This window comes from Nelumbo nucifera, chromosome 7 (genome assembly GCF_055504915.1).
Source record: "Nelumbo nucifera cultivar China Antique chromosome 7, China Antique-T2T, whole genome shotgun sequence".
NCBI classification, from domain to species: domain Eukaryota; kingdom Viridiplantae; phylum Streptophyta; class Magnoliopsida; order Proteales; family Nelumbonaceae; genus Nelumbo; species Nelumbo nucifera.
In genome coordinates this window covers 13,513,469-13,633,183 of record NC_142655.1, presented here as the reverse complement: position 1 = coordinate 13,633,183, position 119,715 = coordinate 13,513,469, and the positions used below count along the sequence as shown (strand labels likewise).

At 37.7% G+C, this 119,715-nt stretch overlaps 6 protein-coding genes across 8 annotated transcripts; 2 read left to right on the top strand and 4 right to left on the bottom strand.

Annotated features, from left to right (window-relative positions):
• The first annotated feature begins 973 nt into the window (after positions 1–973).
• LOC148790186 (uncharacterized) lies at positions 974–8,870 on the top strand. Its single transcript, XM_088892453.1, has 4 exons — positions 974–1,198; positions 1,419–1,558; positions 7,945–8,061; positions 8,171–8,870. Exons 1-4 carry the CDS (start codon positions 1,148–1,150, stop codon positions 8,607–8,609), a joined length of 747 nt encoding a protein of 248 aa, XP_088748579.1. The 5' UTR covers positions 974–1,147; the 3' UTR covers positions 8,610–8,870.
• Positions 8,871–11,591: 2,721 nt separating this feature from the next.
• On the bottom strand, positions 11,592–15,544 carry LOC104591167 (uncharacterized). 2 transcript variants are annotated; one of them, XM_088892454.1, is made up of 3 exons: positions 14,769–15,544; positions 12,307–12,423; positions 11,592–12,197 (listed from the first exon to the last, which is right to left on the bottom strand). In XM_088892454.1, the coding sequence occupies exons 1-3, from the start codon at positions 14,774–14,776 to the stop codon at positions 11,759–11,761; spliced, it is 564 nt and encodes a 187-aa protein (XP_088748580.1). In that variant the 5' UTR covers positions 14,777–15,544; the 3' UTR covers positions 11,592–11,758. The 2 variants fall into 2 exon arrangements, with proteins under 2 accessions (XP_088748580.1, XP_010248257.1); XM_010249955.3 differs by lacking the exon at positions 14,769–15,544 and having other exon boundaries at positions 12,307–12,590.
• A 4,772-nt stretch (positions 15,545–20,316) lies between these two features.
• On the top strand, positions 20,317–36,158 carry LOC104611330 (ankyrin repeat family protein). 2 transcript variants are annotated; one of them, XR_737617.3, is made up of 7 exons: positions 20,317–20,507; positions 21,033–21,120; positions 33,363–33,427; positions 35,415–35,483; positions 35,558–35,607; positions 35,708–35,906; positions 36,004–36,158. XR_737617.3 is itself a non-coding variant. In XM_010278343.3 (6 exons), exons 1-6 carry the CDS (start codon positions 20,427–20,429, stop codon positions 35,817–35,819), a joined length of 465 nt encoding a protein of 154 aa, XP_010276645.1. In that variant the 5' UTR covers positions 20,317–20,426; the 3' UTR covers positions 35,820–35,974. The 2 variants fall into 2 exon arrangements, 1 of the variants encoding a protein (XP_010276645.1); XM_010278343.3 differs by lacking the exon at positions 36,004–36,158 and having other exon boundaries at positions 35,708–35,974.
• A 1,631-nt stretch (positions 36,159–37,789) lies between these two features.
• LOC104611329 (uncharacterized) lies at positions 37,790–44,985 on the bottom strand. Its single transcript, XM_088891080.1, has 3 exons — positions 44,865–44,985; positions 41,148–41,410; positions 37,790–38,723 (listed from the first exon to the last, which is right to left on the bottom strand). The coding sequence occupies exon 3, from the start codon at positions 38,692–38,694 to the stop codon at positions 37,897–37,899; it is 798 nt and encodes a 265-aa protein (XP_088747206.1). The 5' UTR covers positions 38,695–38,723; positions 41,148–41,410; positions 44,865–44,985; the 3' UTR covers positions 37,790–37,896.
• Positions 44,986–57,157: 12,172 nt separating this feature from the next.
• Positions 57,158–62,572, bottom strand: LOC104611328 (phosphatidylinositol 4-phosphate 5-kinase 6-like). Its single transcript, XM_010278341.3, has 8 exons — positions 61,049–62,572; positions 59,313–59,480; positions 59,037–59,202; positions 58,830–58,946; positions 58,521–58,714; positions 58,281–58,396; positions 58,080–58,155; positions 57,158–57,953 (listed from the first exon to the last, which is right to left on the bottom strand). The coding sequence occupies exons 1-8, from the start codon at positions 62,245–62,247 to the stop codon at positions 57,665–57,667; spliced, it is 2,325 nt and encodes a 774-aa protein (XP_010276643.1). The 5' UTR covers positions 62,248–62,572; the 3' UTR covers positions 57,158–57,664.
• Positions 62,573–84,367: 21,795 nt separating this feature from the next.
• On the bottom strand, positions 84,368–86,551 carry LOC104611326 (protein LATERAL ROOT PRIMORDIUM 1-like). Its single transcript, XM_010278340.3, has 2 exons — positions 85,004–86,551; positions 84,368–84,892 (listed from the first exon to the last, which is right to left on the bottom strand). The coding sequence occupies exons 1-2, from the start codon at positions 85,719–85,721 to the stop codon at positions 84,570–84,572; spliced, it is 1,041 nt and encodes a 346-aa protein (XP_010276642.1). The 5' UTR covers positions 85,722–86,551; the 3' UTR covers positions 84,368–84,569.
• Between the last annotated feature and the right edge of the window lie 33,164 nt (positions 86,552–119,715).

Here is a 119,715-nt window from a genome sequence, read left to right as displayed (position 1 = left end):
AGGGGAGAGAGAGAGAGAGAGATCGGATTAGAGAGAGGATGAATAGTGTTTGGATGATTCTTTGGCTTGGTAGAAGAGAGATGTCAAGAGAGTAAAGAACGAAAAGGGAAAAAAGTCCTGTAACGATTCTTTTAGTTGAGGTTAATTTTGTCCTGTTTACTATTTTTGTCATTATTTTAAAAACATAATTGGTTTTGTCAAATGGCCAACCTTGGTCGTTCATTTTGTAAAAATAGGGGTGCAACCAAAATTAAAAAATTTTGAATACGTAATTAGGCGATCCAATGGGCCGTTCCTGTTTCAGATCCACATCAAATGAGCCCATGAGACAATGGTATCAAAAATAGAATGAGCATCAGAGCATCTATCTCATGGTGGAATTCGATTCCATGGACATTGGCCACTCAATAGGTGGGGCCCGCCTACCCATCTAATCAATCACAGAAGCACTACCATTACCATCTAAAAGGAATTCCAGGGACCCACATATTGTTTCTCCAATCCGATGAGCCCGTGGAAAAAATCTACTTTATCTAGGATTTCCCCTAGTTGAGCCGTTCAGAAAACTTATTCATAAATTTTTTTTCTTTACACGTGGAGTCTTCTATAGCCACCAAATAATGAACCACGTGTCAATTATATCCAGCATGGATCAACCGTCAAAACCTACCCAAGTGGAGCCCACCGCCCATGTTTCCAACTTTCCACCGATAACAAAAAATCATTTTGTCCTTGAATAGATACCAAACACGGCTGAAATCCAAGTCAAAGTTTTCTACCATTTCTTCGACGAGAACTGTCTGATGCGCATCTAATCAGGTTCTGTGGGCGTGAGTATTCTTAATCGATGGTCAATAATTTTTAATGGTTGAAAATTTTAGTGCGTTCATTTTGTTAGGCGGTGTGAAGTGTTCGCTTCACGTCCTCTACATCTGATGAGGTTTATATATGACCAGAATAGCCAGAGGGTTCCCCCCTCTCGCGGGAATAATTCCCAGAATCTCTCTCTCTCGCTCTCTCTCTAAATCCTCTTCGGTCCATGAGCGAGCGGAACGAGCTCTTCTTTCGCTGCTGCTGTTGTTCGTTGTCTTCTTTTCTCCCTTTCTTCTGAGCTTCTCGTCCTTGCCCTAACCTGGACGTTGTCTCCATGGCCGATGAGCAAGTAAACGGTATTTGCAACCTCTCCATCCAAGACCAAGTAATCTCCCTCTCCTCTCTCTCTCTCTCTCTCTTGAAATTCTTGTGGTTTTCTTTGATTTATTTCTTTGATTTATTAAACTAGATCTTTGTTGCCCTGTTCAAGAAACCAGATTTGGTTTTCTTTATTTTCTTTATTGATTGAATCTGTTTCTATTTGTGGTGATTTTGTTAGGTTTGTCTATGGGTTGTTTTGACATCATCTGATTGGGTTATTGTAGGTTTTTGAGAGTCAGAAGGGGATCGAGGGCGCGGCATCGACCATTACATTGTCGGATAATCGTGGGTTTTGTGCGATCTGCTTGGAGAAGATCGAGCTTCAGGAGACTGCACTTGTAAAAGGTTGCGAGCATGCCTACTGGTTTGTCCAACATCTCTATCCAATTTCCGCCGAGAATAGCTGGTTTCACAATTTATTGCGATTCATTTGGCATTCATTTTTGGTTTCCAATTTTGGCTATAAATCATTGAATCTGTATGAAATTACCAAATTCACATTAGAGATCTCTTTAATAATGGCTTCTGATAAAATTTGGCTGCAATCCTGTAAGTCAATCTACTATAGATAGATGTGGCGAATTCTTAGGCCTGTCGCACAGCCTTTCAGGTCTAAATGGATTAAATAAATAAGGCCAAGTCAAAATAATTCTTTTACGGAGGAACTGTTGGATGTTTTGAAGAACGCCGGGAATAAAATGGAAAGAGGAAGTCCATTTGATTGTTAACAATTCTAGGAAATAGCTCAAAACCACGATTTTCCAATCCAAGATAAGGACATTTTGTTATGTTTTCCTCATTTCTTTGTAGGATATGCTTCTAAAGTTGGAGAAATCCGTCTCTATTGAAGTGTCACAGCAGAATCCACTTATGGTGTCCACTTAATAGGAACTCAGCAGTCAGATTTGATTCTTTCTTGAGAGAGGACATTTGTTGCAAAAACATCTTTGGTGTATACTATTAGTATATTAAATCTGTATTCAATGCCTTGTTGCTTTCACATCCCATCAAGAGGCTGATTTCTAAGATGAACTCATTTTTGTGCCCTTTTGTGCATCGATGAGTACCCATGGTACTTTTTTTTTTTTTGAAAAGACGTGTAACGTATTGTATTCAGTATGAAACTGTAAAAAGTCTGTACAAAAGGCTATACAAACAACCTTAAAGCCCCCCCAAAAAAAGCTCACCCTCAAAAAAGACCCGGAACAAAAGACATCTTTAAACAAATCAGAGCTAGGCAACCAGCTTCTCAGTTCTTCCACTACATGGTTAATCACTCCGGCCTCAGACCTGGCTTTCTGTTCAAAAATCCTATCGTTCCTTTCTATCCAGATAGCCCATAAAACAGCAGCTGGAATGGCAGACCATACCAGCTCTCCTTCCTTGGACATTCCATGAACTTTCCACCCTTGCAACAAATCAAAGACTGATTCAGGCCAGCACCAACTCAAGTTTATAGCTCCAAGGAAATGCTGCCACAGCACTGCTGTGAAACCAGTGAAAGAAAAGATGGTTTGCTGTTTCTGGAGCCAAATTGCACAAAGGACAGTTTAAATCTGATAAGTTTAAACCCTTCCTTCTCAGCATTCCTTTGGTGAGACATTTTCCTTTTACAGCCACCCACAAGAAAAATTTGGCTTTCGGAGGAGCTGAAGTTTCCCATAAGGCTTTTGATGGGAAGGGCTGGCTGTTCCTCCCCAACAAGCCTAGATAAAAAGACTTGACCATAAAACAACCAGACTTGGTCCACAACCAACATCTAGTATCCTCAGCTTGCAGATCTGGATGTTGCTCTTGAATCACAGAGAGCAGTTCAGCCACCTGAGTCAGCTCCCAATCGTTGAAATTCCTCCTGAAAGCAGGGGACCAGACTAGAGCCCCTCCCACCTGCGCAAAACAGTCTGCAACTAACACCAACTTATCTTCGGTTGCCTCATACAAAACAGGAAACCTTTCTTTTAGAGGGAGGTTGCCACACCAAGGATCCAACCAGAATTTCAGACTCCTACCATTTCCCACTTTATAAGAAATACCTCTGATGAAAAGGGTATAGGCTTTATAAACACCTTTCCAAATGCTGCACCCAGAAGATTGCTGTGACCTTCCAGAATCCCATCCATTTTTACTTAAACCATAATTTTCAGCTATTAACATCCTCCATAGCTCCTGTCTTTCAGTGGATAATCTCCAGAACCAGCTTCCCAAGAGAGCAAGGTTGAACAATTTCACCTTCCTAATCCCAAGCCCACCTTGGGAAATGGACTTGCAGATTCCTTCTCACTTTACCAAGTGGTATTTCAAGGAGTCTTTTTTTTGATAGATGGTATTTCGAGGAGTCTTTCTCAATCTTCATAGCCACCTCTGTGGGCATCAATAAAAGAGACATAAGGTAGGTCGGCAAACTAGCAAGTACACTTTTAACCAAAACCAGTTTACCCCCTTTGGAGAGATGTCTAGCTTTCCACGAGGCTAATTTTCTATCAACTCTTTCCAGAATATGATTCCAAATGCTGATTGAGTTACTCTTTGCCCCTAAGGGAAGACCAAGATAAGAGGAGGGGAATTTACTTGTTTTACACCCCAACACTTCTGCCAACTCTTGAAGATTCGAGATGGTCCCAACTGGTAGCATCTCACATTTGGAGAAGTTAATTTTCAGACCAGACACCACCTCAAACCAGCTCAGCAGGAAACGGAGGTTAAGGACCTGTTTCTTAGCAGCTTCACAAAAAAATAGTGTCATCAGCATACTGCAGTAATGAGACTCTTGAACCTCCAGGACAGATCTCAAAACCCCCAAGCAAACATGACTCTGCCACTCTCTCAGTCATTTTGCTTAACTCCTCCATAACTATCAAGAACAGCAGAGGTGACAGAGAGTCACTTTGTCTTAAACCCCTCGAACTTCTGAACTTACCATTAGTTGCTCTGTTAATCAAAACTGAGAACATAGGGGTGGTGATACAAACTTTCATCCAGTTTCTCCACTTCTGCCCAAACTGCATTCTGTCCAACATGTAATCTAAATAAGCCCAGTTTACATGATCCTAGCCTTCTCTAGGCCCACTTTGCAAACCAGACCTGCCTCCCCAGTCCCCACTTCTAAACTTAGATTCAATGAGTTCATTGGCGACTAAAACACTGTCATCAATACGTTTGTTACTTGCAAAAGCACCTTGATAGATGGAAATCAGAGAACTCATGACCTTCCTTAATCTTGATGCTAGCACTTTGGCCAAGATCTTATAAGCACTCCCTAACAAGCTGATGGGTCTGCGGCTCCATTATTTTTAGGAATTAAGGAGATGAAGGTTGCATTCAAGCCCTCTCAAAAGCCACCAAAGTATGGAATTCCTCAAAAACTTCTAGAAAGTCTTGTTCAACTAGCTCCCAATATTTTTTAAAAAACGGATGGTAAATCCATTGGGTCCAGGAGCCTTCTCCCCTTCCAGCTAATCCGCAGCTTTCTTGATTTCTTCCTCTGAGAAAGGCTTTTCCAACTCTTCTGCCTCTTGCCCAGAGAGGCTTTTGAAACTCAGACCCTCTGGCTTTGGCCTATCCCTGCACTGTTGTTTGTATAAGTTCTCGTAGAAACTAACAATAGCCTTCTCAATCTCTCCCTTCTCTTCCACCTCACAGCCATCTATTACCAGTCTCGAAATTGAGTTAACTCTTCATCTTGCATTGGCCATCTTGTGAAAGAAAGCAGTATTACTGTCACCTGCTTTCAACCACTTGATTCTTGACCTTTGCCTCCACTTGACCTCCTCTTGAAAAGCCAGCACAGCAAAAGGCACACAACCTTTTCCTCCTTTGGACCTCCCCCAAGGGGCCTGCTTCCTCCAAAAGGTCCAGATCTTTAATGGTCTTCAGACATTCAGCTTTCAGCCTATCCTTTTGCACACCTTAATTTTGCTTTTAAGCCATTGAAGCTTCTTGCTGAAGACATGACTAGCAGTGCCTTCTAAGGAAGCTTCAGCCCACCACTTCTTGACATTAGAATCAAACTCTTCCTCTCCCACCCAACAATGCTCCAACCTGAATGGTTGTCCCTGTCTTCTAATTCCATTTATGTTAAGCTGCAAGGCCACATGATCTGAGACTAATCTCAGAAGTGCTTCTTGAACCGAATTGGAAAGAGTTCCTCCCATTCATTGAAGATTACAAACCTATCCAATCTGACCAGAGAAGGCTGCTCTTGGTTGTTGGTCCAGGTATAGGACGCCCTGGCTAGAGGCAGATCAATCAACTCCCATTTCTGCATGATATCCGAAAATAACCACATACCTCTATCTGATCTAGTACAGTCCTTTTTGTCTTCCACCCTTAGGATGGCATTAAAATCACGTCCGATTGTCCAGGGTCCACTCCACTTCCTTCTCATGAGCCATGACCTCTAACTCCACCCAAAAAGCATCTTTAAGGTTGGACTCTATGGAACCATAAACTCCTGCCATCACCAAAGAAACATCATATGGGATCCAGTGTAGTCTGGCTGAGACAGAAAATCTGCCGATCTCTTTATCTAGCTGCTCAAAGCTGCTTGTGTTCCAAATTAAAGCTACACCGACAGCTGCCAGTACCGGTAGTGACAATCAATCACATGGGCCAAAACCCCACACACTTCTCACTGTCCTGGATCTGAAATTTTGTAGTTGTGTTTCCTACAACAAAAAGATATTGGGTTTCTTTTCCTTCAAAAAATTTCCAATCACCAGTCTCCTACCAGAACCAAGTCCTCGTACATTCTACCAAATTAATTTCAGATTCTCCATATCTTATTTGCATACAGATCTAGAATTTCGGTTCCCAGTCCCTCCACCATCGTTAAGACCCCAGGCCAGTTGCAACAACTCTTTAGATTGCCTTCGGTTCTTCTTGCCCTTCTCCATTAAGTGTCTATTCTCGATTGCAACCAACAAAGCTTTAGCTCATCCTCCAAGCCTCTTATGGAGACACCCATAACGCTTTAGCTCTTATGGAGACACCCATTAATTTCTTCAACAGTTCTGAGCAATAATTACTACTTCACAAAGTCACAGAGAAGACACAAATACATAGCTTAGGCCACAGGTATCACCACTAAACATCAAACCAAGGTAGGTGAATTACGCAAATTTCACAACAATTTCATGACTCAATTTGATTGAAAAGAAAAAGATTATGTGAACAGAGCAACAAGTACAACGAAACTTAAACGTATAAATGACCCAACAAAGGATCAATTCACTTGAATTCCCCAGCTACAGATTGAAATCAAGGTCATAAAACCACCTACAATGTCAATTATTTGAAGAAACTATCCTGTACAATGAGATGTTGAATTACTGGGAAGGTTGCTCGCATAGCATGCATCATCTTATTTACAGGGAAGTGATCACTTGCGACCCAACCTCACCAAGTGCTGCTGATGTTTAGCGGCAGCTGCTTTATCTGCTGCCTCCCGTTTTAGCGACCTTTTGGCACGTCTACCTGTTGTATCTTTCACAGACTCTTTCTTCTTAGAACCAACCATGTGATGGACCAGTGCCATTGTCCTGGAAATTTTCTCGGCTCACTGGCCTTGCTTCTTTACGCCCTGCCCTAACATAGCCATTATCTCCCCACCTACGGTTTACCTATACGAATACTTGATGAACTATTAAAGAGAACTTCATGCAAATCATCATCTTCTTCGTCCTCGTACTCGTATTCATACTGATACTCATTCATCATAAACCTATTCCTGAACCTCCTCCACTGCCAGCGGTGTAAACCAGCTGGCTCTAAGAAGTAGGCAAACACTCTCCTCAAACATGTAGTCATGGATGCTGCTGTCAAGAGCAGGGACATTTTGGTCATCAGGACATAATCGGCCCGAGATCCATTGAACTTGCTGGTCTGAGATTTTCATTTCCTTATGCCTGACAGTTGTTTTATTCCCTGTATAAATAAAATCAAGCTTTGCATATATGAGTTATGACTTTGTTTCCTCAAATGCAGGAAGCCTATAGTTGTGTGGAGATTAATTTTCTTAGAGCAAATCTAATATGATACATTAGCCAACCTTAGTTTTCTAGGATGAGTTATTTTCCTGATGTCTGTGTCATTTCCATATATAAGAAAACGATTTGCAAATTTTATCAGAATACACAGTGATACAAATAAAGAAATTGGTAGAGTTTACAAAATAATTGTTGACAATGTAACAGGCTGCATATATGTTTAGAAGTATTTGTGTAGTGACAGACATAAAATATGTGTTTCAGAATTATCCATGCAGTATCAAGTACTACTAAGGTATTGCATCACATTTATTTGGTAATAAAAAAATGTATGGAAATTCAAAAGGTAACTTGTTTACTTAAATAAGTGTAAAACACAAGTGTATGGTTAACCTAAAGATTCCCCTATTGGAAGGTTGGTTTGGACCTCTGAAGCAGGCCAGCCTTAGCCCTAAGGGAAGGAGATCTTCAGAATCAACAGAATGGAACAAAAGGATTTTCTATTACTCTGAATAAAAATAAAGGGAGGAGATTAATTCCATCTAAAACTTTTTCCTTCGACCTTATAACCTCTCATGTTCAACATGCATGCCATATGTGGCTAGTTATTATTATAAAATGGTGTTGTGTGCTGTAGAATGAACACAAATTTTATTTCCTGCAGTTTGTATGTTTAATTATGCTGTTCAATATTTTGTGAATCATGTTCATGTTGTGAAATGACACGAGGATTCACTAATTCTTCATCATTTCCTGGTTTGTATAGTGTGACTTGCATTCTTAGATGGGCGACATACAATCAGAAGCCCACATGCCCGCCCTCATGCCCTCAATGTAAACATCCATTCGAGTCTCTCAACGTTCACCGGTCACTTGATGGCAGGTATAACCGTAATAAGAACATTTCTTGCTTTCGTTGGTAGGGAATAAGACAGGGAGTTAGAACAGAGCTAATTATGTCCCGATGACCAAAATGTCCCTGTTCTTGACAGCATCCATGACTACATGTTTGAGGAGAGTGTTTGCCTACTTCTTAGAGCCAGCTGGTTTACACCGCTGGCAGTGGAGGTTCAGGAAGAGGTTTATGATGAATTTGATGACCTTTACGAGTATCAGTATGAATATGAGTACGAGGACGAAGAAGATGATGATTTAGATGAAGGTTACTTTATTAGTTCATCAAGTATTCGAATAGGTAACCGTAGGTGGGGAGATAATGGCTATGTTAGGGCAGGGCGTAAAGAAGCAAGGCCAGTGAACCGAGAAAATTTCCAGGACAATGGTGCCGGTCCATCACATGGTTCTAAGAAGAAAGAGGCTGTGAAAGATACAACAGGTAGACGTGCCAAAAGGGCGCTAAAACGGGAAGCAGCAGATAAAGCAGCTGCCGCTAAACATCAGCAGCACTTGGTGAGGTTGGGTCGCAAGTGATCACTTCCCTGTAAATAAGATGATGGATGCTATGCGAGCAACCTTCCCAGTAATTCAACATCTCATTGTACAGGATAGTTTCTTCAAATAATTGACATAGTAGATGGTTTTAGGACCTTGATTTCAAGCTGTAGCTGGGGAATTCAAGTGAATTGATCCATTGTTGGGTCATTTATATGTTTAAATTTCGTTGTACTTGTTGCTCTGTTCACATAATCTTTTTCTTTTCAATCAAAATTTGATCATGAATTTGTTGTGAAATTTGCGTAATTCACTTACCTTGGTTCAATGTTTAGTGATGATCCCTGCGGCCTAAGCTTTGTATTTGTGTCTTCTCTGTGACTTTGTGAAGCAGTAGTTATTGCTCAGAACTGTTGAAGAAAATAAAGACGGGATGGTGGATATGGTCAGGGTGTAAGAATATAGACTCACAAAGCATTAAATTTGTACCTGGTTGATCTGACTTTGGCATCATGAACATTCTAAAATATTAATGAAAGGAGAAATAATATAAATAAGGATATGGGGAGGAGATTGGGATCCTCTCTCTTCCCCCTTTATCTTCCACCTATTGGGGGATATTGATCTCCCTCTCGATTTTTTTTAACCTTGGATTTGAGGGTCCATCTGAAGCCTTGATGTTCATCCCTCCACGAATTCAACACTTTGATGTTTATTACTTGAAGTTCACCGTGATCCAAATGGCAGATAGCATCAATCTCTACTCATGTGAAAGATGAGCAATGAAAATCTGTATTCAGTCCTTGCAAAATTTATCTTCACATTCCTTGCAACACTTGCAGTCTTGCATTGCAAACATCTTCCAGAATCCAGTCTCGACCATGGATGCCATCCGTTTTCTTTCATCGGCACACCACACCAGAGGTTATTTGACCCATATGAAAATGAGTAAGAAGAGTTCATTGTTAAATCCTTTAGGCCTTTACTTGATTCAGTTGATAGTAGAACCAGTTGATGAAAGGATGGAATGCTATTATGTGAAAATCATATGCCCAAGAGATAAATAATCTAATAGGTCGGCACAGTGACCGTCAGTAAGCCAATCGGTCACCTGATTTCCTTCTCTATTGAGGTTGGTGTATGAAAAAACTAAGCCCTCTGCAATCTTTATGCACATTCTTCCAGCATCGAGTATTGGCTTGCTTGGCGCTTTATGACACCGTGTCAGCTCCCATTAAATGAAATGAGCGGATGAGGTTTTTGTGTTTCATTTTTTTTTAGAAATAGCACTGCATCGCACTAATAAGTCTCCTCCAAAGTTGATGGTAGGAGGAAATCCAATTCGCATCTCCACAGGAACAAACCAGGTAACATACCAATTGAGAAGAGGATGAGGTTTTTCTATATGTTATGATCCTCACAGTCAAGTATAACCCTGAAAGAAAAGCAAAAAGAAAATGCTTAATTCCATGATTGCATTTTTTGGAGCGATACCAAGGTTCAAAATATCCTATGATCATTTCTAATGCAGCTCTACTTGGTTCATCATAATTTTTTTTTTTTTATACACATTCATACATATATAAATATACGCATTAAAAAATAGTCTATTGTATTTATATAAATGATAACATATTTTATAATTTTATATGTCAGATAATACAAAATTTATAGTGGTCCACGTCAGAGAACCTCTCCTTGCTCCATTACTCCAATCCTGGATTTTTCTTGATTCTCTCTCTCTTCAAAATACCATTTCTAATTCTAGCTTCCTAACATTATCACTTCAACACCTTTTCCAATCCTAAAATTTCTCCCATTATCTTATCTCTCATGTTAATTATAAAACTAAATCCCACGTTGTTCTCTGAAAATCCCATACTTTTGTTTTCGGTTTGGTTATTAGATTGGCTCTGTTTACAGTAATTCGATTCAACTGATCTAGATCAGTTATTTCGGTCCCATTATTTTAGTTTTATACCATTAACGATTAGTAAGTTAATTATAATTATTAATATTAAGCAAATATATTAATTAATATATAGTTTGAGGCAGATTGGACGATCTGGTTAGTCTTTCTTTTAGTAGATAGGTTGCCAAGGAATAAAGTGTGTAAATACTTCACGGTTACAGGGGAGAAGCCTGACAAGCGAATAGTGGATGTCTTGATATCGACGAGGCATAGCGAGAATCTGTTTCAGAGGGTGATACAGGCAGTGATGGACGCAGTATCGGAGATACATGAAGAAGGAGATAGAGAAGAATTTGAAGGAGTTGCATCAACTGTTCTTGTCCTGTCCTTGTACAGAGCCAGGGAGACCAGCTGGACGACATTAAGAGTCACTTTGTTCGTTAAGGGCGGGACAGGGGGTGCAACCGTGCAAGTCGGGTAGTAGGTTGGGTCGGGTTTATGGTCAACCTGGCCCAACCCTAAAATTTGGGCTTAAGTTAGAGCTCTGACCGAGTCCAAGCTCAAGCTTTATTTTTTTAACCCAAGTCCAGCTTGTGTTGTATTTTTTTTTTTTTTATAGGATACTTGCATTGTAATTTGATGTATAAGGATGGCAATTTTCTCCATCCCCGACGGGAATCCAACTTCCCCGATCATATGGGGATTGCTTTAGCAAGGATTGGATGGGGGCAGAGATTAAAAGGGATCCCTGATCGGGATCAAGGTCGGGGATGGGGATTGAGGTCCCCGCCCTGCCCCGACCTCATATTAATATATATATGATATTGTTTATATTATTTATATATATCAAAAACATATTTAGAATATTATTTTTCAAAAATTACTGTTAACTAAAAAAATTTGAGGGCTTGGGTCCCTGCGAAGAATCCATCCACGTTGAGGATCGGGATCAGGGATGGGGATAGGGATTAATTTCAGAATTGAGGTTAGGGACAGGGAATATGATCCCTGCCCGTTGCCAATTCTATTGATGCACTTGGGTTGCACTGATGTCCAAGATGAGCAAGGCTTTACCTCCTTATGTGAACAGAGCAACAAGTACAACGAAATTTAAACATATAAATGACCCAACAAAGGATCAATTCATTTGAATTCCCCAGCTACAGCTTGAAATCAAGGTCCTAAAACCATGAAGAAACTATCCTGTACAATGAGATGTTGAATTACTGGGAAGGTTGCTCGCATAGCATCCATCATCTTATTTACAGGGAAGTGATCACTTGCGACCCAACCTCACCAAGTGCTGCTGATGTTTAGCGGCAGCTGCTTTATCTGCTGCTTCCCGTTTTAGCGCCCTTTTGGCACGTCTACCTGTTGTATCTTTCACAGCCTCTTTCTTCTTAGAACCATGTGATGGACCGGCACCATTGTCCTGGAAATTTTCTCGGTTCACTGGCCTTGCTTCTTTACGCCCTGCCCTAACATAGCCATTATCTCCCCACCTACGGTTACCTATTCGAATACTTGATGAACTAATAAAGTAACCTTCATCTAAATCATCATCTTCTTCGTCCTCGTACTCATATTCATACTGATACTCGTAAAGGTCATCAAATTCATCATAAACCTCTTCCTGAACCTCCACTGCCAGCGGTGTAAACCAGCTGGCTCTAAGAAGTAGGCAAACACTCTCCTCAAACATGTAGTCATGGATGCTGTCAAGAACAGGGACATTTTGGTCATCGGGACATAATTAGCTCTGTTCTAACTCCCTGTCTTATTCCCTACCAACGAAAGCAAGAAATGTTCTTATTACGGTTATACCTGCCATCAAGTGACCGGTGAACGTTGAGAGACTCGAATGGATGTTTACATTGAGGGCATGAGGGCGGGCATGTGGGCTTCTGATTGTATGTCGCCCATCTAAGAATGCAAGTCACACTATACAAACCAGGAAATGATGAAGAATTAGTGAATCCTCGTGTCATTTCACAACATGAACATGATTCACAAAATATTGAACAGCATAATTAAACATACAAACTGCAGGAAATAAAATTTGTGTTCATTCTACAGCACACAACACCATTTTATAATAATAACTAGCCACATATGGCATGCATGTTGAACATGAGAGGTTATAAGGTCGAAGGAAAAAGTTTTAGATGGAATTAATCTCCTCCCTTTATTTTTATTCAGAGTAATAGAAAATCCTTTTGTTCCATTCTGTTGATTCTGAAGATCTCCTTCCCTTAGGGCTAGGCTGGCCTGCTTCAGAGGTCCAAACCAACCTTCCAATAGGGGAATCTTTAGGTTAACCATACACTTGTGTTTTACACTTATTTAAGTAAACAAGTTACCTTTTGAATTTCCATACATTTTTTTATTACCAAATAAATGTGATGCAATACCTTAGTAGTACTTGATACTGCATGGATAATTCTGAAACACATATTTTATGTCTGTCACTACACATACTTCTAAACATATATGCAGCCTGTTACATTGTCAACAATTATTTTGTAAACTCTACCAATTTCTTTATTTGTATCACTGTGTATTCTGATAAAATTTGCAAATCGTTTTCTTATATATGGAAACGACACAGACATCAGGAAAATAACTCATCCTAGAAAACTAAGGTTGGCTAATGTATCATATTAGATTTGCTCTAAGAAAATTAATCTCCACACAACTATAGGCTTCCTGCATTTGAGGAAACAAAGTCATAACTCATATATGCAAAGCTTGATTTTATTTATACAGGGAATAAAACAACTGTCAGGCATAAGGAAATGAAAATCTCAGACCAGCAAGTTCAATGGATCTCGGGCCGATTATGTCCTGATGACCAAAATGTCCCTGCTCTTGACAGCAGCATCCATGACTACATGTTTGAGGAGAGTGTTTGCCTACTTCTTAGAGCCAGCTGGTTTACACCGCTGGCAGTGGAGGAGGTTCAGGAATAGGTTTATGATGAATGAGTATCAGTATGAATACGAGTACGAGGACGAAGAAGATGATGATTTGCATGAAGTTCTCTTTAATAGTTCATCAAGTATTCGTATAGGTAAACCGTAGGTGGGGAGATAATGGCTATGTTAGGGCAGGGCGTAAAGAAGCAAGGCCAGTGAGCCGAGAAAATTTCCAGGACAATGGCACTGGTCCATCACATGGTTGGTTCTAAGAAGAAAGAGTCTGTGAAAGATACAACAGGTAGACGTGCCAAAAGGTCGCTAAAACGGGAGGCAGCAGATAAAGCAGCTGCCGCTAAACATCAGCAGCACTTGGTGAGGTTGGGTCGCAAGTGATCACTTCCCTGTAAATAAGATGATGCATGCTATGCGAGCAACCTTCCCAGTAATTCAACATCTCATTGTACAGGATAGTTTCTTCAAATAATTGACATTGTAGGTGGTTTTATGACCTTGATTTCAATCTGTAGCTGGGGAATTCAAGTGAATTGATCCTTTGTTGGGTCATTTATACGTTTAAGTTTCGTTGTACTTGTTGCTCTGTTCACATAATCTTTTTCTTTTCAATCAAATTGAGTCATGAAATTGTTGTGAAATTTGCGTAATTCACCTACCTTGGTTCGATGTTTAGTGATGATCCCTGCGGCCTAAGCTATGTATTTGTGTCTTCTCTGTGACTTTGTGAAGTAGTAATTATTGCTCAGAACTGTTGAAGAAAATAATGACGGGATGGTGGATATGGTCAGGGTGTAAGAACATTGTAGATGGTTTTATGACCTTGATTTCAATCTGTAGCTGGGGAATTCAAGTGAATTGATCCTTTGTTGGGTCATTTATACGTTTAAGTTTCGTTGTACTTGTTGCTCTGTTCACATAATCTTTTTCTTTTCAATCAAATTGAGTCATGAAATTGTTGTGAAATTTGCGTAATTCACCTACCTTGGTTCGATGTTTAGTGATGATCCCTGCGGCCTAAGCTATGTATTTGTGTCTTCTCTGTGACTTTGTGAAGTAGTAATTATTGCTCAGAACTGTTGAAGAAAATAATGACGGGATGGTGGATATGGTCAGGGTGTAAGAACATAGACTGGCAAAACCACTTTGCTTATATACGGAAATGACACAATCAACATGCAAATACAATAAAAAACCAACCTTGCATCCTAAAAAATGCGAGAGGGATTAGGGGAATGAAGGATCTTTGAATTTGGTTGATCATAGAACTCCTCAAAGGTAACATTCCTTTATGGTGATACCATAAACAGCTAGTTAGGTAAAACAGGAAACAACAACTCAAAAAGAATGCAGTACCAGAGCATGCTTGTTTTGTGGTTGCTTTCATGTTCCAGATGGTTCCAGGATGATAAATCCTATTTCATGCATTCAGCTATATTGTTCATGGTTCTGGAACAGCCATCCATTGTCCCAGACCAGAACCAGGAAGTCCTGCCTTTTTTGAAGATGCCAATTTTTCATGTCTAACAGAAAAACATGCTTCACTTGGGCTTACATATACGTGATGTTTTGAATGGATTTCGCCGGCAGCAGCCTACAGAAAGGAATGGCTTTCACCAGGGTCAAAGGATGGGACCAGGGTATTTCGATCAGAGACGGAAACGGTTTTCCCCAAGAGAGAAAGGGGACAGGTTGAAAGGAATGATTTCCTTTGGGTTTGGCGGTCGGAACTCGGAAGGCAAGGTGAACATTAAAGCTAACCATCGGCACCTTTTCCTGGAAGTAGAGGCCGGAGGGGTGGAAAGGCGGAAGGATTTTCTTCAGGCATGCCTGGTCGGCTGTTTTGACCGGAGAGATTTAAGGGTGGAGGAGGTAGCTCAGTTGGTGTCTAAAGCCTGGGGATGTTTGAAAGGAGTTGAGTTGCGCAGGCTTGATGATGAGTATTGGCTTTTCCTCCTCCCTTATTAGGAAGACACCAAAAGAGTGGTGAGTTTTGGCTCCAGGTGCTTCAAAGCTTCTCTGTTGCACCTTGAACAATGGTCGGATTCGTCAAGAACTTGGCAATCCTCCAAGGACCTACCTGGTTTTGTGTGGGTAAGGATCTATGGCTTGCCGCTACACCTTTGGAGCACAAACCTTGCCAGAGGCATAGGGGACCTCTGTGGAGGTTTTTTGGAAGCCGACAACTCCGAGGCTGGCAAAGGAAACGTGGAATTCTTTTAGGTTAAAGCGCGTTGGTCTGGGGTCCCTCCACTGGCAATTAATGTAGTGGTGGGTACTTCAATCAGTGCAAGGAAACGAACTGGGTCAGGGGTCCCCTTCCTTGTCCAGATATCTGTGCCGACGGATTTTGCTGAAGTGGTACAAGTCGACCAAAATCTAATTCAGAAAGCACTGGCAGGTTTCTCCATTCCCGATGAACGTCCGGTTGGAAAATTCCGGAGGGTTTGGTCAGCAGGCGGAGGAACGTCCGGTCACTTTGGAAGTTTTTAGGGCTCAAGACGGTGCCGGAGTTGGCAGACAGTCAGGGGAAGGAGGAGGAAGAAACACCAGAACCGTAGGATGGACTTTGGATCGAATGGTCAAGGAGAAATGGCGGGTTGGACTGACTTGAGAAAGGGGTTGAACGAAGAGTCCTTTATAGACCGCGTGGAAGGTGCGGTTTTGGATTGGATCAAATCAAGTCGAAGGGGGTGAGATTCAGATCACTAGATCAGAATTATTCGGGCGAACCGTGTCAGGCCAGCCATCCTAGTGGGCCTGGCCCAGTTCGTTTTACAAGCCCTTCCAGAACGATATTTAGGGGAAAGCCTTTGGTTCAAGGGTCAAGGAAGGGGAAAGAGGTGGTGGCGCCGACTTCTTCAGAAGAGTCCGATTCGGAGGAACGTTTCTCGCAGGAAGGCGATAGTTCTGTTTCAACCTACCTAGAGAGCTGGTCCAAAAGTGGGACCCGGAGGCAGGAGACACGAATGGAACTGAGCTCTTCGACTCCTCAACCCGTCCCTTCTTTCAGCTTAGGACTTCAGGGGCCCAAAAAGGACAGAGGCTCTCAATGTGGGGGTGAGCGGACAAGGAATTGTTCCTCTCAGCCCAGATACAGGAATGGTGGTGTCTTCGGACGGGGATTTGATGCAGAGGGATGCGGAAGTTTCAGTTATGGCAGGGGCTTTGGCTAAGTCAGGGGAGGCAAGAGAAGGGAGCTAGGTTGTGAGAGTTCACCACCTTTCTACTACGAACCTCTTTGGCAAGGAGGTGTTGCTCTCACCCCAGAGTTTTAGAGCCTAAGCGGTGCCTATGGGCTTAAAATTTTGTCCAACCCCGACTTAGGACATATTTAGAAGTGTAAAGTGGGCAGTGTCGCCCTTTTCAGTGAAAAATTTGGGGGTTGGTTAGGCACGGTCCAGGCCCCGTGAGTCAAGTCTTGGGCCAGGTTGGGCCATGCATCGGGCTAAAGTTATTTATTTAAAATAAAAATTGATAAAAAAACTTAGTATATGTTTAACATCGATGCTGCATATGCTGTTGATGTGTAGTTGGAAGTCAAAAAACAATGTCTTTATTTTTGTTTGGAAGCATTGCTGTTAGGTAAGACATTTTCTTGAGCAACAATTACTTTTCTATTTGATACTAATACTGCAGGAAACGTTTTCAGCACTAGTACCCATTATCCAGTGCCACATTAGTGCCCTGTTGGCAGCAAGGAGCTATAGCTCTAGGAAATGCCAAATTTGGCGTTACTCCAAGTCATGGCTTCCCGATTTTTGTGGTGTGGCTTGGAGCACCGTTTTTTATGGAAAAATGGTTCTAAACAAATGCCCGTTTCTTGGAGCACCATTTTTTCCGATGTGGTGTCGTTGCTCCAAGAAACGGCAACAATGCCAAACAGCCACCTAAATTTTTAATTTTATATGAATTTTATGTATATAATTGCTTATATATACAATAAATAAATTAGTTGGCTTGGCCTATGGACCTAAAACCCCAGGCCCAGCACTGCATGGACCATCGTGCCAAGCTTGGCACGGCCCACAAACTGTCGTGCCATATCGGTCCGAACTGGTCCAAATTTGTGCCGGGCTATACTGAGTTACGAGCGGTATGACCTGATTTACTCCTCCAAACATACTGGGCAGGGCCAGCCCGTTGTATTACTCAGCCCGTGAACTAAGTCTAGTTCGCACTACCTAGCCCGAAGAATAAAAAGGTCCGAATTATTGGGCTTGAGCCCAACCTTTATAAAGTTTCAGGCGCTCGAAATGGGCTCGCAGCTTTAAGAGGCCAAGCTTCAAATGAACACTTGGAAATGGGCTTGCTTTGGGATCACCATATTCTTTGTAAATCGTAATCATTCCCATCGTAGTCAGTGTCATGCAGAGCCAATGTTCTTGTCGTTCCATGCCAATGTTTGTACCGAAAGGAGCAAAACCCAGCATGCATGGGTCGCAACTAGTATTATATATAATATTTTTTTTTTGTATATATATATATAATCCAAAACTCAACCCATGATCATCCATTCCCATGATCCCATCTCGTACATCCGTCAAAATGGAAGAAAAAACATCGGCCAAATATTCGGCCTAGATGATTGAACCAATGGCCTGTAAACCGGAGGAAATAGCGGCTTCGTTTATGGGCCGGGTTTTAAAACATTGCTTTCTTCTCAGGTTTTCAACCCATCGTTGATCCGGATGGTCCAATTTTTTGAATTGTTACTCGGTTAATTTTTCGGGTCCGGATTTTACAAAATCCAGGATTTTCCCAAAAACTATTGACAATGTCAAAAACCATTAAACCAGATGGTTGAACCATCGAAGGGTTTTTCATCTCCGGTCACCAACGAGCTGTACAAACTCACAAAGATTCTGCCATATTGCAAGACACAGAAGGAAGGTGTTTTTCGTCTCCGGTTACCAGCGACACCAGTTCTTAACGCCAACATTTTTTTTTTGTTTTTTTGGCATTTCGCTGAGTTTGGGCGATCCCAGAGCTCCAGCCGATGAACGTGTTTCTCGTCGGCAACTATATTGGACTGGGCGATTCAAAGTTTCGAACTTCAGAGAGAGGTGGATTCTTAGTAAGTCTTCTATTTTATATTTTGTGTTTTTCAATTTTCATTTTTTCTAGTTTCGTGTATATCTCATTTCCGATTTAGGCTTTTTTTGTGTAACATCTGTAGTTTCTAACTTGCTGGGAGAATGGAAGTTGGCAAAGTGTTTTTTTTTTTTTTTGTGATTGCAATCCAAAAATCCCTTTTTTTCATTCATTTTAATATATTTTATTTTATTTTTTCAGTTTTTCTGTGATTCCTAAGCTGCTACGTGCAACCTGAAGGGCTGAAAGTTAGAAGCCCGAATTTGAGTATGGAGTTTCAAATTGCATTTGGCAATACTTTTGAAGAGGTAAATCGGTAAATCATAATTTTTATTTTATTTGAATATCTGAAATGTGAAATGTGAAATGTAAAATGTAAAATTTGAATATAAATTAGTAAATCATAATATGAAATAATGAAATTTTATAATTTTATATATTTTTTTGGATATTTATATATGTATGTATGTATGCATGCATGTATGTATGTGTGGATGTATAGTCCACTTTATTTACAAGTAAAATTGAGGATGGAATTTTATGACATTTCCAATTAAGTGGTGCCCATCTAAATTTGATTCAAGTATTCTTTTTTGGATGCCTAGTTTATCCAATCACAATCTAAGTGACACTTTAATAAGAGTGGCCAATTTCCTATTTGTTAAATAAAGTTGTATTATTATTATTATTATTATTATTATTATTATTATTTCTATTGTTATTATTATTATTATTATTATTATTATTATTTCTATTGTTATTATTATTATTATTATTATTATTTTATGTTTTAATGTGAATTTTTATTAGATTTTTTGAAAAATAATTTTTATTAGTTTACTATTATTATTTTGTATTATTTTTAGTTAAAATTATAAAAAGCATCTAAATAACAATTTTATAAACCATTTTTGTGTTTTGACCCTAACAATGGCCTCCCTATAGTTTTGAAAAAAAAGTACAAATACCTCCTTTCCCTTGGCTTTTGACATTTATAAGTTATCAAAATTAATGCATTAAATGAACATTTTTTTTTATTTGAAATGATAATGAAAGGAAGGTATTTGCACTTTTTTTTTTTTTCAAAACAATAAGAAAGGTTTTTGTTTAGGTCAAAATAACGGAAAGTTTTATAGGATTGTTAGAAAACCTAAGGAGGTTTATAATTTTCCTTATTTTAATGGAATTTAAATTGGCTTTAAAATAATTAAACTATATTTAAGATTAATGTTTTATATTAATTTTTTAAATTAATAAAAGTTAAATTTAATTAAGTATATTAAATTTTTATTTTTTTAGTAGAACTTAAGTTGGCTTTAAATTAGTACAAATTAATTATAAGACTAATAATTGTTAGACAACTCTATATTAGTTTTATGTTAATTTTAAATTCATATTAGTTTTTAATTTATCTTATCCCTTTTATTAATTAAATATTTTTATTATATTAATAAAATATTAATTTTCCTCGTTGCACTCCATTTGAAATAAAAAGCATCCACGGATCTGAAACTGTTCCCACTTGTGTTTCCGGGCTGTATGTGGGTTTTACTATTTCACGTTCCTGTCCATGGTTGGGTACACATTGCCCTACACTTTGCTCTTAGTTTCAAGGTTGAGGGAGATGAACAGTTTACAGGAAGGGTATTTTAAGAATTAAAAAAAATATATCAATTACGTGATATTACAGACGGAGTGCAACGAAAACTAATTGTCAGAAACGGCAATGGTAGTAAACAGTAAGGGCGAGTTAATCAATTAAATAAATTATAAGGGTAGTTTACGAAATTTGCCCTTTTAAAAAACATTGCTTTCTTCTATTTCTCGTTCTCCCCCTGCAACTCTTCGCAGCTCCGGCTGCTTCAGTGAAGGCCTTGGATTTCTGTCAGTAGTGACCAGCAGCAATAATAGTAGTAACAGATGGGAACGGAGGAGACCAACTCAGCGCAGCAACAACCTGCTAACGAGGAGGCACCAGAAGATGTGGAGGCGTTGCTTGAGGTACCACAAATGTGTAAACACTCCTTAGCCCTTATTTTATTCTTCTTAGATCTTCTTTCATTCTTTTTTTTTTTTATTTATTTATGTGATTCAATGGAACATCTTCAGAATATTGAACAGGCGTTCAAATGGTAGAAAGTAAGAAAAGTGCTGGATATGGTATTAGTGATCGCAAAATCAAGAATAAACCTAATCTGTTTTCTTGCAAAGTCTTGAGCGTTTCATAGGAGTTTTTATGTTAGGGTTTTTCTCCTCTTTTGTGAAAAGGGTAAAGAACGATTTGTTGTATATTGTTTTCGGCACTTTCTTAGCCAAGGAAAAGGGCAAGGCAAGCACCTTATCATATGGTGTGTATAGGATATTATATTGTATTTAACTGTGTCCTATGATACATGAATGAACAGAGTATAGATGTTAGTATGTTGTTCATTTCTTATTTGCTTGGATTCATGCTGCAACACTTCCTTGCTCAGATTAATTGTGTTGTTACTTTGCTTATTGGACTTGTAATTATTTGTTTAACAGGCTGCTAGATACGACGACATTGATGACATCATAAGTTTATCATCTGCTGGTGTTCCTCTTAATTCTAAGGATTCTCAAGGCCGAACAGGTTGTTGCTTATTTATTTATTTATCAAATTGGCTGTTATTATTGTGGATGTAACTCAAGAATCATATGTACATGTTATTTTTCTTGTTATCATTGTGTTTTAGCTGACTTTCTGATTTATTTTTCTATTCTTTTCTTGTGGTCTACATGTCTATAATCCATGCCTCTAAAATGGTAGGTCAGTATTCTTTTGTCTCTAAGCCCATTTTAGAAAGGTAAGGCATGTCCGTTTTTTTTTTTTTGTGGTCTTACATCAAAATTTACAGGGTCCATAATTACACAGAACTGCAAAATGTGAAAGTTATGCAGAACCTTAAATCTGTCTTTGAAACAATAAACTTGAGATTATTATTAATGGCAATTTAAGGTTCATCATAATAGTAATAGCAAGATGTTCTGCCATGGCGCTATTTCCTTCAAGATTGTAATGTTTTTAGGACAAGGTTTTGGCTCTAAAAAAGTGTTGAAAAAAGATATATAATTATGATACCTTTGAAAATTGCACAATTGGAGTAAGAAATCATTCAGTTAATGGTGTTTCTCTCTTGAGATGTATATTATATTAAGCTTTAAGAGGATTACTGTAGGAAAAATAGAGGATAAGAGGACTTTTTTTTTCTCACTGTTTTTTTTTGTGTATGTTAAATAGAAAATTTGTAAGAAGAATATAGAAGAGAGATACAATCTCAGGTGACAAGGTATCATAGAAATATGCTCGGATTATCTTTTCTCACCCTTCTAAAGATGCTTGGTGATAGAGATATGAAATGGGCTAAAAAGAAGGCCCAGGCCTAAGACCTATGGGCCTTAAAGTCCCTAGGGATGTCAATGGATCAGGTATAATCTTGCAGCTACTTTGGGCAGTAGAGTGGACAGATTTCCGAGCAAGTTCTTTGGCCATCCACTGTGGATAAATTATAGGTTGAAAGCCATCTGGGATCCAGTGCAGTGGTGAAGAGGTTCCAGTGGATGCTGGCAGGTTGGAAGAAGATCTGTTTATCATAAGGTGGAAAACTCACACTTTTATATTGTGTGTTGTCAAACCTACCAACCTATTATTTGTCCTTGGTCTTTATGCTGGCTTCAGTTGTCAACATCTTAGAGAAGCTTGAAAGGGATTTCTTGTGGTGATGTCTAAACAGGGAGAATAAGATTCTCTTGGCATGGGATGTTGTCTGTCAACCTAAGGCTGCAGGTGGTCTGGGTTTGAGGAGGTTTAGAACCTTGAACAAGTCCCTTCTTTGTAAATGGCTATGGAAACACTGTAAGGAAAAAAGATCATTTGTAGTGGAAGGTGATTGTTCACATGGAAGAACAGTTTTGAACTGGGAGACCTTACCCCCACAGCACCTATGGATCTATCTGGAAGGGAATCATGAACATAAAGGAGTTTAGTAGACTTTATGCAACACATTTCCAATTCTTTTCTGCATCGCTACCAATAAGGAGCCACAGTCAAAGAGTTTTACGAGGAAACAAGGTCAGCATCTCTTGGATTCCCCAGTTCAGGCGAATTTCAAATGATCGGAAAGTGGAGTCCTTTACCAGTCTACTGGGATGTCTCAGTGGCACACACATTCAGCCATCATTGCCTGATTCTAGACTTTGGTGTGGCAATAGATCAGGCAACTCTTTTGTAAGCTGGTGTTGGATTTGTAAAGCACCAGCCCTACCTAAAGTGATGTTTCTCATGTGGTCTACATCCTGGAACAAAATTCTCACAACAGATAATCTTTTATTCCGAGGGCTAGTACTGAATAATATCTGTTGCTTTTGTGGGATACTAGGGGAGTCCCCTAGCCACATCTTCATTCACTGTAGTTTTGCAGTCCAGTGTGGTCTCATTTCTGCAATTCTTTTGGAGACAATGGATGATTTCTTAAGACGAATGGATTGCTTTTAGCTTGGAGAGTTGTGGGCTATAGCCATTATGCTTCTTCCAGATGGCTCAACAGAGAGCAAGCGGTGTTAGGTGGTGATCCAAAGGACTGAGTAGTACTTGACCTCTTGGGAAAGAGTGACCCACCATTTCCAGGGGGATACAATTGATCAGCTGCACTCCAGTTAGGATTCCACCATTTTTCTTTGCAAGTAGCAGTGTGTAAATTATTTTTGCAAGTCGAATGGTGAGACTGCTTTTCATATTCTTGTCTCTTGTCCTGTTGCTAGTGAAAGCTAAATTACTGTAGCCGAAGTAGCAGAAAAGAGAAGAAGAAGAAGAAGAAGAGATGCAGGAATGTCGAACTCATCTGCTCAGTTGACAGTACTATTATTTATATTATGGTGTAGTACAATGATACATGAAGTTACTAGAATGCCCCTGATTAGTGATGGGACACCCAGACAACTTAAAACATTAAACAGGATTAGGCCCATTAACAAAGGCCCAGTACAGGACAACTTAAACTTAAGTATAGGCTAATAAGAACTCTTATCAACCAAACACTCATACATACAAAAACTTCAATCCAACATTCCCCCTCAAGCTAAGCATGGATATCAATCATGTTTAGCTTGCCAAGCATGTCCCTAAACTTTGCTGCTGCCAGCCCTTTAGTCAGTACATCCGCAATTTGCATCTCATATGGATTATAAGGCACACAGAGTTCACCCGAGACAATTCTTTCTCTAACAAAGTGCCGATCAATCTCAATATGTTTTGTCCTGTCATGCTGCACGGGATTGTTGGCAATGTTGATGGCAGCTTTATTGTCACAATACAGCTTGAGAGGACCTTCAACCTTAATGCCAAGTTCATTAAGAAGAGTTCTGAGCCATAAGAGTTCAGCAACCCCATGGGCCATAGCTCGATACTCTGCTTTTGCACTTGATCTAGCCACTACATTCTGCTTCTTACTGCGCCATGTAACCAGGTTTCCTTCCACAAATGTACAGTAACCCGAGGTTGACTTCCTGTCTCCAACAGACCCAGCCCAATCTGCATCAGTGTAGGCTTCAATTTCAATTCTATTGTTTTTCCTGAAGAGAATTCCCTTCCCTGGGCAAGTCTTCAAGTACCTGAGAATCCTTTCAACTGCTTTCATATGAGGAATCTTTGGAGAGTGCATAAATTGACTGACAACATGCACAGCATAAGCAATATCTAGCCGAGTGAGGGATAAGTATATCAGCTTCCCTACCAATTTTTGATATCTCTCTTTATCATAGTAGTCCTCCCCTACTGATTCTGCAGGCCATGGTTCTGTTCCATTGGAGTATCTGCTGGCCTGCACCCCATCATGCCTGTTTCCTCTAGGAGGTCAAGAACATACTTCCGCTGACATATGTAGATTCCCTCTCTTGACCTGGCAACTTCAATCCCAAGAAAATATCTCAAATGACCCAAGTCTTTGATCTCAAATTCAGAAGCTAGAAACTCCTTCAGTCTTTTTATCTCTTCCAAGTCATTCCCGGTAATTACCACATCATCCACATAAACAATGAGTGCAGTAAGTTTGCTATCCTGTCTCCTTATGAACAAGGTATGGTCTGCACCACTCTGAGTGTACCCCACTTTCTTCATGGCCCCACAGAGCCTCTCAAACCATGCACGGGGAGATTGCTTCAACCCATATAATGCTTTCCTCAGTTTGCACACCTTTCTACTAAAGTCATAGCCTGGTGGAGGTTCCATAAATACCTCTTCATGAAGGTCACCATTTAAAAAAGCATTCTTCACATCCAGCTGATGAAGTTCCCATGAAAAATTTGCTGCTAGTGACAATAGAACCCGAATTGTGTTGAGCTTTGCTACCGGGGCAAAGGTTTCTTTGTAGTCAATCCCTTCTTTCTGAGTAAACCCCTTTGCCACAAGTCTGGCCTTGTACCTTTCAATGGACCCGTCCTCCCTGTGCTTTACAGTAAACACCCACTTGCACCCAACAGTGGTCTTCCCCTCTGGCAGATCCACTAATTCCCAAGTTCTTGCTTTCATTAGGGCTTTCATCTCTTCATTCATAGCTTCTTTCCACCTTGGATCAGACACAGCCTTTGAGTACTTAGAAGGAACACGCACAGAGGAAAGAGCAGACACAAAGGAGTGATAGGCAGGAGATAAATGTGAGTAAGAAACAAAATCAGCAATGGGGTGCCGGGTGGTGCAAGAGCGGATAGGCTTACGGAGAGCAATAGGAAGATCCAAATCAGAAGTATGAGAGTTGAAATTACCTTGGATTGTAGGGACAGATTGATCCGAGTCCAACTGGTTGCTGTCATGAGGTTGAGGACCCATTTTTCTTCTGTTGTATGTAAGTATCTCTTTTTGTTGCCTACTGGAGCCTTCAAGAACATCTGCAGCATCAGGAGAGGTAACCGGCACAGTGGGAGCCTCACTAGGTTGACCCAAAATGTCACAACAAGGAGTAGGAGGAGAGGATGGAAGACCCGAGGCAGATAGGGGAACAAAAAAGGAGGGAGAATGAGAATCCTCTTCCATCCCACTAGTCTCCCCCTGAAGAGGATTTTGAGAAGACTGAAAATAGGGTTGAGACTCAAAGAACACCAATCTCTGGTGACATACTTTCTCTTGGAGACAGGGTCATAACACTTGTAACCCATTGTGTAGGAGAGTACCCCAAGAATATTCCCTTTGTAGCCTTGGGATCTAGCTTAGTCTTCTTTGGATCCTTCACATGTATGAAACATATACAGCCAAAGACCCGAGGAGGAAGGGGAAAGTCTGGAAGAGTGGGGCACAAAATAGAGAAAGGGGTTTTCATACCCAACACCTTAGATGGCATCCGGTTTATTAGATATGATGCAGAAAGTACAGCTTGAGACCAATATTGCTTGGGGACTTTGTGTTGGAATAGTAAGGCTCGAGCTGTCTCCAATAGATGTCTATTCTTGCGCTCAGCAACTCCATTCTGTTGAGGAGTATAAGCACAGGATGACTGATGTAGTATGCCAGCATCTTCCAGGAATAAGTTCAAGGATTTTTCAAAGTATTCAGCAGCATTGTCTGACCTGAATTGCTTAATCTTCTTATTAAACTGTGTTTCAATCATCTTGCAAAATGCCATGGTTATCCGTGGTACTTCATCCCGTCCTTTTAACAGGTAGATCCATGTACAACGAGAGTAGTGGTCAATAAAACTGATAAAGTACCAGAAGCCATCAAAGGAAACAATGGGTGAAGGGCCCCAGACATCAGAATGAACCAAATCAAAAGGAGCACAAATTTCATTGCTGGAAATTGGATACACAGCTCTACATTGTTTTGACATTTGACATACTTCACAGGTTAGACTCTGACTTGGAATGCCCTTAAACAATTCGGGAAACAACATCTCTAATGAGGAGAAAGACACATGACCTAGCCTAGCATGCCAAAGATGTAGCTTAGCTATTGACTCCACACTTTCCGGATTACTAGCAGCAGATGCTTGTAAGGCTGAGCCGATGTCCGCATCAAGGTAGTAGAGGCCTCCACACTCATGACCGCACCCAATTGTTCTCCTTGTCAATCTGTCCTGGAAGACACAATGAGTAGGAAAAAAGGTTATACTATAGTTCAAATTTTTGGTAAGTTTTGAAACAGACAAGAGATTTGAGGTAAGACTGGGAACATGTAAAACTGATTTAAGAGAGAGGTCCTTGCTTAGGTCAACAATTCCCTTTCCAGAGATAGTGGAGAAAGACCCGTCAGCAATTCTCATCTTATCCTGACCAGACAACAAATGATATGAAGAGAATAGGGAAGACATATGTGTCATATGGTCAGTAGCACCGGAATCAATAACCCAAGAAGTAGAGTCAATAGAGCCAGTGGCACTGAAGGCAGAGGCTGTACCTGATCTAGCAAGAGATGTAGAAGCAAAAGAATTATTTCTTAGACGGGCTAATGCCCTACTAAGGATCTCAACCTCACTAGCAGTGAGGCCCAATGTACCAGTTCCAGAGGAATCAACAACCTGTCCCATAGGAGAAGAAGACACTGTTGGTGTATTTTGTGAGTTGTCATCATTGTTGCTGGCGACAAAATTCCCACTTGCCGCAGGCCTGTTATCTCTAGAAGAAACATCTCTGGGTATTGAAGACATCTTGACTGCAGCCACTGTGTAGGTGACACTGATTAAGACTAGCCGAAGCAGTTCTGAAGGTTCTGAACCAGTTCTGGAGCAGATCTGATTAGCTGAAATGATCACAGCAGGTTCTGACAGCACTCGACACAGTTTCAGACTTGCCGAGACTGTCACAGTTCTGAAACAGTTCAGTTACAACAGCAAGCAAGGAGTTCTGGGCTGGTAACCGACCTGAAGCTAAGGGTTCTCAACTATTGTGCTATGCAGACTCCACTTGAACTTTGAGTACTGCAACTGTAAAGAGAGTGCCCTTCCTAGCGGCCAATACTAGGACTGCTGACATCAGTCCTCAACTAGGGTTCACAGTGCTGAACAATCTGGAGCTGGCAGCTCCCTAGGTAATCTCACAGCAGTGGTGAGGGGTTTCGGACTGATAACCACCCTGAACTTGGAGCTGTTTGCCACATTGCTATGATGGTAGAAGTGTTCACAGTGCTGGTAGAACACTAGATAGACTTCACTTGGGCTGAACCAAAAAAACTGCAACAGTTCGGGTACAGTAGTGAGTGAACAGTTCGAGGCTGCAACAGTAGCAAGTGAACAGTGGACTCTATAGAAGAAGCTAAGTTTGTGCGAGTCTTGCTGGAGCACCGAAGCTGTAACTGTAGAAGTAGCTAAGCCCCTTTCAGCTAGTGCTAGGACTGCTGAAATCAGTCCTCAACTAGGTCTGTCCTACACAGACCTCTCTTAGTAGCCAAATAGCTACTATTTGCTGGAAATAACCTAGTAGGACATCTACTTCTGGGTCTTACTTCCCTTGAGTCCTACAACCAAGAGAAACCCTAGGTTCGAACTTGCTTTACTCTCTTACACCCCTAGGTCTTCACTACAGCAACCCAGAAAAGGAAGAGAGAAGATGAAAAGACAGCAAGAGAAGAGAGTGTGTGCCGGCTGAAACCAGGAAGAAGCTAATGCTCTGATACCATGAAAGCTAAATTACTGTAGCCGAAGTAGCAGAAAAGAGAAGAAGAAGAAGAGATGCAGGAATGTCGAACTCATCTGCTCAGTCGACAGTACTATTATTTATATTATGGTGTAGTACAATGATACAAGAAGTTACTAGAATGCCCCTGATTAGTGATGGGACACCCAGACAACTTAAAACATTAAACAGGATTAGGCCCATTAACAAAGGCCCAGTACAGGACAACTTAAACTTAAGTATAGGCTAATAAGAACTCTTATCAGCCGAATACTCATACATACAAAGACTTCAATCCAACAGCTAGTGCTATCTGGGCTTGGTTCTTCTATCTTTTTGGGTGCAGGTGGGATACTCCAGATAGATTGGAAAGGCTGTTTGACTCTTCTACATTCAGATGGCCAAAAAGAAGAGGGAGAAAATTGTGGAGATGCACAATGGCAGCAGTATTATGGGTATTATGGGAGGAGAAAAATCTGAGAATTTTTTAAGAAAAGAAAAGATGCAAGGAAGAATTAATAGAACAGATTATGATGAAGGTGACATCCTGGGTAAAATCTCTGAAGTTATTCTCAGACTTCACTGTGGATGATATAATCAGGAATTGGAGAGCAGTTGCTTCTTCCTCGGTTGTAAAGAAAAAGGTATTAAAGGACTGGGACCCCCCGAAATCAGCACAACTTTGATGGAAGCACTTTTGGTAATCTGGGTAGAGCTGGAATTGGAGGAGTATTAAGAAATGATAAGGGGTATGTTCTGGGACTGTACTCAGGCCCTATTGGATTAGGAGACTACAGCTGAACTAAAGGCAGTGGTTTTTGGGTTACAAAAAAGCCAAGGAACTGGGGGTGAGAAAGCTTGTTGTGGAAGGTGATTCCAAAGTGGTGATAAGCTGGTTAAAGCAAGTTGAAAGAATACCCTGGCACTTCAGAAATGAAATCAAGAAACTTAAGAATCTATCCAAGGATATATGCAGCCGATAATTCAGTGGACCCCAAGAGCGGCTAATGGTTTTGCAGACCAGCTAGCAAAACAAGGGGTTAACAGGGATCATTGTTCCTGGGCTCAGTTGTAAAGGTGAAAAACCAAATTTGAAAATTGATATATCAAGTTTAGTGGGGTAGCCGAGGCTACTCAGAATCTGTAATCATAATTTTCCTCATATTAGTGAATTTTTCTTTCACTGATAAAAAAAGATGTGGATTGTATCGAAGTCATTCAAGTACTCAACAATTCAAGCATGTGAAACTTTTCATCTATTTTATTTATCTCCTGGTTGCATCACTTCAAGTAGCTATTGTGATGTTAAACATCTTGCATTCTTAGTTCCAGGAGATTGGCCCTCTACCTTTAAAGGCCCTTTGAGACGAGAGCGGATGGGCTACACATTTTGTTGTTACAACGTGGGCTAAACTTACATCTGCGTTGTAACACGCTGCTCTTTTGGGAAGACGTGTAAAAGTAATGGGAGGTGGGTTAACACTCTTGTTATTTCTTTTTTTTCTCAAATAAAAATGAAAAAAAAAAAGCATTTATCTTTCACCCCCCACCCTATAAATCTATGAAATTTTACCTTGTCCAAAACCTTCCGCCCATGCCCAAAAGCTCAAAGAGAGAAAACAACTGGTTCATGTCTTCCATTCAATGAACAGAGAACATAGAACCTATTGAAACACTTCTCTTCCAACATTCTTGAAGTCCTCTACTGCTCAGGTATTTGTTTCTCCAATTATTTGTCTACCCATTGAGAAGTCGGTCCCTCTCTCTTGTTCAAAATCTTCCTCCCTGCAACACGAACAAAAAAAGACAAATAAAGAGTATTCCTAGTTCCCACAAACAATGGTTATTATGGCTCACTCATATACCTTAATAATTGAGCATGGAGGCTTTGGATGCCTTTGACGTCTCTAAAATCACATAGATTTCTTATATGATATTAATCAGACCATATTAAACAATATGACACCAACTTCATAAATCTTTTTATTACGCTTCTTTCTTAAAACAAGCCCTTATGCCTTAATAATTTAGCATAAAGGCTTCAAATGTCTTTGAAGATCTCTAAAATCACATAGAAGCTTCAAATTTCTTATACAGTATTCACCAGACCATATTAAACAATATCATGCCAATTTCATAATTGTAGAGAACACTGATGTGGGCCCCACAGCTATGGTCCCACTGTGTTCGTAGGGTAGAATGTGTTCTAGTCGTCTTAGGGTTAGCTGGTGGTCAATCTGTTATTTCAGTTATTTATTTCAGCTTATTTTGTTCTATTTGTTATGTAAATACTAAGGGCAGATCTGTCCTTTCCATGTAATTAGCATAACTTATAAATACTAAATAGAAGTGGTGGCGGCAGAACATTCAGATTCTGTCCTTCCTTTCAATTCTTGTGTTCTACTGCTCTCTCTCTACTCTTTCTCCTCTCTCTTCTATACCTTTTCTCCTATTTTCGAACCTGAAATCTATTAGGGTTCAAGGCTGATAGCAGTCTTGAACATCTACTATAATCTATGATAGTTTGTTGTCTTTCTTGCTCAAAACAAGCCCCTATACTCTAATAAATTATACACGAAGGCTTTTATTGTCTTTGAAGGTCTCTGAAATCTCATAGATTTTTTATATGATATTAATCAAACTGTATTAGCTTTTATTAAAAATCTTCATACTTTATTAGGTATGTTGCACAGTGGAGAGATTTCAACTAGCTGTCCAATATGATGGGGGAACCGGGCTTGATGGGGGAGAGGAAGATGTTCAAGGGTTCGACATCATTGCCATAGGGGCAACCGGGCAAGAGGACTATAACAGTTGGTCAAGCAACTATTTACCCCTGTTCAAAACCTTCCACCTTAAAAGTCTAAAACCCATTCAAAAAATAAGTTTCACTCTGTTCAAATCCTTTCATCCAAGAACCTAGAGAGAGAGAGAGAGAGAGAGAGAGAGAGAGAACAATCAGTATATGTCTTCCATATGAAAAAATAGAGGATATAGGACTTGCCGAAAACCTTCTTTTCTACCACTGTTCAAGTTTTTTTCCACTGCTCACTCCAAATTCCATTTAGTTTTCTACCCATTGAGATGCTCTCTTCATTGTTCGAAGTCTTCCTCCCTGAAATACACACAGAGAGAACAAAGAATAGAGAGAGGACTTGCCGAAAAATGCTTTTTTCAGTTTTTTTTTTGTTTGAAAAAAAAGGAAAAAACTGAGTAACAGGAGTATTAACCCACCTCCTGTCACTTTTACACATTTCCCCAAAAGAGTGATGTGTTACAATGTAGATGGAAGTTCAGCCCACATTGCAACAATAAAATGTGTAGCCCATCCGAACTCCTTCGAGACAAGCCCAAACAATTCCATGCAAGGGTTTAGGGCAGTGTCCCCAACCTAAACTTTTGGCTTGTATATATAAAGAGGTTGGTTTTGTGATTTTAGTCATAGTTCATTCTATTTTAAGATTAAGAATCATATATTATTTGATGATGAATGTCTAGTATTCACTCACTTGCCTCCACTCAGACAGAACCCCTTGCACATGAAATTCAGCTTGGTTCACATCAAGAAAGGTCTTGGGGGCTTGGCTGGGGTCTGAGGGAGGATCTCTGACCTAGACTGCAAAATTTGTCTCCCTCTGCATTATTAAAGTAATAAGAAGTATTTTATTAAAGATCAAATAAAGAACTATCAAAGGATAGTATCATAAAGAGGTGTTATCTGCAGCCTCAAAAACAAAACAAGATTACAATTGAGCCCAAATAGATGATCCCTATGCACCCCTTGCTACTAAAAAGTCTGCTGGCCCATTAGCTGATCTCCTCTCCCAGTGAACTCTCACTAATATGTTGGAATTTAGCCACTTGAATCTTCTCATTGCCCCCCTAAAGGACCAAGCTACAGTCTCTGGCTCCTTTAGCCACCCAACTACCAGTTTTGAATCACCTTTACTTGGCAAATTCCCAAAGTTCAGCTCTCTAGCAATCCGTGCTCTCTGTATTATCGTTACTTCAATAGAAATTTTATTATTTGAATTCTATTTGCAAGGACTAAGGTTTTTGGTATTTGAAAAGTTTTTTGTTTATTTTAAGTCAATAATCCATTACTAGTCTAGACAGCAATAAAAGGTAATCTCGAAGTTCATAAACCATTACAAAGATGCGAATCCACAAAAAAAAAAAAAAAAAAAAGTCACACACACACACAAAAAAGGCATACTCCTGAGCTGAGGCACAAGGTGCATACCTAGGCACATGGGTATATGCCTTCTCAAAGGATCTACACTTGGGTTCAATGAGGCACGCCTTTTAAAAACACTGGTTGAAGGGTCAAAAGGATTTGCCAGTTGGTATTTATAATATTGTTTATATATTGATCAGAAAAATAATTTATGGGGTGGTGAAAAAGTAACTATGGTTAAACAATTAATCATTATTGGAGTTCAAAAGATTGAAGACATTTGTTATAGACAAGAAATCTCCTTATACAAAAAAAAAAAAAAAAAACATATGTTGATGGAGACAAAAAAAATACAACTGTGCCTTTTTATTCAACAGTAATTCAAGTTCCATGGAATATAAAACCTGCATATGACATTAGATATATAGTTAAGAGCTAAAGTTCACTTCTATAAGGCATCGTATAGAAGTTTCTGTTCTATGACTGATAATGACTAGAACATCATCTTTATTCATCGAACAAAATGATTAGAACATCTAGAAATATTTGCTAGTGCATTCTAGATGGTAAATGTCATGTTTTCCTTAAATAATCAATCACATTTGGATATTATTACCTCATTGAAGTTTCTACTGATTAGAGGGCTTTCTGTCTTTGGCATATTGAGGTGATAGGGACTTGGGGAGTAGCATAATGCTTCATTTGCTTCCATGGTTCTGTATAAACATAAATAAATAAATATAGAACAACACAACAGGGTTGGCCCTCACCATTTTTCCAGGCCGTCTTCCCTAATACATGGGAGGGGGGGAGTGGTCTCTATAGTTTTTTCCTTTTTTGAGTTTAACTTGCCTTGTTATATCACATGAATGTTGCCTCTAGATGCATATTGGTGCCAATTCTATTGTTCTTTTAGTAATGAGCTTCATTTGTCTGACATGTTATCTGTGTTTCAGTACTGGCATGTACTCTGTGAATTCGTTTGATGTATATGCTGGTCAATGCTAATTGACTGTCATTTGGTCTATGTTTGACTTGGTTCACTGGTAATTGCATTTCAGCACTACATATGGCTGCTGCTAATGGACATCTTGACATTGTGCAGTACCTTATCAGAAATGGGGTGGTAAGGAAGCCATTTATGAGAATTTCATCTTATTTCCTTCAAATATTGTCTATGATGTGCTCCTTTCCTTAAACTTGTAGTTTTGCATTAGTAGTCGTACAAGACTACAGAGACTCTTTAGGTTTTGAATAGAAAATAAAAGAGAAGGAGAAAAGGAAAAGAAGAGAAGAAGAGAAGAAGAGAGAGAGAAGAAGCACTCGGGGGAGAAGCTTTGAAAGAAGAGAATGGTTGGAGTGCTTAAAACAGCCGCCCCACTCCTTAATTTATATACATGGTTTCCTAATTGTAAAAGAACTTTAATGCTTACATGGCAATAAAAGATAAGATTAAAATAAAACTAATCCTAGATAAGATAGAATAACTAATCCTAGATAAGATAGAATAAAACTTATCCTTATCCTACTAGGAAAGCTGATCCTAATCAATTAAATCAAAGTACATCTTAGGGTGTCACACGAATACTCTCAATGTGGGGTCCATAGTTTCCTACACTCCCCCTCAAGTTGGGTAGTAGATATTTGTCATTCCCAACTTGCATAGATCTTCTTCTAACTTCTTTCTTGAAACAGCCTTGGTGACAAGGTTTGCAAGTTGCATGTCAGAGGTGATGTAGGAAAGGCATACTTCTTTAGATGTAACCCTTTCCCTGATAAAATGCCGGTCCAGTTCGATATGCTTAGTTCTGTCGTGCTGTACTGGATTATGGGCTATATTGATGGCAGCCTGATTATCACAGTACAACATTAGGGATTTCTCATAAACAATACCCAATTCCTCTAGTAATGACCTCAACCATAGAATCTCAGCCACACCATTTGCCATGGACCTATATTCAGCTTCAGCACTTGAATGAGAAACAACACTTTGTTTCTTACTCTTCCAGGAGACCAGATTACCTCCAACAAAGGCACAATATCCAGAGGTAGATCTTCGGTCATCAACACACCCAGCCCAATCAGTATCTGTGTAGACTTCTATCTTCATGTGGTTATTTTTCTTGAACAAAATGCCTCTGCCTGGGGACCTCTTCAAATATGCTAATATCCTTTCAACTGCAAGGAGGTGAGTAGTTCTAGAAGAGTGCATATATTGACTAACTACAAGGCACAAGTCTTGAGATGTGATGCTGATTTTCAAAATCTAGATATAAAAGCAAGATATTTGCATATTATATGGGATATCCATACCCATATCCAAGTCTGGGTAGGATGGAGAGTTGTATCTCCATTTCCTGTATGCATGTCCATATCATCTATATCCATATCTGGAAATAATAGATCACCCCTAATTTTGTGGAAAAGTCAAATCTTTGCTGAACCATGGTTCCCAAGGTGCGCCAATGACCAATCAAAGTTGAGCTCAATGTTCTATTTTCGTTTGGGTGAGAAGGGTGGGTGAGTGTCTTATCACTGTTACTGAAATTCTATGTTCTCTATGCCTCTTTAGAAGAACATGTTTTACTAATTGAGGTAATGCAAGAGTTGTTGAGCTGAATTTTCCATTCACTGGGTCTAAATTACATAGGAAATAAACTAATGGTATATTAGCAAGCAGGCTACTTAACAGCAAGTTGGGGCTCTGTCCAGATAATCCACTTGTCTGGAGATGCAAATGCCTCCCTCGAGACCTGTTTGGTTGTTGTAACCAAATTATAACGCAAAAATTACTTATCTAAAACCCTTTGTCAAAGATAATGTTATCTGATGTGATTAGTACTATCTAGACTAGAGGAAATAGCAGACTTTTCCAGAAGACCTCCAAGAATGTGGAAGAATTAGTTTCTTTCTCTTTTGGGAAGCTGGTTTTTGGGTTTCAGCAGTATAACCTGGGGGTGCTGTTGGGGTATAGGAGTCTGTGGGAGCTGTAGTTTGTAGTTCTATTGTTGGTGGTACTCATCCAAGGTGTTCTCCTTGGGGGGCTTGTTTTCTTTATCTAATTGCTTTCTTCAAGCGATTATCATAAATTATGGAGATTTTATTTGATGCAGGATCTCAATGCATCCAATTTGGAGAAGAATACCCCTCTTCATTGGGCTTGCCTCAATGGGCATATTGAGGTAATAATGGTGCTTCTAACTTATGGAATCATATGCATCTTGCAAGTCAAGTGATAATTGTTTTCTTTCATCAGGTGGTCAAGAGTTTGATTCTGGCAGGAGCAGACGTGACTACTTTAAATAGGTTTGTTTTTTGTACTTGGTTAACAAGTTTCTCTTTTGGTAGAATAGAGATGTAAAGCTGTCGTCCTTGTAATGAATGCTTGTGTTTTGGTATTGTCTAGTTACGAGAGGACACCGATGGATGAAGCAGTTAGCAGGGGGAAGATGGACATAATTGATGCAATCAATACAGCAGTTGCTCAAGTTGAACTTAATGGTGTTACAGTTTCATAGTTATCCTGTACCCTTCCTATCATATCCTACTCATTAGCAATTGTTGGGAATATCTTAGAAAGAGTCCTAGACATTGCTAACTCTTATGTAAGTACATTGAGAACAACTATGGTTCTGAATGGTGTTTTAAAGGTCATGATGCAGTGAAAGCATGATATGAGCTCTCTCTCTCTTCTTTTTGCAGATTTGACTTTTGAGCTATTACAAGGCCAGAAAAGGTACTTTGTGGGTTCTCTTCTCAATTTTAGTGCAATTTTAAGACACCTTGCATAAGGGCATGGTGAATGAATCAAAATTCTCATGGATATCATGAAATAGATCGAGCCTGTGTTAAACTTATTGCCGTCTTTCATTTGTTAAAAGATACGAGGTCGGAGGTTCAGCGGGGTTTGAAATAGTTAGACTGGCCTGTGAATAAAACTTTTGAGTTCGGCTCTTTCCATCAAGGTCATTAGACATTAACCAGCTGCATTAGGTGTCAGAAAAAACGGTGCTCCAGGAAACTTGTTTGTTTGGAACCATTTTTCTATAAAAAAATGGTGCATCAAGCCATGCCTTAGAAATCAAAAAGGTGTAGTTTGGAGCAACACCGAATTTGGCGTTTTTTTAGATTGTAGTTCGTTGCCAATGAGGACGTGATGTGGACTTCGTATAATGGGTACTAGTGTTGAAAACAGACATGGAGCACTAGTACCAAACAGAAAGTATTGTTGCTCTAGGAAATGTTCTACCTAGCAGTAATGTTTCCAAATGAAAAAAGTGACGCTGTTTTTTCAAAAAACGGTGCTTCCAACCCACACATCAGCAGTACCGTTTTCTGAGAAAACAGTGCTGTATCTGCAGCATTGATGTCAAACATATAGTAGGTCATTGGATTTTTGGACAATCAGCCTATTTATCTTTAACTGATTGTACTCTTTTACCATTTTACTACTTTATTGACTGTAATCTGTATCCTTCCTAAACCTCTACTGTCCGTGAAACTTGGTGAAAAAGCACACAGCCAAATATGAGTGCAACGAATCAAATGGTTTGGGCTCGAGTTTGAATCTCAAGTAAGTGATTGGCTATTTGAATTTGAGTTCACCTCATTAAAAAGTTCAGCTTGAAAGCTCACCAGTCTTGCTCATATATTTATAAAACATAAAAATATATTAGTTTCTGAGCTTTCGAGTTGATCTCAGAACTTATCAAATATTTAATAAATTGAGCTTGAAACCAAAAATATGGCTCAAACCTGAACTCGAACATGGCAATATTTAGTGGAATCAAGCCAAAACATCTCAGTTCAATTATGCCCTATAGCTACCAAACGTTAACAATGATATTAGCATTTTGAAATTTCCTTGCATTTACTGACACGGCCAATTTTATGAAACCAGGACCGATTATCTGGTTCTCTGGTTAAAGCAGCCAGTCAGCTGGTTTCAGTTAGTTTTTTAGTTCTAGTTTTTGGAGATGACCAAACCAGTCAGGACCTGGGTCATGGTTCAACTGGTCCGATCAGCCAATTTAGTATGGTCTTCTAAACATTGCATTTAACTCTGCTTATTTAGCATATTAGTGACCCTAAAAACCGATATGCCAATACGATATTTTGAACCTTGCCTACAGCAGGTTAACCATTTCTAATGTACCTTTCTGCTCTGTTACACTAATGCTCTTTTGCCTGTACATATCGCCCTAAAACCACATATAATTTGGTTTATATAAATTGATCCGTATGTCAAAATCCACTAGGACCACTATCCAAATTCCCATAATCAAGTTGCAACTTGCAAGCAGATTTTATTCGGGCAGGATTTGGTATGAAGTACTCTTGTTTCTTGCTTGAATCCAGAATTAAATGAGGACTCTGTAAAGGGCATCCCAAGTCCAGACGATTTCTTGGGCCCAGCTATTATAATGCACCCAGTGCATCTGAATGTAAATTGTAATGTGGCCAACGCCCTTTACCAAACGTAAAAGAATTGGAGAAATTGATACTTTGATAAATAAAAATGTCATATAAGAAGCACGAAATATATACAGATTCAAGGTGCCAGAGTGAACTGTGAACGTAATGTTCAACTAGAGTTCAAGTAGAAGAATCATGAAAAGACAGATCAGCAATGCCAGCAATTAGATTATCAATTGCTTCCTCATTTGTTTCAGTGCCCAAATCGTATAGAGTTGTATCTCTTCTTGTACCATCCAGGGAGACTGGTGTGTCTCGGAGGGGGCCTGTTCCAACATCATCCAAATTCAGTGGCATAGATCGGATCGAATTCTCTGCTAGGGCCTTCTTCAATTCTTTGACAAGCTCATCTTCTTCAACTTGTGTATCCAGATTCCAGACCCTGAAGATGTCATTAGGTGTTGAATCTATATCATCAGAGGAACTCACGTTAACCCCAATACCACCGTCTCCATTTTCTTTGGGAAATAAAACTTCATTTAGCCAGTAGTCCCGATATGCAGCTTCAGCCCTTTCACTGTCAGGAAGAAAGTCATTTTTAGCGCCAAGCAGAACTTGTTCTCTTTCGGCCTCTTCACCAATGGGGAAAAGGTCATCATTATCATTTTCTCTTGGAGAATTTTCAGATTCTGCCTCCTCAATCACCGGGAGCATCTCAGAATCATTTTCTTGTGGATACCCATCACTTTCGTTAGCTGAACTGTCATGATATGAGTGAGCTTGAAAACTAAGAATATCAAGTAAGGCATCTTTTAGAGAATCCCAATTACTATCTGACAGTTCAGGATCTTTGATCAGGCAAGAATCTGCCCATGCCACATCTTCTGGAGATGGCGCATCCCCTGTCTGGCTAGGCTCCTTGGAGTTGGAAGTGATTGAAGAAGCAAAATCTTGCCAAACATCACCTTCTACTGCCATTTCTACAGTACTCTTGGAAGTGACAATGGCTGTTGGAAACAATAATAATTAATAAGCAAGCAACCAAATGGTTAAAAAGTCTGCCAAACTGAAAACAATGAGAAAGGTTTATGTCAAAAGTGGCAATGGAAAGAAGGATTTGCCCCTTCTATAGATGGGAATCACCTAATAATCAGGCAGAACATGCAAAGTATGCCTAGTATAAATCCAATTAAAAAACAGGGAAAATCATCAAGTCATTGAAAGGAAACTAATTATAAAAATATACTTCTAAAATTATAGAAAATCATGATAAGTTACAAAACATATACTAAAGACTGTAGTTCAAGTGATGCTCAATGTCAATTTCTTCTAGAATCATTTTCTGGACTGCAACAATATTGGTGGCAATAATTTGCACATGAACATTGATTTTTAACAAGGGGAAAGCTCAATTAACATAAGAACAATAAGCAAGAACTGTTGAAATAGTTGTTAGTTGCTTTTATCCTGGGAAAGCAGGTAACTTGCTCCTTTATATTTTTATTTTTGCGTTTCGGGTAGACCATCTCGTTACGTCTAAGAATGCACATTGCCCCATTATTTAAATATTCTGAGAAAATTGTAGCTTACTTTTCGTTTCCATGACTGCTGCTGCTTTATTTATAAAAAAAAAAAAAAAGATTTTTATTGGAAAAAAAGGAAGAGAGAAATACAACTAAGCAGTGACAAGATATCACCCCCACCACTTACAATAACCAAACAAATGTACAAATAAACTCCACACTCATTTGCCTCACATTTTATTCATTTATTACCTACCATCCTGCAGGATGTTAAAAGTTGACAACATCCAAGAGATGTGGATTTACCTTGGGCTTTTCCTAGGCTCCTTTCATTTCTTTTATATTTGTTTATTTCTTCAACTATCATCTATTTTTGTTACACCTTAAGTTTGGTACTAAAACCCCATGTCCATCTAGAAAGATATCCTTTCTTTTACCTAAATCTTGAAACTGTGAAATCAAAACCACCATACAAAAGCATTTTCAAAATCTTAAATTCATAACTCTTAACACCTCTATTTGAAAGAACTGAAGTTACTAAACCATGATCTTCTCTCAACTTAGACCCTAAGGCTATGTTTGGTTTGAAGGAAAAGGTAGGGAAAGGAAGGGAAAGGCAGGGAAACCAATACAAAGTTTGTAAAGGTTTCCCTACCTTTCCCTTCCTTTCCCTACATTTTCCTTCAAACCAAGCATAGCCTAAACGATCTCCCATCCCTTATTTAGTCTCTCAAGTTTTAAAGCAAACAAATTCAGAAAATAAAGAAGCCTTAAGCCTAACATGCATATTCATGTATCCCATTAAAAATAAAAATAAAAAAGCATGTGCATTTGTGTATTTATTGAATGTCTAAATCATCAATGGAATTAGATCCTTGTTTTTTTTTCTCAAAAAGGGAAAAGTCAACTATTTTGAGTAGAATACAAACATGGGTAAAGCCCTTAGGACTTTGCAGAAAATTAAAGAGACTAGTATGTCACCCATATGAAACCCTAGAAACATTTAGTACCTACTGAGCTATTGTGTCCGTAAAACAAATATAAAATAGGCACAAAGATTGTCCACTTATTAAGTGCAGCAGAAACACTTTATTTGTTGAATAAATAGCATATTAAGACTCTCAGATATCCAATACAGCATAGAACTGCTTCACTATTTCAACCTTGTATAGATTTAAAGAAACAACGGCCACTTAATCAAAAGAGAGAACAGCCCACAAAAAAGATGCTTCTTTTTCAACAAAAAAAATGACATCGAAATCCAAGCATTATACTTTGTTGTTATATTTTTTTTAGGTCTCTCCAGAAAAAAAAAAAAAAAAAAATCGTGTATTAGGCAGCAAATCGTTTTAAATCTAAATTCTGGTTTATTCATTCATCCTCATCAGGTTCTATGTGAGAACCAACTATCAAACTTAACGAGAACATAAGTAAGTTTGAGAGTGAGGACATCAAGCTCTTCAAGGACATAAATACAAATGTTGTAGTCTTACGCCTTCTGGACGCTTAAATCCTACTTTATCATTATTCAGCTTCGCAAATTGTAGCCCAAAACCAGTTCCCCTAGAAAATTTGATACCTCGAAATTCATTCTAGACATCATAAATTAGGGTTCTAATGGCATAAATCTTTAACAAGCAATCGATCAAATAACTAGGGGGCAACAAGTAAACAAACAAAATCGGCGCATTAGAACAAGTGGGGTTTATATAAAAAAGGAGCAGAATGATTGTCCATAATTGCTGATAAATAAAACAAAAGTAGACAAAAATTTGATCCCAACATCAAGACCTTGTCATTCAAACTTCAAAAAATCCCAGAGCTAAGGTTCCTCAATTCAACCCTCTAAACAAATAAGCAACAAAAAAATAATAAAAAAATAGCAGAACCCAAGTCAGGAACAGATACCTAGAATCCAAAGAACAAATACCTGAGCGAGTAATAGATAGAATAAAACTGAGGATGAACTCTTCGACGCTAAGAAAGCAGCAGATATTGTAGGGAAGAAGAACCAACACCCCGTGAAGCAGGAGACGGAAAGAAAGATCGCAACTTCTAAATTGCAAACTTCAACAAGTAGAAATGTAGAATCGAGCACCTGGCATCTCCACGTGGCGGAATGGCTTTGGCCAGTCCAGAGGCGTATTCTGAGTCCTGAGTGCAAGGACCTCCTGTACACGTGGCAAGTTCTTTTAATAAAGGAATCCCCTGTGTGTCTGGGCACTTTCTAAATTCTAACGAATGGCATTGAGTATTGAGGAGACCTGTTCACCGGCCGAACCGGACTTTATCGTTACATTAACAAAAAATGTTTAGGCCCGAGTCCGAGCCTAGTCCGACCATTGGGTTTAGGTCTTGAGCCCAAGCTTGGCCCAATTATAAAGCCTGAAGTCTGGGCCCGAGTTTAAGCCGGATAAAAAATTTGGAAAAAAAAGATTTTTTCCGTTTTTAATTCAATTAAAAGTTGTTTTATTTATACTAAAAGACCTCAAAAGCTAAAAAAAAATAATGAAAAGTCTCATTATTACTTGAAAAAAGAAAAAAGAAAAAAGAAAAGAAAAATATATTATATATACTTTTTTATTATATAAAATATATTTTTATTAATATAATACATTATCAAGTCGGGTTCGGGCCGGGCTTTTTTGATAAAGCTCGAGCCTAGCCCGAAAAAAGTTGGGCTCGATATTTTAGGTCCAAGCCCGAGTCCACAGGCCTGAAATCTTATTCAAGCCCGACTTAGATCGGGTCGGGTCGGGCTGGCCCATCGGGCTACCCGACCCATGAACAGGTCTACTATTGACCACTCACTGCACATATGGCAAGGTAGATCAAGGACACTCCCATGGGCCTACATCCAGGTCGCAAGACACTCTGAAACCTTTGTTGGGCCTTTAGGGTTTTATAACTTGATAGGTTTCTCTTGTTATTGGGTTAGATTATTTATAACTTGATAAATTATGTGCACAAGGAATTATTTAACTTGATAGGTTTCTCTTGTTATTGGGTTAGTTTATTTATAACTTGATAAATATAATACAAATTCTTATATTTTATATGCATTTGTATTGTATATATTTGTATTTGTACTTTCAAATTAAGCTTAAGGTTGCATTTAAAAACGATGCAAATATGTAGAATATAAAATGGTTCATATAAATTGCAAAATTGGATTAGTGTTGCACTGACAAATTTACCTTCTTACCAAACAAACTTTTAGCTATAATGGATGCAAACATGAATTTCAATAAAGCATAAGCTTTTTTTTTTAATCAAAATCCCACTTGAATGTTGCCAAATACAGACTTGAGCTGTAATGTTGCCAAATACAGACAAAAATGAACCAGAATGCAAATTTACCTGAACAAGGATTTACACTCTATTTGTTTCCAAACGCAACCAAATGCAGCCTAAAGAATAGAAGTGAAAGCAATGGAATAATTTTTGAAAGTGATTGTTGGTGAATGCCATTCTAGGTATGGAGAAAAGTTGTCCACCTGTTCTGCTTTTTCTAATCAAGGATTCAAAGGAATGGTTAAAGAAGCTAAATCTGTGAATCTCCCTCATCCCTAGGAGCGCAAACAAAGTGGCCCATGGTTTTATGGTTCCGCTGTTAGAGGTCAGGTCTCTTATGAAGATTTTGAGGCTAAAGTCCCAAGCTGGGCTAAAACAATTATTGCAGATTCTGGTGATTTCGTTGTATGGTGCTATGAACTTCTTTCTTTCTTGTGTGTCTGTGTTCTGATAAATTATGTGATTGAGGTGTTGAGACCTCACAAAATAATTCTCAAAAACACATTTGTTTTAATAATAACTCCAAAACCCAAGCCTTGTCAAGGTAAGATAAGACTCGGATGGGAGAGGGAAGGGTAAAACATCCCTCTCCTAGATTCAATAGGTGGGACCCACATGATATTCCAAACAAGCATGAATAAAATGTTTTTTGATTAACTAAGAGCAAACAATAAAGGTAAACAAATCATGAATAAACCAACACAAGAATCTTCCATAACTACATTTTTTATTTTGTTTTATACTTTCATATTTCATATTTTTTGAGTTTAACTTCATCAGTTATTTGTGTTATTTTCTTATCAAATACTATTTCATTTTATTGAAATAGTACATTTATTTATTCTATTTTTTATTTCACATTTTTTATTCTTTATCAATTTTTTTTTATTTTTAATTTTTGTTTTTTTAATGTTTATTTGTTATATCTTTCATTATTGTTCCTTTTTATGGCTTATTCTCCTTTCTCATCTAAACAACCGAATACACTAAGGCCATGTTTGGTTCACTACTCTGGGCATTATTTTCTTAATTCTTGCTCATTTTAGACAAGAATGGGCGGACAGGAATGAATAACATTAGAGTATTTGGTTACAAAATTCTTGTCAATGGCTACATTCTTTTTAGAATGAAAAATTAGTTTCATAACATAAAAATTGAGTAGCCTGTGGCATTAAAAATAATCATGTCCCATCTTGCTCATTTTATTTTTTGAAGAAACTCTTCCTACAAAACTATTGCAATAAATGTTTACTTTTGCAAAAGCACCTTTACAAAAGCACTTTTACAAAAACACTTTTAAATGAAAGCACTTTTACAAAAGTACTTTTATGAAAGTATTCACAAAAACACTTTTACGAAAGCACTTTTAGAAAAGTACTTTTATGAAAACACTTTCATAAAAGGACTTCCATGAAAGTACTTTTACAAAAGCACTTTTGTGTACTTTTATAGTACTTTTACAAAAGCATTTTTATGAAAACATTTAGGAAAGTACTTTTATGAAAATACTTTTATAAAAGGACTTCTACGGAAGTACTTTTACAAAAGCACTTTTATGAAAATACTTTTACGAATGCTCTTTTATGGAAGTGCTTTTATAAAAGCACTTTTAGGAAAATACATTTATAAAAGCACTTTGTGAAAGTACTTTTATAAAAGCACTTTTTATCCATTCTTGTCCATTTTAAAATTTCATCGAAGGTAAGAATGAAAAAGAATGAGAATTAAACCAAACATGGCCTAAATTTCTCACCCTATTGTTGGATTCAAATTGAACCCATTTTTAAATATGGATCTTTAAGAGCATCTTAATCCATTAAATAGAATGCATAGCAGGACAAGTTTTCGGACTAACCAACTTCATGCCATACACTATGTCCATGAATATTTTCAATTTAATTTTGAGTGGACAATATGGATAATCATGGGCCGTGGCTTCTGAGCCTATAAAAATTGGACCAAAGTCTAGCCCATAAAATTTCAGATTTGATGTGAACCTAATAAGTTTGGGTTGAGCGTGAGCACAAAACCTATGCTTAGACCCAAAATTTTCAGGCTACAAATGATCAATTGTGAGTTTCTCTCCAACTAAACTTTGTGGGCTCCTATGCTCTTTGCCATGTCGAGAGCTTCTGCCTTGATGTCTCTATTGAAGGGATGGAAAATCCATCATATGGATGGCCAAACCATGCAGGGTGGTTGGGTGAAATTTCAAAAATTTCTTTCTCCCATCTGGGAATCCTATTCCCTAATTTAGAAAACTGCATTTTCAATATTCGTTCTTGAAGCAAATTTGACCAAATCTGAAATCAAGATTAAGGAGAGGAATACCTGATACAGTATCCACGCAAAAAGCTCCTCCCAACGTAGGTGTTCACGCCTAAAGAGAGTACCAAATCTTTCCTCCACTGAAAATGACACAGCTTAGGGTGAGGCAGGATCAGCAAGTGATTTTTTAGCAAGAATCGAACAAGGTAGTGAGTACAACTTCAAAATTGTTTCTTCCACCAAGAAACAATATCAAGATCGAATCTTGATCACTCCAAGAAGTGGAGATCGAATAGGGTAAGGTGGCAAGAGCAGAGAGAGAAAACTAGAAGTAGAAAGTAGTCAAACTGTGTATGTGTATTCCAGTTCGCCCTCCTCCTTTATATAGACCTTAAAGAGTCAATCTTCTAATTTGGTTAGGAGTTTCTTGATCCAAATCTTTATTTGGATCTGAACTCTTTAAGTGATAAGGATAATCCCTTATATTATCTGCAGATCAAGATCAGCTACTCCTAATCAATTTAGAAGTTTCTTGATCCAAATCTCTATTTGGATCTGGACTCTTTAAATGGATAAGAGTTATTCTCTTATCCTTATCTATTGATCCATACCCAGATTCGCTTCCTATTTAATTAATCCAATGAACACAGTTCGAAATGGGCTTTAGGCTCATTAGGCTTTCAGGCTCACTTCCTTTAAATGCTGGATAGATTGGCTCTCTTTGTATGGCGTGAGACCCTATCATTGATTTGCACATAAGCCACATGAGTTCAGCCTAACCTCTGTTACAAGGCCTAGCCGAATTCACTGTTGAATACAGTGAACCCCTGAGTCCATCAATATGGGCTCTTAATGAGCCCAACATTTACACTAAATGGTCATTGGGTCCAACCATCTTATGAAGGCCCAAGGACTGTGAGCAGATGTGAAATTAGCCCATCAGGTTTATTATCCCTAAATGGTCTTACACTTAAACCTCTCAGTCCTTAATGATCATACACTGCCCGATAAGAGATGACATCTCCCTTGGCTGTAAAGTATAGTGTTGCACTCTCTACTCACGTGGATCATGGGAATTAAAACATTTTGCAAACATTTTGTGAAACAATAATATATATGTATATCTCTATATAAATATATTTTGCAAAACAAATTTCAACAAGTTTGAAATCAATTGCCGACAGTTTAGGTTTTCATCAGAGATAGTGCATTTCCCGAACATTCGCTTTGTCTGACAAAGGGGTTGATCCTGTCACTATGATCACCACTCAGGTGAATTCTTAAATTGTCCCAACATACCTAGGTTTTGACCCCCACTAAGGATCTCATTGATTGGCATATTAAAGACAACCCAATCCAACACCTAGTGCAATACCATAATCAAGTCTAGGGGTTATGTGTAACATTCCAGTTTTGCCCATCTATCTCCAAGGTCTAGGGCAATACTGGAATTTGGTCCAATTCAGGGTTTCAAGCAAACCCACACTGCATGTACCTCAGGTTTCACCCTGGCAGTTCAGACAAACCACCCCAACCAACTTGGTGACACATCAGTGTCAGTCTTGACAGGATAAATCTCCCCAGATCTATCCAATGGCTGTGAAGATTTTAAACTAACACGAGTCTCATTAGTGTCCAATTTGAGGATATTACATAGAAACACACCAATATAACATGAATCAAATATGCACTTTATTCATTTAAAATAAATGTCATAATGTATATCAAGCTGATTGGAGCTAAGGGCATACACTATCTAACATCTGCTACAGTGATTGTGTGTTGCCCACTTTCTTTAGTTTTAGTTGACAGTTCTATCATCTCAACTATATAATCATCATCTCTCTAAAATGGGATTCTCAAATCAAATTCCACACAAATAGGCATCTAATTGTATATAATATTTCCTATACATGTATGTTAAATTTATGAGATGTTCCTGATATGCGGATGAATGTTGTGCTCTTTGAGTATTGCACGGATTTTGTTCTCAAGAAATTATTTCCTCAAATCAAAGGCGATGGATCAATACATCTTTTCAGCTAGGTTGGTAGGTCTATTCATAGTTCACTAGGAATGGCAACGGGTGGGGATCATACTCTCCATTCTTGATACCAATCCCCGTCGATGATAAAAATGACTTTTCATCCCTAACCCCTAGCGAAAATAGGTTTATTGGTGGGAACCCAACCGGTCAACCCGATGGGTCTGAGAAGCTGGGTACCCGACTGGGATATACCCCATATATACACGAGTTAGGATCAAAAGCCAAACCGGGTTCAGTTAAATTGCCTTGTATTTGGAATTTTCTTTACTCAAATTCCGGTGTCAAAGACTTTCGTCACTTTCAAAAATTGTATAATCAGTTATGGTTGGCCGCCGCTTGTATAAAAATCACTATTGCTGCCAAACTGTGGGCGATTAGGGTAGGTCTTGGCGCCAAGCAAGCACCACTCCAACCCTTTGATGAGTGATTATGGCCTTGCACTTGCCAAGTCTTGCCTAACATTGGTCAATATGAGTTATTACTTATTAGGCCTGATTTGTTTGTAGGTGCAATCTTATTTGCACCAGTGTAAATTCTGGGAGTGCAAATGATTTAATTACAAAATTTCTGATATATTCTTGTTTCAGCTTTTGCTTATTTGCATTATGAATGAGGTAAAAAAAAAAGTAAAATCCAAAGTAAAAAAAGAACACCCACATTTGCATAATTGCATTCTCTAACATAAATGAAATTGCAATATTGTAACCAAGCCAAAATTTCTGATATATTCTATGTTTTTTCTGGTGCTGCCTTAATCAAATCCAATAAATTGGAAACAAAGAACTAACTGAGTTGAAGAAAAATTTAGGTTCAAATTCAATCAATAAAAATCCGAACTACATATGTGTTCAATATATCAACCTTTATGAACAAGAAGAAAAATTATATTCACCATGATTATACTTTATACTAGCTAGCTATGGGAATAGATTTCTTTTCCCTTCTGATAGTTGGTAGTGTTGAGAAGGCTGGCCGTGGCCGTGGCTGAGGTTGAGGCTCACTGGGCACCCCATCAAGCACTTGACCTCCTCCGAGCTACTCTGCGGGCTCATGTTCCGGCCGGTGTCCAACAGAGGAAAGAAGCCATGAAAACAGATCAAGACTTCAACAAGGCATAAACCGGTCCATAAGCATACGAACCGTGGCCTCTGAGAGGGCTGTCCCGTCGAAAGCTGGCTCGGCCCGAACAGGACTAGATAAATAATCAATGAATGACGACGACGACGACGACAAAGAAGAAGAAGAAGAAGAAGAAGTGGGCTTTGCTTCTTGTTCTATTACTGAAGAGTGTGAGCACTTCTGTGGCTGAACCTTTGAGACCAGCTTGGTCATCCATGCTCCTACCAACTCCGACATTTTTCCGGCAAACGGATAAACAATTTCTCAAGCAGTCAAGCAATATCAGCTCAGGTGGCTCTTGGCTATTGTTATGAAAGAACTTATTAGGACAAGGCCACACTATATAAATCATATAGAGAAGTAAGAATGCAGAAAGCAAGGAGAAAACCAGAGTCTATTCTTCAATTCATCAACAACAGCTCTGTGGGTGATTGAATTATTTTGCTACAGAAAAACCAGTGTTTGGGAGGGGAATCAGTGTGCCCTCTTCACGCCCCCAGTTACAGTTACGGTGGGTGTCGTCTGTCGTGTAATGGGGGATGAGCATGGTGCGTGAAATGAATCTATGGGTGGGTGCACAAGAGACAAGTCGGCCGGGTGTCTCCAGAATCGGTTCGGTGGTGAGTGGTGACGTACCAAATGAGAAGGGATGGGTTGAATGGTTGATTTGATTCCTAGGGAGGAGCACCGCTCAGGCTGTGCTCTGCAGACTGCAGGCCAAATGGCCAATTCAACAATTGGATTGCAACTTTCGACTTATGTGCTTTTGCGTCCTCCTTTGTTGGACACGGCTACAAGAGTAAATTACAGCCAAAATTACTTTTACGTTGAAAAGTTGTTTGGATTTGTGGGGAATAGTGGGGGTGTTCATTATATATAATTATGAGAAAATCTATGATACTGGAAAAATATGATATGGAAAGAGTTTTGACCAATCAAAATCTATTATAAATTTTGATATCAACAACACCTGATTTACTAATACCTTTAGGATTACAGTTTATTGGTCAATTGTTTTTTGGATATTATATTTTTCCATATCATAATCAAACCCATATATTATATATGTTTCATACCGCCAAACTGAAATTGGCGGTTTGATCTGATCTCAATTCTCAACTTAAGAAGGGTCTACTTCAGTTTGGGAAAATTTTTAAATTTGGTTTCTGGTTTTAAATTGGTCCGAATTTAGACCGAATGGTAAGCCAAGTTATAAATATAAACATATATATATAATTATATTAATACATATTATTATTTATGTAGATATACATATTAGTAATTGGGTTTAATCTAATAGAATGATTTAATCTGTATTAGAAACAGATTTTAGTTTCCATATTAAACAGATTTGATATGAGGATTTTCACATTATAATTTACTGATTTGGTCTAAAATTTTCTTAAAATGAAATCAGACCGGTTGTTGGGTTACTCATGAGGAGGTAATTGGATTTATAAATACTTTGATGTATATGTGGATCAGAGCTCCAAATAATTTGGGTCAGGTTGGGTTTAGCATCTATTGAATTTTGCATGACTCATGAGCTTGGATTCTAACCCGAGTACGATGTGGCTGAAGTTTTTCAAATGGGGCAACCCGATTTGCACCTTTGGTCTATATTTGTAAGAATTGGCGTATATTAAGCACAGCAAAAAAAAAAAAAATTCTGGGTAGATTTTCGCTTTCCTCACTCTCTCACCTTAGTTGGTAAAAAGCCAAGAGGGAAAGAGTTCCGAATCCAACCCAGGATTGAGATTTTAAATTTCTCCGTCTGGAGGTTGGAAATTTGACCAGAGGTGTCACCTAACCTTCTTTCTTTCGTTTTTTATTTATTTTAAAATTTCTTGAAGAATGTTGTGGAGAATTTGGATTGAAATCCTGCCTTTATCAGGATTGGCAACTTTAGATGATAATTGAATGGCATTTCTATCTTTTTATATGTTGTTTAATAATCGATTAATGATAGGTACTGGATTGACATATTTTAAAAGTTGAATATTGAATTATCACATTCTAAAGTTCGAAAACCAAAATGACACTAAACCTAAAATACAAGATATTAATTGAATTTTTTTCCTAAAATAAATATTAGAAGTTGCTTTAAGACAATAGGACCACCATTTAATAATAATGACCAAATTGACTGAACCGAATTATTTACCAATTTGTCTTAAGGGTTCCATTTTGGGTAATGGTTTTTTTTTTTCCTTTTAGTTAACAACCCTCCACAGATTCAAACCAGGTTATGTATAACCAAATATGTTTTAAAAACTGGCCTAGTTAGGATTAGAACTACTTTGGCCATCGGTTTTTAGGTCAGAGGTTTGAGTTGTTTGACTGTCCAATCCAAATGAATGGTCCATTGCAATTTAAAAAAAAAAAAAACACAATTAAAATTTAAAGGGCAAAAAATTGTTATATGAGTCGAACGAATCAATAACTCAACTGCCTGGATTAGTGGGTTGCTGACCAAGTCAATAATTTTTGACAAATGAATAGTTTAGGAGTGAAACAGAACCAATCGTCTGAATAGTTTCTAGGGCAAACAATTCAATCCTCTGAATCAACAACAGTTCAAAAACCATGTATTGTGTGTATAACAGAACACCCTCATAATAAATGCATTATCATTTATCCCCCTTCAATTGGCATGTCTCCCATGCATAGACGATCTGAATCCACCAACAAATGAGTTTCACCTAAAAGATCACTTGTCTGAAAATTCAAAAAAGACGAGAAAACTTTCAGCCATATAATTTGTGCACCATTTTTTTTTATTTTTTGAATTCTATTGTTGTCCATGAGGATACTGATACTTGTAAGTGAAACCAGAATAATTTGATAGCTTTAATACTTACTTACAATTTACTTGCACAATACATTGCACTTGCTTTTTTGCTTTTGTGTGTATTGTTTTCAAAACAAAAAACCAAAAACATGTTAGATATAAGCTACAAACGCATTAATAAGGGTGCAATTCAGGTGGGTTGGGTCAACTATACCCCAACCCGAGCTTAACCCAAAGACAATTTGAGCTGAAGCAGGACAGCTTAGAAGAACTTATGAATATGTTTTTGCACAATCATCTTGTTTTGGAATTCACAGCCCAATTTTAAAGTAAAATCATTTTATTTTTGCACAACCACATGTGCTTGCTGGTTGGGTAGGGCTATTTGAGGCCACAATCCACAACCCAACCCAAATTTAGTTCACTCTTCGAGTTTTTTTTTTTTAGCTTATAAAAAAAAGTCATGGCCATCAACATTTATGTTGAAAAAAAACGTGATTAATGTGCATGAATTCACAGGTAGGAAGGAATTCGTGCCAAATTGGAAAGGAATATGGAATTCTATTGGAATAGACAATGTGCTTGACAGTAGGGGTGGCAATGAGCCGACTTTTTAATGAGCTGTTCAAGCTCGGCTTGTGAAAAGCTCGATTCAGTTCGGTTTTAACTGAGCTTTGAGCCAAGTTCGAGCCTAATTTATAGGTTCGATTAATAAACGAGCCGAACTCAAATATATAATAATAATAATAATAATAATAATAATAATAATAATAATAATAATAAATTATAAAAAATAATATATATAATAAAAATATTATAATTCTTATTTTTTTAAATATCAAATAAAAAATATTTTTATATATAACTTTTATTTTTATAAAATATTTTTCCTCAAACCGAGCTCGAGCTTATGAATTTTTTACTCAAACTCAATATTCTAGTTAGAACCGAGCTCAAGCTCAAGCCTCATACTATTCGGCTAAGCTCAGCTCAAATCCACCCCTAATTGACAAAAAGAAATGTGGGTCACAGGCAAAATCTTGGGTGTGGACGGGTCTGGGCTAGGCCTAAGCCTAATTCAAGCCAGGCTTTCATCAATTTCCAAAAAAACGGGTTTTATCCCTGAGCTGAGAAAGCCAAAGTTGACCTATCAATACTTGCCCTTAGGGCCCATTTGGAAGGGCTGAAGTTTTGATTGAGTGGCAAACAAGCTTCACCATCAAAGCCAATTTTTTTGGTTGTATGATAGTGTAGTTGGGATTTCTGGGTTTCTCACCAAACATAGTTTATAGGCTGTCTTTGTAGAGCCTACCTTGCAAAGCAAAAGGCTAATACTTACTTTTTGGCATAAAAGGCTAATACTTACTTTTTGGCATACCTCTCTCTCTCTCTCTCAAGATTAAATGCTCCATGACTCAATCCACATTCTCATGCTTATCAACCTCTGATTTTGCCATTACATTAAGTCACTAAGTAGCAATTCTTAGGCAACTGAACTGAAGTGGGTTGAAGTGGCAATGTAAATATACCGTTTGAGCTAGGGCTTAGGGATGCAAATGGATCGTTAGGAAATTTAAGAAATTCGAATTCAATCTGAATCCGATGGATCTACAAATTTTTATATTCTACTTCGATTCAATCAAATATTGAATATGAAATCCAATTTGATTCAATTATCATCAAACAAAATGAAAGTGTAAAGAGGGTTTTAACTTATTATTCATCGAGGGTTTTAACAATCTCACCAAATCCCAGAGAAAGTTCTGGTGGGGTGACAATTAGGATAAAAAAGGGTTTGATGAATTGGATGGAACCAAATATGCAAAAATAAGTCAAATGGTGGGATGGGATTAGGAACCCCGTGCTTTTAACCTTGCTTTGTTGGCAAAGCAAAAGCTAGAGTAGGGGTGTCAATTGGACTGAATTTGGTCCAATCCGGTCCAGTCCGATGTGATTTCATTACAATTGGATCAGGTCCAGTCCAATCCAATGAATATTTTAGACCATTTTGTACCAGTTCAATTCAATGTCTGGATCCTTCAATCTGTTCAAATTCATTTTAATTTAGATTGGTTTCAACCCAAGTCTGATCCATTGACACCTATATTTTTATCTTATATCAATGGACCATACATTGGCTTAATCCAACCCAACCCAATATAAATTTATTATGGACCGACCAGGTCCAATCCAATCTAATAAATATTTGGGTCAAGTACTCTGCAACCCAATGCAGAATTCTGAATGACAGCCCCCTATAGTCTATTAGTAGCCCTCCCTACAAAATTGAACTGATCAGTAATTCTCCCTAAATATTTTGGACTGAATTGGTCCAATCCAATATGTCTTGTTGACACGTCCAATCCGTCCAAATTGATTTTGGACTGAACGGGGTCCAGTCCATTGACACCCTTAAACCTAGAGACTGTGTATTGACCCTTGCAGCCTTTGGGCAAGATCCATGATAGAAAAATATTACCCGAATTGTCACTTTATCCTAAACAAGGGTATTTTCTGAAAGGCAAATGTTGGAAACAACATAGATAGATATCTATGGGATGATCCTTGGATACCCAAGGTTGAAGGTTTGAAACCTAAGGGACCAAGACCTAGACCAGTGGAGGATTCTTCTGTAGCTAGTCGAATTGACCAGCAGAGTAGGAGATGGAATGTTCAATAAGTGTCAAATATGTTTCTCTAGAAACGTTTCCATCTGAGAAGATTTTGGAAATTGATCTTGCCAGTAATGGATGGGAGGATGAGATTATCAGGGCTCTTCATAGCAATGGGAAATTTTCAGCAAAGTCTGCTTATTTCCTTGCCCTAAAGCATCTAGAAAATGAAACCTCTAAGCCCTCCAACGTGGAAGATGAATCCAAGTGCTGGTCCCTCTCCCTCCTATGGAAACTCTCAATCGAGCAAAAAATAAAGACTTTCCTCTGGAAATGCTGTAAAAATGGGGTGACTGTTAAAGAAAACCTCTAAGCCCTCCACCTTACTAGTTCTTCCACTAGTGGCAGATGTGAAATTGCATCAGAATCCATCACTCATGCCCTTTGCCTCTGTGAGAAGGCCAAGTGTATTTGGATGGCCATAAACATAGGCTTCAAACCTGTGGAATCCCTGGCTCCCTTTTCTAAATGGTTTTTCAGCCTTCTAAAGGATTTGGGTTAAAAGTCACAGGGATGCAGCAGCAAAGGTGGCTATTTGTGTGTGGGAAATATGGAAGGACAAGAATTCTTTTCTGTTTGATCATGAAAATACTGATCCTCCCTCTGTTGCCTCTTCTATTGCTAGAGCTATAATGGAGACATCTCAGATCTTGCTGCCGAGATTGGAAAACTGTTCGCTGGGTAACTGCAAATCCGGCTCAACCTCTTTTTGGCAACCACCTAGTGCTGGTACTTTAAAAATCAATGTGGATGATGGTTTTATATCCCCAAATAAAGCTTCTTTTGGTTTTTTGGAGAGGGACTCAGAGGGTGTTTGTTGGATGATTGAAGGAGGTCCCACAAATGCTTCCTCAGCGCTGGTTGCTGAAGCCAAAGCTCTGTATGAAGCCATCCTTTTTGTGAACCCTTGAGAAGCTCCAAACTGGTGTCTGGAATCTGACTGTTCTCGGCCCATCGATTGTTTTTAACAGAGGAGATGATTTCTGTTTGTCGGAACTGCTCTTTGTGAAAGAAGACATTCTCTCCCTTTGTATTGGGAAAAACCTGACTTTTAAGTGGTGCCCTCGTAGGGCAAACTTTGTAAAAGAAGACATTCTGGCCGGCCTTCTCTCCCTTTCTCCGATGCTCTTCCCAGATGGCTAGCGCAGGCAGTGGAGCCGGATTGATCGGGCTCGGACTAATTTGTTTTTCTCTTCCTTTTGGTGTTTTTCTTTTTTTTTTCTGGTTTTTCTTTTTCCTTTGCTTGCCCTGTTTCATTCACTCCGAAGGCCCAAAGCCCCAAACCCATCTGGGTTTCTTGAATTTAATGTAAACATACATGGAATCCAACTCTGAGACTGAGAGAGAGAGAGGAGGCCGGCGAGATAGCAGCAGCAGACAGTAGCAGCAACACCGCCGCCTAAATTCTGATGAATGAGCGCATGAAGCGCTGCATGTTTATTTGTTTCAAGTCAACTCCAGCTCCACGCCTCTACTTCTAGTAAAGGCGTCTCTCTCTCTCAGCCTTTAAAAGCTAAATCCCAAATCCAGAAGAAGTTATTACGTAAAAAGGCCCGAGGGCTGCTGCACCTGCACGTAGCCACGTACTACTCTCTCTCTCTCTCTCTCTCTCTCCTTTCTCTCTGCACTGTACTGTACATGCTAAACATAGAATGGGAGTCACCATCGTTCCGATCCTTTTTGAGCCTTAGAAATCTCTTATCTTTTATACAGCGCTGAACCATTACTGCTGTTCTGTAGCTTCTGATGAATCCCAAAAGAGTATAAGATAAAGAAAAACAAAAAAAAGAAGGAAACTCCCTCCTTTCTGCTTAACTTGTCAGTCTCAACTCACTTTCTCTTCCAAGCAAACTTCCCTTTCAATCTCATTACTCCCCCTTAATCATAGCTTTTTCTGTAGTAATCCAAGTATTCAACCCCGCGTGCTCTCTCTCTCCTCTCTCTACTTTTCATGCATCTTCATTTACAACGCTGTAAGCTTTTTTTTTGGCTAAATTCTATCTTCTGCTCGCCGACGGCCGAACTTTCGTACTTGGAGTTGTTTCTCTCTGAAAATTTCTTCGAAGCAACCCTTTGAATGACTTTGGTTTTGGTGCAAAGTACACAGTAATCGAGGCGATTATCCATCTGTTAATACCGTTGGTGGAATACCGGAATCTCCATCGAGCTCGAGTGGGATTCCCGGGCCACTCTGTGGGACCCGTGTATAAACGAATTAAAGAATCCGTGGTGGATGAACCGGGAACGAATAAAGTCGCCAACCCATTTATTGATGGAAAAGATAACCGGGAATAGGATTGAATCCTTATAAGGTAGATCATGTATGTGTTTGAAATCGTGGATATTTATTGAATAAATATTTTATATTTGATTTGTTTGAAAAACTGAGAAAAGTAACGATGAACCCTATTTATTGACATTTAGGAGCTATTAGGTGCTATATCAGTAACGCCAAAATGAAGCTTCACCAATGATAGTGTGCATAAACCGAAATCTATTTTTTTAAATCCCTATACATACAAATTCACATAATGGGAAAAATGCTAAAAACGCCCATGGTTCCAAAGAATCCAAACACATGCTATGTAGTAGCAGTCATTGCTAATGAAATTTGATTGGTTTAATTTCGCCCTGTCAATGGATCAGGTTTACCTGACAGAACCAAACCGAACCAATTATACTGAGTCTGCTTATTTTTGTATCCCAATGCTGTTTCAAAATGATTATGCATATATGGCAGGTATACTGTTTACTATCATTTTATTAAGATTAGATTAAAAATGAGTTTAAAATTATTATATTGTAGGCAATTACAGATTCCAAGGTGAGACCCAATTAGCCTGATTAAGAATTGGTTCGGTTCTGAGTCTAGTATTATAGACCCTGTAGGGTCTGGTTGGGACAATGAGACTGGATCTACATAGTTTTCTCATCAGTTACTGACTGGATCCACGTTTGGCAATGGGTTCAACTCGTATTCCCTGCCTAGAATAACTCCCACTGTTTGGATTACAAGAAAATATATCAGCTCCTTAATGGCAGAAACTGAATTTGGATTGATTATTGTAGACCAAATTATTTTTATTTAATTATTTTACCCAGCAAAAGACAAAGCAATAAGTCATTCAATTCAGCTACTTCAGCCATTTTCAAACTCAATATGATTGGTGATAATTGAATATATTGGACTCCCTTTCACTTCACATTCTCACAATGGCCTCTATGTACAAGAATACTTGAAGGGTAGCCCAATGCATGAGGCTCCCAGCCTCCAAACAGGAATACTTGCATGAATGAAATTTGATAGGAGATTGAAGTAGATAAAAACAAATTGAATATAAACAGTCAATAAAGTCAAGTCTCTAATTATCTGACATGATCTTTGCTTGCACCTTTTTTTTTTCAAAACACAGTCCACCCACCCCATTTTATTGCATCAAGTCCTTGCAAGTAATTGCCAATCTGCGAAAGAATAAATTCCTTGCTACACCAATTTAGCAAATAATTTCTTACCCCATGAGATTGCATGTTTGTATACTAAATTGCATCAGCAAATTACTTGAAATAACAACCTGTAATAACCTTTCCAGCCTTATTCTCATCCTCTGTTTCTAATCCTATTTTCCTTCCTCATCACTCCTTCAGATATGAGCGTCATACAAAAGCATGCCATTACAGAGTATTTTTACACACTAGAGAATCAGTAGACTCTAGAATATCAAAAGCATTTTAGTATAGATGGAATGACAAAATTTGGTTCAGTTCCCTTACCTCTCTGTACACTTTTATTCAAATCCCAAAATCCCAGAGATTCCTCTTCATCTTCTGAGACAAAAAAAATTGGGTACATAAAGAATAATTTCTGGTACAGTTTACCCTCAGGTAAATTCATTTACAATTTGAATGAGCTTTGCATATTTCCAGGTCAAAAGCTTTCATCTATACCTTTGACAACCATATTATATAATCTATAATTAATATATAGAGGGAAAGAAGAGCAATGCATATCAAACATGCAATTCTGGCAGCCACAACTGATCCTCCAAAGGCCATGTCTATGGCCACATTGGTTACCTGTTTGGCAGCAAGTAGAACGTATTTCAACTAAGACTGACACTATACATGGATGGCTGCCAGCAACAATTGCAACAATTATCCAATATCAGCTGGCAACACAAGTCAACAAATGCTGTTAAATCCATATGCAACGGTTGCAGTGGCTTTAAGCTGGGATTCAAGTGTCTTCTGTGAAAACTTTGAATATAAAATCACGGAAGCGTCTTGAGTATTGCTTCGGATCAACAGCTGATATTGACGTTGGATCATATTGGATGGACTTGTATGCATGTTCTAGCTTCTTGCTGATATCATAATCTTGGAGTATGTCAATGATACCAAAGAACAGGATCACATCATGGAACTCTCCTGTGGGCTCTCCAACCAGTTGAGTATCACAATCGCTTCTTCTCACTGTCTGTTCAACCCGTGCTGGCATATTTATACCCAATCTGATGGTTGCCCACCTGTAATACTCGATACAAAGGGATTGTTTGAGAGGAAAACTAAAAGATATGCACATTTGACAAGGAACATTAGCGTTAAAAATTGATAACAAGACTAACTAAAGCTTTCATATGAATCAGTTATACCGTGTAGGATCAAAAAGAAGTTGATCCATCTCCACCCTAGAAAGTTGAGCTGCTTCATTCTCTTGGTCGCCATTACCTGTATAGAAAGGTCATAATATTTACTCTGTTGAGCAGAAGATCAAGCTGAAGTTACAAATAGGATTAGTGATTTTATAAATAATAAGAAATAATCGATGGGAGTTCGAGCTCCAGATGGATGACCCTCATTTGTAGCCAAGTCCTTGTTATATGATGCTTCTCTAAAGTGAAGGCCCACCAAAAGACTGTAGTCCATAATCCTCTCCTGTTCAAGGAACTCACAGTCTCTATCCACTTGCCTGTGAGAGGAAAGGTTTAGCTTGGAACACAAAGAAGAAGATTGAAACAAAAAGCAACCAAATTTCATGAACAAAGTAAAATTTTCATTGGAATATATAGCTTAGGTTGTTAAGTTGAATTCACCTGTGAAGCTCTTGAAACCATGTTCTCTGCAGTCGAAATATAAAGTTAAGGTCAAGGTCCTTAAGGGTTGTATTTTCATCAATCTCTTCCTCTGGTTTATCTGTTGTGCGGCCATGGGAAGATCCTTTCAAATCAAAGCGCCTATGAATTGGGTACTCAGTACAAAACAGATTTCCCATTATAACAAAGCGAACCTGGTTCATCAGTCATTCATAAGCTTACAATATATTAGAACCTCGTCTGTTAAAATTTCAGACAAACTCTGGGACCTGAAATTAGTATCTGATATTCTCATGCCTGCTTTCCTACCTTTTTTTGTGCAGCCCCAGTTAACTTGACACAATGCAGACCAAAAAATTTGGTAACTAACGTGTTCTCAAAGGCACGGACATGGTTATAGTAGGCTGGAAGCATCCTTATAAGCACCTGTACAAGGACACCGAAAGAAATCAAATTAGGTCATGGAAAAAAATCTTGATTCTAACCAAGGCAGTTATAGCAGAAAACAGAACTCACTTTTACTTCTGATTTCTTCATTGTCTTTATCATGTAACGGTCATCATTGGTCAGGTAAAAGAAGCTTCCACTTTTCCCTGGAGAAGAAAGTTCCCGGAGTGCATCATTTCCACATATGGAGATCATGTAATCAGCAGGATCCACCTTGAACAATTTCCGGAGTGTCCTGAGTACAAATAATGATAAAAAGGTAAGGAAAAGGTAACTGAATCGAAGTACTCAACATGTGAAACAGGATTTAGCAATGGCAATAAAACATGTTGTTCAAGGACTAACCTGAAAACCACTGGGCAGTAATCCTTCCATTTGAATTCAGAGGATTGATGTGGTGGAGTATGCTTGCTTCCTTCAGGAGGGAATTTTGTCCATACCTTTTCCTTTGGATCAAAAGCTGAAGCCTTCAGATCAAGGGATGCATTTGGAGCAGGTCTTCCTACAGAATGCCTGTTCAAATGTGTAACATGTTAAGAAGGTAGTGATCAAAGTGTTCACAGAGAGCTATGTATGAACAGTACAGGCTTTGAGAATTGAGATACATAAGACACACATATACTGTTTTACTGAAATATGTCAATGACAAGGCAGGAACAAGGTCTTGGATTCAGAATCTACACAAAAAAATGTAAGTCTTGGAGAGAGACCATTTCTAGTTTTCCTAATTGAAAGTTGTTCACTGATTAACAGATTAAAATAAACAATTTGACTTGTAAATCATTCTTCATTCTCTGCAGAGCTGTCTCTTCCTTCTAACAGTATTACAAGGGGCCATCATGCTCTGCACAATGTCATGGAGCCTGAGATAGAACAAGTCATAATAATCCATGTTGCTATTTCTTTAATATCTCAGCTAGAGCTTAAGAATTAGGAATTGAATACTACGGGTAAAAACCTTGTCCTGTTTCATTCCATCATTTAGAAGCTTAAGATTTCCCAAACCTCAGAAAAGGATGGGCCTGAGAAAACCATGAAGATCAAATATATCTTATTGAAGAGAATAAAATGCCAACTTTCAGATTTAATTATTTAACTTAAGCCATATCCTTGAAGACCAAAGCATGCTAATACATATGAATGGAGAGTACCAAAATTTCATGAGTAAATTCAGGGAGACAAAATTCTAAATATGGTACTAGATGCTTTAAGGATCATATTTTATCCCTATTTGTACTATTTTCATTTTCCTAGTTTTGAAGCCTCCTTTAATTGGGAATGGATTAAGACATGCAATGCAAAAATACATATAAATAGATGGTCACTGTTTCTTTCTTGCATCTCCCTCATCTACAACTGCATGGAAAGCCATTGAAAAACTATGTATAAAAACATAGAGCATTTCAACAAGCTGATATTGTAGAATTGTAGTAAGCAGAAAATCCTCCATACAAGGGAATAGATTCATTTCAGTGAAAAGAAAAGAGAAGACAGAAGGGACATGATTATGAACTTATATCAGTTTATTTGTTGACCATGTAGATTATTATTATTATTTTTTTTACCAATGACCATGTAGATTATTCAAAGGAAAAAAAAAAGGCATCAGATTGATAAATTCATATGTAAACTTGACAAAAAGCGATTCTCTGTATAAATTACTTACAGGGAAAGAGTACTTTAATTTCTGATTATTATTCATATAGCTCCACAGCCACAGGTTTCATAAACTCTTCAAAATTTTGAGCCGACTAGAAGTATCAAGTTTCAATGCTCTCCAGAGTCGAGATGATCATATCAGGGGAACATTATGAATGGTCTTCACCAATGGTTAATGGATAAAATCCTTATCAGAAATGGCTTCTAGCTATTCTATCAAGTGTCAACCTTCTTCAATATAAAATTCTCTTTAAAATTCTAACATACCCAAAAGGATTTTCTCATAAAAGTGGAGGTAAAAGGAAACAATCAAAAATATATAGAAGCTATAAATCAAACGACTAAATGATTACATGAACAACAACAACAAACAAATAAAAGCAGGCCAAAAAGGAGCACAAAAAAGATTTTTGGATCAGTACCTGATTCCTAGCTGCAGATTGAGCATGAGTTCGTAGTTCTTATGGCCTTTAGAGATTGTCTCCCCCTGCCGCTTCGCCTCCCTTGGCTGATTCAGTTTCAACTGCTGCCGGGTTCCCTTAGAATCAGTATCTTCAAGCTGCAGACTCCCATCGTCTCCATCTCTCCCCAACAATGTATTTCCATCAATAATGTCACAATTAACATCCCCATCATTCTCCCAAATGCAAAATCTATCAAACTTATCTGCACCCCCCTTCCCATCCACAGATGATCTCCTCGGCTTACCAGGATCCGAATGCTTCGACGGCTTCCACCCACCCTTCTGCGCATCTCCTTCAAATCCAGGCCAAGTAAGGGTCTTCTGCGACGGGAAAACAGAGACTTTCTCACCAGGACAAACCTTGCAATCATTCAAATCAGATGAAAACACAACCTGAGGATCCCAATCAAGATTCGCCGCCGGCGAAGTGCCGGACGGATAATAAGTCCCATTCTGTTCCTTGGGGTCCATACTCCAAGTACCCACATAGAAGCTCCCATCGGCCCACCTGAAAGTACCATTCCCTTTGGGCATCCCATCTTCCCACATCCCGTCGTATCGATTTCCATTTGCCCACATCAGAGTCCCATTGCCGCAGATAACACCATTCTTCCATTGCCCAATGTAGCTATTCCCATTCTTCCATTGATACCGGCCATGTCCATCTTGCGCACCACGACGCCACTCCCCTTCATAACAGTCGCCATTAATGTAGTGCTTAGTACCTTGGCCATGCTTGAGATTCATAACCCATGACCCACGATAGGTATCCCCGTAAGGACCAGTGTAAACTCCCTTCCCGTCCATGTACCCATTTTTGAATTCTCCGTCATAGGTAGCCCCAGAAGGCCAGAAGAATTTCCCCTTCCCCATGGTCTTCCCGCGAAACCACTCGCCGACGTACATGCAACCGTCGGTCCACAGATACTTCCCGGTGCCGGTAGGAAGGTTTTCGACCCACTGCCCCGTGTAGAAGTCGCCATTAGAGAGCATGCGCTCCGCATAGTACATTTCCGAGGCACTGCCGCCACCTTCCTCGTCGTCGACATGGGCAACCGACATTGTCGAGAAAATGCCGCTCACACGCTTCTTCGCAGCAGCCTGTGTCTTACGGACAGTCGCTTCCCAGGCTTTTGCGCCACTATACTCTCTGCTCATCCTCACTTCACTTCTTCCACCACCTCACATTTACCGAATACCCTCACCCATTACAAACCCAAATAAAGAAATTCGTTTCAGAACCCAGAAACAGAGATTGAACATATCAATCCCCGAATCCACAGAACGTTTCTTTCTTTCCTTCTTTGCTTTCCTTGGGCGTTCGTTTGTGTATTCTTTCTCTGTGTTAAGTAAGATTTGTTTTGTTTTTGATTAACGGGAAAGCAAAAGGCGCAATGCAACCAAGTACTGGCCTTTTCTTTTCGAACCAAGGGACAATCCCATGTCTGGGTTTTTGTTTTCCTCCCCAAATTTTTCTGGGTATTTTCTTTTCTTTATTTTTTCTGAATTTTCTACTGGTTTCAGCTCCGATAAGTGCTAATAAGCCTAACATTTGGAGGGAGAAGCGAACATGGGTGTGTAAGTGGTTATTTTTAGATTAAAGGGATTAAATTATTGAGATATTGAATGTTTGTGGAGGTTAATCAATGAGAAGGTCTGCTTTTTTCTGGCTTCCGAATTAACTTAGAAGTTAGAACCGCGTCAAACGGTCTCTTCATCCTCGCTTCTCTCTCTCTCTCTCTCTCCATTTCTGGCTATTATGGAAGGGAGGAGGGGGGCCTATGAGGCCATGGGTTCAGGGAGGTTCAGTTTGACCTTGTCTGAGAAAATGGGGGGAGATGTTTTTGGTTGGATTGGGGAGGACATTTCACCTTTGTCGACCTTGTCGGGCTTAGGTGGAGGGGTTTTTTTTTCGATTCCACGAGAGTCCCCCATGACCCCATGACTCCATGAGGTGAGGTCTTCTTACCTTTTTTTTTTAATTTTATTTTTTTCGTTGAAGTGGGACCCACTTGAGACCCATCTGTGGATTGTATTGGGCCAGAGCCCTATAACACGGATCTGATATGGAAATCGAATCTCAACCTTTCAAATTTACTCATGGGTCCCACTTCCATATCATACAAATGGGAATGGACCCTGTAATGTAATGGATGGCTCTTCAAATTAGGAGCCCCTCATCAATAGGGTTCCTTAGTTAATTGGTTCTGAAAATAACTCAATGTTACTTGCACCATTGAGCCAGTGTAAATCTCTTGTTGTGCTATTATTGAAAGCAGCCCATATATTAGGCCTATAAACTCCAATTGAATTCAAATCCAATCCGGTTAAGGGTGATCTGATATGAATTCAGCCCGTTATGCTTAGATATACAAACTTTGTTTTACATAAAATTTATTTTCTATTTATTAGTGAAATTGATTTAAATAATGTATATCTACTAAAGAATTTATGGGTTCGCGTCAGGTATCCGATTTGAAGATTTTATACTGTATCATGTTCAAATTTTGCCAAAATCCCAACTCAAGCCTGCCTAAGTTGCATTTCTAAAAAGAATTGTAGGTCTAAGTCTCATAGAAATTGTGTTTTTATTGATGGTATACAATATCACAGTCATTTTTAGTTCATTTTGTCAATTATATATAACATTTGACACTAAACAGAATGGAAGGGTGAGTGTGGGTAGGAGATACTACTCTCTTCACCCACTAAGTATCCTATAGAAAGTAGTGCTCCAAGTCGGGTTATCCAATTTGAAGAACTTCAACTACATCGAGCTTTGATTAGGGCTCCAATTCATTGGAAATTTGACAAATTCCCAACCCAACTGGACCAAGTTACATTCTATAAAAGGGTTTTCTTTGTTCAAAATTGGAGGGCTGTTGTCCACATGAAAACAACCCAATGTATGATATGGCACGAGGTTGAACTACATTGAGCTTTGACTAGGGCCTCGAACTCATTGAAAATTTGACAAATTCCCGACCCAACCAGACCCAAGATGTACTCTATAGAAGGGATTTCTTTGTTCTATAAAAATTGGAGGGCTGTTGTCTACATGGAAACAACCCAATGTATGGTAGGGCATGAGGTTGCCATGGATGAAGCAGCACTCCAAGTTGCTAAAACAGATGGTCCCTTTCTTATAAACTCTGTATCAATTTGCAGTATCATCCCTCATAAGTTTGGGGAAACATTATGGAAAAGGATTTCTCAATTGGGCCATCAAAAACATATTCCAATCTTTAGATAATTTTTGTATTTTAGGCACTTGAAGGATGGTGTGATGGATCCATACATCCATCTAATGGATTGGGATATGCTACAAACAGAACTGGCTACACAACCAATCAAGATTCAACACAATAGTGATGCATACATTTATCACACACAATCTATGTTTTGGGTGTTCACTTTTAATTGGTTACATAGCCCATTGTACATGCCTTTGTTTACAGCAGATCTAAAGTACCATCAAATGAGTTCGAATCTTATCCCAACAATCCACTACTTCCCCACATCAGGAGCCTCTTCTTTATCATTCATGGGGAGATATTCTCAATGTATAATTATAATGTCTTGTCGAGAAGTTTGCTAGAAGCATTTGTCAGTGGTAGATCCTATTTCCCATCAAATGGCCATCTATCAAGTCTCTAAATCTCAACTAGCAACCGAAAGACTATCTGGATGGCCTTACCAAACAGCACCTAATTAAATGATATATGAAAGGGGTTTTCTAGGTTATGGTTGGTACCATTGCCATTTTCTCAGGAAACACTTGTACCCAATTTGTCCTGTAAAGAGTAAAGGTGGGTGGTGTTATGCACTAAAACTGATGCACATTTTTTTGTTGTTATTTAAGAAAGTTAGATGCTATTAGGTGTCATATAGGATAAAAGGATGAAATATTTTGATGTTTCCTCCAAAAAGTGATTTCATATAGGCTGAGACAAGTATAAACACAACCACTTCACTTTAAACGGTTCAATCAAACAAGAATTCAGTCTCTATGACAAGAAATACATACCTACATGGTGGTGTTTCTCCTATAAATGACAATGTACCAAATATATACCCACTTAGAGTTTCCAAGTGGCAAATGAGTTTGGAAACAAAAAGGGTCCCTATTGTTCCTATTCCCACCATTACCTTTGGGAATTTTGGGCTAAAAGACCTTGAAACTAGTTCAAAAATGATATGGGGCTGATGTGGACTACATGATTAAACATGTGGCAAATCCAGAGAGTTGCCACTCAATGGATGGCTTTGATCTACCACATCGTCCACCCACGGGGCAGATATACACTAACTAGGCAATAAAGGGAAGCTCCCTAGTTGAGCCGGTTAGAAAATTGACTGAATGATTTGTTCCCTTAATTTTCTTTTGCTGGATAAAATAATCATATAATAAAATATGTAGTTTTTTGCAATGAATTCAGTCTGTCATTCCTTATAGCAAGTATTATGGAACTATAATCAATTCCTACTAATTAATTAAATGTTGAGGTTATCATAAATTGGAATGTAGATTAATTAAGGAGTGCTAAAATATACATAGTTTCTTCTGTCTAGTTTTTGTAAAAATTTAAAAGAAATAAAGGGGAAAAAAATGCTTGTTTGGGTCAAAGGAAAATCTTTTCTACTCCTTCAAGACTTTAGTTGTTCAATGTCTACCTTCTGTTTGGAGGGGTGTCAATGGATCAGTTTTGGGTTAGACCCGTCCAAATGAAAATTAATTTGAATAGATTAGACAGACCGATAAAATATATTGAATTGGATCAGTCTAGATTTAATTGTCCAAAGTATTTATCAGATTGGATTGGACCTGATTCATTCGTAATGGATTTATACTGGATTGGGTCGGATTGAATGGATATCTAATCCATTGATAGAAAATAAGAATATAGGTGTCAATGGACCAAGTTTGAATTATAACCGATCTAAATTAAAAACAATTTGAATGGATTAGACCTGGTCCATCTGGAATGGACTCATATTGGAACTAAATCCAGTCCAATTGATACCCCTAGTTCTGTTTTAGGCATGCCGAGGGTTCACATGATCACATCAAAAAAATCTATGAAATGGGAAACTTTTGTTTATCCATTTATTTATTTATCCAAAAAGTCTTGCTTGGGCTAGGTTTAGGTCAAGTGGGTGGGGCAGAACTTGAACCTAATCTTGGCCAGTAGTTTCATAGACCAGGCTGATCTCAGCCACCTGATCATACAGTAATCAAGACATAATAAGACGAGAGAGAGAGAGAGAGAGGGATTGGAAAGAGCATGAGGTATGAAAGAAAGAATATGGAATTGGAACTGGCTTCTTTGTCTTTGGTTTGTACATATTCATGTGTATCACAAGAATTGCCTTCAGAGGCCAATTCTCGTGACTCAATTGTCCTCTCTGTTGCCCACGTTATAGCTGTGATTACTCTACCAATGCATTTACTTTGCTTTGTTTATTCAAACAAACAATCAAACTTTCTCCCTATCGGCTTGCTTTCTTCTTCTTGTGTTGTTCATGACTTCTTGATACTCAATCCATATAAGCTTTTATATGCTCAGGCCTTTTTCTTTCTTTCTAGCCTCACGGGTGGACCCTTAAAAAAGAAAAACCGATGACCCAGTAGTCGACTTGGTCGCTCGGCGCCCCTCCAAAATATAGAGGTGCAGGATCAACCCCGCATAAACGTAGGCTCTCCATGTTTGCATTTTCTGACAATTACTTTAACCTCTGAAAAAACCTCCCCCCACATTTGGGATAAATTTATACTTACCAACTTCTTTGGTTAATATGATACTGGATGGTTCATTGAATTTTGATACAGTCGGTCCGGAATGGGGTTACATGAAAATTGATCAAATGAGTACAAAACTGTTGAGATTTAATTGGGTCTACTGGGCCGACCGGCAGATACATTGTGGGTGTGGCATATTCTGATAATTATGGGGAGCAGGCCGGGCCTTACAATTCATGTGTGTATGGGAGACACCATGGTTGGGTTTGTAGCTTGATAACGCAGAGAAGGACACATTGTCATTCTTGCACACTACAAGGATGGCCCAATTGTTCATGGATCCTTGGGTTCATGACCTCCCATTAGAGAAAATCAGTGTTGTACTCTTGGAATTTGGACCACAGACAATAGGTGCCATTGTGGCCCTAGTCTGTCCAGAAATGTGATTTGTGATTTGTGATTTGTGATTTGTGATTTGTGAGTGCACTATTAATAGTTATACTATACACCCCTCGCTTCTAAGTGTAATGATGGAAATAGTAGTGTAGCTTTGCTGTTTTGGGCCGTTTTACCGTGACTGAACTGGCTCAATTGAATTACTTGTTGGTTTGTCTTTAGTGAATAAGCAAATTAAGTAGAGAGTGAATATAAAGCTTGTGGAGGTACCTGCTTGAGTTCATATCTGTGCCCCACAATGTCCCACAGCACACCCTGTCGTGTATTGGAAACTTCTCCTGATGATAGTACTAAAACTGATGATGTTATTACCGGAAAATGTTTCCAATAGACGATGGGGATGTGCTGTGGGACATTGTGGGGCATAGATCTGAACTCTGCCTGTTTTAGTCGTGGATATTTCATTGCACCATCAGTTCGATTTGGTTTGCTTGTGGTGCAATTTTATTTGCTATGATGCAAAAGCATGGGAGTGTTAATGCTTTGAGTGCATATTCAAATTAATTTTTTGTTTCAATGACTTATTTTGTTTGATTGCATTGCAAATAAAAGGAAATAAAACCCGTGTTTGGTTGCAGTGCAATTTTATTTGCCTTAGTGCAAACTGAAAGAATGTAAATTCTGATTTAATTTTGGTTTAGGTTGTATTTTATTTTGCTTGAAGTCTTGCTTTTGCTTTACTTAATTTGTACTCCAACCAAACAAAATAAAGATAAAATTTGAAATAAAAATAAATCATAATTTGTACCAAAATCATTTGTATTGCCTTGGTTTTGTATTAGTGCAAATAAATTCGCATTACAACCTAACACACACTACACAGTCTTTAAAGTGAACCCCAAATCCAAATGAACCAGAATTTACATTTTTCTCATTTGCACTCATGCATTTGTACTATTTCAAATAAAATTGCATTTCGAACAAATGAAGCTATATAAACTATAAAGGACAAACCATAAACAATTCAAACAGCTACTGACCCTTGGAAAAGTTTATCCTTCCAAATGTCAGACTCAGATTGGATCCAGAGATCAAATGAGTAGATTGGTGCACTTGGGATTTCCTATTCACTTTCTCTACCAACTCCTTACTCATCGTGAATTGGAGCCATACATCTCTATTATGAATTGAGAGATGTATGGCTGCAATCCACTGCAGGTAGAGAGTGGGTAGGAAAAGTGAGTAGGAAATCTGGGCTCAGATTGGTGGCCCAGTGAGCATTTTCGGGTCCTGGTTTTTTTGAAAGTTTCTACTACAACATGAAGGTTTTTGAAACCACTACATCAGAATCAAAAAAAAAAAAAAAAAGTTATTGAACTTACATTGTTGATTTTGTTTTTGAAAATAAAAACAATAAAAATTTGCTATGTGCCAGTTGTTTTTGTTTTCAAAAATAAAATCAACCATATTCTCGAACACTCCTTAAAATAATGCTTTTTAAAACAAAAACAAATTTTGTAGTGCAGAAATTATATGATTTATAGAATTAGATATTCAACAAAGAGATGAAAACATATTTTTGAAACAAAAAAAAATCTAAGAACATATTTTTTTTTAGTTTTTTTGTTTCGAAAAGTAATCTATTTTCAAACCAATTTGTTTTGGAAACCAGTAGCGAGAAAAACAAACAATTCACGTTGAAAAACATCTACTAAGAAGATGTTCAAACAACATGGTTAGTTTTGCTTTTGAACAAAAAAAATAATAACTAATATCAGCAAAATTATATTGTTTTTTTTTTGTTATTATGGCAGTTGTTTTTGTTTTCAAAAATAAAACCACCCATGACCCAGTAAGTTATATATGATTTTTGATCTAGTTCAAGCTTGACAACAATTTTAGATGCTAAATGGTTGGAGGATTGAATCAATATTTTACCAGTTTATATTTTCTGCCAACATCTTCCGGTTCCCTATCATTTGATTTCTAATTCTGCCTGATTAATCCTGAGCTTACTTATTTGTACAGTAATTGCACAAATTTTGGGATTAAAAATCGGGCTCAAGAAATAGCGCCAAAATGATTTTGAGAGATTGTATTTGTGTTTGGCGTTATTGCTGTTTCTACCTAAAATGGTTTTGGTTGATCAATACACATTTCATATATAATATATAAATAATTGTATATATCAAAATTCATATAAAATAAAATTTAAAGATTTTTTCTTAATTTTTTGTCTATTTTGTGAATTTATTTTAAAATCTTTATTATTTTTTTAAATATGCCTCTTGTGGCCTAGCCCAGCCCATGGTCTGGCCTGAACCGAGCCCACCTGAGCTCATGCCATGGGCTGTCGGACCTGACCTTTGAAGTATCCCAAAAGAGGCAAGCAAGCTCGACACAACTTGCCAAAGTGCGGGCGGATCACAAAGTCATGTCGTGTCGGCTCAAAACAACCCGATTTACACCTCTAATCATGGTTTTCAAAACCGGACCAGACCGAATGGTTGGACTAGAAAACCGGGAACCGGTCACTTGACCGGTTCTGTTTACCCCAGAACCGTCTTTTTGGCCAAAAAAATGTTGATTTGGTCAACTAACCATTGACCCGAGCAGTTAAACCATTTGAATCGTTCAACGGTTTTTGGCCATTTTTATTTTTCTTATTAGAATGAACTGTTCATTTGATTCAAACGATTAGACCATTCGACTTGAGAACCGAACCCTGAATGGTTTGTTGTCTGATTCGATTTTAAAAACCTTATCCCTAATAATTGCTAGTTGAAGTGACTCTAATATGTGATGTGACATTGCATTTGTATTAATCAACTAACCCAAAATGTTTTATTTTATGTAGAAACAACAATGGTGCAAAAGACAACTTAAGTCATGTAAAATCAATAGTGCCAAAGACAAACTTTAAGTCATGTAAAATGTAGATGCATGCGAATGTAATTGGGCTGATTGTATATTCTGATTCAATTTCGCTTTAAATTTGATTCGGAGAAGTAGGAAGTAAAATAATGTAGTTCCCGTGTATATGAAAGAGAATGAAAGCATGAGGAATGATATTTGTTTTGGGAGGAAGCAAAATGCATGATATGGCTCCTGTTTTATGTGAGAGAATTAAGGTAGGAGGAAGATGGTGTAAATTTTATTCCAGTTTTTTAGATGAAAAAATTGCACTGCCAATAAGTGCAAACGAGAAAGTGTAAACCATAAATAATAAATAAAGGATACAGAAATATTTACATTTCTCTCATTTACACTATTATGCATTTGTATACTTCAAACAAATGGAATTATGGCTCAATTTAGAAGGAGTATAAATACAAATATATATATATATATATATAGAGTGCAAAATTATATATTTTAAACATATTTGTATTTATACTCCTACCAACCGTTGGAAAAGTTTTCTCTTTACAAATGTCAGACTCAAATTGGATCCAGCGCTCGAACTAGTAGATGAGTGACCCAATTAGCATTTTCCGGGTCCTGGTTCTTTTGACAGATTTTACAGGTTGAATGACCTGACCGACAGTTAAATCATCAAAACCGTGACCCAATAAGGTTTCTCCGGTTTTTGATCCGGTCCAGAGTTTGACGACATTGCATATGCTAAATGGTTGGGGGATTGAGTCCATATTCCACCAGTTTATATTTCCTCCCAACATCTTCTGGTTCCTTTTCATTTGATTTCTAGTACTGGATTAGTAATTTATACAAGTTTTGGGCTTAAAACTGGGGCTCACAAAATAATGCCAAAATGATTTTGAGAGATTAAGGTTGTGTTCAATATTATTATTGTTTTATTTTGAAATATTTTGGGTTGATGAATATAAATTGGTATATAATTAAGAGTGACAATGGGGCGGGCAGAGCTGGGTTTTGCGTACCCTGTTCTGAACCCTGATCAATTGTCAAAAAATCTGTCCCGACAGGGCCCAAGTGGGTTGGAGTCCTACAAATACAGGTCAAATTACCATCTCTACATATAATTGTTATTTGAGGCTCTCTCTCTTTCTCTCTCTCTCTATATATATATAACTGACTCTTTATGATTGAAAGAGACAATACCTTAAAAATGCATGTGGTGGGCATTGTTTATATAAACTAGAGACATCAAATTGATGTCTTTGCTTTTGGGTTGGGGTGGGTGGTGGGGAGTCCAATCATTCTATTCTAAGTGAAATGACTCTCATATGTGATGTGATAATAGTATAATACATCTCTCTCACCGATTTGTATTGATCAATCCAAAATGTCTTAGGTATAAAACAACAACGGTAACACAACCAAAAGTCATATAAAGGCAAGGGAGTGCAACTGAGTTGATTATAGACTGATTCACTTTTGATTTAAATCTGACTGACTTGTTTATTTCTGATAAATAGGAAGTAAAATAATGTAGTTCCCATGCATATGAAAGATAAATAAATCCATGAGAAATGTATTTTGGGAGTAGGGCAGGAAACAAAATGATGTGACCCCTGTTTTATATGAGAGAGAATTAAGGTGGGGGAAGATGGTGTAAATTTTGCACCAACTCTTTAGGTTGTGATTGCTTGCAGTGCAATTTTATCTGCACTAATACAAATGCATGGGAATGCAAATGTGAAAAAAAAAATGCAAATTCTTGTTTAATTTTGTTTTGGGTTTTACTTTATTTTGATTTATGTCTTAATATGTGTTTTGTTCCATGGACGTTTCGTGATAGTCGTTTATCAAAGCGTTGTCATGTTATCGCAAAACCAACATTTTTCTTATTATGTTCATCTGTACGCATTGGTAATCACAAAAGTGGGCTTTGATTTATGTGCACACCAAGCATTGGGGGAACCTAATAATGCCTAGTTGAGCATTTTATTCACTGTTCTGCTGATGTGGCGCCTAATAATGCCTAGTTGTCAATAAACGATTTACCAAGTACTTTTCTCGGTTTTGAAGACAAATCAAGTACAAACGTTTATTTAATAAATAGAAATTATACCAAATACATACTTAATTTACTTTATTTGTGCTGTAATCAAATAAAATAAGCTAAAATTTGAAACAAAAACATGTCAAAATTTACACTCAAATCATTTTCACTACCATGATTTTGCATCAGTGCAAATTTATTTGCATTGCAACCAAAACACAGCCTTGGGTGAAAATTTTGTACTGTCAATCAAGGTTCAAAATTTAGTCATGTATCATCCCATATTGGCCGATACCTATCTATCATATCGGCAGGTCACCAATATGTGAAATAATGGACCTATGGAGCTTTGACCTATTTCATGGGGTAGACAGGCCTAAGACCCACCACTGACCTATTTTTGAAAAAAAAAATAAAGCAAAGGGATTGTGTAAAGTTCAAAGTACCAATACATCCCTTCCACCATATTGGGGTGTTTTCATATTTTGAACCTTGCCAATGAGTGAAAATGAGATAGAAAGTATAAATTTTGCACCAAATAAGAGCACACTTACAATGGATGCAAAACTGAAATACACCTGATGTGACAATAGATATCCCTCACCGATTTGTATTTGATCAACCCAAAATGTTTCAATGGTATCAAATACAAATTGAATCATGTAAATGCATGGGAGTGCAATTGGGCTGATTGTAAATTCTACTTCATGTTTGCTTCAAAATTTGACTTCTTGATTATTTTTAAGTAGAAAGTAAGATAATGTAGTTCCCATGTATATGAAAGAGAAAGAAGGCATGAGGAATAATATTTGTTTGGGAGGAGTAAAGTAGGAAGCAAAATGATCCTGTTTGATATGATAGAGAATTAAGTCAGAGGAAGATAGTGCGAATCTTGCACCAATTTTTCAGATAAAAACTTTGCACTGCCAATGAGTGTGAATGAGAAAGAAAGTAAAAATTTTGCATCAGGTAAGAGTATAAATCATAGTTACAAACAAATGGATGCAAAGGTGAAATGAGTGCTAAATTAATATCCAGTTCAGATTTCAACTTCAAGCAAACAAAGTCTTAGGGTCGAATTTGATGGTTGTGTTAGAATTCTAGATTCGACAGGATGCAAATCTAGTGTTTGTCAAAGGTTTACTTCCCTAGGGTAAGGGGCCCAACAGCTGGCATTGGTTAATAGGGAATGGACTCTATAGCAGAGGCTAGGGTTGATGCTTGGGCCGGGTTGGATGGAATCAGACATGCCCAGCCTGTAATGAAGTGCCCAAAAAACATTAACTGGACTAAAAGTTTACGAAGTGAAATCAACTAATTGTGGCCCAAGGCCCAAGTTCAACCTACATATTTTGGCCGGGCTGGGAATTGGTTGCCTTGGATGAGTGGAGCAGAGTAGAACAAATGATATGGGCAGCACTTAGCAACCTACCACACAGTTTCCACCTCTTCAAATTGAAACTTTGTAACACTCGAAAATAATTGGAAAATGGAATTTGAAAAGAAGGGTTTTTGATTGTAAACTCATGGCAGTGCAAATGGGCTGAGTGCAATTTACTTTTGTTTTGGTTGTTTTGGGTATCATTACTGTTTCTACTAGAAACGTTTTGGCCTTTTGGGTTAATCAATACAAATCGACATAGAAGTGTTATTTGAGTATATTTATGCATGTGTAAAAAGAGACTATATGCCAAAAGGGGTTTTTGGGTGAAGTCTAATCATTTTAACTGACTTACATAAATGATGTAACAATACATACATCTCATGAATTGGTATTGATCAACCCAAAATATTTGAGGTAGACCACCAAATAAGACCTTTATTTTGTCTGTTTGCATTAACCAAATAAAGAGGGGAAGCGGAATGATGTAATTCCTACTTTATATGAAAGAGAAGGAAGACAGGAGGAAGGTTTTATATTTGGGAGGAAGGGAAACAAAGCCCTCCATGTCAAATGAAAGAGAGAGCTATGGTAGCAGGAAGTTTGAGCAAAATTTACATCATTTGAATAGATGCCAAATTTTCATGCCAATAGGTACAAATTTGACAAAAAAAAAAAAAAAGAAGCAAATTTCGCATCAAGTAGCTCTGGACAGGGTGTAAATATCATATGCCAATCTGGTTCGAATTTGCACTACAAACAAACAAACAGAGCCTAATGTGTCTTTTTTCCTTTGCAAAATTTCGTTACCTAATAGCTCACTAAGGCTGCATTTGGCATTCTTTATTTTAAGGACCCTTCTCCTTTTTGCAGTTAAAATGTCTCTATGAATACTGAGGCCCCTTTTGGTTTGCAGGAATAGGGGTTTGAAATCAGAATTAGAATGGATTATTCCGATTCCAACTGTTTGGTTGTGAGGAACCAGAATCATATTCCCATTCCTTCTGGAATGGCATTCCCCCATTTGAGGGAATTAGGAGTGTCAATGGATTGGGTTGGATTGAGTCAATATCGGGTGTATTGATAGCATCATAGAAGATTAGGATTTAGGTATCAATGAACCAGTTTTGGGTTGGAAATAATCTAAATTAAAAGGAATTTGAACATATTGGATGATCCAGACATTGAATTGGGCTGGTCCAAAATGGTCCGGAATATTCATTGGATTGGATTGGACCTAGTCCATTTGTAATGGACTCACATTGGACTGGATCGGATTGGAGCAAATCCAGTCCAATTGACACCCCTAGAAGGAACAGCCATTCCCTGCCCCTCCCATAATTCCCATTCCCTTTCCTGTCTAAACCAAACAGACTATGGGAATGGACCATTCCAATACTGACTGCAAACTAAACAGATCCTGAATTTTTAACTGCATTACTACTTACTACTACTACTACTACTACTTACTACTACTACTACTACTACTACTAATAATAATAATAATAATAATAATAATAATAAGTCCTTAAAATAAGAATGCCAAATGCAGCCTAAAAGAGTTAATTTGAATAAACAAACGAACAAGCAAGACAATGAGATTTCTAGACCAATGTTGTCAAAGTTGGAATAGATCCAGTGGTTGAACCAGTGAACCGGTGACTCAACGAGCCTTCTGAGTCCCAATTTTTTGACAACTATTTTCTATGGGCCGAACTATTTAACAGGTAGTAAAACCTATAAAATTTTGATCCGAGTGAGCTTTCTGGTTTTTCATCCGATCCAAGTCTAAAGTTCAGGGCTCACTTTGGAAATCTCACAAATATATTTCAAATATATATATATAGCGCAAATACATACGAAATACAAAGTTTTGTACTCTACATATTTATATTTGTACTCCTCCCAAACAATTCTCCACTTTTTTATTTTTCCAACATTCCTTAATTTTACATTTAACCTGCAAATTTTCTTTTACTTATTTTTTTTGCCAGAATTCTCTTGTTTTAATGGACTTAGCTAAGGTTTTAGACTTCGGACTTGAGTTTGGCTGAGAGAACTGATTTTCAGTTCTAGCTATAGCCAGGTTAGACCAACCTATACAAACTAACAAGCTTACTACATGAACAAACCAACACATGAACCATTAATTAAAACGTCATGGACTGCAGGCCCCATTCTATGCCCAATCCGAAATGGATATGGGCCCTATTTAATAAGAGCGATGCTTTCAGTGAGGTTACCCACCAGGGTCTCTTGGGCTGCAGGCCCCGATCTATGCCCAATCTGAACCCATCATACATTATTACATCCAAGGTTTCAAAACATTGCAAGTATTGTACCGTATCATATTATGCAATGTTGTAAGACTTGCACCGGACTCAAAACTGGAATGGTAATCGGGCAGTTAGCCTGTTTAACTTGTGAAAACCATCATTTAATTGAGACCCGCTAAGATACTCCGAGTCTGCTACTCACAAATTGTTCTCACTTGCCTACGCACAATCTACCACCGCTGTGTATTATGAACATCTTCGTAGGAATGATACGGGAGATATTCCCAATGTGTTTCTGTAATGTCCTAGACAGTGAGTATGGATGCTTTTAGTCACTTGGTATTCATTTTCTTATTATGGAGTCTGTTGATCCTTTGAACCTTTTCATTCCGTTATCTTGGACTCTATCTAATGGTCAAATTTGGAAATAAATTGTTTACGATTAACTCGTTATTACACAGATTAACATTTAAATGCAGATCTAATGGTTTTAGAAGCATAGAACCAAAAAAAAAACTGTCTTGGAGGTATGATTTATGGGTATTCAATGTTGTATACTCATCTGTACACTGCGATGTAGGATACCAACCAAGAGCCAAGCCATTGGACTGTTTCTCCAAATGGACAGCCAATGGCAGATGGAGGAAACATCAATCCAAACAGGCAAACACCCCCTGGTTTATATTTCATGAGGAAACATTTTGACTGTTCCAACTCAAAGCACTTAGGTGGAGCTGATGTGACAACGTTTCAAAATAGAATCAGCCCCACCACCAAACATCACCTGTATTATCAGATGGGTGTCATATCTACTCTGTCTTTTTAGAAAGAATACATCTGGACCGGTCATTAGCTGTCAGTACCATTTCTCAGCAGAAGTCAGAACTAGGATGTGCCCAATTCAATCCCTTTCTCCCCAAACATGCATCATCAAGTTAGGGTTCAGTTTGCTACTAAAGTAGGGCCCATCATGGCCCAGTGGGCCCAATGGACACCAAATTCTAGCCTTGGTTGATCTGGGCTTATGCTCCCCCCCACCCCCAGACTTCAGCACCAAGAAAATCCAGCTTGTGGCAAGTTACTCGAATTCCAGACTCCTGCAACTGCATTTATCACCAACAATACATACGCACATAACCTGGCTAGTCCATTTAAGTGGGGACCAAGCTTGTGACTTACTAGTCACCATAACTTACGGCCCACATCCAGCTGAGGTCCAACATATAGCCCATCTGCAACGCTAACTTCCAAAGATCCAACAACAGGTACTCAGTCCTACTTCTCAGTTCTTCTGCCATGGCGGCCTTGCACCATGCAGTCAAAGTACCTCTGCCCATGAAACGGATTCACACTACCAAACCAAGCAAATACAAGCTCAGTCGATCACCTCCTCAGCGTTGGAAGACCATTTCGAGCGCCAAATGCTCGGCAAACAATCATTCGAAGGGCCCTTGACAAATCTAGACTGTGATAAGTTGGCCCATGAATGCCAGAACACCCAATTAGCACCAATCCGAATTGTTCACCGTCATCGAAACCTCATCCTATGTGGCCACTGAAATCTTGAAAAGGACTCCAATTAAACAATGTAATCATGAAGGAATTTAGCCAGACCGACTACTGTTATTTAACAGTCAACAAATAAACCATGCTTGTACAATAGACACAAACTTGAAGAAGCAGAGTTCTGTTGACAACAGAAACAAGTCCAAGAGAAAGTTAGAGACAGTCAGGTTGCATGCATGTAAATGCAGTGCAAGTAATCCTGAGCCTTAACTAGTACTTTCATGGCAGCCTGACATCAAGAATATGCTGCTTCCATACGTGATCTACTGCAGCAACATTCAAACATCACTCTATAGTTTGGTTTGGTTTGGATCTCTCTCTCTCTCTAGTTTGAACCAGGGCTGAAGTACTTCAATCAATTTAGAATGAAGTCAAGCAAGGACCAACCCTGAAGAATTGACATTATTCCAGAGCCAATCCACATCAAAACGATGGCCCAGTTTCCTCTTCCTACAAGACCAGACCCAGATATTCAATCTTCTTTCTGCCAACCTCGTTAAACCAATAAACATCTTCAGGGAATGTTCTCTACCAATCCATCCCTGCCCGAACCGACCAATTAACACCAAAACATAGACTCTCAGACTACTGAGACTAGAACAGGCCAGCAAGGGGTCCCACCCTTGAGGAGATATAATCAGTTGGGGATCAGTATCAGTGCTCAGAAAATGATAAGGCCAGAGTATATATACTTTAAAGAAAAAAAAAATCTCTTCCTTCATCGATGACTCTAAGACTTCTTCTAGTAGATTCGGCTCTGAAAAAGGCACAGACCAAAATTAAGGTGGCATTGGCTGTGGCCCGATTACGTACATTAATCAGTTTTTAAGTTTAGAGCAAGTCTGGTGTTGTAAGTAAGAGCTTCACCCAAGCAATAGAATGGGAGCAATTCTGGGCCCACCACCAACTGTGAGAGCCCTCCGTAGAGACAGTGGCCAACTTGGTCCGGCCCGACCCCTCAAAAGTAGGTAATACAAAACCACGTGGCAGAGCACACTGGAGTCAAATCATGGGCTGCCACGGGAGTCTGAGATGAGACGTATCAGGCCGGCCCACAACAGCCCTGGCAATCTTGCATGTCTACTGTCTACCGTACCCAAGATCCGGGCCCACCAAAGGCCCCCTACTCCAAAATATTATTCCGAAAATAGGCATCAGTCATCTGGGGATTCCTGCCCATCTGACCCCACAACTTTCTTTACGCTTTAACCACCCCCAGAAGGGCCAGAACCCGATCAAAAAGCAACTGAGGTTCATTCAATGAGTTCAGCAGTCGGCAGAGGGATGGAACCCTGAAGTGTGGGACCCCCAATCTGCAGCTGGAAAACAGGAACCCCAACAGGATGTACTACTACACGGAGAGGGGATGCCCATTCAGGGGTAAATTCCAAGCAGCTGATAATGGGGGCATTTTGGTAACTAGGATCAGATGGATCCACAGATGGAGAAGGGCATCCCATGCACAACTACTACCACTACAAGTTACAACCATTGATGACAATAAAGGAGGGTCACCAAAATACACCAACGAACAAACCGAAGGTTGGGACTTTGGGAGTGTATATCGTCTACGAGCAAAAGAGAACTCAAGGGTTTTCTGTACTGCTCGACGTCCTTGGGAAGGCAGAAAAGACAAGCAGGAATAATAGCTGTGACGAGCATCAACCCTTTTATCACGCTTGCATGGATTGCGGGCTTTCCCAGTTAAATGCTCGGTGGCAATACATCTAAATCTGGAACACACCCACTTCGCTAGCTCGCTAAAAACACCTTGACAACGAAAGATACAGCCATACAGGGGAGAGAGAGAGAGAGAGAGAGGCTGGTGTATGGGCTCCAAGGCCGATAAAAAAAAAAAGAATAGAACAAGAAAACAAGGCGCTCAAATTCTCATCAAACATCTGGAGTAGCTTATCATTGAAAATTTTGAAAAAGGGTTTCAGATGGTTCAATTTTCCTTCCATTTAGTGGTTAATTGATCATAGTTTTCAATGGTTACAAACAAGGGTTTGAGATAACAAACAGCCTCCGAGTTTTGCAAAAAAGGCTATAAGCCTAAAATAAGTAGAAAGATCACAATGTGGTTGAGGTAGTCTCTCACCCAAGCACCCTTCGAATGTAGTTCAATGTTCAAACTAAAAGAATAGCACAATCCAGTTGCAGAATATCCAGAAATACAATGTCTTGGGAGAGAGGAACCAAAAAGATGCTTGAATGCAACGCTTAAACCAGGCTTTGATAAACAACCCACCCATACATGTAATAGCTAGAGCATAGTAGCATACCCATCGTTTGCAATCAATCAACAGCCCCACTCGGGGCGTATAGATAACAGAATTAATGACACAAGGCGATTGCACAAGAAATCTATAGGCTGAACTATAGCGAAGAGTTATGGTTTAATTAGGATAACTGTAGCAGTAGAACTTAAAAGTTTAACAGCGGACATCACCCTTGACAATGGGCCATTATATTTCAATGTTCTGTTTGGGCAAGCAAAAGACGAGCTCTCAATTTCTAACATACTACTACTACTGATCGATAGAACTCTTGTTTCATCAATTTATCGATCATAATCAGCATTCTCAGACTAGAACCCATGGTCTCATCCTTTGCAGCAAGAAATTTTGGCTCTAAAACAAGCAAATTAAGGCCAATATACATATATATGGTCACCAAAAACACATTAAGACCTGTTTACAGAACAGCAAGTTGAAGGGATTGTGGATCCAAGCAACATGAAGCATTTAAATCTTCTTGGTACTATGTAGCTACAAGCATCATCATAACATGGCAAGGGTAAAAGTATCAAATCACATAAAATCTAAAATCCAAGTATACAAGGAGTTTCAAACATCAGTAACAAACATACTGCAAGAGGTGCAACTGCAACCCATGTCATCCACCACATGGCCAAGCATAAACAAAACAGGCATGGTACATGAAAATGAAAAGGAAAATTTGTACAGCAAGAAAAAATACAAACAAGTCCATAACCATCAGATTTTGTGAGTTTAGTTGCCTGACACAAATCCCTGGTTTTCAGTAATTTAACTCTATAGCATCTCAGGACACATGAAATGAAGACAACAGAAAAATTATAGACAGGGAATGTGGGGCACGATACATCAGACATCACCAATCTGAATTCCGAACTTCGAGCACAGAACGGCACCAAAGGACAAAAGAACAGCATATGGCAAGGTAGAACACTGCATATTGAAGCCTGTAATAGCGGCAAAATAACCCCCTAATATACGTGCACATCACAGCATTTTTTTAAAAGCAATTTAAAATTTTCCTCGGGAAACAACCCTAAACAACCAATACCAAAGTCAATCAATCAACTATAATACTTAATTATAATTATAATCATCATCGTCATCAAGGATACCTCACCCAAAATCAAGCATAAATAAGAATTCATCAGCAAGTACAAAATGAAATTATACGTAGAATAAAACCAAGATGTTCAACAATGGAGAAATGTTGGGTTGGGTGAGGGTTAAAAATTAGAAATTAAATGAGCAAACACAGATGAAACTTCATATAGCACCACCGGTAAGAAATTCAGAAAGTATATTCAAGGGGGGGGTTTTGTCCATATAAAACAAACCTCAAAGAAAAGGAATATACTTTTTATGGGTAAGGAAAAGGAATATACTAGCCATGGTGAAATTGTTGTTTCTCCCTACAGAATGATGACTGATGACAACAATGAAAATGTGACGAGAAAAGCATTGAAATGTATCCCAAATCTTTTTAAGTGGAAGGTTGCTTTACTGAGAAAAATAAATATGAAAGCAGAAACAACACAAGATCAAAAAATAGAACTACTGAACAAATTAAAAATAAATAAATAAATAGAACATGTGTGATGTGCTGTAAAGAAATCCAGCTCAAAAAATATTATATATAACTACTGAATGAGTTGCTGGCCATTTCATAAACATTTTCTTTTGTTTATTATTTCTTTATTTGTCCTTCATACTCTGCAACTAGCAATATTATATATTGTCTGTAATGATAACAAAGAAGAATAATACTCAAGCTATTTTATCCTTTTAATGTACTTCAATGTCATAACATCCAACTGACAATTTATTATAATTTCCTGCATTGACACTTTTGCCGTCAGTTTAGTACATCCTCACAAATGTCCAAGTGTCCCTAACCATCTTTTACTTCCCATGGAGCCCCAGCTATATCAAATTAGTATTAAATCGAGAAAACCTATGCAAAGTAAATAAATGGAGCTTTCATAGAGGAAACTAGGATAAGAAGAAAATCAGCAGCATTTTTTTACTCATAGCTACTTCATGAACCATAGCTTTATGCATTCTTGAAACTTGCATAGAAAATAAAAAACAGAAAGAATATCATTTTCTTATCAGAAAAGCATAAAGAGTAAAATGACATTAACTGCAAATAATTGAAATGAACAAGGATGATAAGCAGCCCCATATCATTAATCCATGGTAAAGTAAAACCTTAGCAGTTTAATATCTAAAAATAAATAAATAAATTGAAGAGAATAGATGCTTAAGTTTGAATTGCAAGTTAAAATGTTATCAAACCACTAGCTCAAAAGAATAGGAAAACTCAGATAGATGCAATTGAATGGTTAGAAGATTTACATTTAGTGCTCCAAAAGACAGGGTACCAAAACAGAATAAAGAGGTCACACTCTGGAACTATATTTTGATTTCAATTTCCTGTGATACATTCTTGAACTCTATATAGGACCTAGTCGCTAGCATGAGAAAGACTTCTAAAGAAACTTCTCCACCCCCGTATTCACTTGGTTGTACATTTAAGAGATTGTGGGAGCAAGATATTTTTAAAAGCAAAATTCTTCATTCTTCATTCTTCACCGGTGAGGTTATAACTAAGTGACTTAGAAATCACCATCAAGGTCAACAACCACAAATCAGCCCAAATGGAAAATAAATTTATGGCACAATTGGTAAAGTGTCATCCAGAAGAGAAAACATAAGCATGAACAGACACATGGCTTATATACCACTTCTCTGATATTCAAGATGAACATGGAATGTTAACCATCATATGTTGCCCCCTCCCCTCGATCTCAACTTCTCCACAACAATATATTTAACTTGGGGTCATATGATAACAACTTAGCTTAGCTGAATAGCTCATTACTGTCTTTTAGTAAATTAGTTTTGCTTTTTTCCTAAGGGGGATTTAAACTCTTTAATGGCTAAAACTGAAATTTGACTTCATATTATTTGATTATTTTACCCACTAAAAAACGAACAACGAGTCGTTCAGTTCATCCATTTCAGCCAGTACCAAATGGATGCTCAAAAACCAATTCATGTCATGGGACACCAAAGAATGATTATCAATTTAGGTCAATAAACTGGCACCATAAAAGATTACTTACAGATTTTACATACCTGACAAGTCTTTTATGTTTACAAGTTCCCAACCTCACCTCGCATATCAAAAAACAACTATAATAAGCCTAAAACTTTCCAAATCATTTGCTAATAGAAGGCATGACTGATGACTCACACCACATCCATAACAAATACATGTTTAACAGGCAGTTGAATGAAGTCCACAGCTTGAGGCAATTAAAGAAATTGCCTGTCACACAAGTTCAACAAGACTAATAGCTAGAAAAAGACAAGGAAGAAACTCATCAAAGTCAAAGATCTATTATATGGTAGATGCTAATGCCATTTATTTTATTTACATTAGTCAACAATGAACAAATGTTTCTGTCCAAAAAGATAAGACCCAATTTCAGCAGCATCCCAGGACATTTAAAACTATTATAAAGACAAAAAAAAAGTATCCGAGACAGCTATAATTCAGTTGGGCACAAATCAGCAGCTTTTGAAGAACAAATGAACTAAGGGAACCACAAAAGCCAAAAAGATCAAACTCACATATTTTAAGCCTTTCTTTTTCTACAAGTTGCTGGCCTCTATCTAGCTTTTTTTTCCAATTAAACATACTTGGCCGGAAATGAAGGACCAACCATGTGTATAATTAGGAAAAACATTACAATCATAGAAGCATGTTATAGTTTAATTGGCCACACAATGGAGAATGAACTTAAAAACAAATACGGCATCACCAGAAGGTAGAGACAATGAAATAGAACATCTAAAAGAGAAACATAATGGGAGAGATTAGAGGTGAGAAGACAAAAGGCATCAACAACAAAATCAGTATGTAACCTGAGCTCAGAAGAAACCTACACATGCAACAGCCAAGGCTGATGCAGAAAACACTAAACTTAACAGCTTTCATGCATGCAATTACAATGTTGCCTGCATTGAAGGAACGATAAGAACAATAAAGTAGAGAGAAAAGGACATCAATATAAAGCTTCAATTTGCTTTGACAATAAATGACAATGACATTGCAACATCTATCCTGCCAGTGTCAAAAGCTGCATAGTAATGAGAACCTCCACGTTAACTTGTTGATGATGACAATGAAACAAAATAAAGCATACAGCCCAAGATGATTTCTTTTTACAAATCAATGTCGATTAAGAGAGTATTATAGATCAAACACTAGTTTGAACTGCTGAGAATACGACTGTTGGGGGCTTGTCCAGACAAGAATAAAATATGAGAAAAAACAAAAATGAAAAATAGAATCACCAATCAACCCTAACCAATAGTGGAGCAAATTTCACAGGCGAGAATGAAATACAAAGAACATCACAAAGCTTAAGGTGGGTAAAATGGTGGAGAAGCTGCAGATTTCCCCTTTATTAGTCATAGATACTTTAAGCTTTCTTCAACTCAGAATACAGATGTGTGACAAAAAGGGGAAGTAACAAAAATATAGTAGAAATGTATAGCACACAACAGTTTTTTGTTGGGAGATTTCACAAGCCCGACTCGAATGGCATTTCTTGCATTGTTGAAATATAGTAGCTGCTCTACCTTGTTGGGCAAAGTGAGGATTCTTGGTATAAAATGAGAATTGAGAAGGAAAGAGAAAGAGAAAGAGAAAGAGAAAGAAATCAATAGAGAAGATGAAAACAATAGAACCATAACAGTTAGAAGGGATACATAGATTACAAGAACAATCTACTGAGAGCCTGGTATTCATTATCAGTAGATGAATAAGAGAACCCGACGGCATTGTCGGTCACCACCGAGAGCCCTGAAATCTGCCACCGGGTACATCATCCCGGAAGAGAATTCAATTTATTGGGTTACCATAGGCCGTACCTCCAAGCAATCCACCGCCGGAGGCGGCATAGACATCAGACGGGTCGAGCATATTAGGAGACGACGAATTACCGTTCCTCCCACCCCCTAAATGCAATTCTGAGATATTCGGAAACCCATCTCTCCCATCAACACCTTGATCGTATAAGAAACCCTTGAATACATGCCCACCAATCTTTACGATCGCCTGGTAAGCATACTCGTCTTCTCCGTCCTCGACGGCAGTCACGCGAACACACTTGAAGACTGCCGGTGCACGGATTTGCCCTGGCAATGTTTCCCGAAAGCTTGCATCTATAATTCGATAAAACCCAAGTTAAATTCATCCCGATTTACTCTAACAGAACGTTGAAAAGCAATTATAAGAAATATGTAGGTGGAGAGAGAGAGTCTCAAATTTCAGACCTTGATGACTAGAGCTGGTATCAAAGCTTCTGGGAGGAGTTGTATTTGATGTTGAAGTATGAGAAGCCGTCGTAGTTTGCGAAGAGATGAGCCTAGGCTTCTTAACAGCAGAAGTAGAGACAGAAGATCCAGCTGCAGCGGCAGCCGCAGTGGCCGAGAGCTGACGTTCACGTCGTCGAGCGGCGGGGACCCATGTGCTCTTAACATGAGTAGAGCAATCAAAGCCACGACTTTTGCAACAAGTCCTGCACCGGCGATGGCTGCAATCTTTCTTGGCCTGGTTTCCACAGTCTTGGCACGTCGTCGCCGTGGAAGTCGTTGTAGTCCCACCAAGCCCACCGCTGCCAGCGGCGCCACAACCACCGCTGTTGCTACTGTTAAGCAAATTCTCAGAATTGTTGTGATCAATCAGCATGGGTTTCTTGAGATAATTCCCGTGGTGAGGTTGCTGGTTCTGCCACAAGTTAATTCCACAACCTCTATTACGATTGTTCATATTATCTCCATCGTCGATTCCAACATTAGCTGGGGCGAGACAAGGAGCTGCAGTAAGGAGAGGAATAACGCCGACACCGACGCCCACTCCAAGAGCCGTAGCGGCATTCGAATTGTTAATTTGGTGGTGGTGGTCGGAGAGGATAGGCTCGTGTTGTTGGTTGTGATGGAAAGACGAAGCCGGAGCAACAACAAGAACGTCACGCAGACCCACCATACCCATCTCCGGCGGGAGCCCATAACTAATCTGCCGAGTCGAAGACGACCACCCGGCACCAGGTCCACCACCACCACCACCAGTTGCAGTGGCGCTTCCGTGTCCTCCTCCGGCCGCCCCGGCATTGAAACCAAGGGAAAGGTCGTCGGCGCGACCGGTGGTAGAGGACGAAGCCACCCAGTCTGCAAAAGCTCCAGAATCGGAAGGTAACCTCCTTGTAGTAGCCACAACTGCTGCTTCTGCTAATAAATCCAATGTTCCTATTTATCTAAAACCGAAAAAAAAATCAAAATTCAAAAATTAAAAAAAAAAAAAGTAAAAGAAAGTCCAATCTTAAAAATCTATCAATCTATCCTACTGCGTTTAGTGGGGACTCTGAAATTCTTCTGAGATAGAGTGAGAGAAGAGAGAGAGTAAGTGAGATCTTGTGATTTTTCTTTTTGGTTTTCCTTCTCTTACTACAACAGCTTCTGCCGCTGCTGCTACTACTGTCACTGACGATTCTGCTAAAAAGTATTCATAGAAAGAAAGAAAGACAGACAGAGAGAGAGTGTGTGTGAGATAGACCACTGCGCTTCGGCTCCACAGAGACCCAGAAGAGAGAGAGATAGAGAAAGAGAAAGAGCAGAAGCAGCAGAGATCAAAAAAATGCAAATAACGACCCTATCTTCTTCTGTTGTTTTTATTTTCTCTTTGCTACCGACCTCCTCTCTTCCTTCCATATTTCTTCTCTCATCTTCTCTTCTTCCTTCTTTCTTCTGGGCTTCTCTCTCTCTCTCACTTTGTGTGCTACTCGTGTTCGGTCTCCTGAAAAGCTAAACTGCTTGGCTTCCGCTAATAGTCTCTCTAGACGAGGCTTTTTGTTTTTGGGCTTTTGTTATTTTGTGTGTCTCTCTCTCTCTCTCTCCTCAATTTATCGTTTCGTATCGGATTCCGGGTTGTTGAATTGTCCTTCCAGAGACTGCTAAAGTAATGAATGAATCCGTTTCGTTTCGGTAGGGGGGCAGATTTGTCGGGTTCCAGTAGTCAGAACAGTTGTGTATCGGTTTACGAGTACGCCGTACATTACTATACGTCTCTTTTTCTTTTCTTCGTTTTTATCTTTTTATTTTTATTTTCTCCTTAAAAATTCAAAATATCGCAGTATTTTAAAATCACGTAAATGAAATGAAGTGGGAGAGAACGGGGGAGTTGCACGATTGGTTTGAACTTTGAACACAAATCTCTCTTTCTCTGTTGCGCACTTCAGCTTCAGCTTCAGTTTTCACAGCTAATAAGTCTATGTGAAAGTTGCTTTTCAAAAGCTCTCTCTCCCTCTCGTGATGGATGGATGGAAACCCTTTTTGATTTGGAGTTTGGACTTTAATTAATACCTTAGTGAATGCAAAACCCAAGTGGTGGTGGGCCTGGGGAAGACTTGTGGATGTAGCTCCCCGTGGCCCAAGTATCACTCTTATGACCCAATTAAATATTGGGAGATAAATGAACCTTGAGACAGAGAAAAAAAGAGAGAGAGAGAGAGAAAGAGAGAGAAAATAATTAAAAAATGGTATAAATATAAAAGTATTTATATATAGAAAGTGAAAGTGAGACGTAAGATACAATGAGCCCCTAGCCCTTTGATGAACCCTAGGGTTTTTGCTCTTGGATCCTAAGTTCTTGATGTGAATCCATTTGAAACCCACAATCCAATGTAAACATATGAGTTCACTGTTGTCCTGGGGACCAGCTTACCATTACCTCAGACAAATGTGCTTAGATATAGCCAATCCTGTACTCTAATACATTATTTTATTTTCTTTTTATTGTGTAAGATTGATGGGTCCTTCTAAGACAAACTTAGTTGGGTCTCATGATCATAATATTTAGTTTACTTAAGTCAACCTCCCCCACTCCCAGAATAGATGAGTTCATTCCCTACCAAAATTTAAAAAAATGGATGCATACAATGGGCAAATGTTTTTCATTTTTTTCTTCTTTTTTATTCCCAATAGCTTCCCTCTATAATTTTTTAGGTGTATTAGGTACATTCTTAGTAGATCATATATGAAAAATACAAAACATGTTTGGACATAACTCAATTTTTAATTGGGAAAAACTTGGTCCATTTTTTTTTTGCCAACAAAAATATAATTAGTATTACCAAACATTTTGATGGGTGTGTTCATACATACATACATATGTGGGGATATTAATGAACTCAACCAATTCAAGCCATGTGCCTGTGCCCATTTAGGCCCAAACCCATTACTCTGAAATGTTATTGTTCTTTCTTATATGCAAAAACCCAAAAAATCAAATTAATACATAGTCTAGGACTCAGACTCAACTCTGGGGATAGATATCTCTTTCATGAAATCAAAAGAACATTAGGCTTGGGAGGAGGGTACACAAGAATTGGCAATCTTAGTTGAATATTAAGCTCAATACTTTTAGAGCTTAAACTATAATCATATGTTGGATCAGACCAACTTGCCTAATTATAATAAATATTGGTCTTTGAGATATATAGAAACCCTATTTTTAAAATCAATAAAGCCTATAAGTCAAGCAGAGTTGGCCTAGGTTCTGCTGAAGCTCATTTAGCTAAATAGACTTAAATTTGAGACCCATGATCATGACTAGTTAGCTACAAACCCCCCTTTTAAGCTAGAGGGTGTATTCTGTAGTGTGGATGAGAAATTGGTGGGTGTGGACTGGTCCACACCACACTTTGTGGTAAAGACCAATCCACACCACACCATAATCCACAACTGTTCTGAACTGTGGATAGATTGTGTGGACCAAACCAATCCACACCCACGGTGGTGTTGTATAGGTGTAGTGTGGTTTGGTCCACACCACACTTTTTGATTCTATGTATTTCATATATATTTTATTGGAGATCTATACAGTTTATCATAAATGTCTAATTTTTTCATTTTATATGGTGAATAAATTGAAAAAAATGCATCAATATGTAGACAACAATTGCATTGTTAAATAATTAAAAAAATAAAAAAATATTATTTTATTGATAAATATTACAAATTTAATATTTAAATAATAAAAAAGAATTGAGAATGAGAACCGTCAGACTTATGCTAGAATTAACATTAAAAATTATTATTTTATTGATAATATATTAAAAATTATTAAAAGATTAAATAAAATGAGAGTAATTGGACCAATATAACGCAAGTGCATTACACTAAAACCTTCCCACAAACTGTCCACACCATAGTGTGGACCAGCCACAAGAAAATACTATGAACGATAAATTGGGGTGTGGCCCATCAGGGACCGTCTACACATAGCAAAATGCCATATCTTACCATGGATAGGACCAAAACGATCCCGTCCACAATATATACATGCTACCGAATACCACCTAAATTGAATTAACAAACTGTGAACCATCTAATTAGGAAAAAGTGGCAATTAAAATATATTATATGGAAGAAACTTGAGACAATATATCAATAAGGCTGTCAGGTTTGCTTGTAAAATTTCTGAAAGAATGGGTGCCATATTTGAACACTATTAATGTATACACTTAAAAGCATTTCCTTCCCAACAACAACAATAATAAAGCCATTACCCAATGTTTGGTTCTAGCTATCTAGGGTCTTTAGAGGGATAAGTTGGGTACAGTCCTAATATTTGACAATTTTCTGTACAAAATGAATACCTTAATTCCATGAAGTCTCAAGCTTGAACCCATGTTCTCACACTTGTCAGTCCGAAATTTTACACCAAATAATAATAATAATAATAACAAAAATAGTAAATAAGTAAATAAAATTATGAAGTTATTGGATCTGAATGCTCACATCTAACAAGAAAATTAATGAAGCAACAACCACCACCACCACCAAAATAGCAACAAAAATAGCTTAATACTTCTAAGAAACTGCTACTATATTGGAAATTGGAATGAAGTTGGAGGTAACTTTAGCATGAGTATACAAAAGCTAGCTCACATAAAGCCAACAGGTAGCATTCAAAGCGAGCAGAGTATTAATGTTTATTAGTAATACACTAATACTGTCAGTGGAATTTCTGATATAAAATAAAAGAATGCATTAATAGCAACATCAATAACAGTGTAGTTATCATAAGCTACCTCCCAAAGGTGCATGGACTTTTCTCTACTTACAAAGCTTCCCAACTATGGAAACAATCATCTCTCTCTCTTATGACATCTACTTTGAACTTTATTTGTGCACGTGACAACTTAGTTGGCAGTTTTACATAGGCTTTCTCAATCTCCATCACTCTCTTTCCGAATCAAATAACTCTTTGCCACGTGGCAAAAGTATCACTTTTTCCATCAAGTTTTATATTAGAGAAATCATTAAGAACTGTATGCAAGGGAAAATATAACACATGGTGTGTCACGAGGCAATTTCTACCATTTCACCCATTCACATGGATGAGGGAAAAGGAAAGGAAGGGAAAAACTAAAGCAATAATTGAGAGTCCTTCCACTACATGAGAATTTTCTACAAGCTATGCCTCAACAAATGAAAAAAAAAAAAGAAAAGATAAGGAAGGATTCACTTGCTTTTTCTTAAAAATTGTAGTAAATAAATGCTTTAAGAAAAATAGTAGAATGAATTTTTATTTTGACTGTTTATTTTTAACCCTTATTTTTCTAAAAAAAATGATTAAATCTTAGAAACCAATAATTGAAAGTCCTTTCATACTTTCACTATATGAGAATTTTCTACAAGATAAGCCCCCACAAAAAAAGAAAAAAGAAAAAAAAAAAGGAAAAGAGAAGGCAGGATTCATTTGTTCTTTTTTTTCCTTACAAAATTATAGAAAATAAATGGCTATAAGAACATAGTAGAATGATATTTTATTTAGGCTAGCTGGTTTGTTTTCAACCCTTATTTTCTAACAAATGATAAAGTGATGGGTTGATTCTGAGGTCCAAGTGCTAACCCATTAACTCAGAGGGAAAAGCGGTTCGGCCATTGAACCAGGGTTTAAAACATTGCTTGGGTTTAATCATAAGTACACGATTTAAAGTTTGAATCCCTACACCCAAAGGATCGAATCAATCCAAAAGTATCTTTTACTATGCATGAAAGTAGTGATTTGTACCAATTATACTCCACCCCTCCATTGGGAAAACAATAATATTCAACATGAGAATGAAGTGGGACCCACCACATTTCCATTAATACATAGGTCCAGTCCTTGACTTTGAGGAAGGGAAATAGGCTAATAAAGGGGGAATAGAAAACAGAAGTGTCTTTAAATGATGGGGTTCACCCAGGATCCCAATGGCTTTGCGGAGGCACCACCCTTCAAGCCCAATAGGGAAAGAGTAAAGAGGCAGGGCAGTCACCAAACTGTACAAGTGGTGATCACCCCTTAACAAGGGCAAGTTCTAGGAATAGGTTGAGTTAAACCTTTTGACCATGGAGTTCCAACTTCGAAGCCTGCATTTTTCATAGACACAGAGAAGCTCTTTTCAACATCAAAAGGAATAATTGCAGTCACTAGCATCTTCATTCCTCTAAAGATCAACAGCCATTGTCCTTCTCCTTCATCAAAAACTGTTAGATTGGGACCTCGGCTGACAGGGATATATTGAAGCTATGCTGCTCTATGATCTCATAAACCCACTTGAACTCTGAAGTGTGACTTCATAGGGCTAGCTGTTTTATGATCCCCCAATTGAAAAGTTTCAATCCTAACAAATTTAGACTTTAAGCCACTCAATCTTTTTTTTTTTTTTAAGTATAACCCTCCATCAAGAGTAGGGCTTCAAACCTAATGGTTGAGGTTGACAAAGGAAAAGCTGCTAGGTCTATAGGTGGGATTCACTCAACACTATGCATGATTGCCACGTGGCAATTTTTTTGGCCAAATTGCACCCCCTTAAGCCTAGATTAGACACCCTCAGAGGTGGACACTATTTCCTGTTCCTTTGTTTATTTATTTATTTATTTTAATTTTTTAAAATGGATTTCAAAGTCAAGTCCCACATCAAGGACTCCAATGTCAAACGTCCCCATCTGTCACCGTTGAAGTAGCAATTGAACATATTCCAAGTGTGAGACAACTGTCCTCCTCCGGGATTCTCGAGATATGTGTTGGCTGGCCCATCCATCCCTTCAAAGCTACGTCACCTATCTTCCATCCCTTCAACGGGTTCCATCCAAACGCCCCCCTTAAGCCTCTAATTTCCATTTTAGCTTCTGATTTATTATCAAAAAAATCACTTAACTTGTCAAATATAGAAAGAAAGAATGATAATGAGGAAAATGTAGAAATGGATGATTCATATCATGCCACATACAACCCAACAAGCAAACTCTCTCTCTCTCTCTCTCTCCTCTGGTCATCTTTTTCTCTCTAAAATTAAAAAAAAGTCCAATTAATAAAATATCAAGGAAATCTATCTCACTCACTTTCAAGTTAAAAAGATAGGAAAACGATAAAATAATTCTAGGAGAGGAATTATTGGTAGGTGGTGGGAGGGGGAAGTGGGGCCCACAGGGATGGGACCCACAACCGTACGGACCCACTGCCAGCGTGCCACCTCCGTAAATTTGGTTCCCTTGTCTTTATGATGGATTTCTTGAGCACCGAGCTCTATCCATTGTTCTGAGCTTCTTTTATTTTAATTGATTAATTATTTATTTCTAAGTCTTTTTTTAAGATAGTAATAAATAAAAAATGTATTGAGTTGATTCCAACGTATCACGTGGAGGGAGGTTGTAAAAATCCAAGGATATGATCACCGACTGTGACGACGGTTTATTTGCGTCATTTGGGGGTGGGGTGGGGTGGCCGTAGTGGACCCACCTTTTCTGATGTTGATGGGATAATCTCCACCACTTGATCTGCTGATCGTGATTGTCTTCACACTTTTGGCATAATTGCTCACAAGTCCTTTTCGTATACACGTGTCCGCCACCCTCGAGACAAGAAACAAGGTATCATGGGATTATTCATTGATTTATTGCCCGAGAAGTCTAGAAGAGAGGAACTTATGCAACTCTTGATTCTTCTCTTCGCCCTTAAAATGAGTTTCAGTGCTGCGCGCTACAGACATGGTGCGTCACATCTTGTAGGTTTCCGCTTTCCATAACGCTTACAAACATTGATCACAGGTCACAAGTTCACAACAGATTCCCCTCCTCCCACCCCCCCAAAAAAAAACATAATACTATTAATAAAAACAAAAATAAGAGTGAAATAATTTTTAATTTTGGCTGCGTTTGGTTGCAATCCAAACTGCAAATATGTATATTACATATTTACCCATTTTTCAGTTCATGAATGTAAATATGGTTCACATTTTAAATTATTTTTGTATTCATCTTATTTGTTTGAAATCAGTGCAAACTGTGGGATCATCATTAAATGTTCCAATTATTTTATCAATGCCTTAACTTTGTTCAAAAAATTAATTATCTAATAAATACAAAATTGTATACAAAAAATAAATTCAGTAATGCTCTCTTCTCAGAGTACAAAAGTGTTATAAAATATATTTTTGCTCTGATAATTATGTTTCAAACAAACGCTTACAAACGTAAACGGGGGGTACATGTAGTGAATTTTTATTCAAACAAGCGCTCGCAAACACTCTAATACCCTGGTTCACAATGCCTTTATTTCACAATATGTAGTGAATGATTCTCAGGGTAATATTGACCTTTCAGATTAATATATTGTTTGTGTAATTTTTATTGATAGTTAGCGTTCTTTCTTTTCATTTATTGTAAAATTGATATCATATAATTGTTTTACACCATGAATAAAAAAAAAAAAGGATTGCATCAAGTTAGCAATCAATATTAAATTTTTCTCTAAGATGTTATATTCATGCATTTTTATTTGTCTTTTCGTATTTATATTAGAGCATTCTTAAAAAATAACAACTACATATTAACCCAAGTGTAATATTAAATTGGCAAGGGTAGGGTATGAAATTAAATAGAATGGAATGACAAAATACAATTCATGTAACTGACTCTATATAATTGGGATAAGATTTGGATGATGATGGTGAAAGAAATCCAAATTGCTCAATTATGATATTTTTTTCTTCAAAATATATTATTATACATTAATAGATCCTCATCTCCCAATATTTTTTTTTTTCTCATCAAAGTTGTACAATAGTTTTATTATTAATCTTCTAAATTTCAAAAATTGATTATTAGGTCAAAACTCCTTAGATCAAAGCGAATTCACATTTTCGCTCCACAAGGAGCCACCCCACAATGCCCCACAACACATTCCTGCCGTGTATTGGGAACATCTCCTGATGATATATTAATGTATATTATCGGGAGATATTCCCAATAGACGGCGGGAATATGCTATGAGGTGTTGTGGGGTAGAGATGCGATCTTACTGAAAGCATGATAGATAAGTACAATGAGAAAGGAACAACTAACAATAACTTATGCTCTTGAATAATAAGCTTTACCTTTTATTACTGAACAAAACTCAACTTAACCTTCCCCCAATTAAAGGAGATATTAAGTTGCATGAATCTACTTTTTTTAATACCATATACATTGTCAAATAATAGGTGAATATGAAATAATAATTTCACGAGAGTTTGGCAAAAATTTTGATGTCGACCGACAAGACCCTCTTCCTTGATTTGGAATTAAGATTGGTGAATTAATTAAGAAATATTAGTCTTTTGGTCTATATATAAAAAGTTAAAAGCAATACAATGTTGAAAAATTCTAATTAAAATTTTAGAAAAAATACACGGTGCAGGATGGCTAAGTTTGATTCTTTATTTTTCAAAGTTTAGAAATAATACATGGGTGCGAACTGATCAATCAGCTAATCCATTGGTTTTGATTCGGTTTCAGTTTACAAATTTTCAAAAACCAATGATACTAGTTTGGTGCATATTTTCGGGTCTGAATTGATTTGGTAAAGCGATCCTCTAAGAAATCCCTACCCAATTACTATTACGAAACAAATCTTTTACAAAACCAGAATGCTCCATGGGTCCCGGTTAACCCGGCAATTAGCCCGTTAAGCCCATAAAAACCTGTGAAGACTGTCATTTAATTGGGACGCAAAAAGGCCCTAGGCCACCAGTTCTTGGTTTTTACAGTCTGATCGTCTGGTCTGGACCGAGTCTTACCTTTCCTCTTACTTGACCTGATTTTTCCACGTGGCAAATTTCTTAGCTTGTAGAAGAATGCTAATACCCCAAAAAATAGTAAGGTAGATATATTGCAATATATCAGTGCATATCGTATTATACGTATCGGTTTTTGAATCCACCCAAACACTATTCTATCCTGAAACATCGACCTCAAAAAAAAGTACTGTCCTGTTTAAAAGCATGAAACACCTTTTTTTTTTTTTTTGCTATCAATACTTGAAACCATGTTTGTGGGTTTAATTCTAAATTCCTTTTTGGGTGGAGTCAACAAGAACAAGGAATATTGGATAAAGGGTAGAGCTTTCCTAAACAACTTCTACTCTATTTTAGTTATGTGGAGGAATCTTGCGATTTGCCTGAAACATTCATTACCCCTCTCGATTTTAATGTGTGGAATCTTGAAATCTTCTTCAGCCCTTTTGTTGACATTGAATTAATTGGACCTCTTTTTTTTTTTTTAATTAATAACAACCCTCTATTTTCTTTTAAATTTTAATTTATAAATTGCTCATGAAAGAAGTTGAATGGTGGGATGTGGTTGTGACGAGCACTCTATGAGAAGCAAATCCCAATTCAAAACAATGAGTGCAACAGGTTATTTGATAAACTGTCAATGTTCCATTTTTGTATGGTTTTGGAAATTGGACTGGTTGACCTATGAACCGGTCAGGTAATCAGTTCTGTTTCACTCCAAAATCGTTTTTTGACAAAAAACCATTGATTTGGTCAGTGATCAATTGAATCGGACAGTCAAACCATCGATCTGGATAATGATTTTTTGTCATTTTTTATTTTATTTATTTTTTAAGTCAGAATAGACCATCCATTCAAATTGGATGGTTACTCCCTTCAACCTGGGGACCAGTCTCTAGAATGATTTTATGTCTGATCCGGCTTTTATAACCTTGCATTTTTGTCTTTGTATGATAGGTGCAAAGTAGCACCGCTTGATAGTCACTGAGGGTCAGTTTTGAAGGAGTACAAATATAAATATATAGAGTACAAAATCTTGTATTTTGTATTATTTAATATATATTTTTATACTCTTGTATTTTGTATTATTTAATATATATTTTTATATTTGTATTTATACTCTTTCCAAACTGAGCTGAGTTGTGGTTGCATGAGATAGATCATGGTGGTCAATATATATGCATGAGTTACACGAGGAGGAAGACTGGTTCAATTATTGTTTGTTTCATAATTTGGTGGAGCGTTGGACAACTCACCAATATGGTGGCAAGTCTCAATCATCTTAATTGCTAAGCTCTACAAATCAGTTTAATATATGCATTTGTGGAACTGTACGTGTGGAGTAAATCTGTGGTGATTTGTCCTAGAGCAAATGTTTTTCTCATTCATCACAATAATGGAGAGTGCAATGTGAATCTGAGTATTATGTTGTGGATTTTAAGTTGTTTAACCAAGTAGTGGGAACAATTTTGCAGCTAATGAAAAGAAGACAAAGTCAAAATGAAATAATTAGTGGAATCAATTTTAGTAGATGCTTGAATAGCTTGGGTTAAAAGGCATCAATTAGTTCATTGGTAAGGTCTCTTGATGGTTGTAGTGGAGATTTGGGATCAAATTTCATCTTAATTGAGATTGCGAGATTACGGGTTTGGAAGATGGACTACTCCCTTAATATAGTCAGTCCCATGAAAAATATATCTGAACAAGAAATTCACCATTCATGTAGAAGAGAATATTAGACTGATTTTTAAATTATTTTAGAGATATAATGTTAGAGAATAAAAACCTATTCAGAAACCTCACCTAACGATTTAAACATTTTGGTTGAACAGTTTTGTGAGATAATGTGAGACCCTGCCTGACCACATGGTCTAGTGTTCCATCTGCCCCCATTTATAATTAATTAAACTTAAGCGCAATATATGGGTGGGCCGATTTAACTCATATATTCTTTAGATATATATTGTAATTATTAGTAAAGTGGATTTGAATGCTGTGTTTTTACTAAACTGGCATCAGTTCAATTATCATTCAATTGATTTTCAGTCCATTTTGTTTATGAGGCTGAGTTTGGTTACGATGCAAATAAATTTGTATGGATGTAAAATTATGGCAGTGCAAATGATTTGAGTGTAAATTCTGACCTATTTTTGTTTCAAATTTTAATTTATTTTATTTGATTGTATTATAAATAAAGTAAATTAAGACATGAAACATAATAAAATAAAATACAAAACATAATTAAATAAAAATTTACATTTTTTTCATCTGACTTTCATGCATTTGCACAAATGCAAATAAAATTGCACTGCAACCAAACACAACCTGAGGCTCAGTTTAGAAAGGGTACAAATACAAATATGTACAATACAAAACCTTGTATAATAAGTATCTAGACTTTGTATTTGCATTTTACATATTTGTATTCGTACTCTTCCCAAGTTGAGCCTGAAATACAAAATAAATTAAAAAAAAAGGAAAAATGAACTTTTTTCCAGCTTCCTATCTCGATGATCTCCGTCACCATTCCTTCAAGCTATGACTCCTGATCAACTACAGTTGTAGATTTCTAATTGGTTTGGTCCACCATTTAAATCAAAAGTTACTAACCGAAAATACATAGATAGATTAGAAAGTATTCTTCTAGCTATCTTAAAGCCCTCAATCAAGTGGTGAGCTCGAAATAGATGAATAGCAAAGAAAAGCTTGTATTGAGCTAATGACTTTAGAATAGTTTTTTTTTTTTTGGGTAAATCTGAACGCTTAATCTTTTATCAATGTCCAAAGAATTGAACTGTGCATAGAACTAGAAGGGGGAGAGAGGTTTGACTACAGTCAAATTAGAGGTTGAAGCATGATGCCATGGATCACATAAATACTATTAGTATTATACACAATATTATACTTGAATGCGTGTATATATAGAGATGGTTAGTATTTTTATATTGTAATGTAATTGATTAAGCTTCAAATCTTGTAACTCACATTTTCTTTACAACACATGTCTATTAATGCAATCTATACATTAAAGATTCATAAAAGAACACAAATAATGAAGTGGGCTATTTGTAATAAGACATTATGTGGTTTTAGGAAACTGGGGATGGTTTACCAGTTTTCTGGTTTAACTGGCTGATCAGCTGATTTTGGATGGTTTTCTACCTGACCGAATTAGATATAGACACGGGTGACGGTTCAATTGATATGACTGGTCGGTCCGATTCGATTTCCTGTAAACCGGTATATGAACTTTTTGTTACTCTTGTTTTGGTGATTTAACAATTTGACAAAATAGCATGTCACACCAACTATTAAACATGAAAACAAGAGAAATCAGTTAATTCTTATGGTTTAGATTGCTAATGACCCTAAAAATCCATATTGGGTTGATACACGTTGATACATTTGAACCTTAACCTAAACTACCACATAGCCTTATTATCTACTAAGTTAATTAAGAATTTTGTCTAAGAAATGCTGTTGAAAGGGAGGGAATGTTGTGCATATGTAAGAGAGAATTTTAAGCTTTTATTGAAAACATAAGCATATATGTGGTGAAGAGGGGTGAAGTTAGTATTCGATCCATCCCATTCACTTTACCAACTGAACAAACTGCAGGCACCTTATCTCTGGGCAGGTTATTTTTGACATTAGTGTGGATAATGGAAAATTTTTGGCTGTACAAAAATTTATAGAAACAAAATTGTGATACATTTATACCCCCTTAAACTTCCAGAATCCAACATTTTGCCCCCTCACCGGTGGAATTTACATCTGCGCCGCACAGACAACATCCCAATCGTGTATTGGGGAGTATGAGAGATGTTCTCAATGCATACTGAGATGTATATGTGGGGCGCTAATGTGAACTCTCATTAGTGACTAGTGAGTCCCTGATCTACTAACAAAGTTGACGCACGGTATTGATAATAACAAATACATATGACGGATAAAAAAAACAAAAACGAGAGTTGAGATTTTAGATAAATTAAAGTAAAAAGGCAAAATGATCTCATAAAATAGGGCTCCACCATGATATGAGAAAGACATGATATCTGAATAACTTGTGATCAGTCAATTAGAATTATAAATGTGGTGCTATTTATCTAAATTCATGAGAGGCTTTTGATTGATCAAAACTCTTTCTATATCATGTCTTTTCCATATCCTAGATTTTCCCCGTAAAATAAGATATCAATGATATGGGGTTTTAGAAATGTTTAAAAGAATGCTAATGGCAGAGGGCAAAGCATTGAAATATAAAAATCTCAGAGAGTCTTTGCTGTTGGTAATTTACCTTATAAATTTTCCCAGCATGATTTTATTGTTTAATGAATGAAAGTAGAATAAGTTCCAAATTTCAATATTTGTAGCCCTCCTTTGAAACTTGGCATATGGGAGTATGTGAGTTGGTAGAACATGTGGGGCCCTTTGGTGGCTGCATTGCCGAGAACATGTTAAAAGGAAAAGAACTCAAATAGGAACAATTCCATGAAGTCATGCCAGTAAAAGAAAAGAACAGAAAAAGCTTACTTACTTGTGAATGTTACTTTTTCTCCCTAGATTTTTGCTAAAGCTTAATAAGCCCTATGGCCCCAATCCATAGGATTTGTGGTCAACATCTTTTATTGCTCCAATAATTTGTCTAGAGGGGGAATATTAATCCGTTGAATTCACTACTGTTCCAATACAGTGACAGGAAGAAGGGAAGCCTCAGCTAATTTAATTACAAGTTAGGCAGGTTTAGCTAAAAGGGCACAAGGAGTCATTCAAATTTCAATATTCAAACTGTCCCAATTCCTGTTCTAGTAAGAGGTTGTTTGGTTTCTAATTTTGTTTGGACTGATTTTTGTCTCGCCACCCCATGAAAGAAGGATGCTTCTAATTTTGTTTCAAGTCGATATGCCGGTTGGGGCATATTAGCATATGTCAATCTGTACTTTTATTTATTTTTTTTTTAAATTGGTTCAAGGGGTCAGTTTAAGGTCCGTCCGTCTACCCCCTCAACCATTGTAGGGGTGTATCGGGAGGTCACTAATATGATATGCATTGGCCGATACGGTTTAATATGTTTTGATACTTTGAACCTTGGACCCAATTTTATCAGGTTAGGATTCGATCAATCTTAGGGTCCATTTTGTTTGCAGCCAGAGTCGGAATCGGAATCGTAATTAGAATGGCCTATTCCTATAGTTTGTTTGATTCGAATAAGAATGGGAATGGGAATTAAAATCAGCAGTAATGAGATTTCATTCCCAAAGAAGGGGTAGAGAATGATTATTCCCTCAAATGGAAGAATACCATTTCAGCAAGAATGGGAACAGAATTTCAACTCTGCCCAACCAAACAGTTGGAATTGGAATAGACCATTCCGATTCTGATTCTAAACCCCTATCCCTGTGAACCAAATGGGGCCTTAAATGGGTCTGGGTCGAGGCAGACCCAGGCATTGGAGCTTTTGTTCATTATATTAGGTGGGTTCATCTTGAGCCAAATCCGTCCCAAACTCAACTCAACCCCTTAATTTCCTTAGTTTTAGGGAAGCTGTATTTTTTTTTTCTTTATAACAAAATTAAGGCTCAGCTTAGAATGAGCACAAATGCAAATATGTACAATATAAATACATACAAAATAATAGAAAATACAAGGTTTTGCACTCTATATTTTTGTATTTACACTGTACAGAATACAAAGTCTATAAAAATTTTAAAAGTCCTTAAAAACTTTCTCTAAACTTTTTGTTTCTTATTTTTTAAAGAAATTTTGACTAAAACCCTCATAAATTTGTATTTTTCCCGTATGGTCAGAATAAATTGTAACTTCATAATGAAGATTTGTTACGTGGGGTGCGTGGGGCAAATGAAGATGCACCAATTTTCTATGGAACTAAGCAAAAACAAATTGCTAGAAATTCAATAACACGTTTTATATATAAATTTTAGAAACAAAAAACACGTTTACAACCAAGGTCATGCTTTAAGAAACAATTTATTTTCAAACAAATGGTCATAAGAATCATAATTAGTTTTTTGGAACTTAGACCAAGAAAAACAATTCATATTCAAGAAAAATTTCCACACGGTAATTTAATTAAGTTGGTATAGAGCTCCAAATGGCCCCACATGTTCCTCTCATAAGCTTCTAACAATTAATAGGGCATACAAGACCAGAGAATATATATATATCCTACTGTTTGAGCAAGTTGCCAAGTTCAATGCCAAAATATTCCAACACTTGGAAGAAGTTTCAACAGCTATTATTACTTAGGGTTGGGGGGGATCAACTGAAGGTCGCATAAAGGGCTGATGTAGACAAGATTCAACAAGTTAATTACCAGCCCAGAAGATCCCTTTAGGTTGTGTTTGGTACATTTGCTATTTGCAACTCTCACCAAATTTGTATATATTGAATTATTGATATGACCAACCCATAACATTTCAGGTAGAAACAGTAATAGAACAAAATGTCACGGCTTAGATTGGTCGCTTTATCGCAAAAATAAAGTAGGTTGTAAGGGGGGAGTTCCTTACTTGACTCGATTAGCCAACTTTTTTCCTAAAATGGGAGAAAGTTTCGCTGTCTATTATGTTGAATCGGTCTTTGCTTGTGTGACATGTTAGTCCATATGAACTTCGTGCAACAGTAACAGTGTGAATAAAACAGCTGTTGAATGTGAACAGCCAAAGTTGTATCAATGAATTGTGTAGAGCTTTCTCAGATGGCCAAGGCAAGGAATCGATGGTAGTTTGGGGCTCAAAATCGGAATTTAGATTTAAGGTTTTTTATTTTATTATTTTTATAATAACAGGAGGATTTGAAAGCGCACCACCACCGGAACAATTCATCCACCACACCAACAACACAACAGGACTACCGTTGATGTTTTTTAACTGGTTAAAACCGAACATTGGGATCTTTTGATTGTCGCTACATGGTATTATTACCCTCTAGCTAGGTCTGATACTTTGTGTCCCAACTTGCAAAGAGGTGAGAGATCTCTTCTGACATGTTCTATGGAGTGGGCTCCATCCTTGCTATACACTCAAGGGAACTGACATGTCTTCATCTCCAGAATCCCAATTCCATGTTGTCTTCCCCACCTCGTTTACCATTGGAACAGAATGTTTACCTCTTTATACTATAAAGAAGAAAGATTAGATTTCTTTGGTTGCAAGAATGGTAAAAGTACTTTTTTTTTTTTTTTTTTTTTTCTTTCTCTGCTTTCATTATTCCCATTTTGGGCCCTGGACAAATTGTTTAAAGAATGAGGTTCAGTTTGGCTGAAAAACATAACAAATGGCAGGTTGGTAGCATAGTTTGTTGCCCAAAATGTCTTCAAATGTAGTAAGTGCCATTTAGCTCAGTTGGTAAAATCAGTGGATTTTATCACCGATTACTTGGAAATGAATCTTGTTTCACACCCTCTCCCAAGTTTGCCTAGAAATAAAATAGTTCTTCAAATGTTTCATCAGGTGCAATTGTTCATGAATACTAAATTTCCGACTTGGCTTGGATAAATTAAGCTCCATTGCTGTATATCATCCAAATAAAGAAAATATGACATTCTACCTTTCATGTTGTCTAATAATGAAAAAGTCCAACCTAGAAATTATGTGATTTGGAGAAACACTAGTGCAAATAAAGTTTCATTTCCGTATAACTCTTAATCATCTGATTTGTTGAGATTAGGGTTTTTAGTTACATGGGCTCCTCTAATAATAATATGAAAGGTTGGGTTTGAATGTTATTGATGATGGGCGTTTTGGTAGTTTCTGGCTGGCTAGTGACTCAGATGTATCTTTACCTGGAAGGTGGCTTGGACGCTTAGTTGAATGGTTCCTACCTGGAAGGTGCCTTGGATGCCTAGCTGAATGGTGACGAGCTGGAGAGGTGGCTCTGATGCTTAGCTGAATGGTGACGAACTGGAGAGGTGGCTCTAATGCTTAGATGAATGGTGAGGAGCTGGAGAAGTGGTTCTGATGCCTAACTGAATGGTGACGAGTTGGAGAAGTGGCTTTGATGCCTAGCTGAATGGTGATGAACTAGAGAGGTGGCTCTGATGCTTAGCTGGAGAGGTGGCTCTGATGCCTAACTGAGTGGTGACGAGCTGGAGAGGTGGCTCTGATGCCTAGCTGAATGGTGATGAGATGGAGATTGGTTTTGATTCCTATCTGAATGGTGACGAGCTGGAGAAGTGGTTCTGATGCTTAGTTGAATGGTGACGAGCTGGAGAGGTGGCCCTGATGCCTAGCTGAATGCTGACGTGCTGGAGAGTTGGCTCTGATGCGACCTGCAAGGAAACAGTGCCAGAGATAGATAAATGTGAGAAAGCTGGAGAGCTGGAGAGCTACGAGAACTAAAAATTGCGCGTCTACCTAGGTCTCAGGGGTTGATACCCTTGCATAGTTGGGCTGCCATGGGTCTCACAAAATGCTCCTGGAATCCTTGGCCCACAACGTAGGGGTCCATTCTGCTTTGGAAGGAGGATAACATGCTAGTTAATAAGGCTTACTGTTTCCCTCTGATTTGGGCGGAATGATAATAAGGCTTATGTTTATGCAGCGTGATCCCGAAAAGTTTGGAGACAACTGACAAGTTTCTAGAGAGGTAGGTCGCCAGGTCGACGACAGAGGTAAATTGCCAGGTCAGCGGCAGAGGTAGGTCACCACCTGGGATCCCATTTTGGCTAAGGCAAGTTGTTGCCTAGGTGATGCTGGGATGTAGTCCAACTGTTCTGATATGCCATGTGTCATGATGTCAGTGGAGGGCCAAATCTGCACTTATCAGTTATATTAAATTTAAGGTTCAAAATATCGTAATGTATCAATGCATATTGTATGATATCTATCGGTTTTTGAATGCACTCAAATGTGATATATTAAGATTTAGGAGGAAAGACCATTGTTGGTAGGGGTGGCCACGAACTGAGTTATTCACGAGTTGATCAAGCCCAATTTACATGCTCGATTAATAAACAAGCCGAGCTCGAGCCTAATAGAACTTGGCTCGTGAGGCTCGCAAGTTGAGTTCGAATTATATATATAATAAAATTATAAAAAATAATATATATAATAAAAAATTATAATTCATAAATTTTTTAAATATCAAATAAAAATATTTTATATATATAATTTTTATTTTTATAAAACATTTTTTTTGACGAACTCGAGCTTATGAGTTTTTTACTCGAGCTGAGCTCGAGCCTTGTACTACAGTGGCAAGCTGAGCTCGAACCTCGTACTATTCGGCTTGGTCATTATATAATACCCTTCTTAGGCCATCTCTGGTGCAAATCTTGAAACCTATAAAAGTAATTCAAACATCGTGTGATCTTCTTTTTAATTTCCACCATCACTTGTGTGTGGGGACTGGAAGGAAGTGCTTTAAGTAAATGTTTATCCTGATGACTTTATTTGTCTAGAACAGAACTCTTTGAAAGATTGAACTTTTATACAATACAAATATAAATACACTCTGCCCAAATTGATCCTTCGCTAATTTTAAAAGTATTTTCCTTTAGACAAGCATTCCACAGTGCTGAAATAGTGAGAGTATTGGAAGAAATTAACCTACATGATTTCCTTCATTGAATTGAACTTGGATAGATTTTTCTAAATGGCAAAAGAAAATTGCAGGTAGACATCATATGATTGAATCAGGCCAAAGGCCACGAGTTGGTTCCTATCCTGTTGGAACCAAACCTACAATTTAGAGACCTCAACCACAGCCAATGATCTTACGGATGATTGTCATCCACACCCACTTAACCTAGTTTAGTGGGTTTGAAGTGGCAAACCCACATGGGCCCCATTGGGTCCCATTGGCATTCACTACATAGAAAACCTATTCTTCCATGGGGATTCTGGTCTAATTCTGGCTTTAATTAAGGCCAGTTTAATTTATTAAAATAGCTGTAACTATTGCAAAATTGACAAAAACGGTAAAAAGAGAAGGATTTCTAAATTGCTTTTCTTATGATTAGGTTGGAACAAAATTCAAAACAAAGTATCTAGCCAAACACCTTCTCACTCTGTAACTGAAGTGGGGTGGGGCATTATCGATTACACCACTGTTTTCAAAACCGGATCGGACTGGACGGTTGGACCGGAAAAATCAGAACTGGTCACCTAATTGGTTCCGTTTTGCTCCAAAACCGTTTTTTTCCCCAAAATCATTGATTTTGATCAGCAAATCGCTGAACTGATTGGTTAATTGTTCGACCATTCGAATGATTTTGACCGTTTTTCAATTTTTAAATTTTTTTATTTTTCATCAGAGCGAGGCAACTGTTCGGGTCGAACAATTGGACCATTTGAACTGATAACCAGACCCCTAACCGGTTCATTTTTAAAAACCATGCATTACACAACCATCACATTCAGCTAATCCGGATGTACCCTTTTCGAATTCAAAAGATAATTGAGAATCCTTGAACATTTTATCACGGCAAAATGTAAATATATAGAGTGCAAAATGTTATATTTTGTATATATTTATACTATATACATATTTGCATTTGTAATCTTTAAACTGAGCATAACTAATTGATAATTGCAGCGAGTCGTAGACGAGGACCACCCCAACTGTGTAGTCTAATGCTTATTCAGAATAGGGCATTTTATAACAGCAAAATTCTCCCCACAATTCATGTGACTACTAAAACCTTAGACGGTTGGATTCTTCTTTTCCAGCTAATCAGACAGCGAATTTTGGTGGATCTTCTTTCCAATAATGTCAATCTTATGCCACCATCCGAGGTACAAAGATCTTCTGATGATAAGCATCCAACGGTTATGGACACGTGCATGAAAGTACGTACTATGATAGTAGCAACTGTGGAACCTACACACTATCATCATCAACAAACAAAATTAAATCTCCGCCACATACAAGTTACACTGTGGAGGTATGGAGGACTTGGGGGGACCTTATCACCTTACACAGATGAAGTGGGGCCAAGGATCAATCAAAGATGAGAAGCCCAGACTAATAAAACGACATGATTTAAAGTTCCAACATTCCACTGTAGATCCACACCTGGAATAGAGACTCAGAACCGACCATTTTAGTGGGCCCATCTAAAATATCAAATCTCTACCAAATTCATAATTTTGCCCCATCTGATTCACATAGAAGATGTATTAAGCTTCTTCAGTCTAATTATGGATCAATTTGAATGAGTTTCACCCCAAATCTGTTAGTTGGAATATATTCATCAATGGTGGGTCATGATCATTTGAGATTTCAAGTCAAGGGGGGTGAGAATTGAGATGAAAGTTAGCATTGTAGCTGCATCTTTTCAAAACTACTTGTAAAGAAAAACTGTTCTGGCCGGCAGGGAGCATATGACAATTAGTAACTCTGCTCACTCACCCACCATGCATAGAGGTCCCACAATGCTTGTCAAATCAAATTCATTGAATGATAAAAAGTTATGAACCCTCTGAAGCTCTGAAATAAATCAACAAAACAGTTTTGGGGTTTTTATCTGCCTGAGAGAGATTGATTGCTCACTCTCATGGGTCTTGGTGGCAGTGGCTAGGGTTGAACCAGACCCCACTCGTGTGGTCATGTTCAACTGTAATGGGGTTTATTTGATACAACCAGTCTACCACCCTAGAAAGTGCATGAACCGGAACAAAGGTTCCCGTTTGGGCAAGAACAGATTAGTGGGGTTTTCTTTCCTTTAATCAAAGAATCTCTCAAAGACCTGAAGCTTTTGTTTTGAAGAAAAGTAATATAAGTTCTCTACTTCTACACTTCTACTGTTAATGGTGGGCTATTTTTGTTCTTGGAGGACATCTCTGAATTGAAAAAGGTGAAGAAGAAAAGCATTTAAAGTTTTAAATCCTGAGAGAAAGCAACAAAAATTCTTTCTTTTCTTCTTTCTTGACATTGAAATTAATCTAACAAAATGTTCACCACACACGTTTCTTCCTTCGTTCATTTCTTATTGGTTATTCCCCTTCAAATGAGAAAAACTAAATTGCCTCCAAAAGCTATAGCAAACGGCACCTTGTCTCCGACTGCAACTTTCGGATTTCAACGATCAAATCGAGGGGGATGGTGCCTGGTGGTGGGTGGGTGCAAATGCGGAGAGCAATGAATCCAGAATGGAATTTAGATCCCAAAGAAAGAGACTGTTTGGATCAGGAGCTGAGATGATCGGATCCATCAATGATAGACACTGTCTGTATATTCTAATCAATCCAAAGCGTCTAATCAACAACAACAAAGACCCCCACCGAGCTGCTAGACACAAAAAGATAATATTTTTATAAAAACCCAGTGAAATAATCCTCACATGGCCGATGCCCAGGAAAGAGAAACCCAAAAGAAAGCAAGAGTCTGGATGAGATGTGACGAGAGAGGGTCTTGTCAAAAGCATGCTTTACCGAGGCAGCATTTGCATAGTTAAGTAAACGCATAGAGAGAGAAGCAGAAGAACTAAAGAGGAGAGAGAGAGATAGAGAAACCGAAATGACAGAGAATTCCCACCCAGCCCAAAGTCCCAACCACTCAACCAGCACCGTTAGTTGGAGAGAGAGAAATTGGATTTGAGTAGACAGAGGAAGAGAGAGATGGAGAGACAAGAAGGAAAAAAGAAAGCGGCGCTCTCAGAAGGAAGGGATTCTCTGTCTCTAACTTTTCTTAGTTTATTAACAAATAATAAGCTTGTTTAGCAGAAGCAACAGTAGTATTAATTCAGCTTTCAGCCCTTCACTCACTCTTTCCCAGCAGACCAATCAACATCACAAATTAATTAGCACTTTTGCTTAAATAATAGTTTAGTATCTACCTCTTTCTCTCTCTAAAATCCCTATGGAGAGAGGAGAGTGATGAATATATAAATAAGTGAAGAGCGAGTAGCTCGAGGCGCCTCGAGCCATGTGAAGATGACCACTGGCTCAAGAAAACCCGGGATATCTCGTACATTTGTTGGTTCCGATTTCCAACGCCACCAGAAGCAGCGCATGAACTTCTTCATCCCTCAATCTCTCACCTGCTCTCCCTCTCTTTCTCTCTCCTCTCTCTCCAATTTTCTATCTCCTGTTTTCTCTCTCTATAAGTGCTTTATTTATGGTTTACGTTGTTGGGTAGTTCGGAGGTGGAGGTGGTGCACCTGAGGCCTAACTTCTCGTAGGACTGTCGCCTAGGTTGGTAGGCTGCATGAGTGTACATGTGTCATGAAATGGGTGGAGAGGTTGGAAATGGGTCTTGTCACGGATGTTTTTTTTTTCCGGATCAGGAATTTACTCCCATTACTTTTTCGGTTTGACAGGGTTTTACTGTTGGAGACGTGATGATACACCATTCTCTTTTGAGTAAGGCACTGGGTCGGGTCTCAGAAAACTCGAATAAGGATTTAACCCGAGTTGAGAAGGTGTCATGCACACAACAGACTGCAGACCCATCCTGGAAAATTTCAGGAATTTTGTAAATACCCGGACCGATAGGTTGGGTTTGGAAATCCTTGGATGCATATCTTTTCGTTTTCCTCTCATACCCAGTTTCGCTTTATGAATCCCAATATAGGCACTGATGGGAACACATGTCGCTAGCGAGTCGGGCGGACGGGACGGGGTCATACGCCACGCCCTTCCCCCACCCGGACCAGAAAGACAGCAAATTCTCCTTTAGGTGCTTCTACTTCTTCCCGTCTAGCTCGCTGCCTACCCGATCAGATTGGTATCTGTTTGTCAAGATGATTTCTGAAATGTGGTTCACCAATATCCAGGTTTGGTACGATTGGTTTGTTTGTGAAAGAGGAATGTATAGAGAATTTGGTAAGAACTGCTTTTAAAAAGACTACTTATCATCTGAATTTGAACCAACGCACTTTTTAGTCCAAAGCACAGAGCTTAAAAAATGTTTTGAAGATTACAAATTCTGAAACTCAGCAGTGATCTAAAAGATTACAAATTCTGAATTTCACCCGAATGGAGAACTCAGCTCTCTCTCGGCAGTGATCTAAAAGATAGAAACTAAGTCAATAATTTGGACTGAAATTCTATGGTCCTGGTGTAGGATCTTGGTCAGAGGTGCAACTTGGGCCAGATCAGGTATAGTCCAATTGGTTCCAACCAAGAAAGGGGGGGAAAATGTTCGATTAATAGGTTCAGCATATGAAGATAAGGCTATAAGTAGACTGGTTTGAAAGGGATATATCATACCCGAATTTGATTCTTTAGTGTTTGTATTCAAATGGAAGTTTGTCATCCAATGAAGATCAAACTTTGATTGGATTGCGATATTGAATACAACTAATAATTTAAATTAATCAAGATTGGAATATTACAAAATATTGACAAAATGAATATTATAACGACTTGAAAAGTAATTCCATGGGGTATGATTCTGAAACATATATTTTGAAGATGATTAAACAACCTGGAGACTCTCCCAAATTCTTTTAAATGGAGTCCAGGTGGGTTAAAAAACTAAATGGGTTGAGATATTTTGAACCTTGAGCCTCGCACAAATTGAGGTATGTGATTTATATTAATGGTGAATAGGTGATATAAACTCTTGGATTAGATTGGAATGGATGTACAATTCAATAACTTATAAATGGGTTTTTATCTAAACATATTTGGGTAATTGGAAGGAAGAAATTAGGTAACATCTCAAATTTCCTTTTGCTTTGCATTGCTTTTACCACGAGCATTTAATAGGGATAAGGATGGCCTCTCAATGCATTAACCTTTCACTACATTTTTACATTTGATGAATTTGAGCTTTGTAATAATGTTTGAACAATACTTAAACAGCTTCCTTTTTGGATTCACACATTTGGACATTGTAAACCTTACAAGTTCCAAAATTTTGCACCTGGTTCAATTTTGCACCCATTTATTTGTGATTACAATTTACAATTTTACATCATTGTTTAATGTAAAATTTGCATTTTTTTGTCTTATTCACTTTATTAGGAATAAAAATAGCATATGAAAAACTAACAAAAAAAAAAAATTGTACTTCCTCCAATCTTAATTCTCTCTCATTTAAAGTGGGTACCACATCATTTTGTTTTCTACCCTACTCGTAAATAAATAACATTATTACTGCTTTTGTTGCCTGTTACGTAAAGTGAGAATGTCATAATTTTACTTATTTTGTCACAAACAAACAAAACAAGGTAAAAATAAACCCTGTTTGATGCATTGAATTCTATATGCAAATCCACTCCATGACCCAACTCATTAAAGTTGAAGAAAACCCCAAGGCAAAATTTTATAATGATATGTACCGGAAGAAGATGTTTTCCTATAATTGCAGACAGATGGGAATTACAATTTCATTGGAACTCGTAAGACATCTGGTTGCAATCCGAGGACGCAGTTATGACTCGTGTGAGTAGATGTTTGAGATATAGATTATAGAGAGAGGGAGCTTTGGGTGTATTGGAAGCAAGGGTTTGATGAAAAAGGCCATGAATACTGCAACTCTAAAAGCCAAACCATGTAAATCTCTGGGTGATTGAATTGATCTATAGACTTTTCGATTTCTTTTTTGTTTTTCCTTCACTTGCCAATTGTTTTCTTATTCATGGTTTTGTTAGTTGGGTTTCATTTTCTTACATTTAAACAGTGCAAATGAAATTTGCACCACATATGTAGCCTTAGGAACTATCTAGGGAACTCCACTTTTAACCATTTCAAATCTGAATTAGGGGCCCATCCTCCCCAGCAGACCTTCTAATGCATTTGATCATTGGGTCATAGTTGCCAGCTGATAGAGACTAATAAGAAAAAAGGACCATCACCTCACCCATCTCCTCTCATCGATGATCATGTCCCATCATATTTTTAAAAAGATATTCTCTTTCAATTTGATCATATTATCAGGTCATCTCCCCCATTAGTCTTTCTTGGATTCATGTGAGCCATCTTAATTATATAAAAGAGTAGAAAACGAAGTCCATGAGATCACTGCTACAAGTACATACAAGAACAAGCAGATACAAGGAATCGGAGATGTAAATCTGGAAAGGCCACCTTCCTGGTCAGTGTTTGCTTTTGGCTTCCACTAGGAATTGATCTTTTCGACACCCCAGCTTTTGGTAGTTAGACATTCTATGAACCAAACAGAAATAGATGGAAAATCAATATTCCCGACTTATGAATAGCCAAAAGACCACACTGAAAGACATGCTAAACGGGCCCTTGATCTCCCAACTAGAACTGTCTGAATTTGATGCATCGGCTAGGGTTGAGTCAAACTGACCCAAAGCCAGAGAAGATTGCATGCATGGCTATACATAGTCATACTTCTGCACGTTTGGTCTAAGCACCAAAGTTAACATTTTTCTAAGAAGAGATGATATCACATGAGAAATTCTAGAGCACTGTGCAGTTAATATGGGTAGCATCAAGCCTACCCTAAAGAACAAAATAAAATGGTTTATTTGCCTATCAAAGAGAATAAAAAGAAGAAAAACAAAATGAGAGGTTTCTTTGTTTTAATTGATTTTATCATCCTTTATTGGAGATGAACTCAGATTCATTGTCCCCTCCATTAATCTTCCACTGCATTTGGTATTTGAAGTTTTACTCCTTGAGCTATGTAACATCTTCTAAATTCTAAACTCATACTATATATTCTTATTCCATGGAGTAGGTAGAATATATTATGGAGTTTGTTTTTTAATTTCACAAGTTTAGGTGCCATTTGGTAAGGTTGACAGTCAAAAGATGTAGTGGGCTTTTATATAAAGATCTTGGCAGCCCACAGACCGTTTGGTTGGAGGTACATCTTTTCGTATAAAGACAGGACAAAAAAAAGGTGAAAAACTCCATTTCTGGTTTCTCGAAATAAGTTTGAATCGAGTTTTTTCGCATATTTTTGAGGCACAGCCTTTTTGGTGATTGGATCTTCCTCTGATCAAACAGGAAAAAAAAAAAAAACATGAACTGCTGAGCTTTTAAACAACCGATAATCCACATGGAAAAACGCACCAAACCGGGCCTTGGAGAATAACTTAAGTTTACATTCTACTATATCTCTTTAACAAGGTTATGCTTCGGATTCGACAGAAGCTTAGGACCTAGGAAGCTCTTCATGGTTTTTGTAGAGCTTACAATTAATGGGGTACACTCGTCCAACAGACTTTCTCATGAATTCCTTTATGGGCTACATGACATTTTTTTTGGGGCCCAATTAAGAGTTTATTGCTCGCTGATAAAGACTAATAAGAGAAGAGGGACCATCACCCTTAAGTGGCTGTGGTCTCCTACCATTGATGATTATTATGTACACCAAGCATATACATGATAATCTGGAAATACATCCCATTGAATTTTAAAGGATATCCTCTTTCAACTTGATCATATCTTCATGACCTCTCCTCCCTTTGCTCTCATCACCAGTTGCAACGATTCATGTGAGAGTGTAATATTTTAAGTGATCATTTACAGTGAAAGCAGTAGTTAAGGAGATATTATACATGGACCACAGCTTTTAAAGTTTGGGTTGGGTTTTGGTAGCTGGATTGGAATGGCCAATTCCATAAATCTCTCTCTGAATTCCCAGTTTGGATCATCCCTCTTCAATAGAGAAGAATTTAACAGAAAAGAGTTTTTATAGTGGAATTAAAAATGACACGAGAGATAGTCATGTAATTTCCATGAAACTAAGGCTCCAATTTCTTTCCCACTTGTGGGGGATCCTGTTATCTTTTTATTTCTCTTCATTACAACAGATTCATCATTCTCCCCATAGAAAAAGCTTCAAGCTCGTCTTGACATACAATTGGGTTGTTTATTAAAGAGCTCATCCATCTTGCTGAACCTCATATGTATTGCCTCGTGGGTTGCATAAGTTTTGTCTGAGTTAATGAGAACCTATCAACAATATATCTAGCTAGTGACCATCAACCAATAACCTTATCAGGTTGAGGTTTCCCACAGGAAATAGTACACTGGGTATATATAGATATATAGAACTAAGGTTTTATGTGTTCTCTCTATGAACTTGGCTTTCCACAAGAATTGTATGAATTTCATCAATTACACTTAAATTTTGCCAAGAAATCACTTTAGAATCTAAGGTTGTGTTTGGTTGTAATGTAAATTTATTTGCACTGATGCAAAACCATGGCAGTGCAAATTATGATTTATTTATATTTTAAATTTTATCTTATTTTGTTTGATTGCAGTACGTACAAATGAAATAAATCAAGACATGAAGCAAAATCAATTAAAACCCAAAACAAATTTAAACCAGAATTTGCATTCTTTTCATTTGCACTTCCATGCATTTATACTAATGTAAATAAAATTGCACTGCAACCAAACACAGCCTAAAGAATTGAAAATGCCATTTTCACCTTCAAACTACGATAAAAAGACCATTTTAAGGCAAAAATGATGGCGTTATTGATAGATCTATTGGACAATGAATAAAAGCATGCTTATGTGGTATTACTCAAGTTTGAAAATACCATTTTATACCTCTAAAGTTTATAGAGAGAGAGAGAGAGGTGTAAGGCAAGAAAGTTTGGCTCCACCTTGGGTGGGGGCTTACCCCTCACCTCTTCATCTGTTAAATTAGATGTGCAGCATTTTCATGCATGTACACAATCGCTTAGTTTTGCATGCATGTAATATGATCAATGTCAAGCAACAAGAGCACAACCGTAGAAGAGGAACATCTTAAAGCAAAATTTAGACACTATTGATAAGTTTGAATTTACAAGTATTCATTTTATGAGGAGTCCCAACTCACTGAGTTGCTCTCTCCCTTGTAGATATATGGCTTCTACCAAATGCTCTCTTGTATTTAATTACCTACATATCTTCTATATATCTAGTAGAATCCTCCTGCATATATTAATTTTTAAATGATATAACAAAAAAAGAAAATCTTTGTTCAAGACAAAATAGTTAATGATTTAATTACTTTTTTTTTCAGGGAGGGAGCCTGAAAAGGCTTAAACCTTTGTTTGCTCTGGCTGTGTAACTTGATACAACTCCAGGGGCCTTGGAAAAGCTTGTCTCACTCATTTGAATCATGAGAGAATTCATTATTCTTTAGAAGGAAAAGCAATAGCATGTGAAATATATATGAGAGTTTCATTTGCTCTTTCAAAAGAATTTCTACATAAGATGATGAGATCAAAAGATGGGATTGGGCAATGGGGTTTCTTCCAACTTTGCTAGCAGTCTGCAGCTGTAAATGAGAAAAAAGCTAAAGACAACTACCTTTTATGGTTGTTGTCCTAAGAAATATTCCCTTGAGTAATGGTCCTATTCTTTCAACACAGCTAGCTAATAGGTTCTAAGCTGGGTTCAGCCATAAGGATAGAATATGATACCTGAGACCAAAAGCAATTGCTCAATTAGTGTTGAATTGAATACTGTAGCGTGTACTGTTTTCTTACCTTCTTCAGTCTTCACTGCTACACCTTGGCTCCAACAAAATATTCATTCCAATGGTGGATTGGAGGAGATCCTAATGCGTTTTTAAATGGTAATACTCTAGATTTAATTTAAATCACTATATAATGACAATTAGTGTTTTTCAACCATTATTGACCTAGATAGTTGAACCGTTCAAATCATCACCCGGTGTCAATTTCGATCTGGATTAACCCCCAAACCAAGAATAATTGATAAAAAACCATTCAAACCATCTTCAGTCTCAGAGCCGGTTTTTAAAACACTGATGACAATCCAACCATTGCGTATTTGTGTTACACCCTCATGAATAAAATCAACATGCTCCATTTATATTTCATTCAATATTCTTTCAAACTGGGGTACTCTCCATTTTGCTACAAACTTACCAGATTTACTACCATTTATCTAAATTGGATTCGGATGTGTTTTTAACCTTACTTGGCTGAGCTAGGGCATTATTCCCCATAGTGTCTAATGCTAGTTTTGTATAGGTTTACTGAATTTCAGATCAAATTGAATCCATATCAGACATATGGATATATAAACATATAGAACAAAATTTCGAATCAAATAAAATTAAGATCATGCATCTAGATATATAAATGGATGGAATTTGAGGCTATCACATATCTGCAGTCAGATAATTGAATCGAATTAAGAAGTCCCATATACTTATTGGATTTTGATATATATAGCCAACTTCCATCCTTATTTAGATTATATCTTGTGGAAGATATAAATGGGTTAATTAATAATTAATCATCTTGTGAGCTTCTGTTAATATAATTCAGCTGACTTGGATACTTTTTTACTTTTTTATGAGATTGGTAGAAAGCTAAACGGTTTCAATATTGTTTCCATTGGGAGGATAATCTATTGAGCAAATAAGCAAGATTATTACTTGATATATTTTTGTAGGAATCATTAATTATACACTAGGAGTATTTTTTGGTTGATTAGAAACATTTGCAATATATATGATGGCTATACATGTTAAAAGGCAACATAGGAACTAGGGTTTGAGTTTTAGAGTGGCCACTTTGTGCCAAAATGCCAAAGGGCAAAGGTTATATAGTACACTTTTGTATATATATGGTACACTCGATCCAAGAACCTGAGTTTGCCAGCATTGTGTGATGTCCTTTTTTTTTTTTTTAGTGTTATTTACTTTATTCCCTGGATTAAAATATGTAAAAAGATGCTCAACATTGTTTGTACTTTGTACTCTAAGAATAGAGTTCTCCTTAGTGCTTGTCCTATATATATAATTTGCAAATTAAGGATGCAGCTTAGCTTAGCTAAGAGCTTAAGATCGCAAACAATGCTTCTATTAATATACCATGAATGTGGTGTCAAGATTTTGGATAATTTTGAGCCAACATGTTCAAAACTTATTTTTTTAATTAATTTGAAACTACAAATTCTCATCATATTTGGGAAGAGAGACTATAATTGAATAATAACTCCATTTATCAAATTGATGTGAGATTTTTGTATACATGCTATTCCATTATAGTGTAAATTAAAAGAATTTGTATAAATGCATGTATATATAAAAAATTTATTTGTAAAATATATAAATATTATTTAAAGTGTCGGTAAAATATTAAATGCGAGAATGCAGGTTTGAGTCTAAGAGCATTTATTTTGATGGAGATTAGGTCAGTTTCTAGTCCACCTCTCAGAAGACTCCAAAGGGTAGTACAAACATTGGGCAATGGCTTTTCCATCTGTTTGTCACGTAGCATATCTTGTCAATTTACTATTTGTGATTGTAGAAAGATGAGAGCAAAATTAATTAATAGGGTTCCTCTACAAATAGCCAAATTAATAAGTTCTGTTGAATCAAAGTTACCTATTCAACAAAATGTCACTACTATATATTTGATTATATGATATTCAGATTACAATTTAAAATGCTTTTATTGAATTAATGTATGTCCCTTACCCTTGCATCTAGATGTTTTATATGGGCAGTAAGTCAATGTTGTTATATGTTTAATCAACTAGAGTTCATCTACATCGAATTTATTATCACTAAATAATGACTCGGTAAGACTTTGTTATCTATGTGATATCATCCATCCATTAAAGGTGTAGGTGATGGATGTTGATCGCTTCTTATATTTGGTACATAATATTTTTACTTTGTTGTTTTTCTTTTCTTTTTCTTCTTCTTTGTTCTACGGGCTACACTACAATGGGAGTAGCCCATCCCCCAAACCCTAACGCAGGCAGGATTTGAACCCAACTCTCAACAATAACCAGTCAGAGACCTTATTAATCAGCCTATTGGCACCTTGCTGCTATTTTCTTTCTTGTTAAAATAAGATAGTCTTGCTTTGCTTATATTTTCTAGGAATATGTTATTTTGGAAAAAAAAAATATATTGTTTTATTTTCCTTGTTAATATTCTCTTTCAAGGTTCAAAATGTTGTGACGTATAAGTTTGTATTGGCCGATACATGTTGGTTTTAGAACCTACCAATACGTCGAAGCTTGAAACATTTTTAATCTTAGTGTATCGCTTTGTTGAATTGCACCGTACTAAATTTTTCCTTATTGTACATATTGATGCTTCATGATTAGCATTCGCTATGTAAAATCTAAGATGTACTTGCCTTAGTTTTGGTGCAGGTCATAAAAGTAAAATTTGATTACATAGTATTAATTTATATCTTTACCATTTAGTTGCACGCATGCATGCCCTTACACTAGGTATACGTTTGGCATCGATGCTACAGATACAACATCATTTTTTGAGAAAACGGTGTCTGCTTTTTTTTTTGGTTGGGAAACGTTGCTTGCAGGTAAGACATTTCCTGGAGCAACAATAACACCTTCTATTTGGTACCAATGCTCCATATCTGTTTTTCGCACCGGTACCCATTATAGGAAGTCCACATCGTTGTCACATCATGCCTCATTGGCAGCAACAAGCTTCAATATGAGAAAACGTCGAATTCGGCGTTGCTCCAAACCACACCTTTTCAATTTCCAAGGCGTGGCTTGGAGCACCACTTTTATGGAAAAACGGTTCCAAACATATTGAGTTTTCCAGGAGCACCAATTTTTCCAACGTGGCAATGATGTGTCACCGTTTTCTGGAGCAATGGCATCGATGCCAAACAGACACTAGTAGTTTTTAATGTTTTAAATTTTAATAAAATATAATGTTTTATTACTATCTTGTCCTTATATATATATATATATATATATATTTGATGGATATCTATATTATTTAAGCAGATATTTGCCTTGGGATATGTTATAAAAGTTACCATATTTATAAAAAATACCATATATCATATTATAAAATTAATACTTAGTTACACATATGCATAAGACGCACTCTTACGGGTTGTTGTGTTGAACTCCTCCCCAGTTCGTGTACTATGAGATTATGGATTCACTCAATTTATGAAGATGTGGGTTGGTCTACAATCACTTAATTATTGCTTTTGAAAGCAAAGTTTCATGATCTTGAATAGCTATAGCCAAGGCTTGAATCGGATCAAAACTGGTAGGGGTGATTTCAAGGATTTTCTGTTGAATTTGTCAGTGCGATTAATGAATATATAATTTATTTAATGGTCTTTGAACCAGCTCATGGTTGGTCAAGGATTATTGCCTATGTGGGCCCTTTTGTTGGGCAAGTAGCTTATCGTGCAGATCCTATTTACCATCGTCATGAAAACCTTCATTAGTCCAAGAGCTTAGTTCCTTTAGAAAATGGCCCATTTAAGGCCCACTTGAAGTTTGCTTTATAGAAAAGGGGTTAAGGAAAAAAAAAAAAAAAAAAAAACTATTAGAGTAGGAAGCATTTTTGGAGCATTTAGCCTTTTAGAAGCTTACTTTTGGAGCATTTATCCATAGGTTTGTTTTCTAAACAATAACTCTTGAAAGATTTGCTTGTCTAAACCTATACTTTCTGCTTGATTTATATTCTTAGTCTACTTTTAATTTCCTGGGACACCTAAAGTTTCAGTTGAACTTATCCTTTGAGTAACAATGGATTTAACTGGGTAACGCATTAAAACCTAATTTCCTGCATTGTTTTCATTGGCTCGTTCAATACTAGATGGAACTTTCTTATTTTTTCTGGTCTATGTCCCATCAATGAGGGTACTCATCATCATCAACATCATATCTAACAGCTAGCTACCAAGGATGAGGATACCTATATAGGATGTTGATTATTCAGTACCCTAATGCTTTTGTTTGAATTTGACTGTTTAACACAACAGTGTCATTGTGGGAGATGAGATCTTCCTTACCTTCTTTCATCAACATTACAACCAGAAGAAAAAAAAATCATGAAATGAAACTATATACTCACTCAAAACCCTCTAATAAGTGAGAAGAATGGCAATCTTTATTCACTTTCTGTCTGTAATGGCTCATGGAGTTCAGTTGATGTTCTTTGTATACAATATTCTTCTGTTGCTTGCTTCCCAATGGTTTCCCTTTTGGCAGTCGAATAAGGTGTGTACCAGTTAATTAGATGGGACATAAAACACACACAAAATAAATAAATAAATAAAAACTTACCCCATCCAATTATTGGAGTTGGGACAATTGATTCCAACTCAGTTGAGCCTTTTCAGTTTTCACCCTTCCCAAGGACCAGAGATAAGAAGACCCAGTATCTCTGCCTCACTTTTGTTAGAGAATTAAGTTCTCTTAGTGAACCCACTTTGTGCTCAACCTCAAAGAGAGATTGGAGACCCAAAGTATTTCAGTACACTGCAGCATCAATCACCTTTTCTTTACTGAATGATCAAGCTTTATTCTGCTTTGCTACACCATTTCAGGAATCTAATCATTTCCAACGATAGTTAGCATAAAGCTTACTTCTGTGAGGTGTGTGCTTGACAAGCTTATCTTCCAACTTTCATGCGCAATCATCCAAAGTCACTCCCTCCCTCAGTTTCGGAACTTCATATCTTGCTGTTTTTTTTCTGCTTTCTTTTGACATTTTTCAGGGCCATCTTCTACAATAAACTCATTTCCAACTTAATTATGTTGATATGCAAATGATGGTTGCACTCTTAGCTACATGACGAAGACATGAAAAGTTAATTAATAACTGAAGAAATACCAAGAGAAATTAAAATAGGATGAGACAGTGTTCATTCCCAAAACCATATATGACTATAATTTCTAGGGAATTCCAGGTGAATTTGGCACTTTCCTGACTGATTTTCTTGTGGGTATTTTTTGCTTTTATCTTTCCAAATCATTCTAGCTAGAACATAGGTTGACTGTGTTGTGGTCCTAAGCGCATGCTTATTATTAGTACTCTTCGTAGAGGACCCAGGAGGCCCTTTGTTAATGGCTGAAGTGGCTGAAACTGAATAATATTTTATTGCTTCATATTTGAATATATCTAATGGTGGGTAGATAGTAAATATTTTAAGGGTTCAGTACATGTTGTTGGACTTGTAGTAGATAAAGAACTGTTGTTAATTTTAAATTGGTG

Excerpts from the sequence above, each read along its gene's own strand:
- LOC148790186 (XM_088892453.1), top strand. The coding sequence starts at position 1,148 with ATGGCCGATGAGCAAGTAAACGGTATTTGCAACCTCTCCATCCAAGAC. Across the intron at positions 1,199-1,418 it reads ACCTCTCCATCCAAGACCAA|GTTTTTGAGAGTCAGAAGGG; the intron begins GTAATCTCCCTC and ends GGGTTATTGTAG. Across the intron at positions 1,559-7,944 it reads GGTTGCGAGCATGCCTACTG|TGTGACTTGCATTCTTAGAT; the intron begins GTTTGTCCAACA and ends TGGTTTGTATAG.
- LOC104591167 (XM_010249955.3), bottom strand. The coding sequence starts at position 12,470 with ATGACACGAGGATTCACTAATTCTTCATCATTTCCTGGTTTGTATAGT. Across the intron at positions 12,198-12,306 it reads CACCGGTCACTTGATGGCAG|CATCCATGACTACATGTTTG; the intron begins GTATAACCGTAA and ends TGTTCTTGACAG.
- LOC104611330 (XM_010278343.3), top strand. The coding sequence starts at position 20,427 with ATGGGAACGGAGGAGACCAACTCAGCGCAGCAACAACCTGCTAACGAG. Across the intron at positions 21,121-33,362 it reads GGATTCTCAAGGCCGAACAG|CACTACATATGGCTGCTGCT; the intron begins GTTGTTGCTTAT and ends ATTGCATTTCAG. Across the intron at positions 33,428-35,414 it reads ACCTTATCAGAAATGGGGTG|GATCTCAATGCATCCAATTT; the intron begins GTAAGGAAGCCA and ends TATTTGATGCAG.
- LOC104611329 (XM_088891080.1), bottom strand. The coding sequence starts at position 38,694 with ATGGCAGTAGAAGGTGATGTTTGGCAAGATTTTGCTTCTTCAATCACT.
- LOC104611328 (XM_010278341.3), bottom strand. The coding sequence starts at position 62,247 with ATGAGCAGAGAGTATAGTGGCGCAAAAGCCTGGGAAGCGACTGTCCGT. Across the intron at positions 59,481-61,048 it reads AATCTGCAGCTAGGAATCAG|GCATTCTGTAGGAAGACCTG; the intron begins GTACTGATCCAA and ends ACATTTGAACAG. Across the intron at positions 59,203-59,312 it reads TACTGCCCAGTGGTTTTCAG|GACACTCCGGAAATTGTTCA; the intron begins GTTAGTCCTTGA and ends ATTTGTACTCAG.
- LOC104611326 (XM_010278340.3), bottom strand. The coding sequence starts at position 85,721 with ATGGGTATGGTGGGTCTGCGTGACGTTCTTGTTGTTGCTCCGGCTTCG. Across the intron at positions 84,893-85,003 it reads TACCAGCTCTAGTCATCAAG|ATGCAAGCTTTCGGGAAACA; the intron begins GTCTGAAATTTG and ends ATCGAATTATAG.